Source organism: Micromys minutus, assembly GCF_963924665.1.
Source record: "Micromys minutus genome assembly, chromosome: 13".
In the NCBI taxonomy this organism is placed as follows: Eukaryota; Metazoa; Chordata; class Mammalia; order Rodentia; family Muridae; genus Micromys; species Micromys minutus.
Window position 1 is genome coordinate 49004947 of NC_137982.1, and position 144179 is coordinate 49149125.

Genomic DNA, 144179 nt, shown 5'->3' on the forward strand with positions numbered 1-144179 from the left:
CTAAGGCTTGTCACTGACTTGGACTCTGGTTCTGCTTCTAACTATGTCTACGTTGTGACTATGAACCTTAACCCATTTTTATACTCTGCTATCTTAGCCATTCCAGAGGGATCTATGGTTTATGAGATTTATAAACTTGTTTTTAAAGAACAAAACAGCAATGAATGATGCTGTATGATCTAAAATCTATAGCCAGACCCATCATTCAGAACTTACCATTATTAATCGTAATGAGATTTGTAGGCCATCATATAAAAGCTTGCATAATCCATAGGGTAGAAAGAAAGCATCCATATTGTAGCAACTGTTTCAGTGATTGTTTCTGATGCTCCTCACTCCAACAGAAGAGTCCGGCCAAGCCTGGTTCAGCCATCGATCTATGTCATGCCATTATGGTTTGAGTAACTGCCTGTAGACTCACGTTTGAATACTTAGGACACCAGTTGGTGAAATTGTTTAGTAAGGAACAGTAGGTGTGGCCTTGGAAGACACTAAGAGTGTGCTTAAACAAAACAAACCTTGTGTCATTTCTACTATCTTCTCTGTCTCCCCTTATAAAGAAATGAGCTTTGAGCTGATACTTAACCACTTGCCATCAATGGATTCTAACCTCCTGAAACTGTAAACTCAAAATGAAGTCTTTTTAAAAATAATTTGACTTGATTATTCTGTCTTACCTCAGCAATAAAAAAATTAATGAATATATTCATAGATGTAAGTGTGTGTGTGTGTGTGTGTGTGTGTGTGTGTGTGTAACCAGCAGGGCTGGTAGGGCTGAGAATACTCTAAAGATAAGACAGATAAGGCAGACAGAAATATGAAAGGATAACACTGAGATATACAGTCTCTCTTTTTTATTGTGAACATAGACCACAGGCAAAAGCTCTTACCTTCAGGAATTTGAAGTAACTTTATGGATACAGCAAGTCTATACTAGGAAATCTAGAGCATTGAATCTCTATGCCACTCAGCAAAGATGGTTGAGTTGTTAGAGTTGAGACACCTCTATCTTCTAAAGAAGCTATACTTTCTGTTGTTTTCATAAAAGATTTTTAGAAAATACTGGTCAGAAATTGACTTTAAAAATAATTAAAATACAGTTAAAGATGTAAAACTCATCAGATTATAGAGACCAGTAATGAGTAAATTCTCCCTAGATTTTATGAACAATCTTTATTTACAGAAATCAAACTTGTCAAATAACAACATGGCCAAGAAATACATATGAAAATCTGCTGCCATTGTGTTTTTATGGTTTTATTGCATATTTACAATGTGAGCACATTATAAGGATACACAGTAGAAGCCAAATTTCCCAGCCCTTAAAAATCCTATAGGAAAGGTTAGATAAATCACACAGAGGTATCTGAACATGGGTATTGGAAACATATATGATCATAATTTCACAGGTAAATACTGTTTAATAGAACAGAAGATGAGGATAACACACAGTAGAAAAAAGTCACCCAAGTATGAAATAACACAGTTGGGCTGAAAAGATGAAGACAATGACATTTAAAGGCTAAAATGTCTATAAAACATACCTATCTGCCATGTAAACTATGAGGTAGAGTTCTTCCCAGGCTATTTTCTGCTTTCCTGGCCACCACTGGGCACTTCCCTGCACAGGCTTTTCTCACGCTGTGGTACAGAAACCGACTCCTGTTTTTTGTTTTTATGTTCTTGTTTTGTTTTTGTTTTTTTTTTCTTTTCTGCCCCCTCTACTTCCATCATAAAGTGTTCTTTACTACTCAGTGATGTGTCTAACTTTACTTACTGAAAGTGGGTGGTAAATGTAACATAATGGGCTAGTGCTGTTTCTTCTAGATAATAAATTAGTATGCTTAAAACCACCCTACAAGCCAGCAATCCTAAGTATTTACTCATGAACAAACAAATAACTATATTCATACAGATGTTCCTAGTAATGATCATTGCAGTTTTGTTTATAATTGGAAGTCCTAGAAACAACCCAGTTAGCCAACGGGAAACTGGGAAACAAGTGGCAATATACAATCATGGGGACACCACTTGGCAATAAAATAGGGAAGAATTAAAAATACTCCAAGTCCACAGATAAATCTCACAAATGTTATGTTAGTAAAGAAGCTTTGATGTGTGATGTTAATTAAAGTAAGTTCTAAGAGGACAATTTAACTTACAATAAAAAGGAAGAACCGAGCTTGTCATTTGGGGACAGTGATGAGAAGGGAGACCTTTCTAGAGTGATGGATGATGTCCCTTTCTATGGCATGCCACGTAACTATAAAGACAGAGAATGGGAAAGTTCTGTGGTGTGTCCAACAAAATCTTGGGCCAAACAAAAGCAATTATGGAGCCCTTGCTAGTGAGAAATATGCTAAAGTATTTAGATGAAAGCAAGTAAATATCTGCATTTCAGGTTCATCAAAAAATAAACTGGATGGACAGGCCTATGGGCAAACATGTGACAAAGCAAGTGTAACCAATGCCAAGGTGGTGAGGATGCGACTGAATTATTTTATATTTCATAGACTTCAAATTTCTATAATAAAACTTTGAGAAACAAGAGTTTTGGCATGTACTCCCCACAACTGCTCTTATAACATTATAATGACAAAATACTATGTGCCAATCTAAAAAATTAAGTTTCTCTTCAGAGTGTGAGGTGAGTAACAGGGCTCCCAAATCTACTCAAAACTGCTCAAGCGACACTTTGATCCTCTCACAACTCTGAAGGACCACATCTACCCTGATGTAGTTCCCTGAGCAACTTCACTAGCTGTGAAGACTAACTCCTGAGCTAAGATGCAGACACACTCTTCAGAGACAAAGCAACCGTAAGAATGGCTGTGCTTGTTTTATAAACTAAAACACTCAAGAAAATAAGACATGAAAGGTGTGATACTTGTAGCCTGCAGTGGACAGGCATTGTCTTCAGCCTCCAAAGGAGCTCTGTATTGGACCCTGAGGGCTCTGCATTGGACCAGCAAACACTTGTGAAGATGCCCCCTCAAGATTCAGTAGGAACCAGTCTCAAGAGTGCAACACCCTGTCAGACATGCTGTTCCACATGTCTCTCTTCAAACCCTCACAACTCTGCTCTTAATACTTAACAGCAACTATTTTTAGCCATGTTTAGAATTCCTGTATCATGACATGTTAAGAATTATATACTGCATCTTGTCTTATTAAGGGTTCTCACAAAAAATAATCTTGAATCTAGAAAACATTTATTCACCAGCATTCACAATGTTTAGTTTCAGTACTGGCTTCCTTGTTCTCCTGAAGATCTCCATGTGCTAGCACAGGTTCTGCCTCTTCCTAAGAGCACAGACTAATGTCTATTCTCGCTTGCTTTTAACTACTGCTGCCGTGTTAAGTCACACTGAGCATCAACCACAGGCTGGCGCTGTCACCATCACTGCCTGGGTTTGTCACACTGACTCTTCTCTAACCAAAGCCAGCACTAATGGCTGTCTCAAGTCACGTTTACCCCAGTATTGGGTGATTCTACAAAAGTCCTCAGATGTATGTTCTTGTTTTTATAGCTTGTTCCTTTCTTAATACACTGCAACAGTGCCTTTCTTTGGCTTGTTAACTAGTGGAGTAAATGGAGTTGTCTCATGGCCTGTCAAACACAACATGGACGGTATTTGTGTCTTGCCTTCTATCTCACTGGTCTCTCATCTTCCCGCAGCAGGGACTTTGTCAGCTGTAACAGCTCCACCCTCGGGATGGAATCTGAATGCTCATTTCCTTATCCACTGGCTATGGGGTAGAGGTGAAGAGCACAGGGAGGAGGGGACTAGGGCTTTAGGAGCTGAGGTAGGAGTGAAGGGAGTAGGGGTGAAAGGATAAGGGTGAGGGGTAGGGGTGAAGAAGGGGGTATGGAGCAGAGGGGATAAACCACTCTATGAATGTCACTTGAGGCAGAGCAAGATTAAAGATCACTATTTCCTACTCTGCAAAAGATTATAGCAATGATACCCCCACTGCACATGCCCCTTCAGTTTTCAGTACTTCTGTCATTGGAATGGATGAGTTGTGCATTTTATATTTTAGAGTCTCAGGGATACTCATTGACATATAGTGGCTCTGAGAAATCAAGGAGTACCAAATGGGATCCACTTTGTTTTACCACGATATTTACTGACGACATAAGAAAATACTTTCTGCCCTCAATGTTCATGTCTAGAATCAAAAGTTAGCAGTGGTGCTGTCTGACTTTCTTCAGGCACCTTTTAAAGTCCTGGAGCCCTTTTCCTCTGGGAGCTTAAGCAGCGGTAGCACCCTTGTTGTGGACAATGACCTATTTATGGACACTTATTTCAGCCTACACCTCTCTACAACTCAGCATCTACAGCATTCCATCACGTATGCTATCTTTAGGCCTCAGCAGTCATCGAGTTTTTATGGTGACTCTGTGCTTTGAGTAGGATGGGAGACATGCATAAGAACACAGAAGAGATTCTGACAAGTACCTCTAGCATATGAAAGGAGGACTATGGTCTCTACCAAAGTACACTGTGTAGTGGGACGCATTCGCCCAACAAGCACACAAAGGGGTTTAGAAGAGAGAAATCACATTTGCTTAGCAACTTGTCATGTTCTCACTGAGAGTGAGTCACAGTACCAACAGCATACCACACATCAACTGTGACAGGCACATTACAAGTAGGTGACATGCACAAGCCACTTTAAATCCCAGTGGAGTGCGCGACTCCGCCCACTGCTGTACTGAATGGGAACGGGCTGAGCCCTCACCAGTGTCTCAAATGATTCCCCTGTAAAATAAGGTCAAAACGACGAGAACTGGGAACACAGCCAAACTGGTCTCAAAGGAAGTTACCGTCTTTGCGTCACAGATCTGCCTAGTCAGGTATGTTCTTAGAGAAGGCATGAAATTACCTTGTCTGCTGAGTTACACAACAGAAACGAAGAAAGGCAAGGTGGGGAAAAGCCAGATACAAGAGTTACCCAGCTAACATGTCAGCCAGCCTCCAGGAGGGGCCAAAATAATGCAGGGGCTGTGACACTGAACCAGTACAAAAGGAAGCATTTCTTTCTAATGACATTTGTAGGTCAATTTCAGTATTAACATAACAGAGCCTGAGACTTCACACAAACTGAAGTCAAGTTCAAGTGTCCTCTACGTGAACTTTGACCACTTGAGGAAAGTCTGTTTGGGACACTGCTGGGTAAGGTACTCACAGAGAAAAGGGGTCTGCGTTTGCCAAAGAAGAGCATCTGTGTTCATTCTGCATACCTGGTTTCACTAACTATGCAAATCACACGTGACATTTCCGTATTTTGTCTTCCTTGACTTTTTGCTGGAGAGAGGGCTGAAGGTATATGAGAATGAAGCTGATGGCATAATTACCAAGTCAAATAAAAATACTGATGATGCTGACACTCAGTAACAGGAAATAGATAATGAACACAAAGAAACAAACACCTAAAAGTTACATGTCACAGGAACTAAAACATCAGACACATTCCAGGGAAGCAAAATTACAAGCCAGTCCTAACTCTAGAAAAACAAACAAAACAAAACAACAACAACAAAAAAACACTGTTTAAATGTACCTCAGACTACAGTAGTGAAGAGATTATTACTAATACCTACAAAGGGACACATGTGTAGGACCAAGCATGTTACACACAAGACATGTGGCACAAGAATCAGCCCCCAGAAGGACTTTATGACTAACAGGAAAGGGTTAGCACCATCATGAAGACTGAAGAAGGACTCACGGGTGCTCATATGCACAGGAGGAAAGCCCTGAAGGAGGGTTATCAAGTATAGAGAGAACTTCTGGGTGATCTCACAGGCAGTGTTAAGACATGGGGAGCAGCTGAATTTTGCCCTGGACATTGTGGCACCATTAATCAGAACTACTCCGGGAAGAAAAGGCAAGTGAGACACGTCTTTCGTTTAGGTGGAAGCGACAGGAGTTGGCTGAAAGCCGAGCCTTTCTGATCAGACATGAAAAGCAGGGCACTAGGGTTGAAATGCCTGGGAGACAGCTCTGAGGACAACACAGCATGCATGTGCAACACACCGATCTTCAGTGAGTCCTAGACCCTCACATGACAGGAGAGAGCATCTTGGAAGGATGGAACACCGTTTGGGGGAGATGCTAGAAATGAAGAGAGATGGAAATGTGTCAGGGAGCAAGAACATTCACTTCGGTAGGGAAGCCGACCGCTGATTTTCAAAGGGGCGGTTTCCTGTGAATGAGGTGTAAAGTTGGCTGAAAGGTGTCACAGAGGGAGGGATGGAGGATGGATGGAACTCGGCTGGCAGAGAAGAAGGCTGGAGAAACTGGCTTTAGCATAGGGGGGTACTTGAGCATCTCCACAGACCGGAAAAATAAATCAGCATACAATTCTTTGCATAATTTTGTACTGATAAGCCCAGTTACTTTTCACTTTAAAATATCTTCTAAGATTAAAATTAACACAATGTTAAAGTATATACATTTTATAACTTAATACAAACATAAAAGCATTACCATTTTATGACAGATTTTATTTCTAAAGATCTGCACAGTTTTGTGACTATACTTCTTCAGGATATTTTTTGCCTCTTAGTATCATGAGATATTAAATATTATTAACAATTTCTGCTTTAGTTCCAGAGTGATTACTGTGATTTAAAGATTACACTGAAATAAGTATGCATACCTTCATCTTTAGCCCTCCTTCCCCACAGACAAAGTGTCTTCAGGGTAGTTAATATTTTGGACATCATTTTTCAAGAGAAAAATTAAAATAGTATTCTACTATTATGTTCTTAAAGGTCTAAATTGTTCTTCACAATAAACATGCTTGTTTTTTATTATATACACATGCATACATATGGAATTCTTGCCTAAAATACATGCAGCCACCATCAGAAACAATGATTAACCCGTCCTTACAATCCTAAGAATGCCCCTTTAATAAGGCACTCATGTTTGGAATCAGGATGTAACTACCAAATTAAGTAAGATGGTTAAACAAGATTTTTATTAAGCACAAACAACTTTTAATACATTATGAATACAATAAGAAAATGTCTTTCAATGAATAAGATATATCAAAGATCTGAAGGGTTTTCTTCATATAGACAATAAAAATAATCAATTTTGAAGAATTACAAAGTAAAATTTTGAGGACGCCACTATTCACTAACAGTCTCACTATGGTCTAAATATCCTACATCACCTGGGGAGAAAGGGCAGCCATGTTTTATAGAGAATTCCTAAACTCTGATTAGCACCATTCAAAGCTTAGTGTCGGTTGTTCGTCTACAAACTGATAAGTCAGGTACAGCGTGAAAGCAAGGACTCAGTGCAGTGGTTACAGTTCCTTCTTCTGTGATACCAGGAGTCTACAGTCTCAAAGCACGGTATGTGATTATGCCTTGGTAGTCGGAAAACGTTATCATTTAGAAAGAGACGTTTTGTGGGAAGAAAGGAGGCTTATCCTGCTATGAAATGCATCTTAACGAGCTGTGGCTAGCCCTGTAGTATGCCAACAGCAAAGATGTGTGGGCATATGACCTGCAGATCTGTGGGAGTGGGGACATTAGCTCTCCGTGGCCACCATTTCAGGATGCCTCAGTTGCTGCCTTTTGAGACTGACCAGTTTCATTCTGTCCCTGACGTGTTCTGCAGTAGCGGCCATGTCACTTGGACTCCCAAAATACTGTTCAGTTCTAAAATTAGAACACACAGAAATCACACAGGTTAGTGCACATGCATTTAACTACCACAGGTTCAGAAAAGCAGATGTTATCATAACCTTTGAGTACAGACTAGCTCATCTGGGGACATGGTGACTTGTACCTATAAACCAGTTCTGCTGGGATTGCTCTTTGCTGCAGGTAAGTCATATGATAATAAGCAACTCTGACAGTTCAAATCCAGGTATCCCTAGAGATTTTCTCAGTGTAGACTATGAATCATGTTCTTCGAAGGAAATAAAATGGTAATGTTTTCAATATGAATCCTAATACTCACTGGAAGTTCATGTCATAGCAGTATGTCCCTTGTGTCTCATTTAAGTTTGGCTCCAAGAAGCCCCTAGTGCTGTGACCAGAAAAAACACAACTATCCCACCCTGTTATCAGGCACCGGAACCAGGACAGAGAGCTGCAGTCACTGTGCGAAGTAAGAAAAGAGGCCAAGACCTTGGGCTCTGACTCCTACCCTCTGTTCCATCACACTTCTGCAAAGCAAGGATACCGCACTTCTACCTGATGTCTTGGTTTTTCTACTGTTTGAATTACATTTCCTTTGTCCTACTTCTCAGTGACTAACAAGGTCTAGATTTCCAGGCATGAGTCTCCTGATTCTTTTCCTGGCTCATTTCACATTTGAAAATAAAAGGCAGGGTACAGACCAGGGCCTGGTAACTCTCCACAGTGGGTGAGAAGATAACAGGTTTGAAGATGGACAGACCTGGGACTATCCTTAGTCTAACACCTAGAAACTGGGAAATTCTGGTTTCTGGCTCGAGCTGAGCCTCAGGTCCTTTAGTTCTAAATCACGAATAATCTGGCTCTATCTGGATTAGCATCGAAGATGAAGAGTTAAAGCTACTTGACTGGTGCATCTCACTAGGCCCAGTCCCTTTCCGACTGTCCCCTTCTGAGTGAGGCCCACCGTCTCAGAACTCCCTATAATCAATCACAGCCCAGGCTCGAAGCCTGCATCTTACACTAATCTGTGATCATCCATCTACAAATTGTTAAGATGCAAATCTAACATCAGCAACACCAACTGTTGTTGTTGCCCGCAGAGATCTGGACTTCTTTTCAGTTTAAGTTGATTTACTGTATGAGTTGGAAATATGGATCAAAATGAAGATACTCTGCTTTCTAGAGAATAGATTGATAAGAACATGCACCATACCCATCGGGGTAAACCACAGGGATAGTGAGTCTATCCAGAAGTGATTTTCCAATTGCTTCAATTTCCTCAAACTGCTCCTCATCATTCATGGCTTCAGGCTCTTCGGGGCAGTCTTGCAAAATCTGCAGCGAACAGAGGGCAGCAGCAATCAAGAAACGTAAGAGGGAGTTAGTCCTGTGCAGACTGTCAGCTGAAGAAGGTGTTTGCTCCACGCTTAGTGTCTTTATGAGCATCACTGTACAGACTGGTAAAGAAATTATAATCACAGATGAAGCATATCTCTAGTAAAAACATATAATCAAAAGTACAAAAAAATCTAAAGTTGATTTCTAGGGAAAAAAATGGATGGAGTACTATTTGGGAAGTGAGTGGAACTTGTGCTTAAGAAAGAAGTAATTTATCTCTAGCTTATTAGGCAACTTTTTACAAAACATTTAATGGGGTGTTTATTTAGCAAAGCCAAGTGTGAATGTCAGACAGACTCTCTTCTTAAGGAGCTTACAGACTTCAAAACTCTAAGCTAAACCAATATAGAGTGTGTAAACACACCTCTGTGAAGACCTGCCTAGCACCTTTCACCTGCTGATTTCACTGTTATAATTCAAATATAGGAAGCTGTCCCATCTTTGAAAACCTTTTATTCTTTTGTTTCTTATTTAAAAATTCAAAATCTGGGGCTGGAGAGATGGCTCAGTGGTTAAGAGCACTGGCTGGTCCTTCAGAGGACCCAGGTTTGATTCTCAGCACCCACATGGCAGCTCACAACTGTCTGTAACTCCGGATGCAGAGAATCCATCACACCAGGTATGTGTGTGAAGCACATATCTGTGCATGCAAGCAAAATGGCCATACAAAAATTAACATGAGTAAATATTTAAAGGAAAAGAATCACCAACTTTTAATTTAAAATCTACTTATTTTTATAGACCTTCTACAGAGTTCATGATTTTAAAATATCCTCACACTTAAAAATAGTCTCCTATGATGCTACTGGTGGTGTTTGGAAACTGGAACGATTCTCCTTGGGCCGAGCTAGGGTGGGCTTCAGGCCCTGCACTGACTGCACAGGCATGCACACCCTGTGAGGGCTGCACTTTTTTCTCACTGAGCCACATATTGTGTAATACCAAGAACATTCACTGAATTGAGTCAATAAACAAGCCAAGCCATCTCCTATCTTTCATCTGCATTAGGCCCTCGTTTGTCTGCTGCTTCTTGTTCCAAGCTGGGTCTTCTCTCTAAGGCTCAGTCTGCCCTTGAACTTGTGTTCTTTCTACTTCATTTTCCAAAGGACTGAGACTTACAGGTGTGAACCGACAGACTCCATGTCTTGTCGAGCAGGTGAGAGCTATAGCCACTTTTAACAGTGCTTCAAACATAAAATGCCTCAGTCCCTGAGGTTCTCTTCTGCCCTGTTCTGTTCTGTAATGAGGCTGCAGCCCAGGCTTCCCACGTATTACTGTGCATTTAAAATTCCTACGTAAAGTTTCTCACTGTAAGAGATCAATACAAAAGTAACTACACAATTAAGCTTCTTCTTGAATGGAATATTCTCAGTATTGCTACTCGGAGAAGAAATGGGCTCTATCAAAAACTTGCCCAAATAACACTACTATTTTTATTGTCAGCTTCTGCAACTAACGACATAAAACTATAAAAAGAAAATTCCCAAATCTTTGAAAATAATCATGGAACAAAGGGTTTTTTTGTTTGTTTAGTTTTATTAAATTACTTGGCCAGACTTTACACTAAGGTAAGTTTTCAAAACTTCCTGACAATTACTAAAAATGTAGTTGCCAAAACAGTTTCCTTTCCTGACCCAATGACAGAGCCTGACAAGGTGACAGCGGAGCACAGACCAAGCCTGTGGACTGGGCCGCAGGGGCACGGAGGGGGAGGGGAAGCCAGGACTCCCTTGGCTCCAGAAGCCTCTGGCGGAGCACTCCAGCAGGGGATCAGCTCAGGAGATGGAGGATAGACTCAACTGACCCTCGGCACCAGGATGATATCAACAGTAACAAACACACGGATCAATCATACGATCACATTACTCCTGTTAACGGTTCAAATGCTGGTGACTTTTTGTTAAGGGAATACACTGGGGCTAGAGAGGGGTCAATGGTTAGAACACGATCAATTCCCAATACCCACATGACAGTACTGGGACTGTCTGTAACTCCTGTCCCAGAGGAGTGTGGCACCCTCTTCTGGCCTCTGAAGGTACTGCACACACCTGGTACACTTTCATATAAACACTTATGCACTTAAGAAATTAGAAAAGAATCGAACAGGTTTTTAAAGACCTCGCTTACCTTTTCGGCATTTGAGTGAAAGGCGATCGCCATTTCCAGCCTGTGCACTCTCTCTTCAGATGCGACTGTGAACTGCTTCCACACTCTGTTCAGGCGAGGAAGCGTGTCCCCTGAGGATCGGGAAGTACAGCGCAGAGACTGGCACAGCACAACTGTGGCCTGCAGCAGCTGCCTGCCATAGTCATAGGTACTCTAGGGAGGAAAATGACCGTCGAGATAGAACACAAGAGTTCAGACGGAGGGGGAGGGGGAGGGGGAGGGGAAGGAGGAGTGGAGGGTGGGGCTCCACTAGACACCAACACTACAAACATAAACGTGAACTCTGTATTACAGAACATACATCAACCTGCTCTCGATTCCCACACGACTCCGTATTACTGTGCTAATTCTAGTGAACTACTAGGGCTGTTGCTTTTAATTTGCTGTTATTAACAAATATTGCATGGATTCTGTGAACAGTTAGATGGCCCATACAATAGCATGATGTATAATACCAAACACAGGGCACACAGAGGCCCTAACTTGAGTGAGTTTATGTGCACCTAACAGTGTTTTCTCAGCTCTTTGTAGAAAAACTGACCTTCTTAGACCTGGCAGGTAAGGTAACACCATAATCTCGTGGAAACCTAATCCCACAATATGCTTATAGAAAAGAAGACAAGTTCTTTACCTGTGCAACATCAACAAATTTTCTGTGTTTTTCCAGTAAAACCTTCGTTTCCTGAGCATCGTCACCCAATCTGATGTGGGTCTTCAGCAGGGCATCCAGAAGTTCACTTAGCCATTCTACTGCCTACAGGAAAACACAGAAAAAACTAGGTTTGCGATACTCTCCTTGTATCAAAATATGACACCTTACTTGCGTTTGATTAGTTAGCTCTCTAACTCTAACTTTGGTGTCAGCATTTATTCAGTGCCAGGCTCTGCGGACAAAGATCTCCTCTGCGCCTCACACTTCTGGCTCTGATGTCCAGACTAGACCTGCTGGAGAGAAGTGCTCAATGTAAAGTGAGCATCATGTGACCCAAGGCCATGGGGTCGCGGGAATACAGTTCTGCTGGGTTCTCATTACAGATGTGAATTATGACTTAGCGTGATAAATTCTCTCCATACACCAAGATTAAGTAATTTTCTGATACTAAACACACGATTTCATCAAGTTGTTTACGTAGGACTGAGAATTTGGGGGTGTGAAAGCAGTGTGCTTTACTAGTCTCCACTCCGGGACACAACTAAAAACTGAGCAGACAAAAATAATTAATAAATGTTCCCCGTCTCTGAATCAACAGAGGATTTTGTTGAGGAGGTGAATCAAATGCGATCAGTAAACTAGCTGAACACCAAGCTCTACTCTCTACAGGGGAAACAGGAACCTGGTGTAATAAACTGACTCTCAGGACAGCAGTCCACATTGTTGGTGTAATAGACTGACTCTCAGGACAGCAGTCCACATTGTTGGTGTAATAGACTGACTCTCAGGACAGCAGTCCACGTTGTTCAGTCACATGAACTTTCTAACTTCACTTCTAATGAAGTAAGTCTAAACCAACCTCCTACGCAGTTAACCAGGCCTTACCTGTGAAGCATCCTCTTCGCATTTAAACAACTGCACCATCTGAAGCATCTTCAGCCTCCGCACATCTACCATGTCCTCACATCTATTGGACCAAACACAAACTTGGCTTACTCTTCTGTTCCAGTGATTGTCTGACGTGAGTGTTTCACAGAACACTAACATACTTAGTCCTATGCTACAAATACTGCAACTATTTTGTACTGACTTGTCAGAAGTTTATGAATATCTAATCTATTATCTATGTTACATCAAGACCTCAAAATACCTGGAATGATACTGAATGACAAACCCTCTCGAGGATAGCATGGATTCTGCAAAATATTGAAGCAAAGCATAAATGCAGTGGTCCACCAAACCCAAGACACTTCCATTGCCAACTTCATTAAGAAAGCCTCAAAGAAGGAAGTATAAGAGTGTAGAAGATGATGTTTCTTGGAAATTGATTAATATATCTTATCCAATTATATTTGCTGAAATATTAAATAATAATTAAAAATTTATAAAAACTTTAAAAAAAAAATAGCCCTCAGATCTTCTGAGTTAAGACAAACACAGTGCTGAGCACTGTCTGGTCTCACTGATGTGGGTGTGGGTAATGTATAGAACACTGGTCTCACTGCAGTGGGTGTGGGTAATGTATAGAGCACTGTCTGGTCTCACTGCAGTGGGCGTGGGTAGTGTATAGAACACTGGTCTCACTGCAGTGGGCGTGGGTAATGTATAGAGCACTGTCTGGTCTCACTGCAGTGGGCGTGGGTAATGTATAGAGCACTGTCTGGTCTCACTGCAGTGGGTGTGGGTAATGTACAGATCACTGTCTGGTCTCACTGCAGTGGGCGTGGGTAATGTACAGATCACTGTCTGGTCTCACTGCAGTGGGTGTGGGTAGTGCATAGAACACTGGTCTCACTGCAGTGGGCGTGGGTAATGTATAGAACACTGGTCTCACTGCAGTGGGTGTGGGTAATGTATAGAACACTGGTCTCACTGCAGTGGGCGTGGGTAATGTATAGAGCACTGTCTGGTCTCACTGCAGTGGGCGTGGGTAATGTACAGATCACTGTCTGGTCTAACTGCAGTGGGCGTGGGTAATGTACAGATCACTGTCTGGTCTCACTGCAGTGGGTGTGGGTAGTGTATAGAACACTGGTCTCACTGCAGTGGGTGTGGGTAATGTATAGAACACTGGTCTCACTGCAGTGGGCGTGGGTAATGTATAGAGCACTGTCTGGTCTCACTGCAGTGGGCGTGGGTAATGTATAGAGCACTGTCTGGTCTCACTGCAGTGGGTGTGGGTAATGTACAGATCACTGTCTGGTCTCACTGCAGTGGGCGTGGGTAGTGTACAGAGCAGATTCCAACAGCGTCTTGGTGTAACTAAGATCTGACACATTTCCTTCATTCTTATACATTTCCATGAGAAAGCAAGAAGGGGACTCTCGTACAGCCCCACATATTAGAAACAAGTAATCCAACAGGTCCCAGGCTCTACAGTCAGTGTACCTGAAGAAAGTTTAATGATAACCCAGAACTAGCTTACAACAGGCAACCCTTTAGGTAAAGATTTCTCAGTCACAGCCTAATGCTACAATGCAGCTTGTTAAGGAAAGTCTACAAGTAACAGAAGGAAATTCAACAAAATAATACAGATAATTAACACATACAAGCTCACACATATTTTGTGTCATTAGGAAAATAAGACAGCTTACATTTAAGTGGTATATTATCAAAGCACACAAAAGCCAGTTTGGAAAATGTTCCTAGCAAATGAACTTTAGATCAGTAAGATGATAAAAACGGTTACAGCCCTAGCACTTTGTGGGTGGAGAGAAACAAGGGACTCACTTGCCCAGCATAAGCATCTACTGGACAGAAACAAGCAGATAAGGAGTCCTGGATGCATGCAAAACGCAACATGTGAAACAAAGCAAGCGCAATCCTGCGGAAGTCATAGATACCAAGACTGCAGGCTGAAGGCAGCCTCCCATGTGGTCCTAAGGACACTGCTTCATCTCAGAAGACGGGCCAGAGAAATTCCATCCAGCACATACGCCTGACAAGAGTAGTCCACACTCAGACATCTCCAGCCAGCGTCCCTGTCACCGGAAGTCCATGCCTCCACCCCGTGGAAGACGTGACAAACACTGGCAGTAGACTCTCAAGGCCCGGAAGCTGGCGTTGGTTGGGAACGGAAGACTGATAAGGGATGTGGCTTTAAGATGGATAATGGTGTAAATGAGCACCAGTGTCAAAACCAGTTTATACCAGAAGGCTGAAGATGAACCACAAACAGCTCAGGCAGAGCTAGCCAACTACTGGGCGGTCCAATTAAAGTCATTGGAAACATCTGTCCAACCAACAGCTGGGTCTCTAAAGGACATCACCTGTGGTCTGCAGGCTCATGCACGGTTTAGGGCTTGTGCATGTTAGTGGACAGCACCTAGTAAGTAGTGTGGAGCAAGGTACAGTCAGAAGATGGTGATGATGAGGAAACTCCTAAGTACATCTGGGAAGGGCAAACAAGGCTCTACAGAAACAAGTAAGGCTTGATGAAGACCAGGAGGAGACTGAAGAAGCAGCTCCAGTACAGAAGCCTAGGACTCTGTAGAAGATCCTCCAGAAAAATAAAATTAAACCAGAATGGAAAAGACTTAAAACCATCAACACCAAGATCAAAAAGTCAAGAATCTGAAGCAAACAAAAGAAAAAAGCAAAAACAGAAAGCGAGAAGCCAGCTTTGTAGGCCATATGAAGGCAGCAATGCAAGCAACACAGGGAGAGAGTTCATCCGCAAAGTGGGGCCAGGTTCATCGAGTAAAGAACTGCTTCCAGATGATGGACCGGGAGCCCCTCGGGATCTCCGGCAGTGGAGGACGTCTTTTAGGAAAACATTCAAGCCCTCTGCAGGATTCTACCTCACTTCATTGCTGCAGCAGCTGATACCTGATCGTGCTTTTTATAATGAGAACTGAGAACTTTCCTCAGTGTTTGGTAAATGTTGTCTAGACCCCACTGCCAAGAGTGTGCTGTCTAGATGCCTTTTTTGTTTTCGAAGATGGAAGTGCACTCTTTCCTGGCTTTAAACATACGTGGCATGTAAGGACAGGACATAGCAGTGGTGGTCAGACCTGGAAAAGGTGCGGAGGCGAAAATAAAGAAATGTGAACGCCTCGCTATTCTAATAACAGAAGGAGACCCAGTGGCTTCACCTGATTCTGGTCAGTAGATTACTCTTGTCTGCTGCAACCTGATGCAAGGCCCAAGGAAGGAAAGAATAAATGTTGGGCATCTGACTGGGTGTAAGAGAACAGGAAGATTATTCTAAGAGATAAATTCTAAAAGATAAATTCTAAATTTGGTAGCTGACAGCAACTTGACAGGAAACTAGGAAACAGAGCAAAGTTTGAGGGGTTGGGGGGAGGAATCTGATGGTTTGAAGGGAAAATGGCAGATTTACCTAGAGGTCCTCTGGTGGTATCCTGAGTCGAGAGCCCTTGAGAACTAGCAAGCCTGTGTATGCAGGGCTCACTCAGAGAGGAAAGTGAGACCCACGAGCCCTGGACATCACAACTTTGGCAACAGAAAGAGAGAGCAGAAGGGGTGGAGCCAAGAGGGAGCTTTGACACAGATGTCACTGATTTTCAGAGCAACAACAGCAATGTGGCCATTGCCACTTAGAATCAAGTGGGCCAGGTCCAAACATTCCCCGATTTTTCCAAGATGTAGCATTTATGAGATACAGCAGATAGAAGTTACTGACACTAGAACAAGAAACAGACAGGAGTTGTGAGGGCAGAAAGGAGGAAACAGTGCAGAGAAGAAAGGAGCACAGGTCACACCTGCACATGAGCTGTGAGGACAAACGGTGCCACTGGAAGACGGTGGCTGGAGCTAGCCAGCCGCCCACGCCAGCTCTGTGTGCACAATTATTATCTCTTACCGGAGACCTAAGCACTCACAGGAGCCAGGACCAGGGTGGAGGAGAAACATCAGTAGTGTGAGAAGACAGGAGAGTGTCAGAGAAGCCAATGCACAAACACGGACTCACCCTAGAGGCTGGCTGGAAGGACCCTGCGAGAAGGCAGGGTACAAAGGGACCCCCTGCCCTGTGACTCTATAAAACTTCCCATGACTTAAGTTTGCAGATGTGCCATATTCCATAAGCCACGCCAGATTACCTATCTGCGCCTATTCTTGCCTCTGTGACTTTACCCTTTACTTTCCAACACTTCCAGATCACTATTATAGGTTGAGTCTCTGGGCAGTGGTCCTCAGCCTTCCTAATGCTGTGACCCTTTAATACCGTTCCTCATGTTGTCGTGACCCCAACCTCAAATTACTGCGTTGCTACTTCCTAACTGTAAATTTGCTGTTATGAACTGCAATGTAAAGATCTCATACGACCCACTGTGAGGGACAACTCTAAAGCCCTGAGTTCCTGTTGGTCCCAAGGGAAACAAAGCCAACACAATAATGTATGTACGGCATAAGAAAAAGATACAGGAACAACTAGGTAAGACTTAGCAGAACTCTAAGTTAACAGAAAACAGAAAAAACACATCTTAAAGCAGATATGAGTATCTGAGAATAACTAAAAACCTTACAACCAAGTAAAAGGATGAGACACCTCTTCATCTAATTAATTAGCATTAGTTGTCAGAACAATTATATAGAAATTATCACACTCACCTCAAACCTACTATAGCATATAACAGGTAAGAGATTTGAGTTTGCGAAATATAGAGTATTTAACTTTTATCTTAGTATCATGTTATCTTGATAAATTTAGCATTAACATGGAAACTTTGCCTTTGTTTCCTAAGCTGCATGTCTTCCATCACTCCTTGGATGTGGTCCACGTTTTCTTTATTTTCAATAGTTACATCCTTGCCATAGGCCCAGGAAGCCTGATTGGAGATCTGATCCAGGAGACCTTGACCTTTTTCTCGTAAGCCTTGCAATCCCACATCTAAAACAAACAACACTGGATTGAGTCTCCAACAAGGGTGTTTCCCCCACAGTTAGACACGCAGGCTTTAGACAGTGACATGTCAGGATGCAGACCTCTGGCTATCTCAAGCAACAGACCCTCTAAATGGGGCTTAAAGTGGAGCTCTCTCCCACTGTGACAACTCTTCCTCAATGGTACCACCAAAGCACAAATCTGCACAAATGACTTTTTTAAAAACTCAAAGTATGAGGATCCCTATTTCGACAAATATGATTTTCTGTTTTTCCTGTTAGCTTTTGTATTCCATTTTTTAGGGAACTGGTGCACATATTTTATTTAAAAATTTGTAATATCTGTGAGATTACAAAATTATTTCCAATGTATGATCAAAGTAAAAGGATGAACACTATGACGTGGGCCGCTGCAGCTCACGTGCCATGGGAAACACGGTTCAAGATGTAGACTCCAAATTAGATATGTGCATAGGAATTCTCTTTTCAGATGAAGTGTGGCTCAAGAAAACTTTTGATACTTTAAAAGCACAGTTGGCATATGAAATATTAAATAGCATTATGCATATTGTCCATTAACAAAGGCTGTAAGCAAGTAAAATGTCAATACAAAAAAATGCTTTTTAAACTAATTCCCTGAAGTTGTTTTCGTAATGCATTAACTTGATTCAATCGTGTCTTCACCTTCTACTGCCTCACTGCTCCGTATCTTCTCCACCCCCTTCTGTAGAGCGCCCTCAGTTTAAATCCAGCTAGGATGCTCACTGTTTCCCATGGCGGCACACACAGGGAATGGGTTAGGAGACTGGACCACGCTTCCCTTGGAGATTATCCCCAGTGTGGACACACAGTACAAAGAATCAAACCAACTATTTTCCCCTCGTGGTTAGAATACAGCAACAAACACAACCAAACCACAGAAAAGAACAGTTTGGGACTCAGGGTTTGCGATGCAACACTGAAAACTAAGTCCAGTTTCTGCACGCTTTATCCGTAGCTGTCCCTGCAGTGCACAAGACACAGCACCTGTAGTTTGACTGAGTCACAGAAAGTAAAGGCCCAAAGAAGACAGGACTAAACAATCACACAGAAAATAAACGTTTCAGGATAAATTATAACCCTTCATGGGAATGAAACCTTTCAATACTATGTTTCTGTGTTCACTGAAAATGATAATTAGTCCACTATATAAACTGTCTAACCATGGTAACGTTTTTACAAAGAACTCTGGTTTCAGCATTTTTAAGATCTGCTTACCCACACTTTTCAGCTTCTCCTCCAGCAGTTTTAAAGTCTGCTGAATCGACGCTCCATCAGCTGGTGCTACGTCCACGCACAACATCCCTAATAAGCCGTCCAACTGCTGAGACAACTAAAGCAGGGAGACAAAGAGGGACAAAGACAACCTGATGTAACCGGCATCTCAAGTCTTCAATGAGCGGCGAGGTCTCACAAACACTCTCGGAAAGACTAAGCAGTTCAAAGGTAAGGATGAGAAATCAGAAAGCGTGTTGTCTAAAGACGGGACACGTGGGTGCATGCACCAGGAAGATCAGCAGAACGCAGGAAGTTATTGATGGTTCCACTTCCGGCTATGCTACAAAAAGATGTACTGAGAAACCATAAAAGTGAACTACAAGCTTAGAATACTCTACTTAAATGGGCTCAATCACACAAAACAACGAAATAACTTAAAGCAATTCATTTCATTACCTCTACCAGAAAATTCCTGTCCCAGAAAAGTCATCATGGGGCATGCAAACCTATGAAAGTTTTGTACAGATTGTTTGGATTATTTGGAAACAGGGAAAGGAATCGGAGCAGGTACTCACATCTTGGGCCACACCATGAAATTCCAAAGCTGCCTGCAGGAGATTTTGCCTAAATTCTAGCTGGCTGGCCTGTCGATAGCAAACGTCACTAAGCTGTTGCTGTAGAGACTTCAACTCCACAAGATCCTCCTCGTCTCCAGCGTTTAGGAGTGCTGCAATCTGCTGGTTAAGCTCCACGTATACTGCGAACCACTCCTGCAACGGGGTATCACAAAGCAAAGGCCAGACTTACTCCTGGAGCACTATTTATAATTTCTCAGGAAGAGAAACAGAAAATTTTGCAAATCAGAATTATTTAAATAGAGAACAAGTCCACAATCATCAAATCCTTCCACTGTAACCCCCAAATTCCAGTCTTTTCTGGGCCTTCTAAATGGCCCCTTCTTCAAACCCCAGGGGCCCCTGAAGTTTTCCCAAACCAACTATAGTTTTTATCAAGAATATCCCACAAGACCAGGGTGAGTTCAAAGGTAGGCCCATTCCTCGTCAGTACTAGACTGTTCTTGTTTCCCCCCGCCCCGAAACCCCACCACTGCCTCAGTGCATGCTGCTGAATTTGAATGTCTCCCTGCCAGGTCCCTCATCCACAGAGGGTGCCACAAAGCCTGTCTCTTCTCAACGTTTCCACCACACAGACGTCTACCAACACCAACTCCTGAATTTGTCTCTTTGATTCCCTGATTCCCTTCTGAACTGTGTTGTTCTCACTTTATCTCACTGGCCTATCATAGACACCACAAAAGCTGACAGCCTGCAACTATACAGCTCCCTGAACCTCAATTTCACAAATGAATCTCATTCTCTGACCTCCGGGTGCTGACTCCAACTGTCCTCCTTCAGCGTGCTCACAATACAGCCCTGTGGCGTCCAAACCCTGTCTGCAGGTTTACTGTCCAAACTCGGCAGCGTCCTGTTCCTTCCTCTACCCTAGGTCACAGACTCACACTTCCGTCTAGATCCATGCCATGCTTCCTTCTACACGTGTTCTCCTCACTGCCAGAGACAGGCTTTTCTGCTACTGTGACGATGCCAGCCACCTGCTATACAATGACAGCAGTAGCAGAACACATAAGACAGAGGTTCCACAGATTATACAGCTTCCCAACATCGTATCAATCAAGGCTTATGCAACATAAAGACAGGTACTTTTTCGGTGCCAGCCCCCTCCACACTGTTGGGTGGTGAATGGCAGGACACATGTATATATCCCACTTTTTGTCTTGATCATATCAAAGACCTCAAAGTTTCATTATTTGTTTTTAAGGTTGGCATACACAATATTGGGCCTTATTCTGCTGTGCCTTTCTCAAAGAAAAATTATATTTTTTCTTTTCTCCTTTTTAACTACATTACCCTGGCACTGTGCCCCCCCAAAATACACACACACACTCACACAAGCACTCCTTTCCACTGTTCCATTACATGTATCGTGCTGGACTCTCAGAACCCTGTTTCCCCTTTCATGCTCTCTCGTCAGGTTTCACAACCTGCACACACTCTCACCTCCCACGTACCGAGCACACACGGGATGGGAGAGAACACAGTTCCTAAGCTCTTACTCCTTGCTTCACTGGAAGAAGCAGAAGCCTCCTGTCCCCATTGAGAGCCCTGTGAGCTCTCTGCAGCCTGCACCCTGTGAGCAGTTGTCCCCAGTCCACTGCAGCACCCACCTCTGCCTCTGCAGCCAGCCCACTGCACACAGCCCACTGCACACAGCCCACTGCACACAGCCCACTGCACACAGCCCACTGCACACAGCCCACTACACATGCCTCTGCCTCTACCCTTAGGCTATATTACCCAATGAGGCCTTTTCAATTGGATTATTTATCAGCATGTACTTCAGCTGAAATATATTTAAAAGCACATTCTAGGTTGTCTACATTTTAATATGTTTTAAGTTAAATCATGCATACATGCATACGTGCACACGTGAGCATGAATCTATGCACGCCTGTACATAAATGCATGTCTACAACACACACCCCTTCCCTGTAGGAGTTCTCAATACTCATTTTCTCTCTCACTTCCTTTTCCCGTTTGAATTTCTCCTAATTTTGTACTACCATTCTTCTGAAAGCAGTCACATCAGGCTCACTAGAACCTTCCCATGGCTCTCCTCCTCCCACACGTGCCGCTGGCTCCACTCCGTGAACTCGACATCTCATGGTCTGTGTCTCCCTCCTTCCATAGTCTCTAGTCTTCCATCTTTCTTACCGATAACTCACACGCCACACCAGTCTATGCTCAAAGGTGCTTCGAAGTGGCTTTAGTTTCTTTCTTTCTATGGGTGAAAGGCATCCTACAGTCCCGCTACAGGCTGGCCCTCAACACCTTGCTGTCCAGTTCCCTGGCAACACCAGCATCCCGCCCCATCATGCTTCTGCATCAGCACCGAATTGTCTGCGTCAAGTGTCCTGAGCTTGAATGCCCCTTCACCACATTTAAAGGTTCGGGGACTAAGTGCCATCTCCTCAGAGAAGCCTTGTCTCAACACCACACCTCTCCACTGCTCTCTACCCCATCTCTCCTGACTTCACTGTAAATTCTATATGCTCAGACTTTGCTACAACTTGAGGACTCAGAACAATGCACATGATTAACAAACACTGAATAAATATACAAAATGTAATAGACACTGCACACTTGATATTAAATTAAATAGTTAATAAGATGATTTTTGGCAATGTCTGAAAATTTTTGGGTTAATATAACTAAGAACAGCATAGTAATGCATATGAGAAGTGTGCATGTAGGGCGAGTGTTAATGTGCAGCATGGGGGGCGGGTCAGAGGACAACTTTCAGGAGCAGTTTCTCTCCTTCCACACATGAGTACAGAGGACACAGCTCAGCTCATTAGGCCTGGCAGCAGGCACCTTCTCGCCAGCCCAAGAATGGCTGTTTTAATGTGAAAAGAATCAGGGAGGAAAATTGATATGTTCTCAAACAGAATGTGATTTCACTGTATTATTTATAGCACTTAGAAATTTAGTTAGTATTCTAAGAAGTGTGTCTTACTTCCTGAAAAAGAAGTTGCAATGATGCTAGCAAAGCAATAAACGAAGGGGTCAGCCTTCTAGAAAATAATTCTCACTGAGAACTTCAAGCGTCACTTGGCTTGGTGCTTATCAGAAGGTTTAAACTCTTCAGTGGGCCCCAGCGAATACAGGTTCTTGTGACCTCACCAAGGACTGGTGTGTCTCAAAAATCAATACCTTGGTTAGAGATACAGATTTTACTGATTTACATAACTGAGGTTGTCCTAAAGACCCATCAGCCTGTCTAGGATGAGTCACGGAGGACCTGGTTTGTCTATAATATGTACTTAAAAGTAATTAAAATGTTTATTCCTACAAAAGAGGGGGTGTACGGCGTATGTGCCCTCAGGTGAGCAGACTACCTCTCATTCACCCTGATCTATCCAGCTTGTACATCTGTGCATGAAAAATGATTTAGTATAGTGAAATGAAAATGCACAAGATTTGGGGCTTGAAGGAAGACTTAATTGGCTAATGAGCTTGAGTATCTTCTGTGCAGCACTAAGACAGTCAGCCAATGAGCTTAAGTGTTTTATCTGCAGCACTAAGACAGTCAGCCAATGAGCTTGAGTGTCTTCTGTGCAGCATTAAGACAGTCAGCCAATGAGCTTGAGTGTCTTATCTGCAGCACTAAGACAGTCAGCCAATGAGCTTAAGTGTTTTATCTGCAGCACTAAGACAGTCAGCCAATGAGCTTAAGTGTTTTATCTGCAGCACTAAGACAGTCAGCCAATGAGCTTGAGTGTCTTATCTGCAGCACTAAGACAGTCAGCCAATGAGCTTGAGTGTCTTATCTGCAGCACTAAGACAGTCAGGTCTTAGCTATCAGTGTACGTGCAGTGGGGCATAGCTGGATGCTGAGTATCCACAATAGCTGTACCAGAAACAAACATCCTAATGCAGATGAAAGAAACACTACCAGGTCAGGTTACCATGGTGATCCTCACACAGGGTGTATCAAGAGGAAACATGTCTTGATTTGTTAAGCACACCCATACTACTGGTTCCTATTAGATGGTACACACCAGGACATGTGGCCTCCGTCTGTGGCCAGGAGACTGACCGATGCTAAAAAGGCTTCACCGACCGTACCCTATACTCCTACCACAGGATTCCCGCTTCACTTGCTTCTATCAACCTACAAAAGACTTGCATTGAACTAAGTTTTTTTTTTTTTAAAAATTTTTTTGAATGCTTTGAGAGAAGGAGTCTTCCAATTTGTAATTCTCCTGCCTCAAAGTTCTGAGATTACAGGTATGCAATGCCAAACCCAGATTCAACTAAGATATTTTAAAATTTGTTATCAGATTCTATAACCACTGCCGTGTTCCTCATCATTTTCTCTGCTGTACTAAAAGAGCTGAATGGATTTCTAGATCATATTCCCTCACTGCATGTCAGTAGAACCTCATTCTTCTTCACATTAATCCGAAACAGCCAGACAAACTGAGCTTTAGTTCAATTTTCCTTTATGCGTCTATGTGAAATTTGAAATTTAATGCTTGACATTGTAATTGAATGCAAATGGTTTACTCAACATTTCCAAATTCTATCTATGCTCAATTTTGTCATTACTTCCTAAGTCCCAAAAAACACCAATGAATGCTTCCAACAGTTGGATCTTATTTACAAAGAAAAAACAAGAGTTTAAATTGTGTTATTGGGGGTTTGGTTGACTGGTTTGTTGATTTAAATGGAGTCTCACTATGTAGTCCTGGATAGTCTAGAACTGGCTATGTTGACCAAATGGGCCTCAGAGTTAGGGTAATTCTCTGTAAGTGTGTGCTGTGCCACACTCGGTTAAGAAAGCCTTGAATAAAATACTATTAGAACCTTAAATATCATAAACTAGCACATTTATTATCAACCAACCTCTTCACATGACAACAGTGCAGCGCCACCTATTGGCTAAAACACCACAATCCTCTTTTTAAACTTTACAAGGGAGAATTTCAAATCTAAAGAAGTACAACCGAACAAAATAATAAGAGTCCACATCCACTAAGCTTCAGCTGTTCCTAACCTGCGCTGACTCCATTTAATCCAGACTCACACCCAGTCTTTCCACATTCCCAGTCACACAGTGAATCCCGAACAGCACATATGACTTCAGCGCTTCCCTGAGGACGAGGAGTGAAGATGCCGACTTGTCTATGCAAGTCCTCAGGTCCCAACGGCGTAAGAATTAGGACATACACAGGAGCATGCTGCCTCTTACATTTATTCATGGGATCCAGTGCTTTCTCTAAGGAAACATAGAAAGGACCACCTGGGGCCCAGACACCCACTACGACACCAGTAAAGCATGCATGGTCTGTCAGCAGTGTCTGCAGTGAAAACACTGGGTGGCATCTGTGCAATCCCCACTTAGATATCCCCACGCTAGCTGGTGGTCCTTTCTAGTTTAAAAGTTCTGCAAACATTTCAGCACACAAAAATATGCTGACGTGCACAAGCCCCGTTCGCACATTGCTTCTTTAAAGTCACTTAATGATCTTGGAAATAAAGTGTGACACAGGCGTGTCTCTCTGTGTAATCTGCACCTTTATCAATACTTCATGAAACACACAATGTGTTTTTAATCTAATGTAAACTTACATATGATATGTATGCCCATTTTCTACCTACAAGTGTTTTTCTTGGTTTCTTTTTAAAATAACAAAACACAAATACCTTTAGATCCTCACATCACAAACCCTCACTAAGAGTCTTGCATGACTAAGTTCTCTCGGATAAAGTCAGGAATGTTCTATGCCACATATTGATTTCAAGAACTAGATAAGCAAACAAGTTATAGACTTTGGCAATGCCGTAATAATACACATAGTTCCTGCAAACCAAACCAACACCAAAAAATAATAAAACCCAAGCCAGAAACAAACTAATCAGCACTGTATCATGTAAAACTAACCAAGAGAATTAAAAAGATTATAACTCCAGGAACATATATAAGGCTTATAACTTAAATATAAATTATCCATGACAACTTCCTTTAACCATAAAAGAGAGGTCCATGTTGGAAACTGTAAAATCCATTAAAACATATATATTTTCAATTATAAGATTTCATTTGTAAGTTTCTTATGACTTCGACATTATTATTACTGACCAGGTTTTGAAGATATTGTAAGAAGATGCAAATTAACAGATTCAATGTTAATTCTTTCAATTTTTCATTCAGTCCACTTAAAATTGATGTGAATGACGTGGCCTGAGAAAACAGAGGGCCTTCCTTCCAGACTGGGTGTGGCTTTCACATGAGGCCAGGCTGACTGCCCCACAGCAGAACCCAGACAACACCGAATTAAGTTTTAACATTTTTTTCAGCCATTATTCTCCACAACAGCTTAGGGATTAATTTATCACCCGATGTATATTTAATATCCCGTGTTTAACAATGGCTGTGGCCCGGCTCTCAGCATATACTCCCAGTGGAGCAGTGAAGGCTCCTCTCTCTGAGGACTTCAGAAGTGCCATTTGGAAAAGGAAAGGGAGTAGGGAGAAACGGGATGGGGAAGGGGTCGTGACAATTGACGACCTTAAAGGGGAAGTGAGTATGATCAGAGTATCTGATATACAATTATAAAAATTTCACAATGAAACCCATTATTCAGGGCTGGAGAGATGGCTCGGTGGTTAAGAGTACGAACTGCTCTTCCAGAGGTCCTGAGTTCAAATCCCAGCAACCACACGGTGGCTCATAACCATCTATAATAGAATCAGATGCCCTCCTCTGGTGTGTCTGAAGACAGTGACAGTGTACTCACACAGGAAATATATTAAAACCAAAAGTTTCCATCTTTACATCACCTTTCTGCTGACTCTGCGAACATCATCCAAATTGTGCTTCTTTAGCAAAGTAATGGATCTGTAGGGGACTCAGGCCCACACTAGCACTGAGTGTGTACTAGCTATACTTTCAGACCTCTAAGAACTCAACATAAGCACTCTGTGCCCTATACCAACATTGGAAGCTACTGGGCGCGTGCTCAGTCCCACCCAGCTCCTAGTGATGCCCGCGGCAGACCACACTGCATCTTGCGGAGGGAAAGCTCCTCACACTGTGCTGGCTCTCGATCTCCTCGTGCTTCTGCTGCAGGGCCTGGGAAGCCCTGATGGAGTCTCCGATGCCCCACTGTGCTCTCAGCTGCTCCGATCCAGGCCCTTCAAGCCAGTTCACAACCTACAAATGAAGAGATGGAAATAACCAAAAGCTCTTCAAATTTTCATTCTCATTAGTTTCCCGTCCCCAAATTCCTGAATTCTTCAAATGTTTATAAGTTAAATTATTCAAATCCTATTTAAATATCTATTAAATATTTTAAAAATCACTTGCAGTAAATGTCTCATGTGGAATTACCAGAGACCTAAATTAGGAAAAACGAACACTAGCTAACACTCAGCTTTCGGCTATCTGACTGTCTGCCAGGCTGAGGTAAGAAACAAACCAGAAACCAACAAAGTAAACACTGGGATGCTTCTATTAAAAAGGGTTAGATTTCACTTATAATAAGAGACCCAGAACTTCCAGGTTTTGAGTTGGGGAAGACATCAAAAGTGACATTGGTCAAAGGTTTTAACCAACACTTCGGAAAACCGAGTTTTGGCAGTTAAGCAACTTGTCCAAGGTGACAATATATTATTGAAAAAACCTAAGGACACATGTAATGACTCAGCAGAATGTTCTTTCCAAAGCCTTAAAAGCACTCAGGTAACAGAGTTCAAATACTACCTGCTTGCTTTGGTAACAGGCTGAAGGATAAGACTGCTTTAATATGTTCTAGGTGTCTTCCTAGGATCAACTAAACACCTAGACTTCTGAGAAGCCCCCACAAACTCAGGGAGATCTACAGTTTGCCAGGATGATGGGACCCACCGCTCACCCGAGGTGTCAGAGCAGATATAAGAAGGCAAGAACCATCTGGGGTAGATGAGTCACTCTGACATCAAAAGTCCATGCTCCATTGTGAGTCACTGGACTGTACGAGATACGAACAGTTAAGACCTGAGCCTGGGACAGTTTCAGTAGAACAACATTACCAAGTAGTGCTGGTTACATCCTCGTAACCAGGTGCTTGGAGGGCAGAGTAACAACCCGACTCACGAGGGAGGTCCTGCTAACTCTTCCTGTGCACTTGCTGCTAAGGAATTCTAGTAAAACAGAGGAAGAACAATACCACCGAGCGTCACCTGTTGCTAAGTTACAACAGAGTCCCAGACTAGATGTCCAGTGACTTAAACCTAACCTTAGGACAGTTCTCACCAAGGGATGCAGATGCTACCTTTGCTTGCTGGGATAGCCCCTACCTCACAGTGCACAGTGCACGGGATGGACACACTCAGTTTTAAGTGCTTAAGCAATCTTTTTTATAATTACATAAATGTACAACATAGGAAACCATGTGTATGTCCCGTTCATTTTCAAAGCAGCTTTCCTGTGTCATTCTAGATGTATTTGCTTCAGCCAACTCCTAAGATCCAAGTAGTTTCTATCTTGTGATTTTCACTTCTCACTACTGGAGTGATTTTCCAAGTGCTAACTAACTACGATGATTTTTAATAAGTTTACAAACCACGTTTTAAGCAGGCCACCCCTTTGCCTGCCTCTCTCCAACTATCCAGTCAATCAATCCATTCACCCTAAGATGTACAGCTATTGTATCTCTGTTCAAAACTCTGTTGTTGCATGGGTACATGATTATATGAAAAATACACAGTAGTCATATATAGTTTTTACTCTAATTTTGTCTTACTTCCTTGGAAATATGTCCATTGGGCCTTTCATGTCCAATGATAAAAATGCTAATGACTAATGTGTAAATCAGTCCTGTAAAATACTTGCTTCTATCCACAACAACCAATAGTAAGTTTTAATTGTATTTTCCAATAACCTTTGCAAGGAACATAAACTATTGTTCTGGAAATACTCCTGCCATCTAAAAAGAAATCTGTCCATACAGTTATTAGCAGTACAGAACACACTGCAAATGTCTGTTTATTACATATGTAGGGTCTTCTGTGATCTCTCTGTCTTTTTATCTTATACTCTACTGCACTAAAATATAAATGTTTGCTTTAGGGATCAATACGACCACAGGGTCTGGTCCTCAACGTCTTCCGTCTCTCACCTGAGCGTCTTTATGGGAGCAGGGCTCTAGGACCTGCTTTACTTCACTGGATGGTGTCACTTTCACAGAGGAGACATGAGCAGGTGCCAGTTGTTATCCCAGCTCTGTTCCCACAATTACTTTGACAAAAGTGTACCAGGCTGCTTTCTGGACATGCCAGTTGGTAAACCTAAGACACCTAGTACTGCTCCCTGTTTTAGTTAAGCCCCACACTTTCTTAAGAAACGTACAAGCCTCTTGGGAAAATACAGATGAGAGACAAACCATCGAGCCTGAGAGGACAAGAGCTAGACCCCAGGGAGGGTGGGGAAGCACGGAGGCTGAGACTTACAAACACCATCTACCATGACAAGTCTTACACATTGCCTGCCGTACCCCGGCAGTAGCCCCATGTGCCATATTTAAGGTGAAGGCAGAACTCAACTCACACTGGCTGCTGCTTGCTGATACTTAAACAGGAACGTGAACTTGTCCTCATGGGTTCCTACGCTGCCCTACTTCTCCTAAAACTCTTGCCCTTTTACCTTCTACACAGCAAGAAAGCTAAATCACCGGACACCCCCGACCCGAGTTTCCTGCCCTGTAGTCAGTCGGCTGCATTAGTACAGTGACACAAAGGGGAGCTGAAGAATAGACCGGAGAGGAGTCGTAAACTTGAGCATGACCTCAGCTCAAGGACAGACATCTCACTGACACAGAAAGCCAACCACACAAGCAGCAGTACATACAACCTTAATGCACAGAAACCAGTGTTTCTCGGTATAGAACGCCATAGGGTAGACGCAGAAACTGTATGACTGTTCCCAATAACGTTATTCAAATTGAGGCCAAGGCCTAGAAAACAAGTCCATTTAAATGCATCAATGATGGTGGCTTGCCAAATGGTGTTATAAAATTTTCATACACACTTCACTCAGTCAAATATGAATGCTAACTTACTTTAAAAACAGTTTATACATAATCTATAACAATATGAACCCTCAAACAGTTATTGATACATTTAGATGCAAAGTATAACCTTGGAGATGTGTCCTTAAAACCTGTGAGCGAATATTTACACAAGCCAATTGCCGTCCACACTGTGTCTCAGGTGGCTGGCATGAGGGTGAGTCAGGCCGCAAACGAGGTCTACAGCAGGAGGGCAGCCAGACTGCAGTACAGTCTGGGGACTGGGAAGAGAACCTCCAGCTGTGCACTCGTGCACACGAGAGTGCATCTTACTCTGCACCTACACCACAGCCTCTTCAGTGAAATGGTGCCGTTGCTTACCCAGGAGCATGTGAAACCTAACTCCCACCTTCACAGAAGCAGCATGGGGGAATCTCTGCATTCCCCACCAAGGCTAACACTGTCCATTTAAACTGTGATGGAGAATTCCCAGGTGACTACCTAACGCTTGGTTTACTGAAGCGACCCACCACTCGTGTGCTACGTTCTCAGTGGATCGAGTACAGCTAAGTGGACAACTCGGGGTTCACTGATTTAACATCAACAGACATGTGGCTTTCCAATTAGCTTTATATAAAATGATCTCCCCAAGTACGCAAGGTACTCTGGCACATGGCAAGTGTTCAGCATGCCACTCACACGCTACTGTGGGTACATTTAAATAACCAGCTTGGCAAGGGAACTAGATCTTTCCTCACGTCTGTGGGAATGCTGCATGCTGACCATTGGTCCACCAGCACGTTTGCGGCTTCACAGAGAAAACAGCCAGGTGTGGCCACGTGTGCCTGCAATGCCAGCATTCAAGAAGCTGAGGCTTGAGAACGAGAATGAAAATGGTGAGCTCAAGGCCTGCCTGGGCTACAAATGAGTCCTTGTCTTTAAAAGAAGTTAACATCAACAACAACAAAACCTGGAGCTGTAGTTATCTGTAATCTATCTGTTTTTAACAATGATGTTAACTATCACAATCATCATAAATATCATCATCATCATCATCATTTCCTTTCTCTCATCTCTTTACTGGACATTCAAAAATAAGTGTGTCAATACGTTAACTTCTTCGAGCCTCTCTATGTAGCAAAACGCACGTGGCAATCAATCTTTTGTCTATGTGTAAACCCCAAAGCAAGAACTTGTAACATATCAGGTGTTAAGGATCTTATAAAATTATCATTTTGCATCTTCATTTAAAAGTCTTAGTAAATGGATGTGTTACTTTGTTATTGCTGTAACTGTTCTCTTTGTGGAGGAAGAAGCAAGGGCATAGAACAGTCTCCCAAGGCCAAGCTGCTCAGAAGACGAAAGGCCAGATCCAGACAACCTGGGTTCAGAATCTGTGCCTCGTTCTCTCTGTGCTGTTAAAGGTACAGGCTAACGCTCATTCAGTACAGACTGCCGTGACATGCTAACCAGCACCCAGAACAAGCCACGATTGAACATACGCTCAAACATCTTTAATTTATATGTGACTAACGTTAATAAAAGACTCAATTTTCTGCCTGGAATTCATCTTCCTTTCATATCTTACTAATTTAGTCAGAGGTCCTAAAGTATAGATATCCTGCAGGCCAAATCTGGCCCATCACCTGTTTTGAAAATAAAGTTTTACTGAAAACAGGCCATGCACATCATATACATTTCCTAATCTTACACATTTCTTACACTGTATGGAAGTCTAAGCAGCTGTAACTGCAGAAAACACAGCACGATCCATAAAGCTTAAACATTCAGCCTTTATGTGGAATGTCAGCTAATGTTTTCTCCAGGGGCATCCAACATTTTGGCTTCCCTGTGCTACACTGGATGATGAGATATCTTGGGACACACATTCCAGAAAGTGTCCAACCTGTTACCTAGGAGTTTATTCCATGTGACACTGCTGTCCTGGGCCAGAGGGCAGGCTGGACATTCCCGTGACAAGTCTAGCTTAGTATACATACAGTACTAGAGACCTTGCTTCTTCTGAAAGTGATCCTGTACATGTTAATTGATAAGACACTCTGTAGACTCCAAATCACTTCCTTATTACCCCATTCTCTAGCCACCAAGAACTGCCAACTTCCTGAACCCCCTTCTTCACTGTGTGGCAAAATCTGCCATGTTCCTAGAAAATAAAATCAACTGCTACCTCCTCTCCCTCTAAGCCTTCCCAGACCACAGCAGCCTCAGAAACCATCAGTCTAGAAACACCCAAAGCACTGCTTCTTTCCTTGTGATATTTAATGCTATTCTACTTACTCTGTCAACAAACAAAACTGAATCTGTTTTATAGCCTGTATACAATTTAGCACCATGTCTAAATATTTACTAGAATCAATGAATCTAGATCTTTAAAAGAACACTGCAGTATTTCAAGTTGCTTGCACGTGTTTGTAAAGGTTTTCTTTTTATGTGTGTATAAATGTGTGTGTACTGCGTGTATGAATGTGTGTGTACTGCGTGTATGAATGTGTGTGTGTGTGTGTGTGTGTGCATGGGTGTCCACAGAGACACACAGGTACCTGTGGATGACAGAAAGGCACAGAGCATCAGATCCCCTGCAGCTAGTTGACAGGCAACTGGGACCCTTGAAGTGGGTACTGGGAACTGAACTCAAATCCTCTGCAAGAAACAGTATACTTTCTTACTGCTAAGCCATATCTCTAGCTGAGCCAGCTTGTTCCTTCGAATAAAATTATTTAAAGGTTTATTTTCTTAATTGTTCAGGAGATAAAAGTCTATCATAATCTAATGAACAAAAATGTCTCATATTTGTTGTGGTATTTTCAGACATATTCTGTATGAAAATCAATCCTAAAAGCAACTAAAACTTCATAAGTACATTAGTTTTTACTAATAGTATAAATGGGTACATTTAATATTAGAATTACCTACATCATGCGTATTACTTTTGTATGTTAATAGAATACTTTACAATGATAGTAAACAGTCTAGTAAGTTTTAGAAATTAAGAGTAACTCAAACAACCAAGTTCAAATGTTATGAATTAAATGAATACAGAAAGCATTTATTTTTAAAGTACTTGTTTTTGAAGTCATTTTTTTAGTGAGTTAAATAATCAATTCCACCATCACTGAAATAATTTTACTTTCGTGTAGATGCTCCCTATGAAGATATGAATCCAGTCTGCAATCTCTGAAGTTCTCTATGTGACATAAAAAAGACTTGCTACAGTCAGGCACACGTCAGACATTATTGGGAAGACACCCGGAATGCACAGGGATGAGGCCTGGCACACATCAGACATTATCGGGAAGACACCCGGAATGCACAGGGATGAGGCCGGGCAGTCCGACACCCACCTGCATCACCTTTTGCTGGATCTCCTCTAACTGTGTGCGCTTGCTGCGCTGCCTGCAGACTTCCTGGTAGCGCGTATACTGCTCCCGGAGCGAGTCTAACAACTTCATAACCTGTGGCTGGGCGAGCAGTTCGTCATCCATAGGAGACCACGAGACCCCGCCATCGGAGCCGTTGAACCGACGCTGCTGTAATTCAGATAACAACTCATGCCCTTTACAAATGAAAGATACTTGTAATTAATGCCCACAAAAATACAGTCTCTACGGTTGATCTTTAAATCCTAGTCCTGCTCTTAAAACCTGTCCTTCTGCCTTCTCATAAGGAATGAAACACAAGTGGAAACTTCATAGACCATTGAGTAGGAAAACTGCGTACGTGCACACACGTGAGAACAGTTATCTAATATATACTAGAAAACATATTGAAACAAATGGCCAATCGTGTAAATACAAACACCCTATACACCACAGTAAATATAGACCATATATGTTGATAAATATCAGATTCTTGGTGGATTATTACTTAAGATGTGTCAATAAATTGTCTTTGTGAGACAAAATTGCACTCCAGAATCCTCATTACTAATTCAAGAATGTGTGGGGTTCCAGCTCTTCCCACTCAAGCACAGCACTTAAAGGAGAAGTTGACAGTGACGCAAATGCATCCTCGGAGTCGCTGGGGGAGTGTGTATGAGCCGTACAGAGTAAACCGAAACACTCTCGAGTGCCTGTGACCAGTGACTGAGTAGTGAACAGGTCATGCAGGCGGAAGAATTACACACGGCAAGCGTGCTCAGGAGTTTACTCAGACGTGAGAAGCTGACACAGAAAATGACAAAGCCACAGGCACACTGGCAACTTTAAAGATGACGAGGCTGCCTGCCCAGAATAAACTATCCCGATTGTTACACGGGCATCGCACATAGTGTGCCCAGAATAAACTATCCCGATTGTTATACGGGCATCGCACATACAGAGATATAAATTTTCTTCTTCTCTTTGTTTTGGAAGTATCCTAAATTTAAATAGCTTTTAAAGTATAGAATGAGAAGGTTTTTTGGTAGATTTTAAATATAACCAATTTCTAAGAAACAATCTATTTGCTCTAAATCTCCATTACACACCTTCAGTACCTACTTTAAGTGTTCATAGCATATAAAATAAAACTTAGTGCATATATTTAAATATTTAAAATGTTCCTAAATCAATGGCTTAAAGTAAGATGCTTTTGAAATGTTAAATAATGCATGAAACTAAGTTTTCATATAAAATAGTACTTTTACTGGCCAACTACAGTAATTCTAAACATGTAATTTATGGGTTATAAGTATTCCTTTGCTCCCTAAGGAACTAAGATCTATATCGTACTAAAAACTGAAATACAGCTGAATAAATACATCAAAACTATTCATATTTTAAAACTGCACCTGGCATTTTTTAAATTGAAAATATATTTGTTTTAAAAATCTGTGGAAATACTTAAAACACATCAGAATCTTTGCATGAACTCCATATAATCTATGTGTGTGTTTATCATTAGTATCAGAACACACCCATGTTTTTATTATTCTGACAAATGAAATCTTAGCATTTTCCTTGCAGGTACCATTTAAACCAGAGAACACTCAGGACAGTCATTTCAGAGAACACCCCTAAGCTCACTGCCTGGCTTCAGGTTCTGACTACAGGCCTCGCTGGCCACACCGATGCCACAGAACTCTGCCCATGAGGGATGAGCTCGAGCTTTGGGCCTGCCAGGAACATGGGCAGCTCCTGAGCCACATCTGAGCCCTTCTTCATAGTTCTTAATTCTGAGAGGAGATCTTGGTAAACTCCTCAAACTTTCATTTAACTCATTCTGTGGATCAGGCAGGCCTTGAACTTGTTACCTTCCTGCATCTCTCTCCCAGGCACTGGAATTAATCACCTTGTGCCACTCAGCCCAGCTTAAGCATTTATGCCTCAGTTTCACTTCTTTTAAAATGAAGCAACAAGAGCAGCCTCACTGCTGCTGAGGAATAAATGGGTTGACACATTAGTTTGTGCCTGGAACCCAGTAAGACTAAAATAAAGGCACAGTATTTCATTAGAAGAATTCCAATCCATTCTCCTAGGACTGATGGCTCTCTACTACACTCATGGGGCAGGGCACGCAGCAGAAAGCACCGGGCATCAGTGTGCAGGGCCACCACCAAGGACTTAGTGATTTGCACAGATGATTACAAACTGCTGTAGCTGGTGCCTCTTTAAGCTGTAGTGATACATTTTCTTAATTGATTCTGAACAACTTATTTACTTAGGTTAAATTTTTACCTGTACACCCTGAGTTCTTGAATATAAAAGAGAGACAGTAATACTAATTATCTCAAATGCTGTTGAGAGAATATAGCACTTAGCAAGTATTCAATAATCATAAAACCCCAATGAGATAAAATTAAGTGAACCTTTTGAAATTAATTTTATAAAATAGGAAATAAATCCAAGACTTTAAGAGAAAATAATTTATCATTATTACTGTTTAAATATTATATTAAAACCATCAGGTTCATCCCATATAGTGTGAAAATCTTCCCTTTAAGCCCCTACTACATTAACAACTTGCATGTTGAGTAAATTTTTTAAAGAGACTAAGATTTTGTTTACTAGATTATTATCATCACTAGTAAATGAAGTTTTCTTTTTCACTTTACCTGTCTGAAGAACTGTCTCAGGATCAACAGATGGAAGAAAGTTTAAATCCACAGACCTAGAAGACATCAAAAGAATCATTTTCAAATGCTGTAATATTCCTACAAATCTATTTCAAAATTGTTTTACACTTAATACATTTATTCTGGAAAGATCTGATGCTCAATTCTATCAGATCATTACAGAGCCAGCACTGGTGTCCCTCAAACTGTTCTACAACACAGCAAGTAAGTACTACCAACTCATCTTCTGAAGCCAAGACCAGAGAAAACACAGCAAAAAGAACAATTTCCCTGAATGAAAATAAATGTGCAAATTTCTTGTTATAATATTTGCAAACCAAATCCAACAACACGTTAAGAAGATTGCACACTATTGCCAAGTTGCGCTGGCTCCATAGAAAATGTAAGAACGGTTCAACATATATAATTAAGTCAGTATACTATCGCACACACAGCCTTCAGAACGGAAACCTCAACAGACACAGACTTTCATTCTCCACATTCTTCTTCATCCCTGCATCTGAATTCTTGACTAGTGCAGTGACACAAGGGAGACACAGGAGATACAAACTGAGAGGAAAAAGCCAAATGGCCCCTTAGTGAAAAGGACACGACCCATGATTCAAAGCCGTGAACACACTATAGAGCAGACCAGAACACTCAGACCTGCATCACATGCTGACATTTGTCACCTGCACTCTTGGCGTAGCACGCAGACATTACTAACATGCACACCTATATGCATGCATGTGTGGTTCCTAACAGATGCACTCCACTCCTTCCACACTGTGGTCCTGTTTCTTGGGCAGCTGGGTTTCTGCCATCACTTTCTTAAATACACGAGAGAGAAAATTGGAGTAGCTACCAAATCATAGCCAACAAACATGCTGCTATATGCCAAACTAAACCCTGTAACGTGTTAACTTATCCTTGTCTTCACCTCCTGGGTAGCCTAGATGCTCCCTGAAGTCTAATACAATGAAGAGTGATAGAAATTTGCAAGAAATGAGATTCTATTACTTCACTATGAAGAAAACTAAACAATAACATTTGTGGGGAAAAAGACTAGTAGACATACGGTTTTACTAATATTTTTTGTAGACACACAAGTCAACATTTCCCAAAGTCTTTTTGAAAACATTAAGAACACATTTTACTAGTGAAGGAGCACCAGGCCCTGGCCTGTTGTCATTAAGCATGGGGAGGTAATTAAACTGGCTGATTTGATGCCAGGCTTCCTCAGAGACCTCAACCCAGGTTGACAGTCATCAGCAGGGATAGAAATACTGCATTAAACTCTGACCATGAAATCACTTCCTGTGGGAACTCTTCAAATGTTTGTCTTCCCTAAGAAATAAAACTGTGTTTGATAGCTACAAATGCATCGAATACTTAGCCACACACATACACACACACACACACACACACACACACACACACACACATACACACACACACACACACACACTTGCATTTTTATATGGTGCTATGGAGCTCTGTTCTCCAAGCAGGATATGCCAATTGCTGTCTTGAAATAGAGCAGCTAGGATTACACCCAAGAGACTGTGCCAACCAACATTCTCTTGTGAGAGTGGAGAAAGGTGCAGCACAGGAGGCCTCTCTTTACTTGGAGGATGTACAAAGGCTTTGCACTTGCTCGACAAGAGAGTCTCTTCTTTGGCTCTATAACTGCCTATGAGTTGCCTACTGTCCTGTAGGTAACCTCCCACCCAGGCCCCCGTACGTAATCCAAATAAAACCATCGACTCACCACACTAGACTTGTGTGGAACTATGACTCTGTGCATCACAAGTACCCTGTCTAATATGAGAAGACATGTCTGTGCCTCCATGGAGAAGCCACGTAAAAGATACTATGTACAGGACACTAATCTCTAAGATGATCTGTGGTATCGTAAACTAGACTGTAATTCAAACCACTTGTTTTTACATTCTGAACTGTAAGTTATGCTCTTACATCCATGTGGCCACGTGGTCTGAGCTGACTGACACATGGTCATGTGAGTTCTCAGGTTCTGTTGTATACTCAAGGTCAGATGTAGAGAAGCAGGATGAGAACGCCTGTTTGTTCCTGTAAACTTCCTAATGAAGAAGCACAGCTCTGGTGACCACCAAACATCAAAAGCTCAGGAGCTGGTTCCGTTCCTAACGTGCTTTAGCCATATATAGACAGGAACCTGGCCCATCAGCCAAACACTGAAGGCGGTAAGTCTGCAGAGCTGCACTCGATGACACAACTCAACGGCTACGTAGAGCGAGATGAAAAGACCGATTCCTTACGTTAAACCTACGGATGTCACACTTCAGAGGATATGCTACACATTTTAGTACTAGGGAATTTAAAGAAGTTGTAAGAATTTTATTTCAAGCTGCAGATGTTCTAAGAAAAGACAAAAACTGAGAACAGAAAATTGCTTTGATTTCAAAGCATGTTCTTACAACAGAATGTTTTCTAGCGCAAGGAAAAAAATATACATCCACACCCATCAAAAAGTCGTGTCATGAAGCCAGCTTAGGTCAGAGGAAGGTTGAGTGTGTAAAGCACATGCTTATCAGCTGTGCGCGGCAGCTCTGAGCAGGGACTCGCTCACTGCGTCCCAGTCCACCCCGTGACCTGAACTAGCAGCATGGCGTTCTTCACAGGTCTTCACAGCCGCTGCCTACCTTTCTTTCTCCTGCTCACTCCCCTTATCACTTCCATTGTTAATCAGAGCGAGCTCATCTAGCAGTGAGGTAGACTCCTTTGTAAACTTCTCAAAGACCTGCAACAGGAGATTGTACAAACAAACCATGAAAAACCTGAAAATTCAACACATAATAAAGACTTCAGTTAACAGCATTCACATTAGTCAGCAGGATTTCTCCTTCCCGGGTCACTTGGTGCAGTCCAACCACCAGAGCACAACAATGCACATGCCCAGAACAAGCCCAGGACTCAAGGGAGCTCTAATGGCGATGGGATTTTCAAATTTAAATTAAATTAAATTATTTATTCAAATCTATTTCCATTCCGGTCCTCCTTTGAGAAGCAGCTTCACCAACAACACATTTGTGACTGAGACCAGCTGCAGCCACCGATTCCAGCCTGAGAGCATTTCCTCACCTTAGCCTACCACTGTCTGTTTACAGACACTGTACTGTGTAAGGTGGGCTAGTTATCACTTTAACATGAGCCCTCAAGTATGTCTGAGAAGGGATTTGGGCTCATTTGAACACAGACAGTAAAGTAGACATACTGCTGTCCAATAGCCGTGTTTAAACACAGGGCAGAAGTGCTACTCATTCGGGTTAACCAAAGTTCTCTAAAGTTGTGCACAGTCTCTGGAAGCTCCATGAGAGCCCACTGTCTCCACAACTCAAACAAACAACGCTGTGTGACACAGAATACACCTCGGAAATCTGAACGACAGACTTAGCTTGTCATGCTGCACCACAAGCTGAAGTATCCTCTGAAACAGTCACGTCATTGAGACCACTCTCACGGCATTAGGCTCCTGTCACCTGACTCTAAGGGTGACCTTACTAAGTCCAATCCAACAGTAACAGTGAGCACAGGGTACTGTTACCATTACTGTTTTATAGATATGAAAACTAAGACGTGAAGAAATTAAGCACAACACACACCCAGTTTCTAGCATCAGGACTCTCGTCAAGTGTGGGCTCCAAACCCTACACAACTAAACACACATGTGCTTCTTTGTTTTTATAAGAACCAAATGACATCTTAGTTGATTAAAATGAGAATGTTGTTCAAACATCTTATGTACATGTAGAAACACCTGTTTATCGTGTTTTATACTAATGTACCAACCAGCCTCTTATTTAGCCAGTCCATGTGATCATAGGTGAGACTCCCACCAAAGTCTTCTGTCAACTGGCATGGCTCTATGTAACGGGTCAGCTTATTGGCAGACACTAAAATCACCTACAGAGGAAAAGGAAGAAATACTGAGTAAATCATTACAGTCTCTGAAGGGAAATAAGGAGATAAGAACATGTAATAACCCTGCTTCAAAATAATAGCAAATCAACATTTGTTTAGTTAATTCAATAGGTTGTGGCTATCTGCTTAAAAAAAAAATCTATCAAAATATTCTGACAATACCAGCATTTAAAAACTACTAGCAGCTCAGACAAACGAGTTTAATACTTTATCAATATTAAAAATCCTTTAATAATAAAAACCATTTTCTTAATAAAAATCGTATTTATACTAAAATAATAATTACATATTCTAGGCAAACCCTGTAAAATATACACTCCTAGCTACAGACTGTAACATCCAAACAGCATTTGTCAGTGAAAGAAAGCAGGCTGGTCAGGAACTGATGGAGTAAGAATGCATGAGAACTCGGTCTCACCTCAGTCACCTTAAACTGTCAGAGACTAAGATGGTAGCACCAACGGGGCCTGAAAAGATCTTTGCTGACTAAAGAATATACTGGACTGACACACTGAATGGTTTAAGTCTCTGAACTTAAAAGAAGTAAGTCTTCAGACTAAGCCACAGATAAGGTCACTCTACTGAAGACACAGAGGAAGTTACACACAGACAGCACATTTCAGAAGGGACCAATGGCAGGCACATAGCAAGACAGGGCAAGTCCCTCACTAAGCAAACACTCCAGCAAGAACACCGAGAAAGAACAGCAGAACCAAATCTCCAACCCCCAAATTTTGATGAACTAAGAGATCAAGACACTGAATGGCACTACCATTAACAAAAGGCTGATGGACGGTCAGTGGACTGAGTCTAATTACCAAGGAACACATCTCCAAGTGTTGGGGAAAGAACTAACTCCGAATAACTCTGGAAACCCAAGTGTGGACTTGTGGAAATAAAGACTGAAGACTGTGAACATGAGAAATATATTGCAGGATGCTCGCTACAATATATTCACAATGCTCCATGCTAATGGCTGGGTCTGTCCAAGAATGACAATGGTGGGAGGGGAAAGGAGAAAAAGAAACTAAAGATTAAAAAGCTTCACTTAATGCAAAAGCCCACACTCCCCCAACCATTGCATCTTCATTTCTAGGAAGCACACACAGTTTAAAAGCCTTTCTGTGAGCACACCAGTCTTCAAAGAAAACCTTGGCAGATGAAAGCAAAACAACCAAATCCTCACCGAATAGATAGAGCAAATTTACAAGAAAGCACAGAACACAGCTAGCAACACTTCCAAAAGAGTAAAAACTAATTCATTCTGAGATGTGCTTGAGCTGTGAGTGAGCACAGCCCTGAAGCTCAGATGCAGGCTGCCCGGTGTGCTCCTAGGTAGAAGCAGTTACTCAAACTTTACATTCATGGAACAAGAAAGGGAGGTCTTTTCCAATCAAACACAGCTGATAATGTTCTTAGCTTCAGGTTGGTGGAAGCTAGTGGCCTGCTGTTAATACAGTCTGTAGATTTAGAAATGATGGATCAGATACTGAGGTAATCTATTAAGGGGACTAAAGATAGCCCAAAGATATTTGGCTCTAGATCTATAACATTTCAACTGTCCCCAAAGTTCTAATAAACTTCAGTAAAAACTGAGAAGACTGTATGTCACTAGGGGTGTTCTTGACAAAGGAACATAAAGTTTCCTTCCGGATATCACCACAGGTAAACTTCAAGGAAGGTAAGAATCAGATACAATTAGAGAAGAACACAAATATGAATAAATATACTTTTATTATTGTGAGCATTTATAATTAAAAGGGGCTGGAGCCTTCTGATTATTGGCATCTCAGTTTGAGGACAAGATTAATGTTAGTTCTAGATTATACATATACTTTCCCCTGACCAGCAACACCTGTCAGCCAATAGTGAGGTGCTACTGAGGAACAGAAGGAACTTGAAAACACCGAGCTGAGCGATACACACAGACTTCAGACAGGATGGATGTCCTAAGAAATGTACTGAGGTCAGCAATAAAAGGAGTATTCAGTGGACAACAAAACACACTGTGGAGGTGAGCAGGAGATAGATCACCAGAAGAAGAAATTCGCACAGCCAGGAAAGAAAACGTGAAATAATCCAACAGTTGATAGGATCAGTAGGTGTTCGGCTAACTAGCCCTGTGTAAGTGGATCATAAAACTGCTACTTTGTATTTAATTCTATAAAGTAAGGCACTTAGCCATGCTTGCAAGAACATCAGTATTTAAAACAAAGTTACAGTTTAAAATAAGTAGAATATCTACAAAGATATAAGGTGTTTTGTTTTGTTTCTTAAACAAAACCCCCAACTATGTGAAATTACTCTAAGGAAAGTAACTTTCAATAAAATCAGAATCAGTGTTGAATTTGATTCCACCTCTGAGCTCTAAGCTTATTAGCTGGGCTGAACTTCACCTCTAAAGTTGAATATGTTTAGTGGCCAAACAACCCATATCTGAAATAAATCCCCTCTCTTTAAGACATCAGGCTTTAGTGAGCACTTATTCACTAGGTAAATATCAGAACTGACCCTCTACAGTGTCTGGGAGAAATATGCTGATGCAAGAAGCCTCATTCATTAAACACTTCCATTTTAAGGCAAAGAGCTATGGCATCAAACCAAAGCTGTCTTTTCCTTTATCCTCCAAGATGTTTAGTAACAGTTCCTCTGCACAGCGAGCAGACACCTATGCCTAGGCAGATGAGACAGGCTTTCATGAAGGCACTGCTCTTTCCCCCTGTGTCCTCACAGTCTGAAGAGTTGGCACCATTCACCTTACTTTCCCACAGAGCAGTGTTGTGCTGGCCCCTAGCTATGAACTACGTGTCTCAAGTGCTCATTCTGCGGTGCCAACTGCAGTACTCAGCCTTCTTGGCTCAGCATCTTGGGATGTGGTTTCCCACCCAGACTGTCGGGAGAAAACTCCCTGTACTAGCTGGAGCCATTTCCCTTTAATTGGTTAGCATGCAGTTCTCCAGCTAAGTCCACGTATAGTCAGACCTACCAATGACAAAGTTGTGAAAACAAGTGGGGGAAAAATAATCTGGTTTCTCCTTAGTATATAGAAAGCTAGAAAGAGCACTGCTCCAGTGAAAGCAACTACAGAGAAATCCGAAGCCTGTGTGCACTGCAGAAAATGATGGAACAGAGCCAAGAGCCAAATCAACTCTTGGCTAGTGTAATGTTTTTCCTACCCACTAAAACCAAAGAAAAAAATAAGATCGGTTATTATGTAGGCACAAATGCTATTTATCTCGATTTATTTTTTTCTTTTTTTTTTTACTATCTTACACAAAATGTCGAGTATTCAACTAAAAATACAACACAAAAGCAAACAAGAAACCCCATAGTCAAGACGCAAGCAGGCAATGTAAGGAGAGTGAGAGAACCAGCGGTTGCAATGTCAGGTAACTGGGAACTAGGCAGACAGCTAGATGGAGAGGAGGAGAGGTCATGGACTGAAACAGATGAAGTTCACCAAAGGCACAACGACTAAACTCATCATTTAGGGCCTAAGGAGGCTGGATCTTGGCTACCACCACAAGTTCCAAAACCTAAAGATATTCGCAGTCTTGCAGCAGTGTCACTGCATTTGCGTATCAGCACACATAGAGCTCCTTATGCTTTAAATCAACTAGATTACTCATGATACTCAATACAATACAAATGGTGGATAAACAGTTGCTCAACTGTATTGTTTAGGAAATTGTATCACAAAGGCTATATTCAGTACAGGAGTGTGTGTGTGTGTGTGTGTGTGTGTGTGTGTGTGTGTGTGTGTGTGTCTGTCTGTCTGTCTGTCTGTCTGTCTGTCCCAGTGCACATGCCACTTTATGTGGAGGCCAGAGGACAATCTTGAATATTATTCCTCAGGATCTCTGGTGCCATTCACCTTTTTGGTTGGTTTGTTGGTTTGTTTGTTTGTCCAAACACAAGCTGTCGAATTGACATCTAGTTCACCAAATAGCCTCAGCTGGCTGACTAGCCAGCCCAAAAGCTCTGCCTATTTCCATCTCCCCCAGAATGAGATTACAATGTGTGCCAACATGTCTAGCTTTTCTACTTGGGCTCTGTGACTGAACTCAGGTCTTTGTGCTTGCACAGAAGGCTCTTTAGTAAAGGCAACACTCCTGACTCCAGAAGTGACTTTTTCAAATATTTTCACGTTATTTGACTCCACGAATGTCAATTCTCAGATGGAGGACTGGGTATACAAAGTTTGAATAGAGACACTACACAGCAAAACTATGGTAACAGATGAGGAAACTTTCCAGTGGCCTTGTAAATAAACTCAGCAAGACCAAAAAGCCAGCCTGAAAATGAATTAAAATTGAAAATATTCCAATGGAGAAAACACCCAAATTGGGCTCGGAACATAGGTCTGTAACAGAACACTTGTCTACCATTCACAAGACCCTAAATGCAAAACCCAGAATTTAAAATAAAGTGGACAATAAAGGGAATAATATGACTATAAAAATTAAACAGAAGAGCAAATAAGCAAAGCAGTCCTCAGACACAGACAGTTAAAAATCAGAAATATACAAAGCAGGGGATACAGAGATACTTTAAATCAAAACGTCAGAGAATTTTCAAAATTAATGGGAAACACGGTCCAGAGATACAAGAACTACAGAGAGCATGAAACAGAATAAATGCCAATGGACAACCTGTACGTCGAAACAACCGTGCTGAAGCTGAAAGTCAGATGGCATCTCGACAGCGTCAGAGGGACAGAACAACCTGGACATCAAGGACCAATGATGCACACAGCTGACTCCATGTAAGAAGAAGCCCGAGGATGAACACGGGACGTCAGACAATGAACCCTGGGCCACCTAAGGTCTGCAATGAACAAGTGCTTGCTATGTTTCCTCTTCATGGTCACTGAGGCGTTAACACAAAGGCCCTGGTGTTCTTGGAGGATACAGATGAGACTAAAGCCTTACAGCTTATGAAAAAGACACAATTATTCAACAAGTGTCTGGGAGCTGAGCAAATTCTAGAAATGGTAGGACAGGCATAAAGCGAGCACTTCTAAATAACTAAACAGCACACCCAGTAAAATCAGTGAAACCTACTTTCAAAGATACGACACATCTCTTTTTATATAGATTATATTTACCTCAAAGCCAAGTCTATCCTTTTCTTTCCAAAAACAAAAATGTGTTACTTTCTTATCCCAGAATTCATCTGGCTTCACTACACAAACAAGGGACACCTCAGCTGGAACAACATTCTGTAAAACATAGAAAAATAAGTACAAATTATACATGCAAATGATTTATTAAATGTGCAAATTACTTGACACACGTGTGATCACTCTCAGATACTTAGAAAAGAATTCAAATAATACAGCAGAAGAAACTCTTTAAACAGCAGTAAATAAGGACATGCTACTCAGAAAATTTTCAGTTTTAAACATATGTGTCAATTGTTCTTGTTACACATAGTATCTCAGCTGGAAGTATGTTTAGATTAAACCACAAGACTTGTCTTTTAACTGGGAAACTATTAAAATTATTTTTTAAGACATGGGACAAATGTTTTCTAACACCACCATCATGAAGAATTTCTTCAGAAAATAAGAAGTCCATTTTCTCACTAAGTTAGTTTCTTAACAATCATCATACACACAGTAGGGATTCTTTGTGATTGTGATCTACATGTAGAAGACAAAACTACCCTTTCACACACTACAACTTCTCCTGTTCTTATCAACCATTGGCATCAGGGAAAGAATGGCGGTCCACAGTGGCTGTGTAAGTACTTGTTACTAAGAGGCTGCACCGAGTCTGACTGGAAAACGCATCTACCCTTTCTCCCTCCTGTTGTGTGGACTCCCACACTCACTCCTGAAATGCCCTACTGCCCAGCACTGTCTTGTGCTCAGAGTGCCTTGCCAGGCTGTGTGCCCACACCAGGTCCCTTCTGACTCAGCCTCACTGGACACCTCTTCCTTACAGCGTTGCTCCACCCTCATGCTGAGCTCCAAACTCCTAGAATACAAGTTGGACCCTGTCTCACAAGTTTGCCCCTCCACCCTCTGCACAGGGTGTTCTTCATTCTTTGTCCGGGACTGAGGGCCCACTCCTTAAAGAGGCTGTGTGTGTGTGTGTGTGTGTGTGTGTGTGTGTGTGTGTGTGTGTCTTCATCATGCCCCCAACTCTACATTGGTCATAGCTTTCACCACCAGTTAATGATGTTCATTAATTTCCTTAACTGCCCACTGCCTGACTCCTCCATGGCACAAAAGCTTCACAATACCAGGTTCCTTGTCCATGAACATCACTCTGTATTCTCAGTATCTGACATAAAGGAGCCATCCCATAAATGCTGTTGAATAACTGAATCTTCACTGCTGGTGGATCTCACTCATGTAACTTTAGCTTAGAATTAAAGGTAATGAAGCCAGAGCAGAATCCAGGGTCAAGACATTACTTCTGAATGGTCTAGATGAAAAATAGTTTAGACTTTGAGGGCCAGAGAATCTCTGTTTCAACTACTCAGTTCTGTGGTGTAAGTCGTATAGATGGTTTGCAAAGGATGTGCACGGTCAGCTTCCAGTGCTTATTTAAACCCAAGCCCCACCCACTACTCTAAACCAGTGAGCTGTACCAAGTCACAGTAATTTGTAAGAAAGAGATGGAAATGATCTCTCAACAGCAGCATGCCCATGGGCACAGTGCGAGTCCAGTGATCCCGTGATGAGCAGGAGGAAGCTAAGGGGAGCAAGACACACTCAACTGTTTCAAAAAACGTTATCATAGAGACTGGGAAGTCCGGAGTGCAGCTTATTCATCTGACCTATGGAAGATCAGGACAGAAATGCATTGTGGGGGTCCCAAACAGCTGGCCCCAGCCCCTGGGATCAAGTGAGCAAGTCAGTTCCTGAGTAGACAGTTAACTAGGGGAAATGGCCACGGGAATTCTGAAAAAAGTTAGATATTAGTCAATGCAGATGTCCACAAAATTACCTAGTAGAAAAAAAGAAATCACAGCAGGGATTAAGTCCACTGATTGCTTTACAGAACTTACAGAACTGCAGATCAAAAAGCAAATGACAGCAGGTCTCAAAGGCACACGTGTGGCAGGTGAGAGTCGGGATGAAAGGAAAGCCACAGGAGCATCCTGAATGGATCACTTACCTAAGTGGGACTCAGGTTTTCAGACAAGTCAGAAAGGTCCAGGGCTGAGAGGCCAGGTGCTGCCACACATTTGGCAGACAGGTTACTACGGGCATCAATCTGTACGCCCATAAAAACTGTCCTCAGAAGACCAGGAGAGAGATTAACCAGGAAGCATTTAGGTCATGTTCTTAAGAAGAAAGCAACAGGGACAGGAGAGATGGCTCAGCAGTGAAGAGCACTGGCTGTTCTTCCAAAGGACCCAGGTTCAATTCCCAGCACCTAAATGGGAGCTCACAAATGTTTATAACCCTAGTCCCAGGGGATCTAACACCTTCTTCTGGCCTCTTTGTGTACTAGGCACACATGTGATACACAGACACACATGTGGGTTCAGTAATGCAGATAACAAAAATGTAATTAAAAAGATGGAGCAATGGGTTTTGTGAGGCTAAACTTGGTGTATACAGTACCCGAGCCACACTGAGCTCTAACACTAAAGCTAAAAGATAAAATTATCCATCTTTACTGCCACTCCTCAAATCATTTCCCCTTGACCGTCCTAAGCAAAGGATGGAACGTGTAGCATCTCCCTAACTAAGGATGTAAACGTGCTCAGTTCCATTTCTCTCCTCAGAACCTAAAAGAGCAGCCAGACATCACTCGTGTTCACTGGCCCGTTACGTGTCTCTGATGCTCACTGCACTGAACACTTGGTTCATTGACTTTGGTTCATGTGGGGGTGGCACTAAAGACAGTGCCCATCAGGAACGGCCTTTCATTTGTTTCCATTTACTAAGATGCCTTCGTTTAATTAACTCAACTATTGCCTTCTCTAGAAACTTTTCTGAAAAATACCAGATCCCTTTGGATGTGTCTACGTCACATGATAATGTTTTCCGTAGCCTTACAGTAGATAACAGTAATTTGCCACGTCACTACTATACGTCAGAGACGGACAAACAATCCATGAGGTACACAGAAATACAAGACAAGATGCCCTGCACCCACTCTGTAGACCTGGTAACTATTTATTAAATGTGAATTTGTGAGCTATTAATGTCCTAAAAACAGCGCTACGACACAAATTTCTAGGTTCTAAGTTCTTAGTGTTATCCTCACAAATCCTTAATTTTTATTATTTTCTTTGTGTTTTGTTAACAAAGTTACCAAGCTGGGAGACATACGAGGCTCAACTGCAAAACTTTTTCTGACAGGAACCAATAAGGAGCCAAGGGCTGGAGAGCGGCCGAAAGCACAGCACACCGAAGGCCCAGGTGATTCCTGGGTCCCAGCTTTCCTGTGACTGCAGGCTCTCCTGCTCAGACTACTTCAACCCGACACACTATTTCCAGCCTGTGAAGCCTGCACAGCAAGGTGGGGTCCAACTACACTGCATGAACTTAAAGACACAAGAATGAAATTTAAGCAATCTAGGAGTGGGCGTGTGAAACTTTAGTTTCAGGACTAAATCACTGCTAAGAAGCCTGGCACAGTTTGATAATAAAACGCACTTGATATTTTCATCATGATATCCTGCCACAAAATGAAGCTCACTTCCTGACAGACACAAAAGCTAATTACCTGCAGCATTAAGACGACTGTCTTCACCACATTCCACTGAGACTTCCTGCCGTCCACGATCACAGTGAATCCTCTGGCCTTACATTTCTCACTGAAACAGAATACAATTATGGGTGTGAAACAAGGCCCAGACTTTCCTCATAGCCCTGAAGGGAGAAGGCAAGAGCACTGACAATGCACTTGTGTATCACACCTACAGTACCAACAAGAGCACTGACAATGCACTTGTGTATCACGCCTACAGTATCAACCAATAAAACTCTCTAGAGCACTCCTTCCACTTTCTAGCACCGTTTTCCTCATTTGGGGAAGTATTAATCACAGGCTAATTTGAGAGGAAGATACAGAAAAAATATGGAAAGTTAAGTTCTTAAAATGGAATTAAAGTACCTTTCTAACAACAACAGCTTCTCAATCTCTCCATCTATAAAATGAATCAAAGAAAGCCAGGTAACCACCAACTGCTTCATGTACTTCTTACCAGAATTTAGGGTCTGTGAGGAGACCGCTTAAAACAGGTGGAGAACAATACACTCTTACGAAACCCCTGCAGACTGGTTTCTTTGTGCACAGGAAATCCCAAAGGATGAGGTCATACTTGCTTTACCAATTGACTGAAAGCTTGTATGTGCCACATCTAATCCAGCATTGCTTTGATTTTATCATTCGTAGTCATGTGACCAGCAGCATGCTATCTGCAGTATCGTGAGATGGAGACGTGCTATACTCTATCTAACTGTTCAAATATTTTACTGTGACATTATGTACATTATGTATAGTGGAGCCAAAGCAAGTTACTGTTCAGAAGCTGATACATGCTGTGGTACAGATACCCTTCACAACATTGTTAAGACTGCACACAGGAGCCCCCAGGTGTTGTCTGTCTTGTAAATAATGGACTCCACAGGCAAATCCACAGAGCAGACAGGGCTGACTGACATAGGAGGCAACAGGGAAAGGAGGAAGAGCTGCTAATGTAGAGATTCCTTTGGACTGATGAACACTATTTGGAGTTAGTGGGGTCACATGACCCTGCGACTATACTACAAACCACTGAAGTGCATACTTTATTAGTAGGGTATTTTACGGTAAGTTAGTGAAATGTATTTTAAAAATTAAATATTCAATGTTGGGATCTACGTTGCAAAAAAAGTGTGTGTGTATCTGTGTGTGTGTGTGCGTGTGTGTTGTGTCCAGGGAAGGGGGGGGGCCCTCTCAACATTTCTGTGGAAGGGGAAAGGGATGCAGTACAAGCCTGTATCTGGTATTTGTAGGTGCAATCATAAAGACCCTCCTGCAGGCCCACACCAACAGTGCATATACAAAGGTAACTAAGCTTTAGTGTGGCCACAAGCCTAGAAAGGCCAGTCAAGACAGGGCTGCATACTTAGTGGCCTCTGGAGAAAGGCAAGAACTTAGGGTCTCCTAATGCTGAAAGGTTGGAAGAAAGGGAGCCAAGACAAAGTATCCAGTGTGGGCCTGATACCCAAAGACACACACCACTCCCAATGCTTGATGCTTTCTTATAAGTACCTATAACCCTGAGATGTCGGACTCACAACCATTTGTTAAATATGGCTTTTTTAAAAATAACACATTTAATATTTCAATGCATATTATAAATTAATCTGCAGGTTAATACCATGAAAGTAATGAAGCTTGAAAATGCCATCTGTAACGATCTTAAAGGATGAAACACTGAATCTTTTAGAGTGCTTAAAAAGACCTTTAATTTTAATGTACTTACATTTTTCACTAAGATAGAAAATGAAAATATGCACAAACCTATGATACTATTTCAAAACTGACAACCAAGTGGTATTTCAGATGCTTTGCAAAAGACATGTTCACAGGCCTAGGGTGCTATAAATTAAGATTCCTATACTGTTTAGAGCAGTAAAGAAAGAGAAAAAAAACTGGCACCCAGACTCCTCAGAGCCTTTCAGAGGCAAGAAGGCTGGATTAAAACATCTCTGTAAAAGAAGTGAGCACACAGAACAGAATGGCCTCACTTCTGACCCAGGAGGGCTGTCTGAGGCACCTGTAGGGCCAGAGCTCCGTTCTCTTGATTTTATCTAAGGGCTGTTCTACACGTCAACACTAGCTGGGCATGCTTTTATTATAATGCTGTGTACAGAATTCCTGCCCATCAGAGAACATGTTTGCTTGCAGCCATCACAATGTTCGTCTACTAAGACTGGTAACTTGTAGCGTGATGTTTTGAGATCAGAGGGGCATGAGCCTCTGATAAAGCCCGAGTCAAATATAATGGCTGCGTTCCCATGTTCAGATGCAGCCCACACTATAACCTACATGGTCGAGATTGAGCCCAGCCTCTTCTCTAACCTAGCACTGCCCCATGCCTCGGGGCCTCTGCACTTGACTACGTTCCTTCACTGCATCACCTCGGGTAAAATGTCACCTCGCTATTCAGTAAGTTACCGCTGATGCTCCTGCCTTCTGTCTGCTTTCTCATGTGGGTGCCTGACACACCAAGTATGTGCTTGTGGCGCTGTGTGTCTGGTCCTTAGGGATGCTGACCACTCCCCTGTTTCATTCCTAGAGCACTGAGGAGCCCCACAGGCTCTCATACAGACCCCAAGACTCTGGATTCAATGTCTGTGTGCCCTGTGTATCTCTTTCAGACTCTTCCTACTCAAGATTCTTCTGTAACACCGAGTGTTTACACAACTAGAAAAAAATGATTTAATAATCAAAAATTAGATATTTAAAATTGCTAAAACTTGTGAAATGTAGCAAGCTAGTTTTAACAGATGTTGAATTTCTATTAGGAACCACGTGAGCAGTTCCTTGGGGGTCAGCCTATAAAAGATTTAGGATGCAAAGCCAGAAGATGGTTTCTGTGGTTTCCAACCATGACATTCTCCATCTCACAGTAAGTTTTTTGTGAAATAGAAAATAGCATGGTTTTACGTATTGCCAAGTGCTATTCAGAGAAAAACTCTCAACAGTTTTTAAAGGACACCCAGGGCTCTTTCGAGGGTAACATTTCAGTTACCTTGTTTCCGGTTATCAGTTGTGGCAGTACCAGGTTTTGTGAGTATTTACTAGCACCTATGAACTGACATACCTGTGATCCTAACAGAGCTGGGAGGAGACAGGCCTGGAGCACAGTGCTCAGGTAGGCTGGGCATGGCCAAGATGCCCGTGCTCACGGTCCTATGCTTCTGTTCCCTTACAGGGCGAGGGAACAGTGCTCTACTCAGAGGAACAGGAAAACTGACTGGATGTTACCTGTTGCTTCCTTAGGTGTGGGGTGTTCTTTCCACATCTACCTCCCGATCCCATCCACAGTCGAGCCTGGGGGCTAGTATGATTAAAGTTCTAAAACAAAGTTCAAAGTAACCCACACGCTTGCTCACCAAGCAACTACTAACTTCCCAACAGCCAGTTAGCAAGTCCTATAAACCCGCATAGGTGTACACTGAGCACTGAAGACAATGAAGCCATCAGGGAGCTAAAGACAGAAACTGGCACTGAGCATTGACCCAGGATGACATATCACACAGCACAGAGCTGTAAAACATGTAAAGTATAATACTGTCCCCCTTCCGAGAGCTTACATCTTAGAATGTGCAAAGATGGGAACTGAGTGCTCTAGTGTCTACTTCACACTCATCATTAGTGACACAGCATAAACTCTTGAGAACTTTAGAAGAACTAAATAACACATAAAAAATAAAATTAAGAACTACAGTTAAGCACATCACTGTGTTTGTAGTGTCTGTGCATGAGTCTCATGAGACAGGCCACCCACATTAACTCGGTATGCAGTTCCGAGTGGAAAGAAGTCAGGAGACATGGGTTGACTGGCTGTGCCTTCCCTCAGCCTTAGCTACCTGCTCTTGTGCAGGCTGACTGTGGTTCACAAGACTGGTTTGTTATAGCAGCTTCACTGGGGATTCGGCCTTAAAGACACGCTCCAGTGTTGGGATACATCCATGGGAAAGTAATGTGTGGGCCTGGAGTCCGGCCTGCCCATTCTTACTACATTGTGCTTACTTATTTATGATGTGTGTGGGTTATACCACAGTGCACATGAGACAAGTCAGAGAACAACCCGCAGGGCCTCACTTTTTCCTCCCACCACGTGGGTCCTGAGTGGGAGGCAGGCAGTGACAGGCACCTTTAGGCACTGAGTTATTGCACCCACTTTTGTACCTGGCAACACTTTTTGCATTTCATCTGAACTTACAAAACAGACTTCATAGCAAGTGCAGCTACAACGATTTCTACTCATTTGAAGAAGCAAACAAGAGCAACATCAAGGGAAACCCTGGCTGGACGGGTGTGAGGAATGGCAGAGTCGAGCCTCCATCTGTGACTGACCCCAAGCCACTTAATTTCAGTTCCTCAACTACCAAACAGGGAAGTTGGCCCTGAGGGCCATCAGTGACTGTTTTCATGATTTATTAACTATGAATCTACCTAATCTTAGTTGCCTAAAATAGGGGTTATCATTTAATGGACATGTATAGATTGGCTGTTAGTAGCAGGATCAGCAAGGCCATTCTGTGAATGCACTGACTACAGGGTCTGGTAATTTTCCTTCTCAGAAAGGAAAGGAAGGAAAGAATGAAAAGGAAGAAAGAGAGGGAAAGAACTTTTACTTAAAGACATGTACTTCTCCAATACTGTAGAACAAGCAGCAATAAATCATTAAATGATCCTTCTAGACGGGAAGGAAGTATGTGGTACCCTAGTTAGCTCTGTTGACTACTTGGCACATTTGAGAAGAGAGAGCCTCAACTGAAGAATTGCCTATGTCAGACTGGTCTGTGGGCAGTGCCATCAGCAGGTGAGTCTGCGCTGTGTAAGAAAGGGAGTTAAACATACGCCTGGGTGCAGGTCAACAAGCAACGTCCCTGTTGGTTTCTGCTTCAAGCTCCCACCTTTAGTTCCTACCCTGGCTTCCCAAGACAATGAACCACAGGTCAAATAAGCCCTCTCTTCTCCAAGTTGTTTTGGTCCCAGGATCTACCATGGCAGCAGAAATTAAACTAGCATAGAGACTGGCATCAAGTGCACAAGGCAGTTCCCCATGAAGCTGAGAGCAGGCCAGCGCGCCTGGTTCCTCTGATGATACCACGTGTATGACAGTGACTTTGGAATGGCTTTGGAAGGTCTTTAGAAATACTGTGGAGGCCGGAAAAGCCACTGAGCACTTAAAGATTAATCAACTGCTGTTTGTTTCCAAAATAATACTGAACGCAATGAAGACTTGGCTTGTGAAGTTCTAGAAGGAAGTCTGAGGGCTCCTCTGAGACAATCAGCCATGTGTGTGATGTTTGTTGAAATGTATTTATTTTATGTATGAGTATTCTACCTGCATGTACCCCTGCATGCCAGAAGGAGGCATCAGATCCCATGACAGATGGTTGAGAGCCACTATGTGGTTGTTGAGAACTAAACTCAGGATGTCAGGAAGAACAGCCAGTGCCCATAACCACTGAGCCATCTCTCCAACCTCTTGTGTGATGTTTTGGATTAAGAATCTGAAGCTGAAGAATCAGTTATGGTTAAAAAAGACCAGCGCCAGGCTGGAGGCGACTCAGCGGTTAGAGAGCCGACTGCTCTTCCAGAGGTCCTGAGTTCAAATCCCAGCAACTACATGGTGGCTCACAACCATCTGTAACAGGATCTGATGCCCTCTTCTGGTGTGTCTGAAGACAGTGACAGTGTACTCACATACATAAAATGAATAAATCTTTAAAAAAAAAAAAAGAGCAGCTCCTCTACAGTGAAACCTTGGCATTACTGAGCCAACAAGCACTCATTAGCTGAAGCTAAAAAAATCATCTGTGAGGAAAATTTAGGAAGTATTCCATTGAGGTTAGCACAGTACAAAGAAGCTGTGGCCCAGAGAGGGCCATGGCTACATCCTCAGCTGGAGGCCAAACTGAGTCCCCCGTATGGAATGGCTGTGGCAGCTGTAGAACTGGAGAGAAGCTAAGACTTAGATCCGTGAGAGGCCACGAAAGACCACTGCTGAAGGAGCAGCCTTGTCTGCAGCAGAGATCTCAGAATGTTGGAGATGCTAGAACCATGGGCTATCCATCACAGGGCAGAGGCAGGTGTAGTGCAGGGCCAACCTGGGCATAAGCCTACCAGACAAGCCACGAGTGTAGCGGCTGGCGAAGCAGAAGTAGGGACCCTGTCTTCAAAGGCCAGAAGAGGAAATCAGATCTCTTAAGAGTTACAGGTGTTTACAAGGCACCTGACGTGGGTGCTAGGAATGAGCACTCCTAAATGCCAAGCTAGCTCTGCAGCCTGTGCTTTTGATATTGAAGTGACTGCTAGACTCAAGCAAACAGGAATTTCTGAGATTTTTCAAAGGACCTATAAGTTAAATCATGTATGTTTTCAGCCATTGCTCATATTAGAGAATATAACTTAACATAGTGAAGTATTAAACTAAAAAATAGGTTAAGTTCATGTAGACTAAGAGCTCTCTCATCTTTCCCTGTGTGTGTGGGTATGTGTATGTGTGTTACGTGTCTGTGCAGATGTGTATACCTGTGTGCATATGAGGGCCAGAGGGGGAGCTCAGGAGTCCTGGTTCTACCAACTCTCCTGAAACAGTCATTAACTAAGTCTAGACCTTGGCTGGCAGGCACCAAGCCCTCGCAATCTTTCCGTCTCTGCCAGTCACAGTTCTGGGGTTATAGGTGGACTAGGGAGAGGCTACACGACTCCTTACGTGTGCCGGGCACTGGAACTCAGACCGCGCGCTGCCCTTAACCACTTCTCTTCTTTCTGAAGCTCCATGGTTTACCGCTGCTTAACCTACGGGCTCCCGAAAGGCTGAGAGCACGGTTAGAACTCACCAGCACAGTCTTTCACCTGTGCACTGCCGTCAGCCACTGGGGCTGCCTTTAAATGTGATTTCACTGCTGACAAAGTATGTGACCCGTCAACAGCAAGAATCAATAGGAGACAATATTGAAACTGGAGAAAAAGACACCTTTCGAGTCACCTTGGAATGCTGAGGAGATAGTCCAAAGTGACACTCAGCTCGTCCATATTTGTCTGTTCAAGGCATAACGGAATCGTCAAGATGAGTCCACTGCGTCTGTCTTTTCCTCCTACAGAGAAGACACGTTTAAGATTGACCACATATTAAGATGACATACGAATAATGTTTTAATCCAATGTTATTGAAACAATTATAGGTTTAGGACATAGTTTGGAAAATACCTAACAACTATCTGTGGTTTACAAATGCTTCTAATAGTGAAAGGCAAATAAGTAAATAAGTAAGTCTGCAGAAGAAAATGCATCTCTGAGATCTTCATCAACAGCAAAATCATTTTCATTTTCTTCCATTTAGTCTGCTGCCTAATTGAATCGACTCATCAAATGCTTCCTGTGTGCCCAGTACAATCAGTGTTTGCAAGTAAAACAAATCTGCATCTGGAAAGAAAAGCCTTAAGTCATAATAAGAGTACGAGTTACTGTCACTAATTTGCTACACTGTGTCTTCATATAAAATCCATTAAATGCTATAAAAAGGGATTGCGGCAATAGAGAAAGATGATGGGGGGTGCCGTAGTAAGTTATAAGGAAAGTAAAGGCTTGAGGGAAAAGCTGTAGACTTTTAAACCGAGTTACAAGAACATCCCATGAGATGACCTGAGTCCACTCACAGAAGAAACATAAATCTGCAGGGACTATGACAAGCATCGGAAGGCTGCGTCCTGCATGACAGACTGAACTAACTCATCCAGCACACAGCACACGGGGTCACCGCTGTGTGCGGGACAGCCAGCTGCAGTGCTCACCGCCCTGTCCAGCTGAAAGTTAAATGTCACCTGTACCTTGTAAGCCCACCCTGATGAAACATGCCTGCAATCTCAGCACTCGGAGGTAAAGACCAGAAGACAGACAGCAAGTTCAAGGCCAGCCTGAACTACATAATGAGATTCTCACGCAGCCAAAGACTATGGATACAGCTTAGTAAAAATGCTTGCCTATCTGCTTAAGACCCTGAATTCAGTTCCCAGAATGGCACAAGAGACAAGCAAACAGATAGAACTTTGATTCATACCTACCATCTTCCAAATCTCGGTTCATGTTTGCTCTCACTGAAGCCTACTGTCAGAACCAAGTGACATTTACAACACTTTTAGAAGGCTAAGAAGAAAAAAAGAAAAAAAAAGAAAAAAAAAGCAAAGCCTGAAGAAGACAGTTCTGTATAATCTCTAGCAATTCATCACTAAAAACTAAAAAGCCTGAGGAGAAAAAGACTTCCATTAGTGACAGAAAAGCAATTCAAGGCATGACAGCCGTTAAGGGCTATTTTCTATGCAACTGTTGATATTGAACCACTTTGTCTAACATCAATAAACCGCAATTTCAGAGAGTTCGACCTAATACACAGTGATCCTATAGCATTTTTGTTGATTAGAATATAAACTTTAAAAAATGGATTACACAGGTGATTTTCGAATGATAGTGGCCCTTGGGTAGATTCTCTTGGTATGACATCTTTATTATTAAATAAAAAGTTTGAGCGTAATTGCTTTAACTAATGATGGTCAAGAGATAAACTTTTAAGAGTGGGCAAGGGAACTTTGTGTTTCTTTTGTTTTGTTGAGACAGAATCTCTCAGCTTAGCCCTAGCTATCCTGGAATTCTCTACATAGAACTGGCCAGCCCTGAACTCAGAGTTCCACCTGCCTCTGCCTCCTGAGTGCTGAGATTAAAGGTGCCCACCACACACACGGCTTGAGCAAGGGAAACTGATGGGCCTGATTCAAGGTTTAAACCAAATGCACAGGGGTTCCCACTTAGCCTGTGAATGACATCTAGAACACTGGGAGTTTAATCCTCAAGAGTACACTACCCTGACCTCCACACCCTCAGCTTTTACTGTGGCAGGAACATACCCACTGGAGTAAACGTGTTAAGAGGCACAGGCGAGAGAAAAACAAAGAGCTGCAGGACAGCTGTGATCAACAGGCGCAAGTGCTGTGAGAAAGGAACCGTTAGTGCTGGGAAGAAATCAGCACTATCCAGAAGTGACAGCTGGATTTCAATATGCAGGAGAAACATGTGATCTTGTATGCTGGGCTACAGACTGGCCTCAAGGTTTTGATCCTCCTGCCTCCGCCTTCTGAGTGCTGGGATTACATAGGTGCATGTCAGTCCTTATTCTGCTCAATACCCCCAGTTATAAGAATGTACATTACCAAACAATCATTATAAAATTCATAAGGCTACAAATGTAAACATTAACAATATCATTTGTAAAGAACATCATGAAGACAATTGAGATGCCAAATGTTTGAAGTTGAAAAAGAAACTGGAATTATCAAGACAATGACAAGACCCAAAGGAAATGGGAAAGAAAAAGGAAGACACTATAGTCTGGGCAAGCCTACATGGGTAGGGCCCTGGAGCCTACAGTCTGTGCCAATAAACTCGGCTATTCAGATTCCAAAGTCACTGTGTAAAATGATCCACAGCAAAGCTCTCACAGGAGCAGAGGATCCCCTGTCTTCCCCTATAGCATCCTAGAGGACATAGACTTCACATTAGTAACCGTAAGCAAATCCAGCAGAGAACAGAGAACAGTGAAAGTGAAATTTTACAACTCTTCTGGCACAGTGGAGGTTCCCCTGAGAATGAGGACAACTCGCTCCCAAAACAACTGCTGACATGCTGGTCCATCAGTGAGTGTTTATTACTCAGTGTTTCCTTCAGAAGTAAGAAGTCGCGATTTCAGCAGTGTGGCCAACACTTTAGTCAGTCACAGAACAGAATAAAAACCAGATCACGAGGAACCAGCAGCGACGGTCACAGCAACCCATCAAAGACGGGCCTTAAAAACAAAGCCTGGAGCACCGTCTCAGCAGCTGGGAGCACTGTCTGCTCTTCTAGAGGGCCTGCAGCCAGTTCCCAGCGTCCACATGACGCTCACAACTGTCTGTAACTCCAGTTCTGGAGGATCTGCCGCCCTCACACAGTCATGCACACAGAACGCCAGTGAACATGAAGATTAAATCTTTAAGAGAAGTTAAGAAAGAAACGACATGCACTTTTGTTAAGCTGATCAGAAGCTCACACAGCAGAGTTCTGGCACGGCACACATACCTGAGAGGAAGGCCAGCTTCTTCTTCAGGATGGGCAAAATCACCGAGGCCTCCATTTCACGTCCTTGCCGCTGAAAAGAGAGAAAGATGTCAGCAACAACATGACAATTACTCCGTGAAATTCCTGTTTGTGATTGCTTACCCAGGGCTTCTCAATCTGAGTGAAAACAATTGCTATTTTGAGCCGGTTAAGTCTTCTTTGGTAGGGAGCTGTAGACTTTTAGTGGCATCCTGCCCTTTACCCACAAAATAACAATGATTCTTCACCCCAACTCTAACAACCATCCTAAGTCTAGACATTACCAAACCTTCAGTAGTAAAGCTACAGCTGGCTGGAAAACCAAAGGCTTACATGTGTCTCGGAGCAGCACTCCTGGGCCAGAGTACTAACTCTGGACAGCACCGGCGGAGAGTTCCTTCCACTATTCTATCATCTGTCCAGTGGGCAGCCAGCTCCCCACTGCTTCCCATAGTCCATGGCTCAATCTGAGTGTCTGACTCACATCCTCACACTTCCTACACTTTCCTCCTCCCTGACCCTCGGAACAGCCTGGACCAGGCTTCCAGGCACTTGTGATGCAGACTTATTCCTATCATCCTGCATCCCACGGCTTTAAATCCTCAAAAGCAATCCATTCCCTAGCTTTGTTCATTTCTTTTGCTTTATAAAAGTTGTTTTTATTGGACGCAGGGTCTCCCTTTGTAGCCCGAGCTGGCCGGGAACCCATTACGTAGTCCAGGCTAGTCTCAACTGTATGGCATTCTGCCTGTCTGCCTCTTGAGTGCTGGGCTGAGTTTATCCTTCGGGAGAAACCACAATTTACTGTTTGGTTAGAAAACAGTCCACGCAGTCAAACCAGGGTTTATGGCTACCTACAAAAAGGGAACACTCAGTAGTCAGGGCTGGGAGCAAGACAGTTTTCCTTAAATGGGGGCTTTGGCAGGGCAGGCATTCTGAGACTCGGCCAGCCTAGTCTACTAAAGAGGATCTGTGAAGAGCAGGACCTTTAAAAAGCAACAAAAGCCAATGCTCAACTTTATTCCACGAACACTACATTGCACATCTGCTGGTTCCTCACCACTCCCACAGCTGTTCGCCCACAGCTCGGGGTAAGCAGGTCCTGGAGAACACAATGACAACCCAGGGAAGGCCTCTCTCCTTTTTTTAAAAAAAAGTTTCCAGAGTAGAAAATATGACTCTTTGGATGATGTGTCCAGCAAGAGTCTGCCAGGAGCCTCTCCTATTTCAGCCACTGTGCCTGCTGTTGCCTGGAACAAAACACTCAAGTTGCAGCCCTGTCCTGCAACAACTACAATCTTTAAGAAAACAACAACAATCCTGTATTTGAAAAAGAAAAACAAATATAGTCATCAGATGATGGCTAATTAGGCAAGACTAATTAAGCCAGTGAAGTATTTTACAGGCTTTGTGGTTAAAAGAAAAACAAAAACAAAGACAAAAAATACCACCTGCCTACCCCCCCCCCCAAAAAAAAAAAAAAAACAAACAAACAAAAAAGAAACCTGTCAAACTAACTGATGTATCCTTTCGGTTTACTCCTTAGACAACTTGTTTTCAATTTGCTTCTTTCCTTCTGCTCCTGCTCCTGTATTACCCAGCTAGGAGAAAAAGTTGCCACAACCTCACGTTTACATCCTAATGGAAAACCTATGCATTTCATGTTCTCCATCAACACTGCAGTCTGATGAGTTATCAGCTAGACAAGAACCCAGACAACGTGTTCACGTTTGAGAGCCCTCCTTCCGAGATCACCTTGCTGGGGTCCTGCTCTCCAGTTTGATAATGATGTTAATAATGATCATGGTAATTAACATTTACCTTACATTCAAGAGTTTATTGCAAACACTGCCCTTTTCTAAATGACTTCTGGTATTGACTTATTTAATGTTCCATGTTTCTGAGATACAAGCTAGCTGATTCAGTATCACATTGCTATTAAGTGTGGGAGCCTGGACTCAGAAGCAAGCAATCTGGTTCCTTCAAGGCCACTTTCATGATACGCTATCAGCTTAATAATCAACAGTTCTGAAAATATCCAGTGACATCAGTTAAACAGCAAACTCGTCTAGACTGGATGCAAATATCAGAAATGCAGCAAAATGTAACACATATCCTCAGTCTTTGTCCTTCAAATAGAACTCCTCAACCCCTAATTTCCCATCAAACCATGCTAATAGAGTACATTACAGAACTTCTCCAAATTCAAGGGAAGCCTGAATTCCTATCACACACCCCAGAACTCTCAGGAGGGTAGGGGAACAGAAACTCTAACAATCACCAGAATCCCATAATCAATTGTGACAACACAGTAAGACGCCTGTTGGCCGGGCAGTGGGCAGGAGGACAGCGGGGCTGGATGAGGCTGTGGTTCTCATGTCCCTACATACCTTACAGCATGTGTGTCATGCTGGTCATACCATTCATTCTGTAGTGAGGAAATGGTGTTCCTGTAGCCCAAGTCCTTCTAGTGATTACCAAACCTAAGGAGGCCATGGTCCTGAAAGACTGGTCTGGAGCGGCATCCAGAGTGAGACCCAGCCTTCAAACGTAGGAGCCTGACATAACTCCAGACCTCAGCACCAAAGGAGAAGTGCAGTGTGCAGAGAACGGTAAGGGGCCCGGCGGTACGCAGTGTCCGAAGTACGCGGTAAGGACACTGGTATGTACACACAGGAATTCAGCGCCGTAAGCAGGGAAAACAACGCCTACTACAGAAATTACATTTTAGGGAAACAATCTGCTTCTCTCTGATTATGTCAATGCCCCGTATGAAGTACAGACAATGAAGAGATGCTCTTATGAACTGTTTGTTCCCTCATAGTACAGTATTATTGATAAGGCAGGCCCAGCTCCTGCTCTCCTCATGGGGGCAAATACAGGTGGATTCTTCACAAGAAAGGTTATTCACCCAAATATATGAGTGAACCATATTCTCAAAGAGTAAATAGAGCAAGGGACGGGGACAATCAAAGCTGTCTAGAAAAGTGCACTTCTTAAAAATCTGCCAAGTAAAGTAGGACATGCTAACAAAACAAAACAAACCTAGAAACAACTGTGCTTTTCATAGTTCACACGTGCTCATTAAAACAGGCTTCTTCCGAACACGAATTATTAAATAAAATAAAATTAATGAAAGGCTATTATATGAAAGGGACAGAAAACCAGGAGAGTCAACCAGGCTCACTGGAGGCTCCTGAGGTAAAAGGAACTCCACCCTGGCTGCTCCTTTCTTGTGAAGGATAAAGCCTGTATTTGTCCTTATGGAAATGGAGAGAGCAGGAGCCAGGCCTGCCTTCAACACAGAGATGGCTGGAAGTACTCTGGCTTTTGGCACCAATGTTAGGAAAGGGATGGGGGGGGGGTGAGAATATGGACCATGGAGGTGCAGCAATGCCTGGGGGCAAGGGAGATGCCTTTGGGGAGCCCATGTTGGGAATACCTTTCCCCTGAGGGACCAACCACAGGACGAGACTCAGTATAGTACAGAATAGAGTTTATTCAGGGCATGGAAGGAGTTAAGAGGGTAGTAGAGGCAGAAAGAGAGAAGACAGGAACAGAGAAGCAGAGGCTGGCCATGAGCACATGAAGGGGGGGAAGGGAATGGGGAGAGTAAGAGGGCAAGAGAGAGAGGAGGGGGCCAGCAGCCCCTTTATGGTGTCAGGTAAGAGGGCAGAGCATACCTGGCTGTTGCTAGGTAACTGAGAGGTGGGATTTACAGAATCCCAACACTCAGCATCTGAACTGCTTTGGTTTTCAATGCCCTAAATAACTAAGTCGTATCTTAATATTATTTATTGATATAAAAATATAAGTGTCCCTGATTTCCTTCTAGAGCAAGAAGTAACTATCTTAGAAGCAGAAATGCACTAAGTTCTCCTAATAATTGCACCTACTCTAGCTTGATCAGCTTTTCCAAGCTCTGAGTTCAAAGAGCAGGATAACAAAGTGGTTACGTTGGCACTGTGTCTCCCCAGGAGCACACAAAGACACTGTACGCCTGTACCTTTTCATCCACTACTTAACAGATTTATGTAACAACCTACCAGATGGAAACATGGCTAGGTGCTAGACACCCTGCATTCAGAAATACCAGAAGCAGTAAGGAACTGATCTACAAAGGCAGATAAAATAGTGCAGCCAAACACTCAACCTAGTCCTCACATCACAGTTAGGCACTCAAATGCCAGCAGCCAGATGGCAGCCACGCCCACTCAGCTCCAGCCCCAGCAACCAACTGAAGGCCTAGAGGCAGATTCAGACGGTGGCCAGAGAAGTCAATAGCTGCCATCAATGGGCAGCCATTAGAGGGCAGCAGAGCATGTCCTGGGCAGCAGGACAGGACAATTACAGGCCTTTTAATCAAGACTCGGCAAATTACACTTCAAAGGAGATTATAATTGATGATATGTGTGGGGTACTGGAACTCTTCTTTCAATAAGGATAAATCAACCAGTCTGCTTGGGAAATTCACTTAGGTTCTTTGAAGAGTGTTTTTTTAACAACCAGAGAAAACCCATTAGGATTGCCTGGGGCTAACTAAATCATCTCTAATAAATCTACATCATGTAGACACAGAATGGTGGTGAACAAAACCAGAACACAGGCTCCGTAGCCTTGTGTTTCCAGGAAAACATTGAAACGCAGCTCTCCTTAAAAAACAGGTTAGGGATAGCTTCGACTGCTGGTTTAAGAAAATAATCTTTGAAATAAAACACAAGCACAGGGCCAGCGCTCATGGCTTCCTGCTCGGCTCACCACACCCACACCCAGAGCTGTGCAGAGTGAGCTTCTCTCAGCATCGGGATGACCCAGGGGAATCTCCATGTGATGTTTTTGTTGGTGCAGGTGCCAGTGTGATTGGTAACCTAGTTTTAAAACAATCCTGACAGTTTCGAATGAAAGACAACAACCCTCTGGAAAGACTTTAAATTACCCTGGTAAACAGTGGCTGGCTTTCATCACATCAAATCCCAAATCCATCCTCTTCCCCTTTAAGTAGTTCCGACCAGGCGGTTCGGGATTTCTCTGGGCTATTATCAAACCTCGTCTCCCCTGACCTTATTTCTAGAAGGAAGTGTTTGGCTTTGTTGTTGTTGTTGTTGATTTGTTTTCCTGTTCCTCACAATGATGCACACACACTGCACTAGGCTGAACTCAGACTAAACCCCATTCCCTAGACACTAAAGATCCTAATACGTTTCACGGGATGATCAGTGAGATATGCTTCAAGGTTTGGAGCTACAAACAGTAAGAGTATAAATTAATTTTAATCCCATTAATTTTATGTCAGAGACCGCAAAGGAAAAAATAATTCTGTTAAATGAAATAGCACCTATAATGTACACTGACATTTCTGGACTATTTGTTTACATAACATGAAAAGCTTTACCATCACATAAAAGTCTGCCCCACCTTATGTGTATGACTGCAATGCCTCCATGTGTTTACGGACACTCTGCATGCCTAGGTCAGAGGACTACACCTGACACCTCTGTGTGGCTGCCGAGAGCTGACTCAACTCAGGTCTCCTGTAAGAGGGGCCAGTGCTCTTAACCCCTGATCCATCTCTCCAGACCCAGAAAATACCCTACTTTTATGGGCATAACCCCTGAAACTAGATAATAGGAGTGAAGAGCAGGTGAGTGAATTTATTTGTAGATATACTGTCTGGCATATTCCAAGACAGTAATTGCTCAATAAACACTGCCTTCTACCTATAGCTAAAATTTCCTTCTTCCACTCACTGCTAGTTGAACCTCTGGTTCAACCACAGCCAGAGAATTCCCACTAAAGCCTTCCTGGGCCAACAGATGAAGTCTTGCCCTTGTCGTATACAGTACATGTCCAGATAATCGTTAATGACCCAAGGACCCTCACCTGTGAGTCTACAAACGTCTACACAATATCTCATTTTATCAGACAAGAAAACCAGGGCTAGAGGAATGCTCTGCTTGGCCACACAAATGAACAGATGGCCACTCACAGATGTGAGACCCAGACTGCCTCCTTTTCCTATCTCCCCATCGCTGTGCATGGATTTCGTGGAATAGAGATGCTGTCCTGCTAAAGCCGGAAAGATTTGAACAAGCAGAAGTGTCCAGAAGGAAAAATCTGGACATAGATGATGTGCATTTAAGGAGTGAAAAAACTAAAACTAAAAATATGCAAGCAGCTCCCACACGTCGGCTCCTGCCCTGCAAATGCTTAGCAACTCATTCCAACTCCAGGGTGCTCAGAGCGGAAGGCTAAAGAGCCTCAGCAGCAAAGGCTTCCAATACTGCATGCACTTTGGATGATAAGGTCATGTTTTCTACAGAGTCCTTCGTCTGTTCTGGAGACGGGAAGTCAAGGTCATGGTTCCAGGTGGCACTGTTTGGATATCCTCACAGGACAGAGGGCAAAGGGAGAAACACTACATCTTCACAGGGCAGGGCAGAGGAGTGAAAAGGAGTGTTTGCTCCCTTTAGCCTGGAGTCCCGCACGAGGTCCACAGCCTCTGCAGCCACAAGTTCCCGAAGCATGCTGTCTGCCACCCCTACAGAGGGGACCGGGTCAGTCTTGGTGACACTGAGATGTCGGCCACAGCACTGGGATCTGACACAATTTGTCAGTAAATGTTCAAATATGGTAGTCCATGCCTACAATCCTAGCAGTCAGAGGTTGGAGGAAGTATGGCCGGGTTTTAGGACTGACCTAGACGGGGGAGCACGATGGGACGAGGGGGGGAGAGGGGAGGAGATGGGGAAGGGGAAGGAGAGGAGAGAATATTTAGGAAACAGACTGTGCCCTTCAAGTGTCCTCACATTCACTATGCGGACCATTTAGGATAGCTGAAGAGGAAGGAGCCCTATTCTGATGAATCCCGTGGTGGCAGGCTACTGTGAGGCTGTGGAGAGAGCTCGGCTCTGCCGTTTTCTTGGCACTCCAACTCCTATGTCTTCCTCACACTGAGAGTAGTTGTCCTCTCAGCCGCCTCCTCTATCAGCACTACATAACACATACTTGTTTCAGGTGATTAGTTGCTAGGAAACGTGTCTATACTGTGGAGTCAGGTCTGCTAAGTGAAGCATCAACAAATATCATAAACGTTATAGTTTGAGTCAGACAGACAGAACTCTAAACTGTGAGCATGCTGCGTATTAATATTTAAAAACATGATCCTGCCCACGTAGTCAGTAAAGACAAACGGTTACTGTTTCTGAGATCAAAGCACCTGTGGTCTCCGCTGTTTGAACGCTCCTGTCTGCTGCCTAGGAGCACACCCACTCCACACACAGCAGCTTCCTCACTTAGAGGAAAATCATTTAGAAAAATAATCAGGAAGCAAGAAAATAAGGTTAGATATTCTAAACTAACCCAAGCACTATGAATAGAGTGTGTATTTTCCTTGAAGAGAATATTAAATTACATAGTTCAGTGACATTTGCTGAATCGTTGTCCTGGACCATTAGGACCATGAATGAAGAGACCCTGTCTAAAGCTGCCTTTATGCTCAGCCAACTCTTCAGGCTCTGGGAACGGCTTCCTCGACTACGTACACACCGCGTTTCTGTCATCGGCATTGTCACCTGCACAGTCATTATTCAATGTGCACATTTCCCATGTCCCGAGGCCGTGCCTCAGCTGGTACTACAGGGACCTCCAAACCCATCTCACACTTCACTTTGCTGCCTATTGGCACCTTTTGACTCGCAGCTTCTCCTGGCAACATTTACATGACTTCTAACTCTGGTCACCCCACTGTCGCTTGGCAAGAGAATCTGATTTGTTATCCATAAGAGAATTGCAGAGCAGAGTATAGGGTCCCTCTGAAAAGCTTTTTACTGTCACGTATCTTTCAACACTTGAAACAATAAAAGTCACTTTCATCAGCGACCGTCATAATCCCCTTGCTCTACATACAAGACGGTGATGACAGAAACAGAAGCAAGTGTCACTATAGGCCCATGCAACATGCAAAATCTTTTCTTTTAAATGAAAAACTGTAGCAATTGCTTTACAAAAAGTAACCTGAGGTTTCTGGATATGTGCAGGTGTACATACGTGCACGCGTGGATGCGTGCATGTGTACTCGTTAAATAAAAGACAGGATGTACCTCAGAATGCATAAGGCCCCAAATTCACTCCCCAGTGACACAAAAGCAAAGTAGGACTTAAAGGATTCTTTCCAAGGGGCCACTGCTTCCTGTGTTCCCCAAGTGCACCAAGGCAGCCCCTCCTGCTTTAGTGATGGCACTGCCAGTCTAGGCCTAGCTGCTGCATTCTGGTCCTCATCAGGGCCAGGCTTACAACTGACAGGAGTCAAATCCTGACTGGACCTCCCACTCAGCATTAGTGCCATGGTACGGCATATTTCTTCTATTTAATCCCCCTTTAGCTCAAACTCGCTCACACAGGTTTTCAAGGCTTAAATGCTAAAACAATCATGCTTCCTGACTCCTTCCCCATGGTCTTTTCTATGACTGGGAATCTACCATGAGGAAGGCAGCGATCGATTCACGGCGCCTAACCCTTCACACACTGGAAGAGTCTGTGCTACATCATGGGCGGCCAGGCAGCTTCTATTTGCATTAGGAAATATCACGTGAGGCGGGAGGGCATACGGGAAAAGCCCTAACACTATTCTGGCCTAAACATCATAGTAACTAAATTGCACATCACCACACTTCTACTCTGAGGGGTTATACTGCCTTTTTAACTAAGACACCCCTCTATGTTTTGGGAGCTGAGAGGCTCTACTTAGGATTTAAAAACAACTGCCAAAAAAGAAAAAAAAAATATGTTGTGATGATTCTACTTTAAAACACAGAGTGGATAGTTGTGATGGTCTGAATTCGTTTAGCCCAGAGAGTGGCACAATTAGGCCTATTGAAGTAGGTGTGGCCTTGCTGGAGGAAGTGTGTCACTGTAGGGGTGGGCTTTGAGACCCTTCTCCTGGCTGCCTCTGGATCAAGATGTGGAACTTTGTGCTTTTCCAGGCCCACATCTGCCTGGATGCTGCCACGCTTCCCACCATGACAATAACAGACTGACCACTGACCCTGTGAGCCAGCCCCAGTTAAATGCTGTCCTTTATAAGAGTTGCTGTGGTCATGGTGTCTCTTCACAGCAACAAAAACCCTAAGATCGTAATAAATATGGGTTTGACATTATAAAGGAAAGGCTGAAATTCAGAAGACAAAGTTCAACATGAGAGATAGTTGGTACTATATATTGTTACGTAATCAGATGTGCACTCTTAGTAGGAGGAAAAGCACCATGTGATAGAGTTTCACAACTCAAATTAAGCGAGATATTGCTAACCACACAAATCTACATCCCCTGATAGGTCTTTAAAAGTCTGTACCTCCAATACAACTTTAAGCCAACTACTAACATTAATGAGGTAGAAAACACAGCTCGTGTTTTTGTGGAGCTATTTCTAAGGATTTCCCTTAACCCTTAGATAATACAGACTGGATCTAGGAGAATGGAAAGTTGTCCAGGAGAAAGAACATAGTAACAGAAGACCTGACACTAACTCAACGTTATACAGAAAGGTAAGGCCACCATCAGTGAAAAATACCTGAAGAAGAATTATGACAGCCAGCATCATTATCAAGACTGGCCAGAAGCAGGCTCAAGAGGGCAGGCTTAGGAGGGCAAAGCTTCAAAGGAATGTAGGTACCAACTTGGTCAGAGGATGTCAGTGGCTGCTTAGATGTGATTCTTACAGCCCAAGGGTGTATTTGGAGACATTAGCATCTGAGCAGAGGATTCCTCAGCAAGCACCACCCTCTCCTTTAGAAGGAGAGCCACTCAATAGACTAAAGGCCCCAACAGAACCCAAGAGGAAAGTTGAACTGTTTGCCTCATGGTCCAGGCGAGAAGACCTCAGTCTTCCACCCTTGCCCTGGAACCTAACACTGCTGTTCTCAGTTCTCAAGCTTTTAGTTTTGGACCAGAAGACACAGACAGGCTATCCTGAGTCTCTAGATTACAAACAGCCAATCCTGGGGCAGTTCGGTTTCCAGGATTATGTGATTCATTTCCTATGAGACTGTGAAGAAGGAGTGAGTACATGTTCTCTTCTTCCTATGGTTCTACTTCTGCTTCCATTGAGTGTGTGTGTGTGTGTGTGTGTGTGTGTGTGTGCATGTGCTCGCAAGCGCACGCACACAAGAAAGCGGGGTGTGCTTTCCAAAGAAGGAAAGAAAGCTATCACAAACCAACCATATTTACCTACACTGCCAGCGTGGGCACCGTAATTCAGTCTCAGCAGTCCTGCCGAGAAAGGTTACAGAGCTAACTAACCTGGACCCATGGGCATTCATGGACACTGCCAACCAGAGAGCAGGCATGGGATGGACCTGGGCCCTCTGCACATGTGTAACAGTTGTGCTACTGGGTCTTCATGAGGAACTCCTAAAGCAGGAGCAGGGGCTGTTTCTGACTGCACCTTTGGATCCCTCTATCCCTAGGCCTTGTCTAGCCTCAGTGGAAGTTTTGCTGCCCCTTGAGAGGACTGGGCTGGTTGATGTCCATGGGAAGCCTCCTCTTCTCAGGGGAAAAGTAGAGAAAGAATGGATGGGGGAGGGGAAGGGGAAAGACTGGGAGGTGAGGAGGGAGGGGAAGCTGCAATTGGGTTGTAAAGTAAATTAAAAAAACTTACTGAATTTAATGCATAAAGAAAATATCTGGGGGGGAGGGTGAAACAGCCCTGCTTACAAATAGTCAGAAGCTCTTTCCATTTATAGGAAGATTCTTTGACTTCATTTACAATCAACAAATATAAAAATAAAATTAGAACAAGAAAGTTGCTAAAAACTTACCAGGAGCAGAGTAAAAGGCAGTAATAATCATGCCAAGCCTGATTATCTCCTCAAAACAAGCATTCTGGGGGCGTGGGAAAACACTTTGGATCGGAGATTTTAATCTGGGAGGGGAACAGGGAGGGCGAAGGGGATAACATTTCAAATGTAAATACAGAGAGTATCTAATAAAATTTAAAAAAATAAAAAAAAGGAAAAGAAAATTTAAATCTAAAAGCAAAGGACAAAGGCGAACAGAAAGGAGGTGACTGGCTGCACGCGCTGCAATCAGCTACGGGAAAAGGCCGTGATGCGGCTGAAGTCAGACACGTTACCTGTCAAATAAAATCTAATAAAAGACCACCGACGGCCACACACATGGCCCCGCTTACTAAAAGGGTCACAAAACAAAACCAAAACTTATCATTCCCTGAAAAGAAATGGGGGGCTGACAGGAGAGAGAGAAATAAGAGAAACAGGAATACACTTTACACATGGATAAGACTGTCAGGTAACTCAATCAATAAAAAGACATAAAACTAAGACAAACCATTTTACGCTTTTAAACTCTTCCTCCAACAGGACTCTGAGAGCCAACGTGACCACCTACACAGCTCTACTAGGGCGAACTGGTTTGAGCAGCACATTCCCACTCCTGGGCGAGCACTTGTGTACTCTCACATGACTCTCTTCCCCTTTTAGTGGCCACATTAAAAATGTTTTACTTCATGAGTATGAACATGTGATGATTTGTATTTGCTCGGCCTAGGGAATGGCACTATTAGGTGTAGCCCTGTTGGCGTAGGTGTGGCCTTGAAGCAGATGTGTCATGGTGGTTATGGACCTTAAGATCCTTATCCTAGCTGTCTGCCAGTCTCCTCAAAGCAGCCGTCAGATGAAGATCTAGAACTCTCAGCTCCACCTGCACCATGCCTGCCTGGTCACTGTCATAGCCCTGCCTTGATGATACTGGACTGAATCTCTGAACCTGTAAGCCAGCCCCAGTTAAATGTATTTATAAGAGTTGCCTTGGTCACAGTGTCTGTTCACAGCAGTCAAACCCTAAGACAGCATGTTTTTCCCAAATATATGCACGTGCACATATGAGAGCCTGGTGTGCAAATGGTGTCAAATCCTCTGGGACTGGAGTCATGGAGGTTATAAGATGCTGTGTGGATCTTGGGATACTAAAAACTGAATAGAGCGGAGTTCTTAATCATTAACTCATCTCTCTAGTACCTCATCTTTAATTCTGTACTGAAAACATTTAGGGTGGGTGTGGAGAGGCAGAGAGAAGTTAAGAGTAAATTCACTGTCCCAAAAAGACAAGTGAATAATAACTACATAGTGGAATGACACGTAGATCTAAAACACAACTGTCGTCACTAATAAAAAGTGACTCAGCTATCCAATAAGCACAGTACAGCAGGGAAACCGTAGATTCAGTAAGTCAAAGGAAAGTATGGGTCTGTGATTCTGGGGCTGTTTTCCTTCTGTCTGTCTTGTCCAACCTGATGCGACAGTTGTTTTATCTTAGTGCATTTTATTTTGTTACACTTTATTATTCTCATCCCTTAGAAGCCTGTTCTTTCCCCATGAGGCAGAAAGGGCTGGATCTGGCTGGAAGGGGAGGTGGGGAGGAACGGGGAGGAATAGAGATGGGGAAACTATAATCAGGATATATTGTGTGAGGAAAGGACCCACTTTCCATAAAAGGAAAAAATAAATAATAAAAGTGTTTATGTAAAAAAAAAATAAAGCATTAGTTATATTTAAAAACAAAACAAAAAAGAAAGATACACACTGCTCAGCCTAGAACAATGTAAGTTCTAAGAAGGAAGGGTGGGCAGGTGACGGGCACAAGCTGGAGAGCAGTGGGCAGCGAGGACCGCTCACACTTCTGTGTGCTGCTCCCTGCACCCGCCTTTTCAAACTGCATTAATGCCTTGCATCCCAAACACAGGAGGGGCCGCAGAGATGATATGCCGACGAGAGCAATCACACTAGAGAACCATGAACAGTTCCTGCCACCCGGTGGTAGCCCACAACCATCTGTAACTCCAGCTCCAGGGTTTCCGACACCTGCCTGTGGTCTCTGTGGGCACTGCACTCATGAGACGTACAGACATGCATGCAGGCCAAACACCTACATGCATGAAATAAAAATACTTAGCTGTCCAGTAAGCACTGTATAGTAGGAAAAACCTGAGTATGGTTAGGAAATCAAAGGAAAGGTGACACACATTGGCAAGGATGGGCAGGTAAGAACTGTCGAGATGGAAATGCAACAGAAATGGCAGTCCCAGCTAGACTCAGATGGCTGATGTAACTACGGGTTGGGGGGTGGGGGTGTGCACCAAACCAAGTGACTCTTGAGCTCATTCCGTACACGTTCCCAGCGGTAAGCATGAGAACTACAGGATAACACTGAGCTCCAATGAATGGGTGCAGCTCTTTTAGACAATTCTAATTGCCTGCTGTGTGTCCTAGAATTAAGCCAATATAGAGTGTGGGTAGGAGGAGCCACGTATTGTCAGAGAGGAGCTGCCAAGATGGGATGGAGGAGGAGGAGACTACCAGGATCCTCAGTGATGGTTGGGTGAGGAAAAGCAAGCATAGTTTCTGATGTGCAGAGCTAGACTGAGGAGCAGGGCTGCCCTGGCCTCGTCCATTAAGAGCACTGATGGATACTTCATGTTCCAGTTTCACCCAGAAACTGAGCACCAAGTGCTTGGTGAAACCTTGTTCAGGGTTTCTGTACAGGCATTTTGGGAAAACACAATTAATTTGTACAGTGAGTTTGCTTTCCATAATGAGTAGGCCTCATGTAGCCAGTTGAAATCCTGGATATTAATAGGTACAAAAAAAAAAAAAAAAAAAAATCTCTAAGCCTAGTTCAGAGCTCCTGTTCAGCAGACTGCCTTTATTGCTCCATGAGGCCAGCACTGCCTGTCTGAGCACCGTGGAAGCCCATCAGCACAGTGAGAGCTGGCCCACACTCGCCTCCATAAATACACAGACCCAAGTGTTCTGGGGCATGGGTATAAACAGACACAGGTATCTCCTAATGGTTCTGTCTCTCTTGAGAACATAAGGGCCTAGAAGCAATTCCCTGTTGGTAACAACACAAGTCCTACATCCCTATTTCCAAACAGCATTCCAAGTAAAAGGAAGCAGGATTCCGCGAAACGCTAGTGGAGTCCAGAGGAGGACAAGGCATATATGACAGACCTGCCGGAACGCAAAGGCTGAAAAATTTAAGAGCCCTTGTCAAAAAGACACTGAACAATCCAGGTAAGAATTACGGCTGTATGTTCAAACTTCTAAGTAAAAATATGAGCACTGAGATATTTACAGACTTGAAATAACACCTCTCAATGTAGACATTAATTATAAAGGGACAGTCATCTAACAGTGGTGAAGCCTGGCATCACCGGACACATGTGATGGGAGCATAGATCATTAAAAGAACACTACAACAGCACGGGTCTCCTGGTGAGACACGGGAGGGGATCACAACCCACATCCCATGCTGCGGAAGCATCTCACCCAGCTCAGCAGTGGGGTCTGCTGAGTTAGTTCATGAGGATCCTTCTAAAATGCCTGTGCGGCAAGGACTGAGAGGGTGTTCTGGTTTAAAACAGAAGAAAGCATGACCAAGACCTATTGAACATAAAACAGTGCCAAGAAAATGAAGCTTTTCTCTCACCCCCAAGAAAATAACTGGCAGCAAAGTTTGAATGAAACCTTTCCATCATCTGTAATAATTCCTCGATGTTTTATTATAATTATGTAAGAAACTGTTCACTGTATCCTTGGGATGGTGCATACTAAAATGTTTTGGAGTAAAAGAATACAATATATACAAATTACTTTCAAATGGCTCAGGGAGAAATAATATTTCTTTATTGCTTTATGAAGAGTAGACGTGGTACTGGGCATGGTGGCATATGCCTGTGACCCCATGACTCAGGAAGTAGTGTCCATGACTATACAACAAGATCTGTCTCAAGACACTAAGACCGGGGCTCTGGGAGGCAGTGAAGTCAGTGAAGACTGCCAGCTGAGGTCTGAGTTCAGATCTCGCCAGGGGCCAAGTTAAAGAATGAAGTGACAGGTGACCTGGGGCCTCCAGGTTCCCAATCCTTGCTCTGGTTGAGTCCTACAATTTTGTCTCAGACATATGCTCCACCATGGGGACACATTAGACATTAGAGCTCCAAATCTCTGCCGGGTGAGGCTTGGTCCTACAATCTCACCAGGCGAGTTTTCAATCATTAAGAAAATAAAGACAATGCCAAGCTCAGGGCACACACCTATACTCCCAGCACCAAGGGGGATGAGACAGACGAAAGCCTAGGCCTGCTGTCCAGCCAGTCTTGCTCCATCAATGAGCTCCAGGTCCCATCAGAAGAACCTGTCTCACAATAATGTGGAGTATGATTTAGAAAGATACCCATTGTTGACGTCTGGCCTCCACATGCATACATATGTACAAGAACAAGAACATGAATACTTGTGATCATGTGCACAGGCACAAGATCACGCAGACATACAAGCGTGTGTGCATATGCGTGCATACACACACATACACACACACACACACACACACACACATACACACACACTCCAAAACCTAGGTATGGAACAATGAACTAAACAGACAGCTCTCAAAAGAAGAACTACTAAGGGTCAATAAATAATTTTAAAGTGTTCTCCATCCTTAGCAATTAAGGAAATGTAAATTAACCCTACTCTGAGATTCTTCCACGCTCCTGTCAGAATTGTTTCCATAAAGAATAAAATGACAATAAACAGTGCTGAGGACGCAGCAAGAGGAACCTTAGCTGGTGGGAGTGTGCACACTGTGGTGGCCATCATGGAGAGCAGTCTGGAGGTTTCTGCAAACTAAAAGCGGACTTACTAAAGGGTTCCGTGATACCAGTCCTGCGCACTCAAAGGACCCTGTACCTTCCACAGAGAAGCCTGCACGTGTGTGCTCAGTGGTATCCTGAGTACAAGAGCAAGGAAAGGGAATCAGCTGAGATGTCCATCAACAGACGGTTACGGAGAATGTGTCAGGCACACACAATGGAATCTTATTTGGCTATCATGAAAACTGAAATCTGCAGAAACATGGGTGGAACTGGTAATACGTTACATTTTCTTTCTCATATGCAAACCCCTGGCTACTAGTGTGTGTGTGTGTGTGTGTGTATGTGTGTGTGTGTGTGTGTGTGTGTGTGTGTGTGTGTGTGTGTGTGTGTAGAAGTGAGTGTTAGTGTGAACAGAGGTCAGAAGGCTTCTCAATGAGTTCATGAAAGGTCAGAAAGGGACTTTAACAGAGTTCTGGGAAGGGAACAGAATAGAAGTAACACAAAAGTAGAAAGGAGAATTCTGGGGACTGAAGGTACAAGTGGAGACTGGAAGCAAGGCAATGTGGGAGGGAGGGGAGGAGGAAAGGGGAGGAAGGGAGAGGGGGGAGGAGGGGAGAGAGGGAGGGGGAGGGGAGAGGAAGGGGGAGGAGGGGGAAAGGGAGGGGGAGGAGGGGGAGGGGAGGGGAAAGGGAGGGGGAGGGGAGGGGAGGAGAGAGGAGGGAGATGATTTACCAAATTAAACATGCATGAGAATGTCACAAGGAAATCTGTTACCTTGTTTGCTAACTGAAAACTAACATGGAAAAGAGCAGAATGCTGGCTCAGGATACACACAGCCCTGGGTTGAGTCCCAGGACAGAATAAATGAGATGCAGAAATGGAGCTGATATTAGGAAACCATAAGGTAAAAAACTATATGAAAATTCTTTAGATTCTTTTTGGTTACCATTCTGTAAGCTTAAAGTATTTCAAGATGAAGGCAGTTTCAGTAGAACTACAGTATTCAGGAGATTTCCCATATTGTTCAATGGCACACATGTACATTCACACACATCATAAGACCCAATGGAAAAGCTCATGCTATTGTCTTCCCACAGCTGTAGAGCAAGGCTCAGCCATGGAGACACTGCCTGCTGACCGGACAGCCTCAGGTGGGCTTCCTGGCTGCAGAGGCTCCTCTCAATCTCCCCACATCTGCAAAACAAAGCTGTCCTCTTACCACTGTACCTCCGCTAGGCTGTCAGAGACACTCCTGCAGGACTGTCACCATCTCTCCAGCAGTACCCCTCTCACCAGCAACACCTTTGAATATGCCCTGGGCTCTGCCACCATCTCTTCCTATAACATGGCTTGGTTGGTTGAGGATTCCCTACCTGGCTTTAGAGCCTCCCTTATCTTTGCCTTGGCTGTATAACATTCCTGACACAGTGTGTTCCCAGAGAACAGCTCACAGGACAGTCACTGGCTGAATTACTCTGAATATAAAGATGTCTCAAACAGTTAATATGAGTAACAGTGTGCACACATACACACGGCTGAGAGCACACAGTAAAGAATAAAGACACTAAGAAATCCCCATAATGTTTTGCTGGAAAATGAAAAAAGCTAAGAAAAACTTTTAAAAACTGTAAGTTGAGTACACATCTTCCCAAGGGAAAAAGTGTGTGCTTTTTCTAAGGAACATAAGACAGGATAAGTCCTGCAGTTAAGTTTTTAGCTGTTGCAAATGTCACATTTTAACATTTTAGTTTCTATAGTTTTATAGTGAAGGACACTGTTCTTGGGTTTCTATTACTGTGAAAGCACTCTGGTCACACTCCATCACTGAGGAAAGTCAGGGCAGGGACTCAAAGCAGGAACCTGGAAGCAGAAGCTGATGCAGAGGCCATGGAAGGGTGCTGCTCACTGGCTTGCTCCTGTGGCTTGCTCAACATGCTTTGTTACAGAACCCAGGATCACCTACCCAGGGATGGCAGGCACCACCCACTTACTGCCCCCCCATGTCAATCACTAATTAAAACAACACCCTATAGGCTTGCCCGTGAACGATCTGGTAGTGGTATTTTCTCAAGAGGTTCCCTCTTCCCAAATAATTTCAGCGTATGTCAAGTTGACATAAAACGAGCCAGTACAGACATCGCTGTTCACGGGCTTTTAAATCATGAAAGGAGATGGAAATTAGTACTGTAAGTAAAGTAAGAATCAAATGCAGTACTACTTTATATTTAAGGATGATGGCCATCTTTTTGTTCAAGAGGTTTAAAAGGCATGACTCCTGACTTTAAATTCAATTCTATTAAAAACCTAATCAGTCCTGAATCTTGCTGTCTTGGTTCTAAAACCAAATCCATTACGCATAATCTTGTATCAGAAAAGAAGTTAAAGGAAACATTATCAATTTTAGCTGCCCTTCTTTCAGCTGCATATAATACAGGAGAAAATGGAATTATTTCGGTCTTAAAGCAGACATTCTTAAGTTATTAGTGACACAGCGATCCAAGTTAAAAATTCTCTGGAAAAAAAAAAAAATCCTACAACACGTAAATGTGAAACACAGGGGTTAGCCCCACCCTGGGAGGTTCTGTCTTCCTGACAGCTCCCAAGCTTGCTGACAACCATTCTACACTGCTTCTTCTGTGGCTTACAGGACTCACCTTTGCCCACCTTCTCCTTCCTATGTGTCCCCATCAGAGCTGACATGGACATTTAGCGCCCTCTCAGTTGTGCTGGCCAACCCCTCCCCCTCCCAGTCCTGAGCACTTACATGTATCACAGCACATGACAAGTAGTTGAGGTCGTTTGGAGAGGGCTTCTTTACCACGTCTACTTATTTGGGGGAAGAAAGAGGCTGCATGGCCCAGTGGACATGTAGAGGTTACAGGACAACCTGCGGGAATTAGCCCTCCTCCCCGGAGCAGGTCTCACGAAGGGAACCTGGGTCAAAGGCTTACCTAATGTAAGTCTCCTCCTCCCTCGAGAAGCTGCTTGATGTTTAGTTATCATAAGACTTTATTTTGCTTTCCGTATAAATCATTAAAGTCCTATTCCAGAACAAGTGTGGGTAATTAGACCCCATGTGCCTAACACTGCAACAGGCCTACTTCCTGTATCGAGAAACGCCAGACTCTCCCTTAGAGTTGAGGCACAGAGACTGGCCAGCCTCCACACAGGACAACCTTACTCCAACCATGAAAATGGAAACCCAATCACAGCACAGAAATCTTGAAATGATATTTAGATAGTATGTAACTATGCCACTTAAAACAGAAAGGGTTTCAATTCCATAAAAACACATTAAAGAAAACACAGCATCTACTACATTTAGAAAACCAGAAGTCAACTGAGAATTTGACCGTCATTCTGCAAGCCTTCTACAGAGCATCAGCTCCTTGGTAGCAATCCCCTCAGCCAAGGCGACCTCATGTTTGATAAAGGACTAATTAGAGATAAGGTAGTATCATTTTATAATCCTGCCTGTGTCTCATTTATAAAGGTCATACACAAAGCCCTGAGCTAAACACGCATGCCCAAAATAGAGAATTGGAACACCAAACTTCTTCCTCTGAGGACAGGCTCTGTCCCAGGAGTTAATTGAATTCTTATCTGTCTTCCTATTTTTATCTCCATGTTCTCTATTAACTGGCCTCTTTCCTCTTTCTTCCTGCTTCCTGACTTGCCCCTCTTTTCTTGGACTGGACTGCTTTTACAAGTAGAAGGGAAAGCCACCTGCATACAGTTCTGTCACAAGATCCTACGGTGTGCCACCTCAGTACCCATTACCACTGTCCAGCTGTCAGTCCCTCTCTACAACTAGCTGAGATGCTTAGACTCTTAGTAGCCATGACATTGTTTAGGCCAAAAGAGATTCTAAGGGATGGCCTTGGTACTGGCCATGGCACATATGTCTATGATCACAGGATAAGGCTTCTGGGCCACAGAGTGAGGTAGAATTTAGACTAAAGTACATAAAAATGGTCTTAAAAAAATAGAAGACTATGAATCTCAACAACACACAGTGATATATTCTGTAATTCAAGCAACCAGGAGGCTGAAGGAGGAAGAACTCAAGTAGGGACTATCCTGGGCTAACAGCAAGCTCCAGTACAGCATGAGCTAAAAGACAAGCTCTGTCTCAAATAAACAGCAGACAAAAAGATAGTCCACTTTGTTTAAATAATATATATGAAGAATGCTTTTGTCTCTTTACTGTTCCTATAAGTACCTCTTTAAAAACTCCAAAGAATTAAAAGTCTCGGAAAATTAATATAGGATTCCATCATTTTGAGTTGCCTAAAGACATTACAAACTGTTAGAAACTGACAGGCGACCTGATGGAGTTTAGAGTCACTATGGAAGCTCGTATGTCTCTGGGCATGTGTTATATACTCCTAGTAAGGAAGTACTAGATCAGGCTGAATGGAGGGGATACTCCGTCCTCCAGCAGACAGTGCCATCCCCTGGGCCCTGGCCTGTATGCCAAGGGCAAGTGACCGGCAAAGCAGCACTCCACTCGGCTTCCTGCCAGAGAGCAGCCCGGCCCGGCTGTCCTAACCGCTGAGACCTGGAGCTGTAAACCAAAACTACAATCCCTCTCTCCACGCTTGTGACAGCGCTTTCATCAAATTAATATCGATCTCTATGTTCATAAACTATTGTTCTCTCTTTGCAAAATAAATACTGTTTCATGCAATGCTTCCTACGACAGGGTTAAGTCAGCCATCTGCAGGATGAGGCAGGATGAGTGTCCTGGTTTCTTTCCTGTTTCTGTAATAAAAACACTCTTACTGAAGCAACGTCACAGTTTTTTTAGCTCACAGTTCAAGGTATGACAGCATGACAGAGAAGTCAAGGGGCAAGATCTGGCAGCAGCTGGTCACACTGGTTCTCAACTACAAACAGCTGGGCCAGGCACATGGGGCCACACACAGGGACAGTGCTTCCCTCTCAATTTATGTAATCAGGACAATCAATCCCTTGTGCACCTGCTCAGAAGCCTGTCTCCCAGGTAACTCTAGATTTTATCAAGTTGACAATACTAACCATTACAACTCACAACAGAATTTCCAAAACTGTTAGGGCAAAAACTTTAAAAGACAAAATTTAAGGCTGTAGATGGATGCATTCCAGGACAGCAATTTTGGGAAGCAGAACCCATAGGCGTTCACTTCAGCCAGACTCCACCTTAAGAGTTCCTTAGACAGTAGGTAACAACTGTCAAAGCCAAGGACCCCTTTACATCAACTGAACTGGAATCTGGGGACTTGGGCCAGGGCACAGGAACTAATCCAAGGCTTCAGAGCTAGCCACAATGTGTTCAAAATTATTGTCAAAAAACCAATTGATACATTAAACTATTAAGGTATTAACTGGAACTAGTATTTATTAGTTTTATCATTCCTCATCCTAGGTACAGCTGAAAGCACAGACATTTACCTAACACAAGCATAGGCATTGTGGGAAGAGATGGACGCCAGCCTGGTGGGGACCAGGAAGCAGCCTAACCTGAGGTCTGTGGACTTCCTGTGCATCACTGCATCTGGGCTCAGCAGTGAAAGGCTCGCCACCTAAAACACCAACAGTGTGGCTAACCAGCACAACCAAAGCCTTTGGGCACATACAAGGAACGGCTTCAGAGAGCCAAGAGTTCCATTTCCCCACATCCCCGCCCCCACACAGAGGTGAGCTCACATGAAGACCACAGCAGAATTCAGTCAAAGTCTGTAACACAGCCTTGGTGCTGGGTATGGTGGTACATGCTGTGTTATCAGAAATTACAAGTCTGAGGAAAGACAGCGCCTGAATCCAGGAATTAAATGACCAGCCTGGCACACGATGAGAACTGGTCTCAAACCAAGAAATGAACAGACAGACAAACCACCTCCAACAATCGATTTTGAGCATGGCTAAAACAAAACAACAAAGTTTCACCAGAACAAAAGCTACAAGAAACTGAAAGGGAAGCTAGACACCGTGCCTATAGTGCCTATAATCCAAGAATCCAGAAGGCTGAGGCAGGAGGATGAGAAGCTTCAGGCCAAACAGAATACACAGCAAGTTAAATAGACTAAATAGTAATGTTTCACAGAACAGAGTGAAACAATCATGAAAACAAGAGATGCCAATAAAATAACAACAATGATAGCACTGGAAAGTAACAGCTGAAAATCAGGCGAGCTGTCTCCATGAGGTACTCTACACAGCACTATTGGAGGAAATCAGCCTGCTCTCAGAGGTGCGGGAAAGGGGAGGAGGGGAAAAGTGTACTAGGAGTAATCAAGATGCTTGATCTGGCAAGAGATACACACGCTCAGGTTCAAGAAGTTAAGGGAAACCTACTGAGGACAGAACCCAAGACATCTGCCCCAAGCCACAGAGTAATTCATCTTCTGAAAACCCAGGACAAAGAACACATTCAAAGGAAAGAACGGGATCTTACCCGGTGTTCTGGAAAACAATTCAAATGACAGCGAGCCTCTCAGACTCCACCGTAGGCAAGAAGAGGCAGCACAGTATTTCTCAAATGCTGGAGGGGGGAGGGAGGCTGTCAACCCAAAAACCTACAGTCAACAAAAGTAGGTTGAGCTCAAGGAAAAACTTAAGCGACTGGAAGATGAAGGGAAGCTGAGAAATACATCAGCAATGGACAGGTCTTAAAGAATAGGTCAAAGAGATTGCTGTTAGCTAAAAAGGGAGCCACACCTCAGGAGGAAACAACAAGAGACACAAATGCACCGATGAATACGCTTCTCTTGTCCCTGTGTTTGACAGTTAAAGCAAAATGATTTTATGTGTAGAAAATACTTTAAAGCGTGGAGGGGCAGGGTTCAGTACAATCTTTAGGAGGTGGGGCTTATCTGGAAGTAGGTCACTAGGGGTTCGAACATCACAGCCCAGCCTTCAGTTGCTGACACTGGTCCCCGGGACGTGAAGAGCTGGTGGGTGGTGTGGGATGCCCTGCTGCCTGGAGCTCCTCCAGGACCTGCCTGCCATGGCAGACTAGAAATATAAAACCAGGAGCACCCATGAATCTTTCCTCTTCTAAGTGATTCTGTCAGAACAGCAAAGGCTAAGAGAGACCAAGGCCTCTCATCTCACTGCACTGGTAAAACGGTAACACTACCACAAGAAGTTACATGCTCTGTGTTCAACACCCACACTGACCGGATAAAACCAGCTAAGAGACAAGTGTCTGGGAGTGCCTATTGGGAGTTTTCTAGATTGGTTTAACTGGAGTGGAAAACACCACAGGGCCTGAAGCACACTAGGCAATCAATCAATCACCTACCACTGACCAACACAGGCCAGCCTCGGTTCTTTCTTTTTACTTTTAGGACAAGATCTAAGCTGGCCCTGAACTTACTCTGTCTCTCAAGCACAACTTGAAGTTAGATTCTTCCTCAGCCTCCTGAATAAGTGGCATTACTTGTTAGGAGGATTCTGTAACTATAGCTTATTCCTACCCAGATTTCTGACTATGCTGACAACTAAGGTTTCTGCAGCCTGACAACTAAGGAAACAGACCTCTAGTTTCTAGCAACAAGTTCAGATGTAAGCTCTCACAGATGTAACTGTTTACTCCCTCACCGAAACTCGGCTTCCATTAATGCTTCCTGTTTCCTCTTCTTGCTAAACTTTCCTTTCCACTATACGATCCAAATATATATAATCACAAATTCTTGTTCCTTATGCTCCACAAAACACTCATCTTAAAGACTGTTCATGTTGTTAACTCATGTTGTTATCTCTTTTGTAAATGTATAAGCTACAGGAAACCCACTCAGACCTACCTCTCACAGACCAAATAAGACTCACCCAGACAAGTACATCTGCCTAAAGTTCACTACCTATTCCAAAGGGTGGAATTCCTCTGGGTTTCAAATGTACATCTAAGAAATGCTCCTGCAAAATTTTTCTTTCTTCCAAACATACTTAATCTCTACCTACTATTTGTGTGTGTGTGTGTGTGTGTGTGTGTGTGTGCATGCATTCCAGCATCTTATTAAATCCAGGTACTCATTACATCTAGAACAGCTCCAGAGAAGAAACCTACAGATGCTTCAGCCTTCTCTCGCAGACACAGAGGCTTCTATTGGACCTATTCCTTCTGACCTGTCCTCAGATGATTCCACAGACCCTGGACAACAAGGAAACAGCCAACTCTAAGACTGTACAAACACCCCATTCCCACTTTTCTAAGTTCACTGAAGAAACATCTCTCCAAAGCAAGCATGAAGCAGTCAGAGATTATAGCGACCCTATTCCTGCTCCACCACCACCTTCCATTTTTCTTTTTAATTAAACCAAAACGGGGGAATGTTAGGATTCTGTAAACTCTACCCCACAGCTACCTGTCACTATAAAAGAGGCTGCTTGCCCCCTCTCACTCTCTTGCCACTTTGTCCCTCTTCTCCCTGCCCCCCCAAGTGCTCATGGCTGGCCTCTACTCCTTTTCTCTTCTCCTGTTTCGCTCTCTCCCTTTCTCCCTCTCCCTCCCCCCCCAATCTCTCTCTCTTTCTCTGCCCCTACTACCCTCTTAACTCCCCTCCCCATATCCTGAATAAGCTCTATTCTATACTATACCTGCATATGGCTGGTCCCTCGGGGAAAAGATGCCCAACATGGCTCCAACAGAGGCATCCCCCTCCCCCCATCCTCACCACACCTCCATGAACATCTCCCCCACTCTCTTTATCTTTTTCCTAACGTTACTCACCATACACCTGTATTCTCACTACAAAGTAACTACAGAGCAAGGCTGAAAATAAAAGAATAAAATAAATATAAACTAAAAAAAAAAAAAAGTAACCAAAGTAATACAGAATGATGACCCTTAATAATACATAAAGCTGACTTCAGAGCAAAGAAAATGTCAGACAGAGAAGCACATTTCTTAAGTAGTGCTAATCCATGAAGATCCACACATCTACATGTATGTCCACCAAACAGCAAAACTGGAAAACATGGGCAGAAACAGAATTGGAGAGGTAACCCACAGATACCTGGGGACTCAGCAGGCAGCCCCCCTCCTTTCCTTCCTCTCTTCTTCCCCCACCCCACCTCGACCACCTCTCTCCTCATCTACCTCTCCCCTTCCACCTCCCCCACCTCTGTCACCCTGCCCCAGCAGCTTAAAAGTTCATAAAACGGAAAATCAACCACAAAGAACCCAACAGCTCCAATCAAGCCACAATCCTAATCAACATTTACAGAAAGATGTATCAAACAGTAGAATGTATCTATCTTTCAAAATAGCATGAAGGACCACATCCCAAGACAACCCCAGGCGAACCCCAGTAAACTTGAAACAACTAAGAGCAGACTGAATGTCTTCCCTAGTTACAATGAAACCCAGCTAGAAATCAGAAACAAGGAGAACCACCATGAAAGGGAAATACATTTTCAACAATTTCAAAACTAGGGAGCAGTTTTTAAATAACCCCCAGGAAGACTGTGACCAAAGGAAAGGGGCAAATTTGAAATTCATGGGATAACCTCAATGATGGAAGTTGCCTCCATCCAACCCTGAATAGGATATAAGAATTGGGTTCCCATTAACAAATTCTACTGAGCACATATCTTACTGGTTAAGTAGGGATTGTTTACAACTGAAAGGGATAAAGCACATTTTGTTCATTGTTTGTTCGTGTGAAGTTTACTTCTGGCGTTGGGGTGCAGTGAGGTGGCAGAACATACATTTGCATTCACAAGGCCCCGAGGTCCATCCTCAGCACTGCCTTCTCAGTTCCTCTATTACCCGCATCACTGAATCACGGGACAGTGATGCCCACATATGTGCTGGTGTATCTCCAATGCTTCCCTCCAGCAGACTGTGCTCCATGCCACGCATGAGTCTGCACAACAGATATGCTATGTCCCCTCAAACGTCCTAACCCTCAACGTGCCCTCTGAGGCAATGGGCCTCTTGTAATGACTAGGTCATGAGGACAGGGCCAGCACCCTCTGGAGAAAGATGTTCATAACCTAGGATGGTGCTGACCTGTACTCCAGCCACCGCCAGGCAGAAAACAAGACCGAGACCTACTTGGGCAACTTACTGAGTCTATTTCATGTTTTTAAATGCAAAGAGGGCCAGGGACACAGTTCAGATGGAGGGCACCTGGCCTCGCATGTTTAAGATTAAGGCTGAGTTCAATGCCCAGGGCCACAGAGAGATGCCAAAAAGGACTGTCCTGCCCTCCTCAAGCAAGGCCACAACAAGAAGATGCCGTCATGAATCACACCAGACATGAAACGTGACACTGCTGTATTTCAGATTTCCTGCCTTCAGAAGTTTCAGAGCTACATCAGCATTGCTTACAACACCCCAAGAATACACACTGAACAAACAAACAGGATATAAATAGCAGCCTGAACAAACAAAAACAGATGTAAATCATAAAAGTTTCTCTCCTACCAACATTCTTTTTTCTAAAATATCTGATCTCAAGGAAGTATTAGGGGGGAAAAATATCTGCTTAGATGACTCACACTAAGATATGAGTAACTGCTGGGCTTCAACAGTTCCAAGGTACAAAACAGCCTCAGTCAACAGACACTGTAATAGAAACTGTGTATGCAGAACAGAATCCAAGTTTGCTCATCTGCGTAAGTCAGCTGCCCCAGGGCCTAACACATCCTGCCGCCCAGTTCTCAGTACTTAGGATGTAAGTGGGGTACAAATCCTAAATTACAAAGCACTGTCAGTGCCTTCCTTCTTGCTATAAACCCAGATCCTGACAGGGCTTTGCCACCTTTCCCACAGGGGAGGTATTTAGCACAGGGCTCTTGTCTGGATAAAGACAAGCCCCACCCACATTTGTAAAATCTGCACCTGTCTTCTCAGCCACAAAAAATGCTGCTGTGGTCTAAGTGCTCCAGGGCATCTGTGTAGATGTTATCTCCAGCCCCCAGGAGTCTGTCCTCTCTGATTAAGTAGGGCTGACTGAACTGTGTTTTAAGGCAACTAAGAGATATCCTGGCTTTTGGGTTTAGCTGGGTCTGGTGAAGAAAACAGAGGTCTGCTTCCATCTGGCTGAGCCCCTGAGGCTTTTAACACAGACTCAGATTCTGCTCAAGTGTTTACTTCCTGTCCTGGTTTAACATCCCTTTCCTTTCCTCAGTAGAGTGGCCACATTTGTATCGACCTTCTACAAGCTGTAAGTGCCAATAATGTGCTCCTTGGTGCTGGAGTGTCCGTCTTCTGAGGGCTAAGTAGGAGGCAAACATACTGTACTAGGTTTACCTCACAGTCTCCAACACAGGGACAAATTTCAGAAACAGCAAAGGACTTCTGTTAACCCCAGACGGCTGAGACCTAAGCACCTTCCACCACTCTAACAGGCAGCACAAACGCCTATTTGTGAGGAGAAAAGGGTACTCTGGCTGGTGCTGGGGGTGAGGTAGCACATGAAGGCAGAGTAGAGCTGTGCCCTCAGCACCAGGCAGACCAAGAGTTTCTCCCAGGCTCCTCTGGGACTTGCCTTCAAGGACCCAAAGGACCCACCACCAGACCACACCATGCGTAAGGTTCCCACCCCTTCCCTATACCACCATGCTGGGGCTCAGCTTCTGACACGGGGGCCTTTGATGGACATGTTACAACCAAACTTTTGCCCAGCATGCCCAGGGCTGAAGAAGACAAAAGCAAAGACACCCGAACTGCAACGAGCTGGGGAAACAGACTCGCCCTTGTCTTAAGCATTGAGAAGAAGGGGAGGAATGGACATGGCTGGCGGAAGGCAGTTACCAACGATGCTACTGCACAGTAAGGCACCAGACACACGCTGACAGCAAGGGTCGGACCAGCTGGAGAACACTGGGGAAGGAGAACAGCTACAAGTCGCCAAGTCCCCGTGATTGCCAGTCAGGGTTATATGTTCCAAGAGCTTTCATTTCATGCCTAATTATTATGTAAAATAATATATTTACATGTTATAGACTAAGTCAGACCGATGTGTTCTAAGCTTTCAGCCTTCTCCTGGCAGCTTCCTTCTTGTTCAGGCATAAAGCTGCAGAGAGGCAGGGCCCCTCCCTTAACCCCTAAGCATCCAGTCACGGTGCTTACAAGTTCAGGAGTCAGCAACCAAATGCCCAGCTGGTATGCCCCACAGCTACAGTATTTTACTCTTCCCAAGTTACTCCTCATCCCAAGAGTTCCTGTCACCTAATTAATGAAGAACAAGTGAGTTCTGAACAGGCAACATCCAAACCGAAGCTCTGCCTGTTTGTCTGAGATAGGATAGACTCACATAGCCATAACTCACAATGCCTCACCAGCACCCCTTGAACTCAGTGGCAATTCCCCTGTTTCAGTCTCTCAAGTGCTAGGATTATAGGTATCACCAAATCCTAAACTCTCAATACCGCAGTTCCAAAAGATGCAAAAAATTAATTCATAACAAAAGAAATTGCCAAAGGAGAGGCAAAGATCAAACCACTTGGTTACAGAAGACTGTAACACCAGGCTTCTCAGACAACCCCCTTCAATACGCAAGCCAGTACCTCCATGGAGGGAAATTCAGCAGCATTTCCAAAGAGAAGATCTGCAAGTACCAAGAATCTCATGACAGCTAATCTTGGTTGTCTACTTGACCATATCTAAAATAAACTAAAACTTAAGCCATCTGCAACTAATTCCTTCCTAACCAGGTTATGAGAGGCAAGAAGACCCAACCTCACTCGATGCAGCACATTCTGGTGGCAGCCCACGTAAAAGGACAGTAAGAAGGAAACTGTTTGCTCTCCAGGAATCCTTCCAGCTTTTGGGTATCTGAGTGTTAGAAGGCTCGGACACCCAGTGCCATATACGGAGTAACTATGGGACAGCCATTGTTGGGCTGCCCTGACTGTAGGCTGAAAACAACACTGTATTCCTTCTGCCCTTTAAAGAACCAACAGAGGCCTAAAATCCAGTTTCTGGACCGTTATCTGTTAAATAACAAAACCAAGCAAGCAAGCAAACAAAAGGAACTGATTACGGTATTATTCTGACATCCAAAAACAGTACAAATTTTAATGACAGTAAACACATATCCAGCATGAGAATTAGGGCGGATTCCCTGAGCTTCTCACACATTGTCTCATTTCATCCTACCACAGCTCCTGGGAGGTGGGGAGCAGAGGAAAAGGCCAGGAAAGGGCAATCCAAGATCCCACTGCTCAGCAGAGCTAGGGCGCAGACCTAGTCCTCTTAACCGTTACAGCTTACCAAGTCACCCAAGTGTCCATTACACGGCAAGGCTTACATAAAGTGAGTGGAATGTTCACAGAGATATCAAGATTTGTCAGAGACACCCGCAGCACAGCTGTGATGAGGAAAGTGTCAGAAACACACATTCAGTGGTGTTCTCACCTCGAATCTATTAGGGTCGTCCAAAACTACAAGGCCAAGCCAAAAGAAAAGTATTAATGCAATGTAGTATTCTGAAAGAAACCATGGGCCAGAAAAGGGGCAGTAAGTGGAAACACAGATGATGCCTAAATAAAGTCTGGAGTTTAGTCACCAGTAATGCGCCAAAGTTGGTTTGATTTTGACTAATCTACCATAGTAAGATAAGGTCAGGGGAAACTCACACTTGGTGAGGTGCATGAGAGGGACGCCCTGTACAATACAGAAGCTGTGGATACAGCCCAGTGTCAAAGCACTTAACCACACGAGGCAAGGCAAACACTTGTCTTGCATGAGGTGCTATGTTTGATCCTAGCAGCAAGCAAGCAAGCATGCATACACACACACACACACACACACACACACACACACACACACACATATTTCTCTCACACTCACACCTTCTCACACACATAAACACACACACACACATTTTTTAGAAGACAGTTATAAAGGGGTGGCACACTCTCAGCTACGTGGTAGTCTAAGGCAGGAAAGTCATGTGAAGCCAGTGTAGCTCACAGGCAGCATGGTAACATGCCAAGGTGTATCTCAAGAACTATATGAATAATCCATGTGCAGTAGCTCATACCAGTAATCTTAGTCCTTAGGAAGTGGAGGCAGGGGGTTCAGGAGTTTCCAGACAAGCCTGGCTACAGAAGACCTTGTCTCCAAAGACCATAGCAAAAGAGACAGGACAGGAGGAGAGGAAGAGAAAACTGAGGGGGTGAGGGGAGAGGAGAGGAAAAAAGAAAGAATGGGCGGAGGAGGAGAACAAAGTTCTTCATGCACTGGCATGAGGAAAAACTAAGGCAAGGTTCACAGCCAGCGTGCCCACTGTCCTGAAGACAGTGTGGGAGCAGGGTCTGAGGTGTGGGAATGTAAAAAGGATGAGAAAGCACACATGCATTAAACAAATACTTCTGGAAGGGTGCGTGATCCTGCTAAGACTGGCAGCTTCACACAGGACAGTGTTCAAGGAAAAAGAATAAAAGTCTGTCTTTAGGTGTCTTCTTGCCTTTTATAAACTGAAGTCTATGCACACATCTCCTATTCAAAGCACAATTAACTTTTGTTACGAAAAGGACTTGGACCAAGATAAACTGTGAAAGTCATGTAGGGAGTGGGAAAGACAAGAAATCAAAATTCAGAGATTAAAGGAAGTATCTCCTCTACTATCTGCTGAGGCTCTTCCCACCAACACTTCTCCTTAAATGGCCTTGGAGCCTAACTGCTTGCCAATCCAGCACACTGTCAGCTTCTTCAAACTGGCCTCTCTCCCTGAAAAATCTAAACTTAAAAGCCACCCACCTACTGTGGTTTTTAGCATGTCAAGTATCTTATCTAGTCCAGAGACACCAAGCACCAGCGCACGTGCTGTCTGGACCCCCACCGGTGACAAGCCCTGCTCAGAGTTCCTAGAGCATGCTGACCCGGGAAGTAAGGCCTGTTCACCATCCCTGGCCCCTGAAATCCAAGTCTGTCTGCCCTAAGTCCTCATGCCTTCATGTCAAATGAATTTCATCTGTATGCATCGACTGGTACCACAGGCCGTTCTGAAATGGATTAAGAACATAAAATGTATAAACTATTAAAAATGTCGAGCAGGGAAGCAAGGATGGGGCTGAGACAAAGGTTAGAGTTGTTCCGCGGGAGGCCTGAGTCACCCTGGGGTGAGTTTTAAATCTGGCTTTGGCTTCTGGAGCCAGCATAAGAGTTTGGAAACCCAGTCCACAGGGAAGACTTTGTAAAGGAAACTGCTTATATGAGGCGAAGCGACCCCTACAGAATCACACGCCTTCAAAGGGTGTCACTGTTCCTGTTCCTCAGGAGACCGGTGACACCTTACCAAAGCCCAGTTCAGCACCCTGATCTTAAGAAGGACATACAGAAACTGGCAGTTCTCACCTGGGGCTCCCATCCTGGCCTACCATCCTGGCCTCCCATCCTGGCCTCCCACTTGAAGGCTAAGCTCTATGAAGACAAGCTCTACCTCTTCTACCCAGACTCCAAATGTGTTTGTCATTCGCCAAAAAGAAAAGAGAAAGAAAGAAAAAAGACGTATTCGATGTCTGAAAATCTACATGGTGCAACTGAGTTCACCCTGGCAAAAGTGCCTCTCACCTAAGCATGGCAACTTCCACCCTCTTAAAATATTAGAGGAAGCCTCTGGAGTCTCCCAGTCCTTTTGTGGGATTTTTAGGCATCAATTTCATGTGTGATCTTCCAGTACCATTTTCACTTTTGCATATCCCTCACTCAAAGCATGCCAAGATAGCCAATCAATGAAGCTAAAAGAGAAGCAAACACTCCAGCAATCCCTATTAAAGGAAAAACAGCATTACCATCCTTTGAGAAATATGATCAATAGCTCTTTACAAACCAGAAGACAGGGCCAGGCCCCTTTCTAAATGACTCTGCAAGTCCGGAGAAGACAGGGAATTCTAGTGCACTCTCTCAACTTCTCTCCAAGAATCTGCAGTTTCTGCAAATCCTGAACTTAAAGAGGCTTGTCCTGCCTGGGTCTTAAGATGCCTACGCACCCCCACTGTCAACCAACACTGGCCTTCCTTTTAGGGCCTCTACCCCATGCTCTCTACCTGAGCAAACTGGAAATGGAGTGAATACTAAGTAATAAATTATGTAGGTAAAACAATCATGGGCCAAACAAAGTATTGAGAAAAAAAAAAAAAAAAAAAAAAAGGCTGATCTTAAGCACAGACATTAGGACACATTAACAGTTCTCTAACTGTATTTTATTCATGGACCTCATTAATAAATAAGAAGCCTCCTTCGACCCCGGCTGAGCTGTGTGTCCATCAGCACTTCAGTTCGAAGGACGCTACACTAAACTCCATGCACTGAGGGCCAGCTGTCCCCCCACCACAAGAAGGGGAAGGTGCAATGAACGAAGACCTGGCCAGGGGCTGTCAGGTGGGAAAGAGATTGGCTCTTTTGCTAAGGATCTGGGCAGGTATGTCAACGGTTAGCAAGTGTGACACAGTCTACATCTCTGACTTAGGCCTACAGTTCATTTTATTGATCCAAGTAACCTAGTTGGTCACTAATTATTTGCAAAGAGAGAAAAAAAGAAGCAAGATAGAGAAGAGAACGTATTCAAATACCAAGCAGAGGCCAGTCACTATAATGACTGCTTTCCTCACCACCTACCTACAAAACAGGTGTTGTCATCTCTTTTCACTGAGAGAAGCTCACTTGTCTGAATTCAAGTAGATAACAGGAAACAGCTGATAGCTAACATAAGGCTAACTAACCCAGGTCTCTACGACTTTCCTCTGCTTTCCTGCCCCCAAAGACTCAAGTGTTTGGAAAGTTAAATAGATGGGTCTTGGAGTTTTTACAAATCCTTCCAGCTCAGTGGAAGCCAGCCCAGTGCCATCACTCTCTCCCCTCAAGTTTGTTCTTCCTACGCTAAAGTATAACACAACAGCCACAGTAACACAACAGCCACAGTAACACAAAATTATATCTGAAAAGCATGTGACAGTTTATTACTAGGAAACTTTTTTTTTTAACTTCCTATTTTTTTTTTCAGAGGGGAGCACCTGCCCAGGAGTATTTGTGGAGGTCATAGACTACATGTAGGATGTGGTTCTCGCTCCACACCACGGGGGTCTCTGGGATTGAACTCAGGATATCAGGCTTGTCAGCAAGCACCTTCTCCCACTGAAGACTCTTACCAGGCCCAATTATTTTTCTCGTGAGACAGGGACTCACAGATGCCAAACTGGCTTCAAACTCCCTCTGCAGTCAAGGACAGGACTTCTGATCTTTAACCCTTCCCAAGTGCTGGTATTACTGGCATGGGCTCCCATTCCTGGTTTACAAAGTGCAGAGGCTTGACAAGGAGTGTCCCATATGTGAGGCAAGCATTCTACCAACTCCACTGTACCTCCAGTCTTTTTTCGTTTTTATTAGATGCAACTACTTGGTTTTCTCATATTATGACCCCATATTTCATTTAACACTTCCAGACGTGAGTAGAAATTATCAAACTGTCGGATCAGAGAGAGGAATCAGAATAAGAAGAGTAAGAAGCCCACCTATGTTCACAGCCAGTAAACAGACATGTAGGGCTTACACTATCCTTCTCTATGAGAAAAGCCCCTATGACCCTACATATCCTGACTTAGTTAATCATCTACCTTTGTCAACTCATAAAGTGTAACAAAAAAAAAAAAAAGTGCAGGAACCTGATAGTTCAGGAAGAATGGGGAAATCAGAAAGGTCATCTCAGGGTGCTCCATTCCCCACAGGTGTCAGGTGATAGCTAATGCATACCGACAAGACAGGCATCTCTATCTGCCCCAGAGCTCAGAGACAGGGAAAGTGTCCCACTAATCTCTGATGGCTCTGTTTAATCTGGACGCCAAAATCAGGCAAGGACAAGTAGAAACGGGAACATAAACGCTGCATTTATCATATGTGACTAAGATGCGGTCTTACTATGTTCAAGTGAAAAGCAGAGGATCCATGCACTGTGATCCCATCGAGAAGAAAGCCTCCAGTGAACACGCCGTTTGTTTGTGTGTGGCGGTCATGGGGATGTTTGTACACACAAGTGCAAAGACACAGGTACAGACATGGGGACCACACTGTTGACAGGGGTGACTGCAGGACCAGGGAAGAGACAAGAAGTGAGGGAAGACACTCCCAGGATTCTTTCAGGTTTTATAGCTGGCATGTTCCATGTCTGATAAATAAAAATGCATATTTAAAAGCAGAGTCTAATTATCCATTCCCTGCAGCTGCTCTAGTTAGGACAGCCAACACTAACCCTTTCTACTCACTCCCACACTCATCCACTCAATCCAACAGACACCCAGGGTCCAGCTACTGCAAGTGTCTACCGGATAGCAGTAGAAACTAGCAGTGTGACACTAGGTTCTTAAACAGACCACTTACTTCTGTAAGACACGGATGGTGCTGAGAGAGTTGAGTCAACTTCTAAATTTTATCTCTGCCAGATGTTCTAAATATCATTCTTTAAAATAGATATTTTAAATGAATAAATGTATTTATACTCATTTATCTGACAAATGTCAGCCCTTGCCTTTGTGTGAGGTACACCCTGAGGAATGGATTTGCCATTAAGAATATACTCTATGGGCCCTGCCTAGCTTCTACAGAGTTGGAAATTCTCCACACGTTAGAATTTTAAGGGGTGCACAAAAGCTTCAAAGTGAAACTGCACCCTCCACGCTAAAATTTAATTCCAGCTTAACACAGAGAAATATGATTATTTTTGTGCAAGTCATCCAATTATTTTCACCCTGGAGGGAACAAATTCATGGGGAAATAGAAGCCACAGAATTCACAGGCTAACTGAAAGAATGAACAGGGGAGGTAGGATGGAGTAAGCATGAAGAACTAGATATTCTGTTTCCTCATGACTTCCCTTCATTAGGATGGGAGAAAATAATCTTTAAAAGCATAACCAAATCTGGTAACAAAGCAGTGTGCTCATACACTTGCTTCCTTGTATCTGGTTTAAGTTTTCCCCCCAATTTTGCCATTCATTAACCAAGCAAAATGGAACATCTGCACGCCTCACCGAGCAGAAGAATGCAGGAAGTCAAGTCAAAAGGCAGACCGTCTCCAAGTGTGAAGTTTGAAAACAAGCGAATCACAGAATCCTTGCGCACCTACCAGTAAGCCTCACAGAGTCTACCTTCCAGGGCAATTCAGAACATTCTCCAAAGAAGACGTGCAAATCCTCATAGCAACCCAAGAAGGAGAAATGCAAATGAAAACCACATCACTGGACAGCCATTGGGATTGACAGGGCTCCTCAAATAAAACAAACACCAGCAGCGAAAACATGGGAAAGGGCGACCCTCGGGTCAGGGGTTGGGGGTGTGGCTCAGCTGGTAACATGCCCACCTATGTAGGACTCTGTGCAATGTCACCAAAGCCACATCAAAAGTAGATTAGCTGAAGAAAACAGAACCTTCACACGAGTGGGGAGAATGCCGACATGCAACAGCTACGGGAACACTGTACATGTGACTGGGAATTCCACAGGTGCGGTCCCAAGAGGAATGAAAATATATACATATCTAAAAATGAGTATGCATCACACAAAACAGTCGGGTGTAAAAATGGCCCAAATGCACATCGGCTGAATTAATAGATGTTGGTATACGTACACAACAGAATGCTATTCTGTTATAAAAATGGTACGCTATAATATAGGTAAACCCTGATGACAAGCCAAGGCATCAGAGACCAGAGTGCATGACTCCATCCAGGGCATGCCCAGAGAAGACAAATACATCCAGTTGTGCTTGCCTAGAACGAGCTGTGGTGTTCACACAACCTCATGGATATACAAAGCTACAAAATCGCCCTCTCTAAGAGAGAATTCTGCAACATGAGGGAGATCTTAACCCTACTACAGAATCTAAGTTCCTCCTCCTTTTATTCAAAATGCCCTGCTCTTCTCTTCTACAGCCCTCTGCCTAATCCACCAGCAACTCCCTTCCAGCAGGATAACCAGGGCAGGAACTCAAGGCAGGAACGGAAGAAGAGCTGCTTGCTTCCGTGGCTTCTCCGTTTGCTTTCTCATGTAAGCCAATACCACCAGCCCAGAAACAGTACGAGACCACAGAAGCCTGGGCTCTCTTACAAGAGAATGTCCCCCCAGCCATACTGTAGGGCAATCTGATAGAGGCAATTCCTTAATTGAGTTTCCTTCTTCCAAGGTATGTCCGGCTAACAAAACTAACCAGCACACTAGTACACGATCTACTTTCCCCCAAGAGATTACTGTGTTTGCTTTCAAAAACTTAAAAAAAAAAAAAATTTTTTTGGAACAGATTACCCATGGTAATAAAGGGAACTTATTCCAAAGGAACTGTACAAGTCCGCTATAATCCGGTTCCTTAAAAAAAAAAAAAAAAAAAAAAAAAACAAAACATAATAAACTAAGGGAAATCCTTATATAATACATATGTGTATACATATACATACATCAAAATGGGATTTTTTTTCAGATACATCATTAGTAAGAGCACCTATTTAAAATACCTTTAGGCACCTGCGGATCACAGAAACCAAGGTAGACCCTACTTTCTGTCCTGTGTCTGGGTCTCTGGTTGCATCCCTAATCTCTCCCATGGACTATGGCTTGTTCACCGTAGTTAAAATGCTGGTAAACTTTAAATGCACAGAGTAGGGCCAATTTTTAAGGTAAAATTGATCTGGAACATCTGGATACATATTCAGCAAAATAATTTCCTGGAATTCGGGATATAAACGCAGTCAACAGAGATGTACAAATGCTTAGTAAGTCCTTTGGAGTCCTGTTGTTGTCAATGTTTGTTACAGGGTAAAGGCAGCCACCAAGTTCTGTCCACCAAAAAAAAAAAAAAAAAAAAAAAAAAAAAAAAAAAAAAGATTATGTATAAATGCTTCCTGGTTCTAGAACAAAGAAAGTGTTTTATTGGCCAAAGCAAAGGGAAGATATTTTCCTTCTATTTAGTATTGTTATACTAAAATAGCATACCAATGAAACCAGCTAGGTGACAATTCCCAAGGTCTGTAAACAAAGATAAACTGTTCTTTATATTGTGATTTCTTCCTTGATGGGGGTAAATCCATTCCCCTAAATAAAATAAAATAAAATAGATCCAACTAAAGAAAACCACAGGGATTTTCCAACATGGGGGTACCCTGAATGACAATGGTCAAACTGCTGGCGAGCATGGTGCATTATGCTGCCTACAGACAAAACCTGAAGACAGCTAGGACCTGTCAAACCGCAGCTGTCTAGTTATTCCCGCAGCAGAATCCCCAACTTCTCTGGGTGAGGGCCATGTGTGAGAAGGTGTCAAAGCCTTCTTTGGTGACAGTCATGAGGCTATCAGTGTCTGCACGCCCCAGTCACACACAGGGTGAATCCCACCATCCCTCCAGAGCCGGCAGACTGCCTGTCTTTCCAAGGGACACTGGATAACGCAGGTCCCCTCAGCCTGGCCAAGTATCTCCGGCCTCCCTTTGTGGCCGCCTATGACTGGAGGGCTGTGACCAGCCCGCAGGCCGCCGAGCCCTCCAGGCAACCCCGGAGCTCGGGCCCTGCAGCCCTGCAGCCCGCGTCCCGCACCGGCAGCTACCGGCACACACAAAGGAGCGGGCCGGGATGCGGGGGCGCGGGGGCTTGGCCGGGATGCTCGCACGCGGGGAGGAAGGGGGACCCCATGAATTCAGGCTGACACTCAAACCTGTTGCTGGATTCGGGGGCCCAAGGACCCCCGCCAGGGCGCGGGCGCGACGGGTGCGGGCCGAGGCCGAGGCGGCGGGAGCGGGGAGGGCCCGCGGGGCTCGCACCTCGGGCGCTTTGTCTGCGGCGGGCGCGGAGCAGCCGGCGGCGCAGCGGGGTGGGGAGGGACCGCGGCCGCCCTCCCGCCCGCGCCACGCGCGTCCCTGTCCCGCGCGGCCCGCGCCCCCCCCCCGCCCCGCGCGGCCGCACTCACCTGGCTGGCGCGGGCCGGGCTGGCGGGCGTTGGGGACGACGCGGGGACGCCGGCGCGGCGGGCGGAGAGCTGGGCGAGGCGGGAGGGAGGCGGGCCGGGGGCGGAGCGGCCCGGGCGGCGGGCCCGCGGCAAATCGTTGCCCGGCCCTCCGTGCGTCAGGCTGGGGGGCGGCGGCGCGGGTGGCCCGGCCACCTCCCCGGCACCCGCGGCCCGGCCCGGTCCGCGCGACCTCGCGTGCGCCCGTGGCGGACGCGCGGAGACCCCGCCCGGCGCGGAAGGGGGCGGGGCGCCTGGGATTGACGTCCCGTGGTCCCCACCCGGCAGAGCCGGACCGCGTGGGTGGTGGAAGCTGCTGGGGCCGGGGGTCAGGAAGTGGGGCTGGAGTGGTCCTAACACCTTGTTTGTGCCTCCCACTTCAGAGTCCCCGTTGTCTCCCCTGGTGTGGAGACCCCCGGATGCCTGTGGTCCTATGCACCCAGGGAGGGAAGCTGGAGGGGACTTAAAGGCTGGGTGGGATTCCAGACTTTTGTTTGGCTCTGGGGATCTTTCCGTCGGATGATCAAAAATTCACAAACGGGGCTTTCTGACGATGACTACTTCAGTGTCCTCTTTATTATTTTATTGCACAAGTCACTTTTAGGTCATTTCCTGAATTCAGTTCAAAAGAGTCATCCACACAAAACCACAACGGCCTCATGGTCACAATGCCGGGTCTTCCGTAGGAGGCACAAGGCCACTCCAGTACTACCCAGTGTAGTTGACAATCTGTCCCCATTCCAAATAAACACCCAACTTTCTCAGTTTAAGCTCCCTGACTGAAAACCAGAGAACGATTGCTCCCCCTTAATTCTAGGTGATCAATCTGTGTCTATGGTTACTACTTGTTAAAGTAAGTCCTACTCTCAGCGACTCTTCGGAGCCCTGCCTTTCTAGATTCACTTCTGCTTGAGTTCCATGTAACTGCCAACAAACTCTCCAAAAACGAAGCCCGGCATGCCTCTTCTAAAATCTAAATACGTTATCTAAAATCTTCATAGGTTAAGTCTAGCAGTAGACTGGGTTCCTCAACCTCTTCACGGGCTGTTCCTTGTGCCATATCCACGCGCCACACCGATTCCACGGGCTCTGAGGCTATACTTCCATAACCCCCCCCCCCCACCTGAAATCCAACTCTCACTTAACCAGGTTACCTACCATCCCCAAAGACGTCTTCTTCCTACTACTGGCTCACAGGCCTTCCTCACCTCGCACACCATAAATTAGACGTTCTTTCCTCTCTACTTTCCCAGAACCCTTGAGTTTCCAAGATTATCCTTACTACATTCTTTCTCTGAGGATCTTTACTTCCTGGACCATGGGAGCCTTAAAAGGACAGGTATTTGACCAAGCTCATTCTGGGTTCCCCAGAACATAGTACAGTACTCAACACAAGGAAAGTTCTCTCTGTTTGTTGAGGTCAAGTCATTGTCTATCCAACAAAAAGTATCTGTCTATCAAAGAGGAGGATCTACAGCAAAATGTGATTTTTTTTTCCCTCCCTCTACTACGTGGGATTCTCTGCTTATCTTTTGAAAACCTGGTTTCTCCACTCACATTCTTCCCTTATCCTAATAACACAAGTGCGTGCCTAAGGATCCTCTCCAGTAACTTACAACACCATCTGATTTTCCTGTGTACTCTTTACCAACCCACAAGTCTCTCAGAGTGTCGCTCAGTCGCTCGATAAGGGTCAAGAGGAAAGAACAAAACAAGGGAAAGGGAGTATGAATTCGCAGAATGAGGTTGTTGTGCCTCCTGATAGCTGACAGAAGGAACTCAGCTCCATCTTTTCAGCTGAGTAGGCCTCACAGTGTGATTTTGTGTTAGAATTTGTAGAATTGTGTGTGTGTGTGTGTGTATGTGTGTGACAGAGAGAGAGAGAAAGAGAGCGGGGGGCGGGGGGGGGCTCCTTACAAAATAACTATCTACTTGCTTGAGCTTCCAGGAACCATCACTACTCAGTGGCATTTTCTCTTTAAGGTCCCATTGCAGACTATGTGGGACTGAACTGTGTGTCTCTATGAACTTAGTTGGTAGGCATTGGTATTGGTAGAAACATCCCCCGGTTTAAATTATAAGTAGAGTGGAAAGTTACTAGATCTATAATTTCCTAGCTCCGTGACCTTGGACAAGCACCAATTCTACCAGAATAACTACCCAACAAGGAAGTGATAACAAGGATGTGTGTACTGTAAGGAAGTGATAACAAGGATGTGTGTACTGTAAGGAAGTGATAACAAGGATGTGTGTACTGTAAGTCATCCTGACAAAATACGAAACAAAGCACATTAAGTTGTCCACAAATCTGAACCGAGAGCTACCGTTTGTCTCTGAGCGCAGGACATCCAGGCTCCTGTCACAGCATGTCCTCTCATATCCATGCTCTTTGTTCACACTCTGCCCACCTTCTCCATGTAGCTGGTGCCTCTTACATTGTGCCCAAGATCGGAATCTCCAATTCCCACTGTGAATGATTGCATCCCAGAACCAGGCCTGAGATCACATGGACACACGTTTTCCCCTCTTATACTGTCCATACGTATCAAGGTATCGTCGGCTAACAACAAACACGGTTGTACAAACAAAAGCATCCCCAATTCTCTTTTCAGTTTTTGCCACAGAGACACAGCGGGAAACTGCACTTTGCAGCTCCGAGGAGATCTTTACATTTGTTCCTCTTAATTATCATTTTAGATGGTTTGCACTGGGCGACTCTGAAGCTCCACTGCAGTGTGTAAGGAGCCAGGCATTCAAGGTTAGAGACAAAGAATCCAAAAGACACCTTAAGTGAAATGTTTCTAAATTTCATGTTTTCCCATACAATTTCCCATGGGCTTCTTAATGCCACCTTTTCTTTAATGGCTAGGAGGCACCTAAAGATGTGTTTGACATCCTTAGTCACCAGGGAAATGCAATTCAAAACGACCCTGAGATTCCACCTCACACCAGTCAGAATCACCAAGATACTGGTGAGGATGCGGAGAAAGAGGAACATTCTTCCATTGTTGGTGGGATTGCAAGCTAGTACAACCACTGTGGAAATCAGTCCGACAGTTCCTCAGAAAGTTGGAAACAGCTCTACCTAAAGACCCAACTGAACCACTCTTGGGCATATACCCAACATATAATAAAGACACATGCTCTACCATGTTCATAGCAGCCTTATTTACAATAGCCAGAAGCTAGAAACAACCTAGATTTCCCTCAACAAAAGAATGAATACAGAAAATGTGGTACATTTACACAATAGAGTACTACTCAGCTATTAAAAACAATGACTTCATAAAATTCTTAGGCAAACGAATGGAACTAGAAAATATCCTGAGTGAGGTAATCCAGTTACAAAAGAACACACACAGTATGTACTCACTGATAAGTAGATACTAGGCAAAAAAAAAAAAAAACAAAAAAACATCAGAATACCCGCATACAACTTACAGCCCATACGAAGCTCAAGAAGAAGAAAGACCAAAGTGTGGATGCTTCAGTCAGAAGGGGGAAGAAAATAATCAAGGGAGGTAGAGAGAGAGAGAGAGGTTGGGGAAGGAAAAATGGGGCAGGATGAGGTGTGGGAGGAGACAGGAGATGTACAGAGGGGCAGGATATTGAACTGAGGTGTGTCGCAGCAGGGGATGGGCAACTGGGGGTAGCCACCAGAAAGTCCTAGTTGCCAGGAAAGGAAGAGTCTCACAGGACCGGACAGGGATGACATTAGTGAAATACCCAACAAAGGGGAGAGAGAACCTCTAGAGACCTTATCCAGAGGTTAGGAAAGGCTCCCAGATGAGGGATGGGGCCACCCTCCCATCTCAAAAATATTGACCCAGAATTGCTCCTGTCTAAAGGAAACACAGGGACAAAGAGTGGAGCAGAGACTGAAGGAAAGACATCCAGGGACTGCCCCACCTAGGGATCCATCCCATATGAAGACACCAAACCCAGACCCTTGCTGAAGCCAAGGAGTACTTGCTGACAGAAGCCTGATATAGCTGTCTACTGAGAGGTTCTGCCAGAGCCTAATCAATAAGGATACAGATGCTTGTAGCAAACCATCAGACTGAGCACGGTGACTCCAATGGAGGAGTTAAGGGAAGGGCTAAAGAAGCTGAAGGGTATTGCAACCCCATAAGAAGAACATTATCAACCAACCAGAACTCCTAGAATTCCTAAGGACTAAACCATCAACCAAAAAGTACACATGGAGAGACCCATGACTCCAGCTGCATATGTAGCAGAGGATGGCCTTCTCTGACATCAACGGAAGCCTTGGTCCTATGAAGGCTTGATGCCCCAGTGGGTGGGTGGGTGGGTCTGAATCAGGGGGAGGGGGATAGGATGGGAGTTTTCGGAGGTGACACCAGGAAGAGGGATAACATTTGAAATGTAAATAAATAAAATAACAATAAAAATAAAATACAAACATAAATATAATTTTAGATGGTATGAATCCATTCAAAAGAAAATACTTGCCTTGTTTTCTTTTTCTAACAAACTAGTATCAGAAACCACTTTTTAGGAGTGTGTTCTATACCTGATATGTTTGGGTCTCTGATGAATTTGCCAAGGTTAGACAAGCCAGTATTGTTAATTAATGCTTTTTACCGGCAATTTGGAGTATTAGGCAGTTTGCAGAGCACCCCTTATACTCCCGGCACTAAACCAGGCTTCCTGGATAAGTTATAGTTCCCACAGCCCTTGCTGAAGGGGTGTCCCCAGAAAGTATTCCTGGGCTCTGTGTGTGGTCCCTAACTGTTACTGATTCCTACTAGGTGTGATGAGCAGGCAGACCACACTTTTTCAAAAACTGATCTGGGGGGGAAGAGTTTAGCCCAAAGAACATTGATCCAATCAATCAACCGTGAACTAAGGTCAGCCACATGTGACTAAGGGAAGAGCACTGGTTCTGCCCGTATGCAGCCATGTATGCAGAAACTTATTAGGTGCTCACTTTGCCTTAGATGCAAGGGTCAGTACAGGCAGGATACAGGCAAAATGAAAACTTTGCTTTTTGGATTATCTATCCAGGTGGGGGGGCAGGGAGCAGACTTATCATAAGCACAATAAATGAGAAAAGCGTGACACACGAGAAGATTGTGCATGCTGGAAAAAACAGATAGAAAGCAGGGGGAGTAGGAGTACATTTGTCACCAACCAGGCTGGGGAAGAAGTCTAGGTTCCATCTAGGAGGAAGAGACACGGGGAGCCAAGCATGGAGATGTGGAGGAGACAGGGGGCCAGGCAGCTGAGGAGTCAGGCCTCATGGGGCAAGAGCCAGGGGAGTGGCTGTCATGAGGTGTGGGACTAGGCATTCACAGCATGGCTCTGAGCCTTCCTCACACCAATCGAACAAGCTACCAGAGAGAGCCAAACTGTGGTACTGTACTGCACATCTGGCCTTTAGGGACAAAATAAACACCAAACCAGAGAAAACCAGAAAGCTAGGAACTTTTTAACGTTTCAAAATCTGAACATTGTCAGAGTAGTGTGGGGCGTATGACTCAGCTTGAGTGTCCTTGGCAGGCTTCCATCCCCTAACGTCCTCAGTTTGTTTCCCCAGTCGTGAAAAAGAGAAAGGAAAAAGAAAAGAAAACTGACAAACTAGATGAAATTAATTTTAATAGCGTTCATTTGATATATATCATTACATTTTTAAAGAAAAAACTGTTTAATGATTTTACAGAAATAACGAAGTGCCTAATTTTATCATGTTTAGATTTGATGCTTTAATTTTGAAATCAAAATCTTTCTCTTTTAATGAGACAAGTATAGAAATCGGGTCATCTTTTAAAATATTCTTCCAGGATTCTGAAGCTCTTAGGTGTTAACTTTTAGGTCAGAGGGAGCTGTTGGCTTGTTTTAGCCTCTTGTCGGTTCAGCCAGAGACTGAACGCTTTACTCCACAGAGGTTTTCTTAAGGCCAGCCTTGCTGATCTCTACGTGTGTTAGCTGGTTCTATTTTCTCAGTCCACAAAATGCCCCCCCCTCTCAACAAGCCAAACAAAACAGTAGTAAGTAATATCTGTTGTTAATTATCAAAACCTTTTAAGACAAAACTGGCATCTCTTGCTGAAACCACCTCTTCTCTATTCCAAAGTCTTTTTCCTGAAACACAGAGAGGCCAAGCAACAAACCCAGCTCCAGTGTTAGTAAACAAAATATCACAGACTGGAACCCAGATGTCCTGTTTATTAGCTGACATGAAGGTGTATAAATGTTTCTTATCATTTATGTGTTTATAATAAATTTATGCATAACACAAAGTATTCCCCTTAAACAGCAACAGTGCTTTATATTCAGAACTGAAATAAAATTTCAGACAGGGGGAAAAAAAATCTGTAATTTCAATGAATAACATCCTTCTCCCTTCCCTAACATGACCTTTAGTATACATTAGCTAAAAGCCAAATGATGATTAAATGATCGAGTGAATAGTCATAAAAACTTTTTGACAATATACAGCACGTTGGTTGAATGGTAGGCTAAAGCAAACCAAGAGGCAAGAGGTATACGTCTCTCGTCCCCAATACCAGCCCCTCCATAAGCACTGTCAGTCAGGTGTATGCGGAAATGGCTGTCTGAGGTCAAACTTCACGAGTGACAAAGGAATTTACACTAGGTTCAGGTCGAAGGATGAGGAACTTCTACAATAATCCCAGGGCAACCCCAAGCCCTAAGAGGAAAACACCATTTCTGGGGATGCCAGAGACTCAGGAAAAGTCAAAATATCTCCCATCGACTGCTGTCACCTCGGCTCCTCTCAGATGTGTCTGTAGTCTGTCCATCAGCCAAGCAGCCTACAGTCGATGACAACAGCTGAGCTCCAAGGACCAATAGCTGCTCATCCCCTGACTTCTCAAGTTGCTGATATTTTGATTTCATGAATGTCCAAACACCGTGGCTAATTGAACAAAAATGGCTTGCAGGCATGGAAAAAGCAGCTCTCTTTATACAAGGAGATGTATCCATATGAAGCTAGGAATGTTGCCATGGTGAGAAAGGGCACCACAGGAGTCCTCCGCCAAGGCCAGATATGCGCTTCTCTGAACAGATATTATTGGGAGATGATCTTTGTGAAATATTTTATATATTCGATCAGCTACTAGATTATAATGCAAATTGCTCCCCTGTCTTATGATTTCATATTAAGACCATCTTAAGTACTCACGTTCTGATTTGCTGGTGCACGCCCCAATCCCTGCCCTAGAAAAGTCTTTCCACACGCCCATGACGGTTGTGCAAAAACACCATTTTTCTCACTCCATCAGATTGCTTCATCAGATTGCTCTTACTTCTTACTTGAGGTGGGTCTAAAATTTTAAATCCAAACATGTTTTATTCACCACTGAGGATATAGAGAACTTGGCTGTCGAGTTCAATATGCAGAGTGAAAGATCTGTGTCTTGAAAAGGTTTTCTTTAAGTTCCAGGGCTGGGGTCTTCAGTTCCAGCACACGCTGCTTCACGTAGGGCCAGGTCTCAGATATCTTTAAATGAGAAAACAGCATTAAGGACGAGTGTAGTCCAAACTACCCGGCTGGTTTGCCCTTGTTGTCCCAATGTGAGGCAGCCATGAGCCTACATAGAAAGGTCAAGAGCACTTGTTGCCCACACCAAGCCTTGTGTTCTGCTCCGGAAAAGCCTGAGGCTGGAGCCTGAAGTGGTCCCTCCTTAATTTAATTCTCTAATGGTCAGAAATGACTCTCAAGTTTTCTTTTTTCTTTTTCTTTTTTCTTTTAGCAAAACAAGGACAAACCACATTTGGAAATAGTCTCCACCCATCCGCAGGCTTCTTCCCACGTGTCAGTGTTTCCAGCTGCCCTGGAGAGGTGTGTAAAACTGTGACCAGCAGCTGAATGGCAGCCCAAGGGAAGTTCCGTGACTTGGAGTAAAGTCTCAGGAAGTGCCGTCCATACAGAAGCAGAGAATTGATTTGGTTTGGTTGGATAAAGTGGAAAATAGAAAGAATTGCCTTTTGTATTAATCTAACTTTCCCTCTCCCTCTGAATACAACATTCTTATGTAACAAAGGGCCTTTAAGCAATTGCTTTCTTTTTTAAGTTGGCCATTGGACAAATGCAGACTGTGTCACCCTGGGTTAGAGCCACTTCTTAGGGTGTGGGGTTATTTGATTCCAAGCTGTGCATCAGTATAATCAAAACACAAATTAGCTTCATGCCTTGTGGATGTTGTGTTTAATTTGGGGGAAAGAAAGAAGAAAAAATGCTTTTCTTTAGGAACATATAACAGGAGCTACCACAAACAGATGACTTAACCATTTTATTCTAAACCTTATTTTTTTATATAAAAACTTTCCAGAAACACCAGCAATATATCCTGGCATCATTACTAATGACAAAGGAAAATATTTTTTAACACAGGGTCTTATTATACAGCATAGCCTCACCTTGAATTCACTATAGTCCGTTCTGCCCCAGCCTCCCTAGAGCTGCAGCTACAGACTATGGTTGCCCAGTTTTAAAATTGTATTTTCTTTATCTAGATTTCTCTATGTAAACTACAGCAGCAAATTTAGGACAAGGGCTGTTGCTGCTACTTAGCTTAGCAACCAGATGAATAATGTTTGGGGTCTTGTCTAAAGATATTGTCCTCTACCTCCTTCCAAGAATATCTACAGATTTTCCAAAATTCTGTGTTCAGGAAAAAAAGGGGGGAGGGCAGGAAAGAAGCCCAAGGAAAATAAAATCAAAGATGTCTTTGTTCATGTGACCAAAAATAGAGTACACCGGTGTTCTGGAAACCTGGGAACAAAAAGGAGGATGTCACGACTTTGCTCTCTGTCTAATTGAGAGACACACAAACACACTCAGAGTGTAACGGGATACATGCTGGAGTTGTAACTGAACTCCACACAAAATCTTCCCAGGACCCAGACATGAGTCATTGCCAGGTGTCTGGGAAAGGTTTGCAGAGGCATTGAACGTCAACTGAATATAAAAGAAAGAGTCAGAGCCACACAGGCTGAGGACAGTGAACGGGAAGGTGGGACCAAGTGAAGAACCTGATATCTCAAGGGGAGGTTTGAGCATCCTTGCTGTGGCTGACTGAGGAACACTTATGGCTACGATCAAAATGCCTTTGGTCCAGGGTTAAAAACAACCCGCAGAGCCCGGGATGCTATTCAAATGACTGAAATCAAGGAGATTCAGGGACTAAGTTTATATGCTGTGATTGGCAGGTTGATGACTTTTGGAAGGGAAAACAATCTCTTAAGGTATTGCACAAATTGTAAACCCCAAACAATCAGAGAAAATGTCTCTCCTCTTCCTATACTCCTTCTAGTAATGTATATTCACAGTTATTTTTTTCAATATATATTTATGCAGTGCTCATTGTTGGGGAATTGTATTAAAAATTCCACAGAAACTGAGCTAAAAATTCTATACCTTAGAACTTGCACTGTGGGGGGGGCGGGGTGAGACAGAGGCAGGAAGTATATTTTTGAAACCCAAATGGTCAATTATAAGATCAATGCTGTAGGATGAAAGCAGAGGTGAACTGAATAGAGAATGGGAGAGAAGATAGTACGATCTGGAGGGTCCCCCCCAAACAGGGAGTCATTGAGACGGGGGAGGGGGGGTGTGCAATGAGAGCTGTCGTCTGGGGGAAGAACACTTCCAGCAGCGAATACAACCATAACCACAGAAGACCTGACTAGAGAGAACACACGCTCGGGGCAGCAGGTAGAGGGAACAGGAGGAGGGAGAGGGGACAGACGGGGGCTGTGACGCAACTGTATAGAGTCTCTACTTCTCAGAAAGTCAAGAGCTCGGACCGTGTGATCGTGGCATAAGTCTTTAGGGCCAGCACTCGGGAGGCAAAGGCAGGTGGACTTGAAGGCTAGCCTGGTCTAACAGAGCAAGTTCCAGGATAGCCAGGACTACACACAGAACCCTGTATTGGATAAAAAGCCTAACCAAACCAAACCAATGAAACAAACCACTTTAACTAGTTGGAGGCAGAGGGTTTATGGATGGGGTTTATCCTTTCACAGACTTTGCTGTGCAGCCAGAATAACTGTCATTCGAGTAGAAGCCAGGGAACAGGGAGAAGATAGGAAGTGGAAGACACTACTCATCACAAACTTGAATGTGCCTTTGGCCTAGGTGGCAGGAGGGTTGCAGAAAGTGATCAGACTCTTGTTATATGTCAAAGAGAGAGCATCTGGATTTCCTAACACCCTGTGTATGGGTGTGGGGAGGGGGGAGGGAGAGAGAGAGGGAAGGAGGGAGGGAGGGAGGGAGAGAGGAAGGAACAGAGGGAGGGAGGGAGGGAGAGAGGGAGAGAGGGAGGGAGGGAGAAAGAGAGGGAGAGAGGGAGGGAGAGAGAGGAAGGGAGAGAGGGAGGGAGAGAGGGAGGGAGAGAGAGAGGGAGAGAGGGAGAGAGGGAGGGAGAGAGAGAGGGAGGGAGAGAGGGAGAGAGGGAGGGAGAGAGAGGGAGGGAGAGAGGGAGGGAGAGAGGGAGGGAGAGAGAGAGGGAGAGAGGGAGAGAGGGAGGGAGAGAGAGAGGGAGGGAGAGAGGGAGGGAGAGAGGGAGGGAGAGAGGGAGAGAGGGAGAGAGAGAGAGCGGGAGGGAGAGAGGGAGAGAGGGAGGGACGGAGAGAGGGAGGGAGAGAGGGAGGGAAGGAGAACAGAGATAAGGGTGATGTTTGGACCTAAGCATTTAGAATGGCAACATCCAACACTCTAGGGAAAAGGTGGTAAGGGTACTCAGTCTAGGGGAGAGACAGAATTGGGGGACTTTGTTTAGCATATGCTAACACTGATATACCTATATATCCAGTTATACATATGAGAGATAAGAGGTTGGGACTAGGAAGAGGCTCTGGAGTCCATAGTGGGTCCAAGCCTTCTGAATTCCTCCTTGCTTAAAGAAGACAGACTTGTGAGCCACCTAAGTGTTCAGTTGAGTGGGTGAAGCCCACTCTTGTAGAAATACCTAGAAGAAAATTCACTAAATAGTTGGCAGACACAAACCAGGCAAGCTTAAGGCACAAAAACAGCCATGGCCAGTGAGCATGGTCAACACATGTCTTTAATTCCAGCACTTACAATGAATTCAGAGGTGGGTGAATCTCTGTGAGGTGGTGGCCAGTCTGATCTACATAAAAAAGTTCCAGGTCAGTTGGGGATGACGGCAAATTCTTTGAGACCAAGATGGAGCACTACTGACTATCCTAGGAAGCATAACTCTGGTGAGATGGTAGAAGAAAGCAGGGTTAGAAGGGAATACAAGGAAACAGGATAAAATGTCTCTTTCGCTACCAAACCAAAAAAAAGAAAAAAAAATTCCATGTGATTCTAAGGTTGTAAGAGTTGTAGGAGAAACTCAAGAGGGTGATAATCTACTGAGACAGACTGGCCTGATGCCAGCTTCATCCAGAAAAGGAGCCTGCTGATGATTGATGGAAAGCAACTACCCCATAAAGCCCCAGACTATGAAATGAGTCACAACAGTCCCACAGGGCAACCCTCCACACAGAGGGAAGGGTTTGGAAAAACATATTTTCAATCCAGCTCTGCAGGGTCTCTGCAGACCAAAATCAACTAAACATGGGTTATGATCAGCAAACAATGCATGAGGGCCTTACATTAACTTCAACAGGAATTTCAAACATTGGACTTGCCAAGCAAAGAATACGAAGGAAGCCTTACAAAACATGGAAGGAAATAGAGGATGGAAATAGAAACAACCAATAAGGTGTTCCTCTGAGATGCGGCACATTTGATAATGAGCTTGACCAAGCTCTAGAAACTAAACATTAGAAGTGTACAGATTAAAAAAAAAAAAACCATTAACTAAAATATATATTGGGGACAACTAAACATAAATATTAATGAGTTGCAGGAAAATTATACAAGACACAACACAAAATAGGCAGATAAACATATGCAAATATCAAGAAATATGGACATGGTCATAGAAGATGATGGGGGTGAGACAGGGAGAGGGCATTTGCTCCACGTGACTAATGCCAGCCGTGCAAGCAAAGGACAAACTCCCTGGGGCTCCTACACACTCACTCCGAGGCCAGTCTTAGATTATTCTGACAACCATTTTCTTCTTTGGGGGACACTGTGGCGGGGGTTGGAAAATGGCAGAGGCAGTAAAAGCTCTTAGTTAATAACATAAATGTAGTGTGCAAGCCAAGAGACCACAGAAATGTCGGCGACTTGAAAGAGGATTCAATCCTTCCCATACTCCTTCCCTCTGTGCTAACAAGCATATTTGGTTTGTCTTTCTTGCTTTTATTCTTTCAAACTAAGATGCCCTTCTCTTCTTCCACTCAGTGGTAGTTCGCTTATGTTGGAGTAGATGGTGTCCCGACTGGAAATGAGTATTTGCTCTCCAGCCATCCTGCCACCTTAACAGAACTGGGTCTTTCCAAACACAGAATCGACTATTTAATAACCACAGACAATGAAAATTTTTTCTGCTCCCCTCTGTTTATGATAATATTTGATATTGCTAACCTTTGTGCTGGTTGACTTGTGTTTGTGTGTATGTTTGTGTATGTGTGTGTATTTGTGTGTGTGTGTACATGACAAAAGCTGGGGTCATCTGAGAAGAAGAGACCACAGTTGAGAAAATGCTCCCATCAGATTTGCCTGTAGCAAGTCTGTGGGACATTTTCTTAATTAATGGTTGATACTGGAGGAACCCAGCTCACTGGAAGCAGAGCAACCCCTGGGCAAGAGGTAAAAGAAAGCAGGTAGAGCAAGACAGTGAACTGCATTCTTCCATGGTTTCTGCTTCAGTTTCTGCATTCAGGTTCCTCCCTTGAGTTTCTGATACAACATCCACTAATGATGGAATGTAGTCTGTAAACCAAATAAGCCCTTTTATTCCCAAGTTGCTTTTCGTCATGGTGTTTTATTATAGAAATAGAAAGCAAGTTAAGGTGCCATTCACTAGTTTTTTTTCCCTATAATCAACCAATTAGATTTTTATTATTCTGTAAAGTAAGTGGAGAACAAAGGTTAAGCTGCATTTCACAGAGCTCAAGAGGTTGATTTCTACTCATTGATGAAGACTTGTGTACAGTAGGGACCAGAGCACTATGGGACAGTCCTGAGCCATCATTTCTACGAAGCTTGAACTTGAGTCCTCCTCAAAAGAGATTGTGCATTGTCCTACTGGATGAAGTGGATCATAAAATCACTTGAGATAGAGAACGATACGATGAGAGCAGAATATTCAGTATAGTGAGGACCTCAGGAGCAGTTCCATAAGCCCAAGACAGAACCAAGATGGCTGCAAAAGAATGAAAAACCAGTGGGATCATGGGAACCTTGTAGTCTCTTTAAAGGGGTTTGAATTTTATCTCCCCAGCACAGTATCACTTACTGTTTTCATTGCTGGACAAAATACTTGACAAGAAGCAACTGTCTTACAGTTCAAGTAGATACATTCTATCATGATGGAAAAAACATAGTGGCAGAGGCAGGAGGCCACATGGTCATATTGCATCCATAGTTAAACAACGGGGGGGGGGGGGGGGGTAGGGACGCACGTACTTAGTTTTCTTCCATTTGTGTATTCACTCCAGAGCCCCGGAACAGAAAATGGTGTGAGCCATGGTGGGTGGGACATCCCATATCAACTAACTTAATCTAGGTTAGTCTTCATAGGCACACCTAGGGACTGTCTCCTAGGTGATCTATTTGCCATCGAGTTGACATGTTAGACTAACCCTCCTCCTCCTCTTCCTCCTCCTCCTCCACCTCCTCCTCATTCTTTATATATTTCAAGTTTAGAAATACCACTTCCCCCACCCTCAATTTTGAGTGATGTCTGAAAGCTGACCTTGCATGTTCTATGTAGATTAGCCTGGCTTCCAGTTGGAAATCCCCCTGCCTCAGCCTTCTGAGTTCTAGAATTATAGACACGAACTACCTGATTGCTTGGAATTAACACTCTAGTAAGAAGACCGAGGCTGCATCTGAACGCTTTGAATTTAAAAACAATTCAGGTGAACTCGGAAAAGGGCAGCTGGGTATGGAAGGTGGTAAGGTGAGTGAATGGTGAACCTATTAGGAGGCAAATGGTATAGCAGGCAGAGCAAGGGGGCTGGGGGAGGGCTTTCAGGGATGAGAAGGATAGATAGGCAGGGTGACTATCCCCAGAAGTGTCAGCTCCAACCGATGGCCATGCCCTTCCTTCGATCGTCTTTCGATATTCTTTTCAATATTCTTGCTTTTGTTTCTTTTATAATACTGATCCTCACTATAAGATTCTTGGCTTTTCATTGCAGATGATTACAAAGACATTCTAAATATAAAGAATAAAACCCACCAGGGATCTCATTATGCAGATATATATATAACACAAGCTGTGAATACAGGCCCATTTTTAGAAAGTTGTCTCATACCTTATATAGAATACTATTCCTTGCTTTTAACATTTGATTGTGTTCCATGAACACTGTTCCTCATGCCAATAAACTAATGCCTGTGCAGTATCTTATAAATGATGTGCAATTTTTAAATATTGGTAAATATTATAATTGTCTCATTTTTCTATCAGAAGTTATGGCATAATGAACATATCTGTGTATCATACTACATGGTTTTGACTATTTCCTGAATAAATACTCTTAGAGTTCAATTGCAGTGTCAAATTTAAGAATGGTCGCTTTATGTATACAAACTTCTTTTTAAATACTTTGTTCCAACTGAAGGTCCCATTAGCACTTACAACTGCATTTTTTTAATATCTTATTTAAGTGACTGAGCAAAGGTTTTTCCCTCCCGATTTGCATTTTCTGGATTAGAAATTAATGCACTTATTGACACTTTTATTTGTACTTTATTTTCTTAATGCCTTTTCAGCACATTGCTAGTTTTCTATTAGAACATTGCTTTTCCCTGGATGGGTGTTAGCTCCAACATACCAAGAATCTTGTCGTCTTCAGGTTTTTTGTCAACCATGCGCTTTTGCAGGTATCGACATATGGAGTTCTACGCTTCTCTATAGCTGCGTGGAATTGTTTTACCTCTCAAATCAGGACTCTTCCAACAGTAGTGACTCTGCTTTGCTCTGTTTCTGCTTCCATTTCCCTGTGGTGCTAGGCTAACACTTATTTCTTCTAATAAGGAAATTTGTCCCAGTCTTTAGCCCATTTTAGTCGGTATGTTTACTCTGAGACTGGGTCTATGCAAACGTTTAAGAATTTTTAAGTACAAATGCTCTTGATGTAAAAATATTTTGTGTAATACATGTATATTTATTAACAGTAGGGTTATTGTCAAGATAATGTGTGGGTGCGCACGCATGTGCATAAGTGTGTGCAGCTATGCACATGTGTGTATTTGGGGACCTGTGTATTCATGAGTGTGGTGGGCAGAGGACACTTGCAGGTGTCATTCCTTAGTAACCATCCCATTTGTTTTTTGAGACAGAATCATTTTAAGGGATGTAGGGCCTCACTGACTAGGAGGAGCCGGCTGGCCATCCGGCTTAAGCAAGATCTTCCACTTCCTGGTCTCCAGTTCTTATCTGAAAAGAGTGTTAATTTACAGGCACCTCACGGGCTTTTTGTGAGGGTTAAGTTGGTGTATACAAAGATTGTGCACATATGTGTATGCAAGTTCCGTTGGTGCATGTGGTATGTGGCATGATTGGCACATTAACAGCTAAGTTTTGGTTAAAAAAAAAAAAAAAAAGCTAACATAGCTTTATACTTCCTAAAGAACATACAGTAAAATGGAGAAATGTTAACTGAAAAGTGTCCATATAAGGAAGATAAAATGTAACATGTCTAATAATAAATCAGATATAGGTTTGGACAAAGATATATAATGGACAAAGAACTATCTGGTTTTGATAGCTAAAATGATTTCTTAATATTTGAAATTGAAGAAATATGACAAAGTTCAACATTAGCATGGCATCTATCTATCTATCTACCTATTATCTATCTATCTATCTTTCTATCTTATATCTAACTATTTATTTATCTATCATCTGCCTATTATTTATCATCTATCTACCTATTATCTATCTATCTATCATCTACTTGTTATCTATCTTTTTTTTAATTTCTTCTAATGAACTTTATTCTGTTGTAGTTATATAATAGTAACCAAATGACTGGTATTACATTTTCCATATAAAAAAAATTAAAAGGCAGTTAAGGTATTTCTAACTAAAAGTATCATGATATTAATTAATTTAGAAATTTGGGAGGAGGAGGTTATTGTATACTATAAACAAATTTCCAAGTGATTCTGTGGATCAAGTCTGGGTACACACTTCTAATAAAACATTAATCTATAATATAATTAACACCTTCTCAGAGTGGGGTTCACCTAGATGTTAAATCATTAATAACTCAAGAGGCTAAGAAGATAGCCTTGTGACAATATTTGGTATTTAAAAATCATTATATTTTTTAACAAATTTTCTTTTTCTTTTTTTTATAAATTGAACAACTTTATTGTGTTTAATCTTTACACACCAAGAAAACTTTGACTATTTCCATGTTACATTTTGTTTTACATGTACTTTATGCTCATTGTAACTAGTAAGATTATTATCTATCTTCTATTATCTATCTATCTTCTGTCTATCTATCTATCATCTACCTATTATCTATCTATTATCTATCTTCTATCTATTATCTATGTATCTATTTTCTGTCTGTCAGTCTGTCTATCTATCTATCTATCTATCTATCTATCTATCTATCTATCTATCTATCTATCTTTTGTCTATCTGGTATTTCTCTGCACAACTCTTCACAGTACTGGAATGCACTATGTAGACCAAGCTGCCCTCAAACTCACAGATGCCCAGCGGCCTCTGCCTCCTGAATTCTTGGGATTACAAGTGTGTACCAACACACCTGGCTATTTTGTTTTGACAAAATAATATTTAACAATTCTTTTGGTTTTTATTCTAATGATGACAATAGAAATCCAAACATGCTCAACACTGTGAGCACTGTGGACTTCAATGTCTTTGTTTGGTTGGTTGATTTGGTTTAGTTGTTGGTTTTTGTTTGTTTGATTTTTTTTTTCATTAGTTTGGTTTTTTTGACACAAGGTTTCTCCTGGCTATCCTGGAACTTGCTCTGTAGACCAGGCTATCCTTGAACCCAGAGATCTGCCTGCCTCTGCCTCCCCAGTGCTAACATTAAAGGTGTGTACCACCACACCCAGTATTCAATGTATTTTTTTAAAATTTTTGTTATATTGCAACAGAAGACAATCCTCTGTTGCTCTCAGTTTCATTCATTCATTCATTAAGCTTCACTTATTCATTCAGTTTCATACATTCATTTAGCTTTACTCATTCATTCATTCAGTTTCATTCATTCATTCAATTTCACTCATCTATTCATTCATTCAGTTTCATTCATTCATTCAGTTTCACTCATTCATTCAGCTTCACTCATTCATCAGCAAAAACCAAACTTCCCAGATACACTAAGCTCTGCACATTACCTAGACTGTGAGCTTGTGAGTATGTAGCTGCATATGAATGCATAAAGAACAAGAGCCCCTATATACACACTGCATCAGTATATTTCACAACTCTGTCTGAATGTGTACAGAGGTTATTTCCATGTAAAACTAAGTGTGAAATGGCCCCTTGCTCTTTGTAGGTCTTAAGTTGGGCTCCCATTCACTAATGCATGTGAGCTGTTCTCTGAGAAACAGTTCATCTCCCGACCCATCTAACAGGTAAGAAGTCAGTGCTGTGAAGACTGAATCACTTGTGGAAATGTATGGAGCTGTTTAGCGAGCCCCAGAACTGGGTCCACACCACTGTCTGTGTATAAAAAGTAGGTGGAAGAAAAACTTCAAACCGGCTTCTCTTTTAGAATCTATTACGTGATAGGGTTGATGCCTTCCAAGGTCTAGGAATGTTATCCATACGTGGATCAGCTTTGGAATTGATAATAAATTCATAGCTACCTGCTTATTCCCACAGCGGTCTACTTCTCATGGCTTTATAAATGCATTATAAAGTATGAGGATTTTTTATTTCCAAGTCTGCATAGCTGGTGCTGTGCACACAGACAATACAATTAGCCCCTAACCTCTAGATTCCCGCCATATATGAATTTACATATATTTCAAAAATATTCTGCTTGTCAGGGAAGCTTTTATACTATGAGGCTTTGTCATAGAAACCAAGGGGCAGAGGATGCTGTCAGGCACACACAGGACAGGGGGTCGGCCACTCTCTCATTGCTTCCTGATTCATTCTTTCCCCAAGACTCATGAATTTGAAGTCAACTGTTCACCCCAAATATGAAAGCGCTTGCCATATTCAATGCGGCTGATGTATTTCCAGGGCAGTTGGATATTTGAGCTGGTATATGAGACCAGAAACCAAATGCTGGTTCTACAGGAAATGAAGGTCTGAGGCAGGCCGGGGCAAGCCGTTTATGATTGAACGTTTTGAGTAAGATGGCTCATAGGAGTAGAACAAACCCTGCTTGCTGATGTTTGCCGTCAGTGCTTGATTGAAAGCAACCAAAATCCTCGGAACAGAAAGGAGTCTGAGGTGTGGTGCAGTTCATCCGGGAACACATCAGCTTGGCTGCCCCATTTTCAGGCATAAGGGGAAATGTGAACAGCTCAGCAGACCTAAACTTTCCAGCTGGTAATTGCCCAGTTCTCTAGAAAATCATTTTCCTGGGGCTGTGAAGGATTTCCCAAAATAGGCTGTGATAAAACTTATGTTTTCCTATGAGAGAAAAGCATCTATTTCAGGGTTCAATGTCTTCGGACTCATCAAAGGTCTGATACATCATCTCTTTCCAAACCCCTTCAAGGCCATCTTTGCTGGGTTCCCTAGACACAGATACAAAGATGGAAGGCTACATCTGGACCAGGGAGGGCTCTCTGGAGATCCACCTGTAAGATAGTGCTGTGGAAGGAAGAGGCTGACATGCACTCAGTGACAAATGAGGTCTCAGCCAGTTGTAAGGAAAGCAGATTGAGGGTAGGGACCAGGCATGAGCAGTTTCGAAACAGCCAGTCATTGCTCGCCACTGCTTTGGGGAAGAGTTGTGCCCGAAGGAAAAAGTTTCCCAGCCAAGTACAAGTACCATTGGAAGGCACTTTGTGGCAGTTGTCTGCATCCATCTCGGGACAGGATCTAGGTGGACTTCCATCATATGCACTCAATAGCATGTACAGTGTGACTCCTTCCAGTCTCTGGTTTACCCTTCTAGATCCACGGCAGCTTTCCTGGTTCCTGACCCCAGGCTCCTAACTCAGGCCCTTTTGTTCTTTGTGGTGCCTCTCTTCAATGCTCCTAAACTGATCCTCTATGTGGCCTGGCCTGCTTGGGTTAAGAACTGAAAGTCTTGCATTCTGGAAAACTCCCAGCGTGCCAAACACGCTAAAATTCTGGTCATCTGAACCCATTCGGAAATTCCTAGTTTACTCTCCCTCGCCTTCTTTAAGACTTGTTTAGATGCCGTCTCCCTTGGCCATCCTTTTAAAAAAAATTACACCTTCTTGCCTTGGAAAATATATTGGACCTCCTTTTCTTGGTTTTATTATTTTTCCATAGAATGTAACATCTTCTGATACATCATATTATATCCTTGTTTTATTTCAGTTAGGAATATAAATCTCATGTTGACAGTTTTGGGTGCATACTAGAAACAAGGTTAGTTAAAGGAGCAAAACAAATATTCATATGTATTTTTTCCAAAATATTTATTTTATCTGTATGGATGTTTTGCCTCCATGTATGTATGAGTCTGGTGTGCACAGAGACTGGAAGAGGGCACTGAACCCCATGGAAGTGGAGTTACAGATGGTCGTGAGCCACCAGGTGGGTGCTGAGAATGGAACCCAGGGCCTAGAAAGTGCTTCAAACCACTGAGCCATCTTCCCATCCCTAAATAAGCAATTCTAATGTTATACAATAGACATAGTTGGCGGCTAGTGAGGAAAGATATATGCTGGCTTGCAATGATGAAAGTCATTTAGATTACAACCATTTATCATTGCTAATTATCTGATAATGATGCTTGTAAAAGGTCAAATTGATCACACACCCATTTGCTTACAAAAGACCCTCACATCTTCACTGTACTGTTTCTGATGCAGAAGGAATTTAAAGAGAAGTCATTCCACTTGGTGGTTGATGGTAATAGCAGATCATTATGTGAAATAGCAAATTACTTAGGAATGTACAACTTGACAATGAAATGGGGTAATCTCACTGATTGACAGCATAGCCCACTGTGAAATTAATACAAGATAGCATCATATCCTAAGTAACACGAGTAGCAGGTGACAGTGATGTGACCAAAATTCCTAACAGTGTGAAGTCAGAGATTCTTTTTCTTACCCTCGGTAGACCATGTTTGGTTCAATAAAAGCAGAGGAAGAAATGGTATCTCTTTTGGAGAGATAAATATTTATTTGTACATGAAAGAAAGATTTTTTTAGAAAGTATAATATTCAAGCAAACATTTCTACTCTATGAAATGTCATAGATGTCTGACTCCTGTTCCTAAGAACTTTGAGCAAACGGAAGCTCCCTGAGCTCTACAGTGTAAATTTTTGAGAAGAAACGTGAAACAGTCTTTTCCGGCTTCTTGGATACATGCTGTGCTTCGAGGCTTTGCTGATAATTTGCATCCTTTCTGCCCCTTTATTACCTGTGCTTTAATATGAACAGACAACTATTCTCAAATCATGGGGAAGAATCTTTCTTTTAATCAAAGCTATATAAAATGTTTCTTTTATTTCTGAAATGGGTTTTCTTGAGGGGGGAGGGAGCGAGGGAGGGAGGGAGGGAGGGAGAGAGGGAGGGAGCCAGAGAGCCCAATGGAGAGCTGGGAGCAGCCCAGTCTTGGAGTCCGTGCTCAGCATGCACAAACACATTGCACCCTGAGAGGAATTATGTCTAAGCGTCCATGATTTATACATGGGTTCCTGTACACTAGGATAGAGTTCAGGGTCTATCAGTATCTTTGTTCTGTTTACAGAACCATGGAGGGAGCTTATTAACCTAAAGACTTTACCTGAAAAGCCCCCTGCTATAGCACAAGGACCAAAGGCTGGCTGTCCTTGTATATTTTGCTTCCTAGTATTTAGAAGGCAGTGGCCCAAAAGCTTATGGTAACATTGTTGCAGTTTCATTAAAACTGCTTTACGTTGCTCTGCGTTGTATTTTAAGTTGTACATTAAATTTCATCATGGACTGGATAACTCTATGGATCTTTTGTTTTGTTTCTTTTATTGGTTTTGGTGTTTTGTTTGTCCTGGAATTGTAGGCTGGCCTCAAACTGTCTTCCTCTGCTACCCAAGTCCTGAGAGAGGGGGGGGGGGACTGACTTCCATAGGTTGTACTCTGAACTTCACACATGCTGTGTCTTACATGCATGTACACACACAAACTTATATATATACACACAAAATAAATAAATAAACATAAAAAATAAATTACTTGGGTATTATTAACATGGCCACATCATTTTGTTGTGTTTTCCCTGGTTAAACAGTGACAGTTCCTTCAAACTAAAGCAACCTGGTTCCCAGAGCTGAAATAACTGGTTTTTCTAGATTCTTGGCCTTTACCCACACTGACCGTGGCAAGGGCTGATCACAGGGGATGTTGATTGATCCCCAGACATTCTTGGGCTCACCACTCACCTTGCTTCCCAAGCCACCCCTAGCAATGTCTAACCAGGGACCCAACCAGGAAAGTTTTTACTCCCCTTTCCCGCTTCCCCTTTTGGCCCTACAGCTACCCATCTATAAGCTGACAATGGTTACAGGTCCTCCGTAGGCATACTTTTCCCGAACAAAGCCTGGACTATCTTCCAGTTTCTTTTCTGTCTGTCTTTCCTTCTTATCATAGTAGCATTAAGGAAAAACTATTTTCTTCTGGTCAAAAGAACAAATCTCTGGTCTAGGTAGAGACCCAACACTCCAGGTCCAAAGGTCCGTTAGGAGGCTAAAGAACTACCTCAAAAAGGCAGATTCACCTCCAGCCAGGTTACAGAGATGGGGGAATAAGGATCCCTTTAACTCAAAAATGTACCTTTTCTCCAGCTGTGGTGCTTTTTACTCAGTTACTCAGAAAAGCATAACTGAAGCCACCGTCTGTCTGTCTCTACATGTGTGTGCATGTGTGTGTGAGAGAGAAGACAGGAGAGAGAGAGAGAGAGAGAGAGAGAGAGAGAGAGAGAGAGAGAGAGAGAGAGAGAGAGATTGTTTCTTACTATGCAGTCCTCCTGGCTGACATGGAACTTGCTATGTAGACTAGATTAACCTTGAACTCACAGAGATGCACTTGTCTCGGCCTCCTAGTGCTGGGATTAAAGGTGTGGACCACCATGCCAGGCTCTTATTTCTTGCTAAGCGTCCATCTCTGACCCTTGGGGCTTCACACTTCCTCCAAGGCCTCCCTCCCAGACATGTGGCTGCTTATCAGTCATTGCTGAACTCATGTCAGCAGGAAGATACGGTGCTCTCTCCTGCTCCTCCCTGTCTCCTTCCTCCAGCAGATGCTGAGATTTAGAGGCTGCCTGTTTGGAAATTTTTCTTTTAAACTCTAATAAAATCTATGAGCTTCCTTTTAGGTTCACCGCTAGGTTCTTATATTAACAACACAAGAAGGGACCTTGATTTCCCAGGTAAAATATGAATATTCCCCAATGGGATTTCCCAAAGTTTTAGGTAACATTCTCATAGTCCTTATCAGTGCTACAAGGGCTGTCCAGTGTCTACTGCAACTCAGTGTTGAAGTTCTCAAGAAAAGACCATGTTTAAAGATAGAGGCTTGGCAGAGAAGGAGGGGTGCTTAAGTTAAAGAAGGTGGGGGTCTGGGGGAGGACCTAAACCAATGCAGAGTAAGAGCCCAGGGACTCTGCGTAGAGGAAAACAGGACACAGTGAGCAAGCAAACCTCAGGAGAAACATTATAATACCTACCTCCTCTTACTTCTGGCCTCTAAAGCTGTGGGGTATTCCGTTGTGGAAGTCACCATCCTGGGATATTTTGTTCCGCAGCCTGAGCCAACGGATGCCTTTACAGTGTGGGAGTTGGTAGCCTTCATAATGACAGAGGTGCCACTTCCCTTCCAGTCCCTGACTTAAATGCACTTGCCTTTGTGTTTGCTGCCTTGCGCCTGCCTGAGGTGTGTCTGTAAAAGCTTTTGATCTCCTTCCTCTTGCACACTTCTCTCTTCATCGCCTCCCTTTATCCCAACTCAGCTCTTTCCTCCCCAGGGGTTTCGAAATGACCCCAGGCTTCAACCGGAAGTCTTAGGTGTATGTGATGGGGGATGGCATGCTGTTTTACTTGGGATGGAATGAAAGATGCTGAGGGGTGAGTGGGACTAGGAAGTCCCTGATTTCCAGAAGAGAATGACAGTTTTTTCCCTTGCCTCATCAGAGCACTTATTTAAAGACTTGTAGTTAATTTAACTTCCCATCGTTTAATAATGTTATACTCCACCGCCTCTGTGTACCTCTTTCTTATTTTCTCCTCCCCGCCAGCAAGTGTTTCTCATTTGTCTATTTTCATATCCATTGTTTTAAAATACATTTTCCTATCTGGGATCTTACCTGTGGAGACGGGGTTGGGGATTTAGCTCAGTGGTGGTAGCTCGTGTGCCCAGTAGACACAAGGCCCAAGGTCCAGGGGGGCGGAGAGAGATAAAAAAATTACCTGTGGAGACTACAGTCCACTCTAAATTTCTATTTCTCATATTGTGTGAGAGTCTGAAATTGCTCAGGGTGCATGAACATAAACTTTCAGACATGCCTTGCCTTGAAGACTGTTTTAAAGAACAACTATTTGGTACACGTTAGGTGAAAATGCTCAGGGGAAAAAAAAAAACTATGCTAAGTCTTATTTGTGCAAATAAACAGCCACCATCTGTCCCCCACAAACCACCATACAGATGGGTAGCTAGCTTACTTATGCAATTAAAAGTACTGCCACCTATGAATTTACCAAATTAAGCTAGGAATGCATGGGCATTCGAGCATGTCAAACACATACCAGAAAAATCAATCATGGCTGGGAAAGTGGTGAATGCAGCAGAACACATTAGATAGTGATGTGACACCCATGCCCATATCAGTCACACAAAGGGTCCCTTATGTTATGGTGCCACCCACTGGCCCGTCCCGAGCCCACCCAATGCTTGGCATGATTTCCCCACGGGAACTTCATGCTTTCGGCACAATCTGCATTTCCTAAGCCAGCCCCATGCTTCAATTAAAATGAGCTTCATATGCTTCCAAACAGCTCCTATTGGTTCCTTCGTTTGTAATCTTATCGTTCTGGCTCTGCTGAGCCTCTCTGCATTCGTCTTGGTGAGAACAGGAGATAAAAAGTGGCCATGTAGGGAAGGGACCCCCGTGGTAGCACTTGGATGATGTCTTTTCTGGAGTCAGGAGTGCCACAAGAGAGTTCTGGCTCCTGCTTCCTTGAGGCTGTATGTGAGCTCGTGCTGGAACTAGACCCACGGCCTCATCCCCTTCTCATGCCTTCCCCTGGTTTCTGCCACAGGCCCTTTAGTGTCCGTAGACTAGCAGCTCAAAGATACCCTATTTCCTAGGGCTACAGCTGCTGTGTATGCTATGCATGCTCTCTCTCTCTCCCTCCTTCCCTCCCTCCCCCCTTCTCCCTTCCTTTTCCTCTTCCTCCCTCCTCCTCCATCTCTCTCTCCCCCTTCTCCACTCTTAAGTGCCACGTATAATAACCTTTTCTCTATAGCCCCTCCTCTGTGTATGTGAATTTCATATTTCAAATTCCCGAGGATCCTAAAGCCACTGTCCCAGGCCTGCTGTGGAAACTGTTGAGTTTTCTAGGACCTCAGTCCCATCACACCCCCAAAACAAGCTCACTCAGGGCAGGGAAAGACTCTGTCATTCTGGAAGACCCCTCCCCCCCAGTGCCCTTATCAACATCAGCTGTCCTTGCTCTGGTCTTCAATAAGTCTTCAGCCTCTGCAACACATGTGTGTCAACTCTGTGCACACAAATATCTGTGTGTTCTGTGTAGCTCCACACTTAGGAGCCTTCCATTTGGACACTAGTCACCCGAGAGCGTACAATCCTAGGGGTATATCAATAGAGTTTGAGGCTGCAGCAGAACTAAGTGTGGTTAGCAGAGGATCCTGAAACAAAAACATGCCAAGCTACTGAACTGAAAACTGAACTCTGTCTGGCATCAGAAAGACTCAGCACCAACCTAAGTGTAAAAAAAGCAAAGCTAACAATTGAAAGTCTCTTCTGGAGAGAGGAAGGATGGTCATTAGGCTCCGGAAATAGAAAAAAAACACAGGGTCCAGGAAATAAACAACATTTACAAGGCTTTGGGTGCTTCGAAAAGTTACAAGATTCACAAAGCCCCACCCTCCTGCAGGGCTAGGTAAGCAATAAAATTGTCGGTGTGAGAAGCTTTTCAATTGGTCAAATTGAAGTCAGGATGCCTGCTAGCCATTCCGGAAGCTCCAGGTATGCAGCCTTTGTAATTCATGGCCCATGCAGGGGTGGGCTTTTTGTGACCCCCAATATCCTCACTAGTTCACACGTTAGATCTGTGTGGCATGGTGGTTGGAGTGACAATGGTCCTATATTTGCATGCTTCCTTCCCTGGGGATGAACCATTTGGAAGGATTAGGAGGCCCTTGTTAGGGTGGGTGTGCCTTTGGAGGAAGTGTGTTGCTCCTGGTGAGGTTTGGGGTTTCAAAAGCCCAGGGGCCACCTAGAGCCTTTCTCTCTGCCTTTTGATCAGAATGTGACACTTTCAGCTTCTGCTTCAGTACTGCATCTTTCTCCGTTTCACCTTGATGATAATGGGCTAACCTTCTGAAATATAAGCAAGCCTCCAGTTAAAAGCTTTCCTTTTGTAAGAGTTGCTTAGCTCGAGCTGTCTCTTCGAAGCAATAGAACAGTAATTAAAATATGTAGAATTGTTTCTTGAGTCTCTGTGCCTTATTTGGGGTGAAGTGACATTTTGTCCACACCTCCCTAGCAAAAGCCACACAACATTGTGTGTGTGTGTGTGTGTGTGTGTGTGTGTGTGTGAGAGAGAGAGAGAGAGAGAGAGAGAGATGTCATCACTGAAATCAGGAACTACAGGTGGGGTAAAAGAACCCATGATTGTCAGTGGCCACATCTCCAAGTTCCAACAGGACTTGGGGAACCAGAGCCAGTGAAGTTGACATAGCTTGTAGATTTATTATTAGCCAATAAATTCTGACAGAGTGAAAAAAAAACATTAAAATGTTCCTTTATATGGCTGACATAATGTGGTCATGACACTAAACATCTCTGCCTATTAGAAATTATAATACAACTTGGCAGATGCTCCCTACGTACATAACTTATTGATGGATACGTGATATCGAAGACATTCTGACAGTTTCTAGTTCTCTCCATTCTTACAATGGTGGCTCTGTTCTGAGCTCGAGCGGGTCTTTTTTGGGTCCTGAGGAAGGATTGCTCTCTCCAGCCCTGTGTTCCTGATAGTCCATTCTGTACACAGCAGCACTGGCTCAAAAAAAAAAAAAACCAAAAAACAAACAAACAAAAAAGACCATCGGTGTCCATTTCACTAGGTACATATGAAAATTTAAAGTTTGCTCAGGTCAAGCTGTCTCCTTAAAGTGGTAGAACATGGCTCTACGCAGTTTGCCTTGATCTCAACTCACACCTTCCACCCTGGCCCCCGCCATGCCTCAAACACATCTGGTAGGTTCTCGGTTTTCGATCTCTATGCAAGCGGTTCTCCTCGATGCATTTCTCTAGTTCAGCTTGACATGGCTGCAGTCATCTTGAGTTGCAAAGGCTACAACTGCCAGGACTGTATCAGAATAACCACAGTCAGTGTGGGGGCAGGGATGTGCCTCTTTGAGATTAGCTTAAGATGAACCAGATCGATTTCGGTTTCAGTGGACACACACACACCCACACACACACACACACACACACACACACTTTTCTGATACAAATCACTTGTTCTTTGAGATCATATTACTGGTAGCGAACCCATCAATAAATTGCACTGCTGGAGTATGAGGCGAAATCGCAATTAGAAGTTCCCTATGTACCACATAGGGAAAATATGAAGACAACGAAGAATTGTCTCTGTTTCAAAGAGAGAAAGGGCTGCAAGAGTGTCAGAGACCATAGGACAGCCCAAGAGTGTGGAGACGCAGAGCAAGCAACCCTGTGGAAAGGACCAAGCAGATTCAGACTGAGCTGTGGGGCAATGGCACACAGTCGCCTCTCCAGAAGAGAACGGGAAGACCTACAGCGCCACACACAAGTGCGCAGTCCTTGTGAGAGTCACATCCAGCCGGGGCTTTCGGTGACTCCTAGTCCAGGATGTGTCAGCAGCGGAGAGCTCGCCTATTTACATTCCTCGTGACTCAGAGGTCTGCCATGAAGTGCTGTCAGGAGAGAGAGAACTTACTACCTCATACTGAGCCAATCAAGTCATTGAGCCTCAGGTCAAACAGCCACAGTCCCTGAGTGAGAGACAGAAAGTCCATATGGGGTAATGTAGTTGACAGCCCCGTCCTTACTGGTAGAAGCTGAGCCCGTCACCTGTGGATATGGTCTGACTGATAACGTCTGAGCCTGAGGTCAACAAGTCGTTGTCTGGAAATGCTCTCCTGCTGCAGGCTCTGCCACTGCAGGACCGGGAACTTCAAAGCGCCATCTGGATATCCGACTTCCTCGGCTGCTTCCTCCATCCTGAGTTGGTTTTAAAGACGAAGAAGACTCATCCACCATTACAGCCAACAGTGCTGCGTATGCCTCCTTCACTGAACACTTCCAAGAGGCACCGTCCTGTTTGCCCATTGGTCATCTCAGGGTTTGGCAATTTGGGGGCGTGTCCAAGGAGTTGGGGACTGCAGAGCTGGGTGTGGCCAATTCTGAGAAGCAGAGAAGCTACTGCACCAGAGACTAAGCGCTATCTACAATTAGAGCAACTCCGTGCTCGCTAAATGTAAGGAACGAAAGGTTCCAACGTCATTTAACTGTCCAGCCCAGCTGTCAAGAACCCAGAAACTGTTACACTTGATTTTCTTGTCTTTCTTTTGTTTATCTCCCTGCATGTCTCCCCTTAATACATGTAATAATATTTCTGAAATTACTTTCTTATTTTATAATATTTTTTAGTAATTCTTTGGGAATTTCATAAAATACAAGTTCATCATATTCGGCCAGACTCCTCCCAGATTCCCTACCCCCACCTCCAACTTGGTCTTTATTTCTCTCGCCTTTAATTAACCCGCAGATTTTAATTTGTGCTGCATGTATACTCCTGGGTGTAGGGTTATCCACAGGAATGAGATCAACATAATAGGGGCTGTGCTCTTCACCCTCCTCACCCGGGCAACTCAAGTCACTGCAGGACTAGGTACATCCTTTCCCTCTGCAGTCAGACAGACAGCTCAGTTAGGGGAACAGGATCTACAGGCAGGCAACAGAGTTAGACAGCCCTGCTCCAGTTGCTGGGGGACTGCATGAAAACCAAGCTGCACATCCGCTACAAATGTGGCAGGGGGAGCTCTGGGGCTTCAGCTTATTGATACTGTTGCTCTCCCTATGGGGTTGCAATCTCCTTCAGCTCCTCCATTGGGCTCCCTGGGCTCAGTCTGATGGTTGGCTGTGAGTATCTGCATCTGTCTTAGTCAGGTTCTGGCAGAGCCTCGGGGGACAGCCATACCAGGCTCCTGTCTGCAAGCACTTCTTGGCATCAGCAATAGTGTTGGAGTTTGGTGTCTGCAGATGGGACGGATCCCAAGGTGGGGCAGTCTCTGGATGGTCTTTTCTTCAGTCTCTGCTCCATTTTTTTTTCTTCCTGCTTTTCCTTTAGACAGGAACAGTTCTGGGTGAAAATTTTTGAGATAGGTGGGAGGCCCCCATCTCTCAACTGGGACCCATGTCTATCTACTGGAGGTGGTCTCTTTAGTTCTATCTTCCTGCTATTAGGCATTTCAGCTAACATCATCCCCAATGGGTCCTGGGAGCCTCTCACATCCTTGGCATCTGGGACTTTCTAGTGGTTCCCCATCCTGTCCCCCACCCCCACAGTACATATTTCTATTCATCTCCTGATTGGACTTCTGTCACTTCCATATCTGATCCTGTCCCCCCTTTCCCTCCCCCTCCCACTCAGATCCCTCCTGCCTTCTCCTCTCATGATTACTTTATTCCTCCTTCTAGGTGGGATTGAAGCCTCCTCACTTTGGCCTTCCTTCTTGTTAAGCTTCATATGGTCTGTGAGTTGGATTGTGGGTATTCTGAGTTTTTAGGCTAATATCAACTTCTCAGTGAGTACGTACTATGTATGTCCTTTTGGGTCTGGGTTACCTCACTCAGGATGATATTTTCTAGTTCCATCCATTTGCCTGCACAATTCTTGAAGTCTTTGTTTTTAATAATTGAGTAGTATTTCATTCTGCAAATATGCCATATTTTCTGTATTTATTGCTCTGTTGAGAGAAATCTAGGTTGTATTTAGCTTCTGGCTATTATAAATAAGGCTGTTATGAACATAGTAGAGCGCATGTCCTTGTAATATGGTAGAACATCCTTTGGGTATATACTCAGGAGTGGTGTAGCTGGGCCTTGAGGTGTAACTATTCCCAATTTTCTGAGAAATTGGCAAATTGATTTCCAAAGTGGTTGTATAAGTTTGCACTTCTTCCAGCAATGAAGAAGAGCTCCCCTTGAGAAGTTTCCGTCTTCTTTTTTTTTAAATCATTTTTATTGGATATTCTCTGTATTTACAGTTCAAATGTTATTCCATTTCCCCCAACTCCCATCCCTCCTCCCACTCCCCTTGCTTCCATGAAGATGCTCCCACTCCCAACCGCCCTCTCCACCTCAGTGCCTTGGCATTCCCCTACACTGGGAAAACAAGCCTTCACTGGACCAAAGGCCTCTCCTCCCATTGATGCCAGACAATGCTATCCTCTGCTACATATGCACCTGGAACCATGGGTCTCTCCATGTGTGCTCAATGGTTGGTTTAGTTCCTGGGAGCTCTGCAAGGTTTGGTTCATTGATAGTGTAGTTCTTCCCATGGGGTCGCAAACACTTTCAGCTCCTTCAATTCTTTCTCTAGCTCCTTCCTTGGGGTCCTTGTGCTCAGTCTGATGGTTAGCTGCAAGCATCCTCCTCTGTATCTGTATGGCTCTGGCAGAGCCTCTGAGGAGACATTCATATCAGGCTCCTGTCAGCAAGCACTTCTTGGCATCAGCAATAGTGACTGGGTTTGGTGGCTGCATAGGGGATGGATCTCAAGGTGAGGCAGTCTTTGGATGATCTTTTCTTCAGTCTCTCTTCCTCTACTTGTTCCTGTATTTCCTCTTGTGAGTGTTTTGTTCTCTCTTCTAAGAAGGACTGAGGCATCCACAGTCTAGCCTTCCTTCTTTTTGAGTTTCATAAGGTCTGTGAATTGTTTTTTTTGGGTATTCCAAGCTTTTGTATCTGCTTATCAGTGAATATGTACCATGTGTGTTCTTTCGTAACTTTTGTTACCTCATTTAGGATGATATTTTCTATTTCCATCCATTTGTCTAAGAATTTCATGAAGTCATTGTTTTTAATAGCTGAGTAGTGCTGCATTGTGTATATGTACCACATTTTCTGTATCCATTCCTCTGTTGAGGGAAATATAAGCTGTTTGTAGCTTCTGTCTATTATAAATGGGCTGCTAAGAACATAGTGGAGCATGCGTTCTTGTTATATGCTGGGGTATCTTTGGGTATATGCCCAAGAGTGGTATAGCTGGGTCTTTAGGTAGAGCTATTTCCTATTTTCTGAGGAGCTGCCAGAATGGTTGTACCGGCTTGCAATCCCAACAATGAAGGAGTGTGTTCCTCTTTCTGCACATCCTTGGCAGTATCTGCTGTCACCTGAGTTTTTGATCTTAGCCATTCTGACTGGTATGAGGTGGAATCTCAGGGTTTTATTGATTTGCATTTCCCTGATGACTAGGGATATTGAACATTTCTTTAGGTGTTTCTCAGCCATTTGGTATTCCTCAGTTGAGAATTCTTTGTTTAGCTTGGTACCCCATTTTAAAATAGGATTATTTGATTCTCTAGAGTCTAACTTCTTGAGTTCTTTATATATATTGAATATTAGCCCTCTATCATATGTAGGATAGGTAAAGATCTTTCCCCAACCTGTTGGTTGCCATTTTGTCGTATTGACAGTATCCTTTGCCTTGTTTCATGAGGTCCCATTTGTTGATTTTTGACCTTAGAGCATAAGCCATTGGTGTTCTGTTCAGGAAATTTTCTCCTGTATCTATGTGTTCTAAGCTGTTCTCCACTTTCTGTTCTATTAGTTTCAGTGTACCTGGTTTTATGTGGAGGTCTTTGATCCACTTGGACTTGAGCTTTGTACAAGGAAATAGGAAAGAATCGATTTGCATTTTTCTATATGCTGGAGGAGTTACAGTCTTAAAGGAAATCAACATTATTCTTATAAAAATGGTTTTATGTTTTGATTTTTATTATTTCTTACATATATTATCTAATTAATTTATCTATTTAATACCTTTAGACATTTTTCTTTCTTTCTTGGGTTTTTTAAAGGTCTTTCCTGTTTCATGACATTCTTTTCCATTTCTTCTTCTCTTTTTTTCCTTGTATTTAACCTTGTTTCTCCTTTCCATGTTCTCCTTGTTAATGCATTTAATATTTTTGACCTAACTTTAAAATTTCAGAGCACCCTATTATAGTATGTGAGTCATGGTTCTCTGGAATAGAATTTATAAAATAAATATAAAGTGAATATACATTCATATATACATATGTATGGTTTATTCAAGTAGCTTACAGGCCGGTTCTGCTAGTCTAACAATGGCTGTTTAACAATGAAAAGTCCAAGAATCCAGTCATTTGGTCCACAAAGCTGGATATCTTGGCTGGTCTTGAGTCTACACTGGACTCTTGAAGAGGTAGGCTCTAATGCCAATGAAGGACTGAGAGATCAAGAGGCAGCAGGCAGAGAAAGAGCAAGCTTCCTTTCATGTCTTGGATATCGGTTGCTAGCCAAATGTGTGATTAAATCCACCTGTATTAACGGGGGATTTCTCACCTCAAATGGTCCACATTAAAAGTGGATCTTATACATTTTTTTCTTTTTATTTCAAATGATTTAACTAAGAGAAAAATCCCACACAGGTACACCCAGCTGCTTGTTTTTTTTTTGTTTTTTTTTTTTTTTGTTAGTTCCAGATGTAGTCAGGCTGACAAGAAGAGCCATCACAGCAGTCTACATTGTCTGTCTGTCTGTCTGTCTGTCTGTCTGTCTGTCTCCCCCCCATCTGTTGTTATTGTTCCATAGTCATTGGAGGTACATTCATTATCTTTAATTTATTTTGTCTATTTTGATATCTCATTCTATTTGTTGTTACACTGTGATTGTTTTTCTCCTACACTGGGGGTAGAGCCCTCCAGAGTTCACTGCATATTTAGAATATGACCAATAAAATCCTGAACAGATATCAAAAGCACAGTGCTCACAGCCAGGAACTGTACTGCTTCCAAGAGCTCATGACTCTTCAAGTACTGAATCCAAAATCCTGAAATAGTTGAAATGACAGAGTTCAAATGCCACTCCTAAAAATACTCAGCCACGGTCAACAAAGTGAAGTAAGGCAATCAGAGGGCGGTCAGCAGCACAGCACAGCAGGAGAGCAACGTTGGGGGAAATGTAAAGAACTGAGATCTCGGGTGGGGGATGGAAATGTAAGGAGCAAAGCTAATGAAGTGGAAAAACGGAGCAGGAGTCATCACTGCTAGATCAACCAAGTAGCCGGAAGACCAATGCAACATTCAGACTCCAAAGCAGTGCAGGGAAAAAGCCCAGTGACGATATTCAAGCCCTTGGAGATCTACTGACTTACAAAGGCAGACATGCAGGACCTCTCAACAGAAACCTTCCGATCCAGGGAAGTGTGAGCTTCTTAGGAGGAAACATCCTCAGCTTCCTACCTCTCTCGCCTTCCTTACTGTGACTCCACCCACCACGAGTCTTCCCAGCTGAATTACTTCTTCCTTCTGTATTTTCCAGTCTCCGTTTTCTCTAATGCGCAGTTCCTTTCTCATCTAGACCACACATCCCGTAAACCTTTCAGCTGCCATTTAAGTCCGTATCTTGGACCATTCTTGGGTCTTCTTTCCTGCACTCAGCAGCATGTATTTTGAGCCTCGTCTCCCCCCAACCCTCTGTATCCTTTATAGAGGAAAACGTACATGCCCCGTGATTTAAATACAGCAGCTGTGCTATATGCTGAGGCTTTCTTTAGTAACAGTTTCGTCCCTGGTCTCTCTGCTCTTGATATTGGCGTCTCCAACGGTCAATGTGCCATTCTCTTAAATGTCACCTTCAGCGTGTCTGAAACAGTTTCCTTGCTACTCGCGTGCCTCCCCTTACCCAGACGATACCACCAAATATTTAGAAATCCGAGGTCGTCGTCGGTTCTTCACCTTGTTTGTACCCACCGCCCCTGTTCTAACAGCAATTCCTACAGAATCACCTCCAAAATGCCTCCAGTCTAGTCCCACGCTCACTTTCATCTTCTATACGGGCCTGTAGCCATCTGTCTTTGAAGGAGAGTCCCTCGCTTCTGTCCTGGTTAGCTCCTGACCTTCTTGACCCTTTTCCATCCCCGCCAGGGTCTCCCCCAAGTACTCCTTGGTGTTGTGGATTTGGTTTATTGCCTGTGTTAATTGGGTTACCAAATCACACGGGGAATTCTCACCTCAGGTCCCTGCCCCCAGCTGGCTCTAATTGGTCAATAAAGTTGCTGGCAGCTAATGATTGGGCAGAGAGACGGAAGCAAGCAGGAGGGTAAGGGACCCACCGGAAGGAGAATCTCCACCTTGCTATGCCAGGAAATCAGGAGGATGAGGTTGGAGGATAAGATTTAGGAGCTGCAGGAGCGAAAGCGTACTGGCATGCCTGAACTTGGAAGGAGCGGCCCAGGGTCTCTTTCCTCCCCAGATTGTGTCTGCCGTAGCAAAGATGGAATATAGATTTTTAGTAAGTTAATAATTCAGGAGTATTGGAGGGGAGGCATTAGCAATGCGGATGTTTGGGAGTGGCTCAACCATTGGGCCGCTTAGGGAATGTTAAAAATAAGGCTGCCTGTGCATATCTTTCATTTGAATTTCTCACAAACAGTTAATATCTCATGGAGGTACTGCAGTTCAGACCTGAACTTCTTGCTTGAAGTACAGTAGAGAAGAAAGCATTCATTCAGTCTCTCCACACACAGTCCACGCCACCCTTAAAGCCAGAGTAACCATGCACTTCTTCTGAGCTCTTCTGTATTCTAAATTCTATGTTTTATATTCTACATTCTATGTTTCATATTCTATATTTTATATTCCAAGTCTATATTATATATTCTTCTATTATATATATTCTATATTCTGTATTCTATGTCTTATATCCTATATTCTATATTCTTCTATATTCTATGTCTTATATCCTATATTCTATATTCTTCTATATTCTATATTACCTTATATCCCATATTCTATATTCTATATTCTTCTATATACTATAATCTATATTCCTCTATATTCTATATTTTATATCTTATATCCTATAATCTATATTTTTCTATATTTTATATCTTGTATCCTATAATCTATGTTTTTCTATATTCTATACTTTATATCTTATATCCTATAATCTATATTCTTCTATATCCTATATTTTATATCCTATATTCTATATCTTATATCCTATAATCTATATTCTTCTATATTCTATAATCTATATCTTCTATATTCTATATTCTATATCTTATATCCTAAAATCTATATTCTATAGTCTATATTTTATATCTTATATCCTATATTCTATATTCTTCTATATTCTATATATTCCATACCTTATATCCTATAGTCTATATTCTTATATATTCTATATCTTATATCCTATATTCTCTATTCTAGAAGATAGAAATAGAATCCCCACTAGGTTCCAAATATATTTGAGAAATCGCTGCAGTCTAGAGCCTTTCTTGGAGACAACCAATCTCTTTGTTCTACTGGAGGCTCAGAGAAACACCACTGAATGGAAATGTACTTACTAGAACTTTTCTAACCAAGGAGCATGGGAAGTGTGCTTCTCCATACATGTGTCTGTGTTTGTGGCAATGTGTTCCAACGGCACCAAACAAGGAAAGTCATTTTCAGTGACCTTTCTGCCGTGTGGTTTAACTATTTTCCCCATGAAAGCTTTTTCACAGCAGACTGACCTAAGTGAGGGCTGTTTTGCAGATGTCCTTGATGTCTCCTTTCCAATCCTGCCCTTACCTCCCCCTACCTCCCTCTCCTGTCTTACACTGCCTTGATATAAAAGTTGACCCATGTGGGATTTGTGAAGGTTCTCTCTATACCTAACCTTAGAAGATTTACATTCTAAATCCTCTTTATAGCATAATACAGCACATCGGTACAGATGTGACTTATAGAAAACTTCTAGCCAGTCTAGTTAGCACTTAATTATCCCTGAAAAAAAAATAATGGTCTTAGAAATTGCTCGAATTTCTGTCCAACACCACTTGAACCATACCTCACTAGTAGAGAGATCATTGAAGGACTGAAAGAACTTCTGCTCAGTGGAACTCTGAGGGTGGCACATCATTCTATCGTCAGAAGCAAAAGCTAACCAACCCTCTGTAGAATGCCTCTCTCATGATTTATTGCTCCTACAAGCACCTCTCCCCTCTCCCAAGCACTTTCCATCGAGTTAAGATGAGAGTTGAGGCCCCGAGCTGAACGGTTACAAAGCTTCAGTTACTTGTCCTACTTCACAGGGATCTGCTTTTACAGCAGGCTCAGACGGAGCTCTGACAGATGACAGGGCCGGACCATGCTCAGCATGACTAAAGACAGCTGGAATCATAGTTAACACGAGGCTAACAGCTCTGACCCGACTGCAGAACCCTGCCCATGAGTGCAAGCCAGCACTGGGGCTGGAGCCAGCGGGGTTGACAGCCGTCTCTTCAGGAGCATTGCAGAACGATTTCAGTGAAGCAGAGTCTAAGTTGTCCTTTTAGAAAGCCAGTTCTGGTTTTCGGTTTGAGGAGACTGAGAATCTGAATGTGGCTAATCTGAATGATGTCATAATAGTACAATTCCGGATCCAAATGAAACAATGGATTTGATGGGGCTTTGACATAAATACCAGTTAGACAGAAAGCAATACTTCGCTGTTTGGGCATTGCTTTACAAAGACAGACTAACTCTAGAAAGAAATCTGCAGTTATAAATATGGGGGTAACATAGACTGGTCAGAGTCAAAAATAGAGGTATAAATATTTTAATATGGTTGCCCTCAGGTCATTTCATGGGTATCATAAGTGAAATAAACGGAGTGCAGGAAGAATAATATGTAAGTTAATTGAATGCACTAAGTAGTCCATCAATCAACTCTATAAGAAATTTAAACAGGATAAAGTCAGTCCTAGAAGGGATAAAAAGTGAAAGTGATACAAAGATTATTGAGTGGTGTCATCAGACATAGATATACAAAATATTATTTTCTTGAAATAGCTTTTCAAGTAGTAATGGGTACATTAAACACAGAATGCTTTTAAGGCTAAATAAATGAATCAAGTTTAAGTAAAACATCAAATGACTACAAGTTGTTTATATACATTGTAACATATTTATAAGATGAAGCTGTAAACAGTCATTACAAATTATGGCTACAATGATTACCTAGTGATAAAAGATGATATTGTGTTGCGGGAAAAGGCTGAACTTTAGCCAACTTCATGAGCCTATATACCTAAGATTAAGTTTAAATATGTCTGAAAAACTTCTAAATAACAGTGTTAAAGTAAATAGAAGCTTATTTCTCTGTTAAGCATAAGCCTGTTTGGCAGTTCAGGGCCGGAACAGTAACACAACAGACCTTATGCTTCAGATTTGAAATCTGGAGGGGCTCAGTCTCAGAGACGACTCAGGAGATCCTTTCGGGTTCCACCCATCAGTGCGAACAGGACAAAGGCAAAGTGTGCCTGTGTTACATCTGAGGACTGATGCCCAGAGATCACACATGACCCTTCTTCTGCTTGGATGCCTTTGAACTGAAACCAGCCAAGTATCCGCTTGTAGCCGCAATGGAAGCTGGGAACGTCAGACTCTCGGTTTCCAATCATGCAATCATTTCTGCAGCTCCAAGACTGCGCCTTATCACTGCAACAAGAAGAAACCTTGATGACAAGCACAGATATTGTTTACCAACATTTCATAGCTGCATAATAAAACCAAGAGAGGGCTGAGGAGATGGCCCAGTGTGTAAAGCATTGGCCATGCAAACGTGAGGGCTAGAGGTCAGAGTCCCCAAATTCCTGGGCGGATAGTAGTCCTATCATAATGTTGTGCCCCAGAGCAAGCTGCATGACTACTCCCTGCTGCAAAGAATAATACGGAGGAAGACTTCCAAAGTAAACCTTAGACCTCTTCATGTAACTGCACATATATGCACCCAAACCCATGTGGACATGCATGAATATACATAGGTACCCAAAACACATACACACACCCATACACATGCACGCGCGCGCGCGCGTGCACACACACACACACACACACACACACACACACACACACACACACACACACACAAGAAACGTTGGGTGAAAATAAACCAAAGAAAGATTTTTATTTTTAATTCTCTCTGTTCATAAATCTATGTATTTTATCACATATATATCACTGCTCATATTTGACCCACCAATGTGCTCTCCCTTCCTTGCCAACTTTTTGGCACCAATCTCCTCTCACATGTGTGTAGATATGTATAATTCTTCTTTATTATTTAAAAACAGTCTTTAAATTTAAATATAATTTCATTGTTTTCTTCCTCTCCCTCAAGTCCTTCCAGATCCTTTCCTTATCCCTACCACCCAATCTCATGTTTTTTTTTTTTCAAAAAGCAAACAAAAACTCAACACAACAACCACCCCTCCAAAACAAGAAAGAAATATAAGTAAAAACATACCTCTCCTCAATACCATCAAGCTGTAACCAAATGAAAGCACATTAAAAAAAAAAAAACCTGTGGAGTCCATTATATGTGAGTTAATTACTTCTAGATGTAAGGCATGCCCTGGAGTAGTGTATAAGTCACATATGTCATATATATATATATATATATATATATATATATATATATATATATATATGAATTTCCTCTCCCAGTAGGCATCAGTGATAGCTTAGTTGTTACCTTTTATCCTGGTAGCTAAATTTTCTTTCATTCATTCACTCATGAATTCATTCATTTATTTAAAAAAATAACAAAATAAGATATAATAAAAGAAGAGCAAAACTATCACATCAAAGATAGACAGGACAAAGAACAGAAAGACGGTAGCCTAAGAGGATCAATGGACATCAGAGACTCATGTATTTATACACTCAAGAATCCCATAAACACTCTAACTGGAAGCCAGAGCGTAAGTGCAGAGGACCTGGCTCAGGCCCTGTGCAGCAAAAGTCTATTTCCATATGTGAAAACACGTGACATTTTCTCTCTTTATTCCCACTATCTTCTCCTGTTTCCTTTGTCTTCTTTTCAGATCCTTCCTTTCCATACTCTGCTCCTATTTCTATATATGATCTACAAATGCAAAAACATATTTCGGGGTATGTACTCTGCATATGAGAAAATAGGTAATATGTCTGTCTTATTATAGATCACTTTGCCAAATATGCTCTCTACTTTGATCTGTTTCCCTGTGAATAGACTGTCACTCTTATTTACAGCAGAATGGTATTTCTTTGCCTATGTGTACCACATTTTCTTTTTTCCATTCTGGTCCTGGTCATCGATGGTGGGTCCATATCCTGACTACTGTGGATAATGCAATAGGCATAGCTATCCAGATTTCTCTGAGGTATGTTGATTTGGCTATATCGTATGGGGTAAATACTGCTATTTTTTATTATTTTTTATTTTTTGGCTTTTTTCTACTTGTTTTGTTGTTTGTTTGTTTGTTTTTGAGGAATCTCTACCCTGATTTTTTTTAAAATAATAGCTGCTGTTTTATGAGCATAGGAGGTCTTTCCATCTTCTAACACTTTCTTCGACTTCTTTGAGTTTTAAAGATTTCAATGTAAATATCTCTCCTCTTCTTGGTTAAGCATATTCTTAGGGGTTTTGTTGTTGTTTGAAGCAATAGTCAAGGGGAACTTTTTAATTATTTCTTTCTAATGAGGTTTATATTGGAATGACAGAAACTACTGCTTTTTGTATGTTACTCTTAGGACTTGTTACTCGGGTGAGAGTGTTTATCTTTCTCAGATCTAGGACTTTTCTGTTGGAGGGTTCAAGGTCCTTTAAGCATAGGATTCTGTTACCTATACAAAGGGTTAGATTTTCTTTCTTTTTTCTTTCTCTTGCTTTATTTTTCGAAGACTTTGAGAACTATACTAAAAAAGAATGCCCTCCTTGTGTTTCTTATTTTAGAGAAAATCATTTCAGTTTTCTCCCCATTTAGAAATGTTGGCTGTAGAAATGTCATGTACAGACTCTTACTACGTTGAGGTGTCTTCCCTCTGTCCCTTGTTGCTCCAGATATTTTATCATGAGGAAGTGATGAACTTTGTTGTCTTTTCAGAATCTATTGATACACTTCTGCTTTTCTGTTGCTGGGTCTGTTTATGTGCTAAACTATTCCATTTTTACACCTAGGTTCAACGGGTAAATTGGTCTATACTTTTGGTGTTGTGTGCTTACCTTGTTTGGGTATTGTGGTGGCTATTCTTGGTTGTCAACTTGACTACATCTGGAATTAACCAAATCCCCATAATAGAGAGCACTCCTGCAAGAGATTTCTGCTTAAAATTTGAAGTGGGAAGATCTACTTCAAGTCCAGATCTATGAGGTAGGAAGACACACTTTTAATTTGGATCTTTAGTCCAGACTTAATAAGAAGAACACCTTCGGCTGGAAGCCTATGTGCTCAGAAGAAGGAAGACTGTCTTTGCCTGCTTGATCTCACTCCTTCACTGGCATTAGAGCCTAAGTCCTGGGGATTCAAGTAGATAGATACTGAATACCAGCAGAGATATTCAGCCTTGTAGACTGAGCAACTACTAGATTCTTGGATTTTCTTTCATAGTCAGCTGTTGTTGGATTTTCTGGACCATAACCTGTTAGTCATTCTAATAAATATCTCCTCTACCTGTCTTTGTTTCTCTCCCCCTCCTCTCTCCATAATTATAGATAGAGGGAAGAAAATATACATGCATACCTACATACACACACACAGATAGATTAAGTTTATATGTTCTGTTACTCTAGAGAACCCAAAGTATCAAGGTAATATTGGCTTCATAGAATTCTATTTTGTGGAATAATTTGAGGAACATCAATGTTAGCCCATTTTTAAAGGTCTGAAATAATTTGGCAATAAATCTGTCCTGAGATTTTCTTTGATTGAAGTCTCTTTGCCACTGTTTAAATCTTGTTGTTTATTCTGACTTTATTTTTTAAGTTTTCCAATTTTCTGTTAATTCTGTTTTGGTAGTTCTCATGGGTCTAGGAACTTATCCAGCTTTTTAAGAACTTTTCCAATTTTGTTGTCATTATTTTTCTTTTGAGTGCATGGTTTTCATCATTGTGGTGATCTGCATGCTCTTTGGATCCTAGATTGACTACCTTACATCCTCATGTGCTTACTTGTAATCCCTTTGAGGTCACTGATCATGTTCATTAATAACCCTTTGAAATCTGCTTCTAACAGTTTATCCCTCTTCGACACAGTATCTTTGAATTCAGTAGCTATAGTAGTTTGGATTTTGTTGCTATGAAGAGACACCATGACCAAGTCAACTCTTATAAAGACAAAATTTATTGGGACTGGTTTACAGTTTCAGAGGTTCAGTCCATTATCCTCATGGTGAGAAGCATGGCAGCATGCAGGCAGACTTGGTGCTAGAGGAGCCAAGAGTTCTATATCTTGATCTGAAGGTAGCCTCTTCTGTACTGGGTGGAGTTTGTATACTAGGAGACCTGAAAGCCTCCCTATACAGTGACACACTTTCTCTAACAAGGCCACACCTCCTCCAAATAGGCCACACTTCTTAAGAGCACCACTCCCTGGGCCAAGCGTATTCAAACCACCACAGTAGTCAAAGGCTTTTGATTATTTAGAGGACCTATAGTAACCTAGACTTTTCATAGCTTTTGTGGGATTGCCATTGCAATTTATGCATCTGTGGATTTGGAGCACCCTTCCAGTTTCATTTGGGAGTCTTCATAATGAGCAGCCTACACTTGAGGACTCAACCCACTCAAAAGTACCACTAAAAAAGAAAAGACAGATTGTTCTACCAACACCACCACCAAGCCAAACAAAATATGGAAACACATTTAAAATTAAACGCATCCCACAAACATATCACCAATACCTGTAGACCAGAAACCAGCAAAATTAGCATGCACTGTTACATAACCTTAAAAATTATTCAGATTTAATGAAAAACAGTAAATAAATGAGATCACAGGAGGGGGTAAGGTAAAGAGAGGAAATAGGGTTAATAAGATATTAAAAGGAAGAGAAGAAACAGACTGTTGTTTAAAAAAAAAAAATGAGAGCCAGGTGGTGGTGGCACAAGCCTCTAATCCCAGCACTCAGGAGGTAGAGGCAGGCACATCTCCTGGTCTACAGAGTAAGGTCAGGAACATCCAAGGCTACACAAAGAAAGCTTGTCTCAAAAAACCAGAGGAGGAGAAAAGAAGAGTGTGATTTAAAAAAAAAGAAGTCTTTCTTGATTGTGACAAAATAAAGAGAAATTGACAGCTGGAATATAAAAGCATGCAAAATCTTTCAACAATTCAAATACTATTCAAGTATAGTAGGAAGGGAAATTGGAAAATAAGGGGGCATAAAGAGAGAAAAGAGGTGAAGGGGGAAGAAGGGAGAGGAGGGGGAGAGAAGATCAACTCCTTAAAATTTTGGGATTCATATGAAGTTCAAGAAGAAAAACCAAAATGTGTATGCATTAGTCCTTCTTAGAAGGGGGGAAAATTCTCATGGGAGGAGGTACAGGGACAAATAGAGGAGCTGAGACAGAAGAAAAGGTCTTCCAGAGACTGCCCTACCTAGGGATCAATCCCATATGCAGCCACCAAACCCAGTCACTATTGCTGATGCCAAGAAGTGCTTACTGGCAGGAGCCCGATAAATATGCCCCCTGAAAGGTTCTGACAGAGCCTTACTGATGTAGATGAGGATGCTTGCCATCGGACTGAGCATGGGGGACCCAATAGAGGAGTTAGAGAAAGGATTGAAGGAGATGAAAGGGTTTGCAGCCCCATAAGAAGAACAACAATATCAACCAACCAGACCCCCCAGAGCTCCTGGGGACTAAACCAACAACCAGAGAGTACACATGGGGGCACCCATGGCTCCAGCTGCATATGTAGCAGAGGATGGCATTGTCTGGCATCAATGGGAGGAGAAGCCCTTGGTCCTGTGAAGGCTCTTTCCTCAGTGTAGGGGAATGTCAGGTGTTAAGGTGGGAGTGGGTGGGAGGGGGAGCATCCTCATAGAAAGAGAGGGAGAAGGGACAACAGATAAAGGGAATAAAATTTAAAATGTAAATACATAAATTATCCAATAAAAAAGAATAAAAACTAAAGTTTGGGTCTCCTAGGTGGGCCATTGTCAGGGTCTGCTGAAGTTGTTGACTTTTGTGTTTCCTATGATGAATTCTGGTTTTGGTCCAAACAGGACCCATTCTCTGCAAGGCAAAAATTATTTTGCTACTTTAGTTCTCAGGGAAGTCATGGGGCTTGTATTATACCAATTACTCACTGTATTTATCTTCCCCTTAGACTATATTTTGGGAAAGCTGCCCTACCTCTACCCTTGAGCTGAGTAGCCTAGAGGTCATTGGGGTCATTGGTCTCCATATTCTTTGTGTCATTGCACACACACACACACACACACACACACACACACACACATAAAAATACCATACTCAGTTTGTATCATATTATGTCTGTGTTTTCCAGTCTTACTAGTTGGGAATTAGTGTCTAGCAATACCAAGGTGTGCTCTTCCTCAGGAAGACTGTATTCTTACTCTCAGCACCTCCCCCATACTTACTTACTGCTTCTATAACCTAGTAAGGCTTTCGAACTTGAGAGCAGGGAAAATAGTGACATTATACAGCCTCAGCAGAGGAATGGGTCACATTCCTACATTGTCCAGTCATTAGCCAGAGGAGTCACAGAGACCTCCCCCCAAAACATCACAGGTATTGCAAAGACTTTTGATCATTCTAAAAAAAAAATTGTTATGGTAAGGCCTTATAATTGAAGATAACACTTGCTTATGTTGTGGACCACGAAGAAGTTAAGCTAGTGCTTAATGAGTAGTTTCACCACTACTGATGAGCATGCGTAGTGCTGGAAAGAACATCACCTGCTATCAAACGACAAAAGCAATCATCGCCATCACCTGTGGCAGCACATCACAAACTCTCTGATGGACAACAATGATCTGCCTGAAGATACATGGCATAAATGTTAAGGGAATCACCAAACACTTTTTAAATTTTGACTTAAGGCCCGCCCCACACAATGGAACCTGTAGCTGTTCAAATAACAAGAACCCGAGACTGGACAGATCACAGGACTAAGGGAAAACCCAATGCTATCATTAGGTTGAAGGAGCCTTACTGTAAAATGGCTTCTAATAGCACAGCTCTATGCCCATAGACGAGTGTGTCACTCAGCTCTCATTAGAGATGCTTATGCTAGCAGACGATGGAATTAACTCCGACTGGGCAATGTGCAAGAGGATGAGAAACCTTGGAGTCTTTATGAAGCCCCTCACCTCCCTTTGGGATCTCTAAGGAAGAGCAGGCAAAACTCCAGTGATGATGGATGAGCCAAAGAAACACAATAGGATGGCACACATGTGAACACACGAGACCTGCACAGGCTCAAACCAGACAAAATCCCAGCACCGAGAAGGGGAAGTGGACACAAAGTCCCATCCTTAACCAAGAAGCTGTTGCCACTGGTACTTGCTAGAAGAGGGCAATTGGTTTTCCTCAGTGAATGTCCTTGGGTGTACCAACATACTCAGGAGGCGTTGGCCGATCTAAAATGGACTGCATGGTTTTGTGCACTTGTTGTTTTGTGTTGTTTTATTGGCTTGTTCATTTGTTTGCTTGTAAGAGAGAAAGAGAAAACATGAAATCTGTGGGCACCGACGTAGGGAAGATGTGGGAGGGAAGAAAAAGACTACAATCAAAATATGTTACATGAAAAAAAATTAAATAAAAACATTTCTTTTAAAATTCACTTATGTATTTGTCATCTTGATATAACTAATTATATCTCATGTGTTTACAGAATGTATACATTATTTCAGTGTTCAGTAACTTAGTACCTCACTTAAATCAAATATGGACATTATTTTTCAGTGCTCGGCTCTGTTGCTGGGATCCATACCACCTCATGGTAAATACAAGATGTCAGCAATCTTCTTATAAAAAAAAATAGCAAATATTTAAAAACGAGTCATATAATTTCTACCAAAACCATTCATTGCTGCTTTTATAGTATAAAAGTAACTGTAGGTTATGTGAATGCAGGAATCTAACTACCCTATTAAAACTTTCTTTATGAACAGTAAATTCCATACAATTTTTAAAACACCACAAAATGTTATTATTCCTCGTTTGAAGGTTTCAATCACGTGCAAGTGTAAACGCCATGTTTTGCAAGCCTTAGAAACAGTGAAAGTAGCCATATTTGATTGATGGTAACAGTTTCCAGTTCGAGTTATCAGTCTGGTTACTATTCCTGTGGACTCACACACATTCTGAACATTTTCTGCCTGATACTTCCGCACACTTTAATGAGAAAGAATGAACATCACAATATCAGAAATCCCGTTTCTCAGGTAAAGTTGTGATGGTTTTGAATTCACCTGATTATAAGTTCTAATATCCTGCATCAGGACAGGAAAGTAATAACTAGTTTCCTTTTGAGTCAGTAGCTGGCTTAGTTAATCAGATGTAGAAATGACATTGGCCTTGTGATGGGAGCCACTCACCCTCAGAGAAGACTTGAAAGAAGTAATTAGCGATTTTACCTTGCCTGAAAGGTTAAATGCCTATAAAAGCACTGACTGTCATAAGTTACCTGGGCCTAGCTTTAGTCAAACCCAGTGAGATATTCCCGGAGGCAGGGCCGAGGCTGAGGGTGAGAAACAAAGCTTGCTTGTACCCTTTATTTAAGGAGCTCCATGAGGATATTTCAAATTCCACAATTTGAGCTGCACACAACTTGTTTTTTTTTTTTTTTTTTTTAGATTTTATCTCTTATTTAAAGTGGAGAACTGTAAAATGATACAAAAATATCTATAAAATGTCACCCGCCCACTCTCCACTGTACATACTGAAAAGCGCTAATCAAAGTCCAAAGGACCGTTTATCTGGCTTATACTTCAAAATGCTCAGCGGACCCTGGAAGGCCTTTGGCTGTCATCATCTAGAGCCTTTTCTCGGCTCGTCACAGAAGCCATTTGGAATGCGTGAAACACAGTTCATTTTTGTACTTTCATATTTTTATGGAAGATTCCAGAAGGTTAAAAAATAAATAAATCAAACCTTATTATTGGCTACTAAGTCTGGCTTCCTTATTCTCTTCTCTCCCTCCCTCCCTCCCTCCCTCCTCCCCTGCCCCCCCCCCCCCCCCCCCCCCCCCCGTTGTACCATGGATCAGATCTCTAACTCTGTCTTCTTGCCCAGCCTTTTCTAAACTCCATAGCTGTTATTAGAACATCTTCTGAGGACGAATTAGGATTATGTTATCTAATCAGGACATTCCTCCTTTACCTCTGTATGCAGGTTTCCCTGAAGCCACTTGACACCATGTGTCCCCACTGGCAATGTCCCCTGGGAAGCATGAACTTCCTCATCAGGAGATAAACATCTGTCCTTCCGCTCTCCAGGTTTTACAGGAGCTCTGACCTGCAAACTCCAGCATCTGTGAGCTTAGAAGAATTAGTCTGAATTTGGTCTGGATTCCACTGGTTTCTATGTAACCAAACAGCCAGTAGGTGTGACTTGGTGGTTTTGGAGTCAAGTTTTGCCACATAACTCAAGACTTTCATTATTCTTGTGGAAAAGAAAATCTCAAGCTTTACAAATTCCTTCAGTGTTGCATAGGAAAGCACTTCCAACGAAGGTTTCATATCTGCCCCATTGTTCTAACCCTTTATTTCTGAATTAGCTGCCTCTACACTGTGCCAACATAAAACTGGCCCAGTCTCAAATGCGATATTAATTTACCTTCTAAGGGAAAATTTGATTTTAAAATTCCAGATTTCCACTGCTTGTCACAAAGCACTTTACCTCACAGCAAGACTCACCCTTATTAATATCCTTCCTGGCAAAGAAGTTTACAGATGTGGAAAATACCATAAGTGAGTGTCGTGATTTTCCTAACAGCTGCAGGGAAAGTGTGGGTTCTGTGAATCTGAAAATCGCATTTATAGTCTTTGAGTTACTCCCCATCTTGGATTTTTAACATCATCATAAACTATTGATGTTAAACAGAATCTTATGGCCAGCTCACATCTGTCTAGACATCATAGAACGTTTCAAGAAGCCTAGACAGAAAGAACACAATTTTCCCTCCTGAATTCTCATATTGAATTTCCAGTTTTTACCTTAATGTGTAAAGGTTGCCTGCTAAGTGCAGTTCCCATAATTGGAGTTTGACATTTTCCCATCGTTTATTTCAAATGACATGTCTGAGGGATTTTGGACAGGCCGGGTGTGGCATCAACTATTCCACAGGAGCCATATTTTCACTTTCTATATGTTGTAACTCTTCCAGAATAAGTTCCTGAAACCGGCCTTCACCAAGTCGGTTCACTTTAGTTCTGAGACTTAGCCCCTGCAAGCATACACTGCGGGTGAAAACACCTAGAGCTTGATTTATGTAACAGCGTTTCCTTGGAATGAACCCTTTCACATGTTTCTGTACTATCAATTAGGCTAAGCAGTCTCAGGCTTTAATCCATAAATTAGTGCTAGTTTTAACATCCTATGTATAGCTCTTAGTTCATCAATGCATTTGGCACAGACTCCTTTTAATCTTTTCTATTAACATAGAGAAATTATGCATAATTGGTTTTGTCGTGACATTTCCATACATGTGTATGTGTATTTACATCGTGTTCACCTCTGTTACTCTGTTTTTTCCCCTTCATTCACTAATTTCCTTCCTGCCTTATCCTAACTAGTCCTCTTTCATTTTCCCTCCTTCCTTTCTTCCTTCCTTCCTTCCCTTCCACCTCTCTCTCTCTCTCTCTCTCTCTCTCTCTCTCTCTCTCTCTCTGTGTGTGTGTGTGTATGTGTATGTGTGTGTGTGTCTCTTTCTCTGTCTCTCTGCTTCTCTGTCTCTTGGTCTCCCCCGCCCCCATCCATGAGTTTCACTTGGGTTGTCTACAGGAGCATCAGTAAGTGTTTGTTTACAAGAATATGGAAACTTGCCAGTGGCTATGCCACTGATGAAAATATCTCTCCCTCACTCCCTGTGTTAGAGTTCTGTAAAGAAGCAGAACTGATAAAAAGTAAGTTGATGTATTAAAAGCAGATTTATTAGATTGGCTTAAAGATGTTTAAAGTCTGGGTAGTCCAGCAATGGCTGTCTTACACTAGAAGGATGAAGAATCTGTTTGTTGCTTAGCCGAGGAAGAGTTGCTAGTCTTCAGTCTGCATCGGAAGATGCAAGAAGTAGGTTCCAATATCAGTGAATTATTAAGAATTGCTACAGCAACAGGATAGATGGACTTGCTGAGAAGACTGAGGACAAGAAGGCAAAGAGTAAAGTTCTTTCTTCTGTGTCCTTTTATTTGGTCTGCCACCAGAAAGTGCCACCCAGATTTAGGGTGGGTCTTCTTGCTTCAAATAATCTGCATCTAATGCCTTGTGATTTAGTTGATTCTGAATCCAGTCAAGTTGACAAACAAGATTATCCTTTATGCTTCTCCATCAACTACTACTGAGAACCTTCCATAACAGCACTCTTACTGGCCCTACCTTGTGCAGGATGACTGTTATGACTTAGA

At 43.1% G+C, this 144179-nt stretch overlaps 1 protein-coding gene across 2 annotated transcripts; it reads right to left on the bottom strand.

The window, feature by feature from the left end:
• Positions 1–1177: 1177 nt before the first annotated feature.
• SESTD1 (SEC14 and spectrin domain containing 1) lies at positions 1178–96250 on the bottom strand. Of its 2 annotated transcripts, none has more exons than XM_080927729.1 (18): positions 96014–96250; positions 58444–58513; positions 55325–55433; positions 48328–48418; positions 44742–44855; positions 39503–39616; positions 38356–38453; positions 35672–35727; positions 32982–33193; positions 26664–26786; positions 19565–19759; positions 18990–19104; positions 17580–17739; positions 12771–12852; positions 11865–11987; positions 11195–11386; positions 8883–9004; positions 1178–7684 (listed from the first exon to the last, which is right to left on the bottom strand). In XM_080927729.1, the coding sequence occupies exons 2-18, from the start codon at positions 58496–58498 to the stop codon at positions 7555–7557; spliced, it is 2091 nt and encodes a 696-aa protein (XP_080783855.1). In that variant the 5' UTR covers positions 58499–58513; positions 96014–96250; the 3' UTR covers positions 1178–7554. The 2 variants fall into 2 exon arrangements, with proteins under 2 accessions (XP_080783855.1, XP_080783856.1); XM_080927730.1 differs by lacking the exon at positions 96014–96250 and adding an exon at positions 95762–95860.
• Positions 96251–144179: the final 47929 nt, after the last annotated feature.

What these genes read in the sequence shown, in the direction of transcription:
- SESTD1 (XM_080927729.1), bottom strand. Translation starts at nt 58,498, where the DNA reads ATGGAGGCCTCGGTGATTTTGCCCATCCTGAAGAAGAAGCTGGCCTTC. An exon ending in ACTGGCTAAATAAGAGGCTG is followed by an intron (nt 38,454 to 39,502) that starts GTTGGTACATTA and finishes CTCCTGTTGCAG; the next exon opens with GTCTTTGAGAAGTTTACAAA. An exon ending in TTCATGGTGTGGCCCAAGAT is followed by an intron (nt 19,105 to 19,564) that starts GTGAGTACCTGC and finishes TCCCTGCTTTAG; the next exon opens with TTGTCTCAGCAGTTGGACGG.